This window comes from Epinephelus moara, chromosome 8, assembly GCF_006386435.1.
Source record: "Epinephelus moara isolate mb chromosome 8, YSFRI_EMoa_1.0, whole genome shotgun sequence".
Classification (NCBI taxonomy): Eukaryota; Metazoa; Chordata; class Actinopteri; order Perciformes; family Serranidae; genus Epinephelus; species Epinephelus moara.
In genome coordinates, this window is record NC_065513.1 from 26,758,001 (window position 1) to 26,900,477 (window position 142,477).

General features: G+C 41.3%; 9 protein-coding genes across 14 annotated transcripts in view; 5 read left to right on the plus strand and 4 right to left on the minus strand.

Annotated features, from left to right (window-relative positions):
- Window positions 1–23,539: 23,539 nt before the first annotated feature.
- Window positions 23,540–39,258, plus strand: smarcad1a (SWI/SNF-related, matrix-associated actin-dependent regulator of chromatin, subfamily a, containing DEAD/H box 1 a). The gene is made up of 23 exons (XM_050052027.1): window positions 23,540–24,019; window positions 24,657–24,795; window positions 24,879–25,005; window positions 25,235–25,304; window positions 25,625–25,725; window positions 26,171–26,272; window positions 26,919–26,997; window positions 27,093–27,784; window positions 29,082–29,278; window positions 30,851–30,941; window positions 31,450–31,549; window positions 31,767–31,826; window positions 32,648–32,723; window positions 32,840–32,975; window positions 33,125–33,256; window positions 33,431–33,526; window positions 33,987–34,104; window positions 34,211–34,326; window positions 35,032–35,220; window positions 35,305–35,423; window positions 35,739–35,921; window positions 36,143–36,249; window positions 37,584–39,258. Exons 1-23 carry the CDS (start codon window positions 23,911–23,913, stop codon window positions 37,643–37,645), a joined length of 3,201 nt encoding a protein of 1,066 aa, XP_049907984.1. The 5' UTR covers window positions 23,540–23,910; the 3' UTR covers window positions 37,646–39,258.
- A 1,771-nt stretch (window positions 39,259–41,029) lies between these two features.
- On the minus strand, window positions 41,030–44,977 carry prf1.5 (perforin 1.5). 2 transcript variants are annotated; one of them, XM_050052032.1, is made up of 5 exons: window positions 44,751–44,977; window positions 43,951–44,226; window positions 43,483–43,754; window positions 42,272–42,413; window positions 41,030–42,152 (listed from the first exon to the last, which is right to left on the minus strand). In XM_050052032.1, the coding sequence occupies exons 2-5, from the start codon at window positions 44,218–44,220 to the stop codon at window positions 41,265–41,267; spliced, it is 1,572 nt and encodes a 523-aa protein (XP_049907989.1). In that variant the 5' UTR covers window positions 44,221–44,226; window positions 44,751–44,977; the 3' UTR covers window positions 41,030–41,264. The 2 variants fall into 2 exon arrangements, with proteins under 2 accessions (XP_049907989.1, XP_049907988.1); XM_050052031.1 differs by having other exon boundaries at window positions 44,587–44,976.
- A 2,577-nt stretch (window positions 44,978–47,554) lies between these two features.
- Window positions 47,555–50,515, minus strand: LOC126394888 (macrophage-expressed gene 1 protein-like). The gene is made up of 2 exons (XM_050052030.1): window positions 50,042–50,515; window positions 47,555–49,703 (listed from the first exon to the last, which is right to left on the minus strand). The coding sequence occupies exons 1-2, from the start codon at window positions 50,489–50,491 to the stop codon at window positions 48,069–48,071; spliced, it is 2,085 nt and encodes a 694-aa protein (XP_049907987.1). The 5' UTR covers window positions 50,492–50,515; the 3' UTR covers window positions 47,555–48,068.
- A 3,005-nt stretch (window positions 50,516–53,520) lies between these two features.
- LOC126394894 (macrophage-expressed gene 1 protein-like) lies at window positions 53,521–56,709 on the minus strand. Its single transcript, XM_050052036.1, has 3 exons — window positions 56,235–56,709; window positions 54,619–55,927; window positions 53,521–54,584 (listed from the first exon to the last, which is right to left on the minus strand). The coding sequence occupies exons 1-3, from the start codon at window positions 56,682–56,684 to the stop codon at window positions 54,214–54,216; spliced, it is 2,130 nt and encodes a 709-aa protein (XP_049907993.1). The 5' UTR covers window positions 56,685–56,709; the 3' UTR covers window positions 53,521–54,213.
- A 5,461-nt stretch (window positions 56,710–62,170) lies between these two features.
- LOC126394892 (protamine-like protein) lies at window positions 62,171–63,066 on the minus strand. The gene has a single exon (XM_050052035.1). The coding sequence runs from the start codon at window positions 62,988–62,990 to the stop codon at window positions 62,397–62,399; it is 594 nt and encodes a 197-aa protein (XP_049907992.1). The 5' UTR covers window positions 62,991–63,066; the 3' UTR covers window positions 62,171–62,396.
- A 6,092-nt stretch (window positions 63,067–69,158) lies between these two features.
- Window positions 69,159–78,826, plus strand: tspan36 (tetraspanin 36). Its single transcript, XM_050052034.1, has 7 exons — window positions 69,159–69,357; window positions 74,705–74,896; window positions 75,079–75,153; window positions 75,324–75,419; window positions 76,970–77,122; window positions 77,384–77,467; window positions 78,140–78,826. The coding sequence occupies exons 1-7, from the start codon at window positions 69,298–69,300 to the stop codon at window positions 78,218–78,220; spliced, it is 741 nt and encodes a 246-aa protein (XP_049907991.1). The 5' UTR covers window positions 69,159–69,297; the 3' UTR covers window positions 78,221–78,826.
- Window positions 78,827–88,323: 9,497 nt separating this feature from the next.
- On the plus strand, window positions 88,324–115,144 carry mapk4 (mitogen-activated protein kinase 4). Of its 3 annotated transcripts, none has more exons than XM_050052160.1 (9): window positions 88,324–88,755; window positions 90,190–91,723; window positions 93,885–94,060; window positions 103,605–103,749; window positions 106,717–106,799; window positions 107,062–107,164; window positions 107,438–107,657; window positions 108,291–108,456; window positions 109,866–115,144. In XM_050052160.1, the coding sequence occupies exons 2-9, from the start codon at window positions 91,357–91,359 to the stop codon at window positions 110,823–110,825; spliced, it is 2,220 nt and encodes a 739-aa protein (XP_049908117.1). In that variant the 5' UTR covers window positions 88,324–88,755; window positions 90,190–91,356; the 3' UTR covers window positions 110,826–115,144. The 3 variants fall into 3 exon arrangements, with proteins under 3 accessions (XP_049908117.1, XP_049908116.1, XP_049908118.1); XM_050052159.1 differs by having other exon boundaries at window positions 90,193–91,723; XM_050052161.1 differs by having other exon boundaries at window positions 90,193–91,723; window positions 107,062–107,140.
- Window positions 115,145–116,913: 1,769 nt separating this feature from the next.
- Window positions 116,914–138,714, plus strand: me2 (malic enzyme 2, NAD(+)-dependent, mitochondrial). Of its 3 annotated transcripts, none has more exons than XM_050051301.1 (15): window positions 116,914–117,077; window positions 122,714–122,867; window positions 127,099–127,232; window positions 127,323–127,472; window positions 128,820–128,895; window positions 129,221–129,382; window positions 129,474–129,687; window positions 130,204–130,301; window positions 130,664–130,777; window positions 130,958–131,069; window positions 131,393–131,535; window positions 132,050–132,152; window positions 132,334–132,404; window positions 132,992–133,090; window positions 134,576–138,714. In XM_050051301.1, exons 2-15 carry the CDS (start codon window positions 122,754–122,756, stop codon window positions 134,735–134,737), a joined length of 1,752 nt encoding a protein of 583 aa, XP_049907258.1. In that variant the 5' UTR covers window positions 116,914–117,077; window positions 122,714–122,753; the 3' UTR covers window positions 134,738–138,714. The 3 variants fall into 3 exon arrangements, with proteins under 3 accessions (XP_049907258.1, XP_049907259.1, XP_049907260.1); XM_050051302.1 differs by lacking the exon at window positions 116,914–117,077 and adding an exon at window positions 117,142–117,564; XM_050051303.1 differs by lacking the exon at window positions 116,914–117,077 and adding an exon at window positions 119,242–119,305.
- A 2,224-nt stretch (window positions 138,715–140,938) lies between these two features.
- Window positions 140,939–142,477, plus strand: part of elac1 (elaC ribonuclease Z 1) — a 7,549-nt gene continuing 6,010 nt past the window's right edge. The window contains exons 1-3 of the mRNA XM_050051295.1: window positions 140,939–141,177; window positions 141,740–141,943; window positions 142,341–142,399. Of these exons, the coding sequence (XP_049907252.1) occupies window positions 141,021–141,177; window positions 141,740–141,943; window positions 142,341–142,399 (420 nt within the window). The 5' untranslated portion in view covers window positions 140,939–141,020. The remainder of the gene's footprint in view (window positions 141,178–141,739; window positions 141,944–142,340; window positions 142,400–142,477) is intronic.

The window sequence follows — 142,477 nt, forward strand, 5'->3', positions numbered from 1 at the left end:
GACTGTTTCCCAAATTGTACTTCTTTTAGCTTCATTAAAATGCATAAATATTTGGCTGTTTTTTTCTGTGACAATGTGGATTTTTGGAAGAAATGCCAAACCCCCAAAATGCAGGCTTTGGGCTTAAAAAAACAAGCAGAATAAGTCACCCTAGAATTAAAGGTACTAGTGAAATGAAAATCCAGTTTTATTGCAAACGCGAGAAATTTCGGAGCTCAATGACTCTTGTTTGTTTGTATCTTATGTGGCCGTCCTTATCTTCCTCCTCCCAGATTAAGTGCTATAGTCTGCCTGTTTTCACATCATTAAAGCCAATCCACATCCTCTTTATTGAAAGGAAGGGGGGGCTCCCCTGGAGATCAGTGACGCTTCACTGACCACATCAATCAATCATTCTCTCTCTGACTACCTCGCTCCCGCTCCCCTTTGTCTCTTCTCTGTATGTCTCTGTCTCCATATCTCTCTGTCTCGCCTACACAACTTTAATATCTGTCTCATCCCTCTTTCCCACACATGACATGGGAACTACTTATCATAAAAACACAGATAAATGTTGTTGTCAGGGCAGCTCATCGACAGGGCCTGTCTTGGACGGTGCTTTGGCAAGTGAATTATGACCATAAGCAAGCTGCTGTTGTGGTTTTGATAGATATAGATAGAACATAATTAATATTTTTCTGAATTTGTTGCCTGCAGAATTTGCTGTATTCATAATTTGCTACTTTTCTGATGGTTTTGAAAATTTACTCTGAATCTCTGAATCTTCCTCTCCCAAGAAAGTTTACTGAAGTGCCACGTGTCCACCTAAAGCAGCCATACGTCCTGCAGTCTTCCAGAAAAAACTCTGTTCTCGTCTTTAAAATGGGGTCAACTGCACAACATCTGTAGGGAGGTGAGTCAACAATAGAGATCGGTTGAACTTGCACACCTCATGTAGCAAAGGGTTTTTGTTCCTGCATTGCCCTCATGGGAGGTCATGCACTGTGACACAAAATACAGGCCACATACAGTATATGTGTCCCATGTACTGTGATACGGGCCTTTTCAGTGCTTCTGTCCAATCCTACAATGATATGATTGATAAGTTATTGAGGTTTCCAATGGGATGAGCAATAACAGACCTTCTGTTTCTATCTGCCTTTCTGCTTCTCTGTGTTAAAAGATAAGTTAGTTTTGAATGCAAGAGTTAACGCTGGCAAGGAAGAGGTGCATGTGACTTGGATCATGATAGAGAAAGCATGTGACATCTTGTGTAGTCCGTATTTTTCTTATTATTTTTCTTATTGTCATTTGCACTGGGTGGCATGTTCCTTCATTATGATGAAAATGGCCACTGTATTTAGATAATGTTCACCACAGTGCCCAAAGGGGTACCATCTGTAGTCCTGGTAGTGCAGTTCACCTTAGTGTTCATCAGTGAGTGATCCTCACAGTCAGAACATGCTAGAGCATTGATGGGTATGGTGGAGTGGAGTGTAAATGGAGAGCATTAGAGTAGGAAATGCAAAAGCCGTCAGTGTGTAGTACAAATAAAATAATAAGAAGAAAAAGACACAATTGGCTCATACCGTATTCTTTTATTGTTAATCTTTTGTTATTATTATTTGTTAGCAAAATTGTTTGCCCAGTTTTTTTTAGGAAATCATTTAGCCTTTTAAAAGCAAAACTATATATTTCTGACCAATTTTTAAAGATTTAGAAACAAATTGGCGCGGGGCTGAGAGCCACAGACAGTATAGAACATTTAAAGTATTATGACATTTACTGACACACTGGTATTTGTCATCTCATGTTTGTTTTTTTCTCACAATGAAGGAATGTAGAATATCTTCAGCCTTATCCTTTAACTCAGATCAGGTGGCTGTTTAGCAGGATTTGTACTTCTGGGTCAAATCGCCACCACACCTACCACCAACGCAGAGCATACGCTGTATACTATTCCATAGCCTGACGTGCACTTCCCCAGAAAAGTAACTGCACGTCACCGTGACGCAGGCCTTCTGTCTATTTCTGTAAGCTGAAACCATTTCCCTTAGTGGAAGTTAAACTTTAATTTACTTTAATTTCACAGATTATAAACAATAAATTGTGAAGACAATAAAGCTTCCACAAAAATATGTCTTGCGTGTGATTTATCCTGGCTTCATATGAGTAGAGGAAATCTCCACTTTTCACCAGGCTAATTTATACAATGTAAAATGCCATAGGCTTGTGCTAATAATGTTAGCATGTTATATTTGTTTGGAAAGCGTGTTTAGTATAACACAGTTGTTTTGTTGGTGAGCCTCGTGAGTTGTAATGGTACTGAATTTGCCACCTTATCTTTATTAAATGTTGCTGTTGTCCCTGGCTTCATTTGAGTAGAGAAAAAGTCCGCTAGCCACTAGGCTAACTTATACAATGTAAAATGCCATAAGCTTGTGCTAAAAACATTAGCATGTTGTATTTGTGGGGAAAATGTGTCCAGCAAAAGAGAAATGAGTTATAGTGAGGCCAATTTGTGTACTTGATAGCACTTTACAGAAACCCAGACGCCAACTAGTGTTTTGGGAGGTGTAAATGCAAAGTGACACAGACACACCACCACACAAGTATAAATTCTCACAACAGCGTAGTCCACATGCGTAGGCTACGGCATAGGCGCTGCATAGAGCTGATGCACAAGTATAAATCCAGCTTTAGTTCAGATATAAAAAGAACTGTGGCATCCAAAAGAACACCCACAGCTTTCCATCACTCATTTCTATTTTTCTGCGGTTTTGTGTACTTAGTTGTTGTTCTTCCAGCCTTCTCATCTTCCCTACTAACCTGTCATAATGTCTCTCACCTGTCTTTCTGCATACCAACCTGTCTGCTCCTCAGTGTGTCTTTTTACCTCTCAGTCTGTGTGTCGGCCAGCTAGGAAAGGTCAGTGCTAAATGGGCTGAGCGTAAACAATGCCCTCAGTACCCAGGACAGGGACAGCCAGTGTCCCACAGCGGACATGCTGCATGTGATGTGTGGCCAGCCCTCCCTTCCTCCTCTACCTCTTCCTCCTCTGTGCACTTGTTGCATCTGTGTCTGTTTTTGCCGCCCTCTTCTACTCTTCTCCTCCTTTTTTTGTTCTGCTTTTGGCCACTTCTCCCTTTTTTTTCTCTCCTCCACCCTCCACCTCAGTGTCCGTCCTTCCCTGCCTTCTTCTCCTCCCCTCCTCTCCCCATCAGTCCCCATCAGGAGGAACCTAATAGGAAATCAAAGTTTCTGGTGGAAGAATGGAGTGGGGCTTAGCGTTACCATCCCCTGGGTCCTCCCTGCTGAAAGAGGAGTGCAGAAAAGACTCTATACTGGCACTGTGGAGGGGAAGGTTAATGCAGCAGATAGTCTTTCCCTTACTCTCTTTCCGTGTCTCTTTATCCATTCTTTTTCTCCCAGACACACACTCTCTCTATCTTTTTAGTTCTTTTCCCTTCTTGCTGCCTTTCATTCTCACTTACTCCCCCCCATTGCACACACTCAAACTCACACACACACACACACACACACAACACACATGCACACTTCTTTCCTCTCATAGAGTGAATAGCAAAGCAGGTGAACTCAGCTGCCCCTGGCCGGATGGTGTTTGGTGAGGTCCGGTTTGCAGCCCGCCACTGCACCATACGTCCTTTGGGATGTGGTTGTGGATTGGATCGTGTGTGTGTGTGTGTGTGTGTGTGTGTGTGTGTGTGTGTGTGTGCCACCCCCAGCCCGGTACGGCACGCACCCCTGCCCTTCAATGCACTGGCTATGTGTAGCAATTGACTCCATGGCCCCTGTGAGCTCAGGTACTGCTGCCTCGTCAAGCATGTCAAGAAGCATTTACAAAGGCTGCCCCTGTGTGTCGCTACATATGGAATTAAAATAATAAGCAGATAATTGAATATATATATATATCATCACAACCCTTGCATTAAAATAGACTGTTTTTCCCAAATTCAAAATGCTGAGTAGGAACAACAACAATCCTGAATAGTGCCTTAAAAAAATAATAAGAAATTTTTATTTCAAAGTCAAAGTACAGTTAGGATTGAATGAAATAAAGTGCAAACTGCAGGCACAATAAATGATGATCTCATTTTATATCATCTGGGAAAATAAATAATTTTTCAGCTTTTTTTTCAGGATTTAAAAATCTAAAGAGGATATAAAAAAAGACTTACACATATTAGAATAACTTTACTGAATGCATTTATTCCTCCCTTTGGTTGTTAGAATTACATAGTCCTCCTGTAGTGCCCTAAAGGCTCAGACACACCCACCCAACATCAAAGAACTAGCAGCGATAAAGGCCCACTGTTGTATTGCCTAATGTCGCCTGTGTCCTGGTCAAAAAGTTGCTCTGAACACACCACAAAGACCAACAGCAAACTAGCATGTGAGAAGTCTCGGGTGAAAGTCAGTGTTTGTTGGACCCATCCACCACCCCTCTAGCCCGCCCCGCTCGGACATTCGCAGCCTTTACTTTCATCCTTGTTCCACCACGTTTCCCCTTGTTGTCGCCGGGCACCGTTAAACTATAACGACAACCGGCTGTGTATCATGCCGACATTAAAGGACGCCTTTTTTAGTTGGTTTCTGACGGCGCAAGTCACTGCCCAAGTGCCAGATTTTGACAACTGAGACTGGGCTCACAAGACAGATTCAAGACGCTAGTTAGCCAGCTAGCACATTATCATCATAACCTAATGGTGACAAAAAAAAAAATTATTACAACAAGTCAGTTACGATCTCACTTCCTCTTGACTTTAGTAGTTTGTTTACTTTCCTCACTTCAGTTTCTCTTCTCGTGCAGTGAGCTGAACTGCCAGTCAGAGGGATTTCATTCAACAACATGGGCAGACATGTGCCAATGGGGTGTGACACACTGCAGATGCTCACCTACAGCCTGACACTGACTAAACCATCAGGGGGTGTCCCCAGAGCCTCTCGGTTGTATCTCTTGCTCCCTTGTCTGCTGTCATGTCTGCACTGTGCCTATCTAGCAGCATAAAATGCCCAAAACATGATTTAAAAAAGGAAAAACCGCCTTCCTGGAATAGATGCCCTTTGAAAGCAGCTGATGAAGTCATTTATCAATTTGGGTACAGTTGAGAAGACAGCTGTTTTTCTTGGAGTAGAAGGGTTTAGAATGTGATGGTGCACCCATGTGTGTCGGAGTGTGTATTTGTATCACTTATGCACATGCTGCTTATGCATGTAGGTCGTCACACACATGAATAGACTGGCAAAGAGTGTCATGTAAAAGTGAGGGCTAAGCCTAGCATTAGTCCCGTATTAGCTGTTGAGCATCAGTCTGTACTCCAGGCTGAGCAGTGCAGATCCTGCTGTGTTAAGCTGCTTAAACACTCAAGAGGTGGAAAAGATTAAACAGCGTGAATGCCTTGGGGCACAAGGGACCGCTGAAGGATAGGGCAGGGGAGTGAGCTGTATGGAACAGGGTGGGGCCGAGGGGCCAGAGCAGGAAGGGGTGGCAAAAGATTAAACACATGATTTTGAGAGTCAGGACAGAAAACCTTGAAGGAAATCGAGATTCATGTAAAACAAATTCCAACCCCCCAAAATTTCCTCCGCTCTGGTCCCTTTGTACACCCCTCCGCTACCTCTTCACCCCCTCACGCCTGCACACCACCCACCTGCCCTCTGTACTCCCCCACAGAAGAGTTCGGATTCTTGGGAGGTGTTGGGTGTCTACAGTGTCACAACTAAACAAAACCATTTGAAAACAAAGTGGGCCGGTGAATGCGCCGGCGCAATCCGAGCCCTCTCCCTTTGTGGCCGTAGAGAAAAACGGCCTCTCAGAATCAAGGAGATGGAGGGCGGGCAGGGGGAGGCACACCATTTCAATCCGCAGGTTACCCCCCTATCCACCCACTCAGACCCGCTTTTACTGCCTCCTCTCCACCCCACACACACCCACACTTTTAAGTGCACCCTTCAAAGGTGAACATGCTATCTGAAACAGAGCTGTCTGTGTTACAGTACCTCCAAGAACAAGATACCCCCTCTCTTTTCCTCTCTCTTTTTTTCTCTTTTAAGCCACTTTCATTGCTCTTTACCCACTTCTTCAGATTTTAAACAATGTCATTTTTCTTGAAATAATCTGAATGCAATGGGTGATACTCCCGTGAAATGTTGAATGACAAATAGATGCAATCAGAGTAGTCTTTGGTAAACTTTTCTAGAGGTGTATCACACAGAATTTAGCAGGAACTTCACAGAAATCAAATGTGACAGTTTGACAAGAAAATGTCACAAGTATGAGTAGGCTGAAAATGAATACCCATGAGTCAGTGACTACATGTGACATTTGTATAACAGGGTCATGAGGAGGGTTTGAGTCATGCCATTGCTTTCTATGTAACATGAGAACTTTGGAGATTAACGTACAAAGGCCAAAAATAGAAGTGATTACTCATAGTCATATGCCTAAACTGTGCATGTATTGTTGAATTATGTGGATGTCTGTGACACTCTGTTATGTTAAGAAAGCATTATAAGAAAAAAATAAGTTTTGCACAAAGCATTACATGCTGTTTGATATTTATCTCATTATGACAATGTTGTCATTAGAATTATTTTACAGTCATTCGTTTACCATCTTTGAAATCCTTTTCTTTATTATGAAGGAACACAAAGAAATACACAGGTCATCTCTCTTGTCTAGGCTGCTGATTATGGGAAAGTAATGCCCCCAGTTTGTGTGTGTGTGTGTGTGTCAGTGTGATGAACTGTCTGTCAATCATAGTCGGAGTTAATTATTTCGTCGCCCCGCTGGGTGTGAGTGTGTGTCAGGAACTCTGACCTGGAGACCCGGGGTTGGGTCACGAACGCACACATTCTTCCCCTAGAGAGTAAAGAGGTCCACCCATGTCCCTCGAAGGATGGTCCATCGGCCACCTGACTAACCACTTTGCTGACCAGGCTTACTTGCGTTTATGTTTGTGAGTATTTGTGCACACACCCTTTGTGGTCTAAAACAGTAATCCATAGTGTTACCTAACTTGATAGGTAAAATATCTGGCACTGAGCGATTATTTCTAGCAGCTCTCTAAAGACATACTGTGCAGGATTTGTCCAAAAACAAACAAGTAATCCCTCTCAATCATCCCTTACGACCCGCCAGATGTATGTGGCGGTGTATTTATCTGCAGAGACTCTGCCCTCTGTCTATATTTTGCTATTTTCTTCATATTTTCGCTGTTCAGGACATTTATGTGCGCTCAGGTGAGCTACCAGGTTCCAGATTGCAAGAATACAAACAGGAGTAAATCTGGGGTTGGCGTTGATTTCGCAACAGTAACCGACAATTCTGCATAGTTTACCTTTAATGAACAGACTGTATTTGGTGTACTTGATTACAAATAGAGAGATTTGTGCCCATATTTGCAGAGCTTTATGTCTGATATATATTTTTTATAGAGAAAGAATGCATTTTATTTTACTTATATATTGTTAAAATGTGCTCATAATTATGCCTCTGTGTGTCCGTGTGTGTGTGTGTGTGGGACACTGTGACAAGTGGAGACAGAGGGAGGCAGGACCCCTGGGAGATCAAGTAATCCTGCAGGCAGCACAATGGACACCCCTGAGTAGGATCCTTTCTGTTGGAGCATTGGAGGCCTGGGGCAGACAAAAAGATGGTGTAACACGCTGCCATGTTTCACTGGCTGGTTAAGTCAGCCTGTGTGTTTGTCTCTTGTCAGTGTGGGTGTCTTTCCGACATACAGGTTTGATTCAATGAATTTAACAAATTAGATTGAGGGTGTTGACAAAAAGGGTTGAATTCAAAAAATGTAATTTATTATTAATTACTTGTTCCTCTTTTCAAAAGTAATATATTTACCTCATTACTTCCTGCCAACAGTAAGTTGTTACTACTCGTTATATAACTTTTCTGTTGCACCCCACAAAATTGGTTATTGCCTTATTTTTCCTCAAATCCAGGCTTCACATGCCACTGTGTGAATGCCTGGGTAAGGGCAACTAAGGCTAGATCACTTGCTATTTTTCTTTTCTTTTTTACCTGGGTGGTCTTCTGTCACCTGTGACTGGTATTTCCCAAGAAACTGTCTGAATGACAGAGAGTCAGTCGTGAACACAGGCAACATTTTATCCAGCGACAAGCTTCATTGGCTCTTTGTCACTTGTAGCCTGCTGTCTATGATTAAAATCCAGTTCAGTCAGAAACACTTTAGTCAAAGAAAACTTTATTTCCATCTGCAGTATTATATTTGGCGGTATGACTCTGTCCCGGGGCCTCTCTGCCTTTCCTCGGGCCTACGCAAAAAGCTTGTTCCATACGCCTATGTGGAAAGCCTAAGGTGGAGAGAGCACATTGCTCTGACCTTCTGCGTGCCTATGTGGAAAGCCTAAGGCGGAGAGAGCACACCTCTCTGCCCTTCCATGTGCAAACAAGGAAAGCCTAGGGCGGAGAGAGCAAACCTCCCTGCCCTTCCATGCGCCTACATGGAAAGCCTAAGGCAGGGAGAGCAGCAGCAAAGATCCCCTGGGAACAGAACAGAGCAACATCAATGACAAACAGAAATGACATTGATAAGTCAGACACATGCGCCAATGTGGAAAGCCTAAGGTGGAGAGAGCCATCACTATGCCCTTCTGCGTGCCTATGTGGAAAGCCTAGGGCGGAGAGAGCAAACCTCTCTGTCCTTTCACACGCAAATGAGGAAAGCCTGAGGCAGAGAGAGCAAACCTCCCTGCCCTTCCATGCACCTAAATGGAAAGCCTAAGGCAGGGAGAGCAGTAGCAAAGACCCCCCGGGAACAGAACAGAGCAGCATCAATGACAAACAAAAATGACATTGATAAGTCAGACACAGCATGAAAAGGAGGAGCTGGGATGGATGCAGGTTACAAAGCAGTTTGCAGAGGAAGCAGCAACAGTAGGCAGACTAGAGCAGTTTAAATAGGACACCCTGAATGAGATTTCACCAATTGGTTGCATAGAATGGAATCATGTGATCTATCAGCTGACTCCCTTCTATTAATCAGCTGCTCCATCAGTTGGTTGGACTGCTTGAGATCAGCTGATGTAGCTGGGATGTGAGCTGACAACCAAAGTAACGTTGTAACATTATTTGTTTTGGGGCTAACTGTAATAACAAAACAAACATTTTAATAGTATTTGTTACACTACTTGTTACTTGGAAAAGTAATATTATTTACTGGCCAACACTGTTAATGAAAGATGAAAACAAGCAAGTGTTGAAGATCACATATCAAAAAGACCTTTTAAGATGTTTTCTCCGTTCGCGCTGTGCCTTGTTAACATTGTCTATAGAGATTTTCTTTTGTCAATGGAAATGATCAGTTTTATGCTTTGATTTTCTATAGCTTCCTTCAAAATAGTTTTATTATCCCTCACCTCACTGCGGTTGTTGCCCTGTTTCCCTCCCCAGTGTACAAAGGCCGTTTATCTTTCCCACCACAACAGAGTACTGGGTTCTTTGCCTTGTGAAAAACATTTCTTGTACGCTGACCCCACTGACCGACATCAATTATCAAAGCCAAATAATCAGCACCAAACCGCCAGGCTCGGACAAATCTTACCAGTATGATCCAATAGACTCTGCCTCTGTGAATAAACAATAACAGAAAGCTCCTATTTTAATCACATCTAAACCACAAACCCTGCTCTTCATTTTCCCACAGGAGAGAAATAAAAGCTTGCACAATAACCAGCACCTACATGTGTCTCGCTCTATAAACTCCACCACACACTGTGAGCCGAATTGATGGAGAGTAACCCGAGAATGAAAATTAAAACACTGTCACCTTGTTTTTGAAGATGAAAGATGCCGAGTAAAAGAGAAGTGAGCGGGGCGTTATTGGATTAGCAGCCGATACAATCACATCTGTGCAGATTTGCCTCTGTGCTGTAAATGTGATTGTGGGCAATAACACGTCGATTAAGGGGCCGTGGCTGGACTATTGGAGGCTTTGTGTGAGTCTGCAGAGGAGTTGATTAGATTAGTGTGGGCCAGGGTGGGAAGCCTGAGGGAGAGGGGGTGAATACTGATGAGAAGGTCCAAAAGTAACCTCTTGAAAAGTACCACTTTTTTCAAAAACATCAGGAGGCACAAGGGATAATGTCGTGATTTGTTGTTGCAAGATATGCCTGTTCTCCTGTATGTTAAAACATTTAAGACAACCTCATCTGACCTGTGTAGCACTAATCAAGGTGGGAATAAGCGTGGGGAGATGTCGGTGGCAGAAATTACAGTATTTCCTCCTGCAGCAAGCACAATTCTGCAGAGGGGACAATGGGCCGGAGGAGATCCTAATCAGAGTGAAATATTGCTCCTGTCCTGAAGAAAGTTCACATCTTCAATTCTTTGGTGAGTACAACCACTTTCACACATAAACATTGTGTTTAACGTGGGGTAATAATCGTGCATTGAAACTGTTTGACACACCAGACTTTCATCACAGGCTAATTGCTGGACCCAAGTCTGCAATTTAATTACAAGTTGTGTAAAATTTTTGCTGCCATGTTTACAATACAGATTAAAAATGGCAGGCAGCAAAGTGGAGGTGAAATTGAGCAAAGCTAAAAGCTTTCTGGGCAGCTTTCATTTATGTTGCTGTTTGCACTGCAAGAGTGCAACTTTGATTTTGCTTTGCTGGTAGTTTCTGAGGCAGTGAGCTCCCACAGTGGATCTGTCAGTCTGAAGAGTGTTTTTTTTTTTACAATTTAAAGTAATACTTCACCCAGAAAATCATCATTTGTATATCAGTTACGTACCCTGTATTATGCTGAATTTGTGAAAAAAAAAAAGTTTTCTTGCAAGCCTCCACAGTGAACAAAAAATCCAAAAACAGAGAAAACTCTTGATGAATTGAAGTAAAAGGGGGCCATGTTTAACAACAGGACACTATATCATAACATCCATTTACAAACTCTCACACAATTTGTACAGTAATCCAAGTCTCATCTGTCCAATTGAATGCTCATTACTTCCCACACACATGCATTTTCGCTAAAATCTTACTGTTTCAACAGTCTCAAGCGTGGACGAGTAGTGCGCCTGAGCAAGCACGTGCGTTTGAGCTCTGCTCAGTGGATGGCACAAGAAGAGTTAAAATGCATGTGCTTGCCCACACATGTTACTCATATGTGGAAGCAAGGCATTCTCACTCTGACGTTTGGTAATGGACTTTCTACGTCCAGATACAACGGGAAAGGTTGTTGACGTTCTGGGATGCCGTGTCAAGTTCTGACTGTTGCATGAATTGTCTTCTTTCAAAATACACTTCCATTTTCACAGGAAATTTACCGATTACATACTGTCTCTTTCAAAATAAACGCACTATGTCGGTAAAACACCGTGAATTGACGCTTTTTTGCCTTCGACAGCCAACACACATGGTTGGGTTTAGGAAGAAAAGAGAAGGGTTTGGCTTTATAATCTTATGGGACACAAACGCCATTCTCCTGGGTGAAAGTTGGTGTTTCCTGGACCGCCAAGCACCCTCAAACTATGACGGCGACCGGCAGCATATCATGCCAACATAAAAGGAGGCTTTTTTGTTTGGTGTCTGACGCTGCAAGTTACTGACCAATTGTCGGATTTCGATGACTTCGGAGTGAGACCAGGTTGCAGTGTGGGGCACAAGAGGAGTTCAAAAGCATGCACTTGCCCAGGCATGTCACTCATGTGCGAAAGTGTTTGAAGTAGTAAGGTTTTTGCAAAAATGTGTTTGGGAAGTATGAGCATATGACTGGATTAATGAGACTTGGATTAATACAAGTTGTGTGAGAATTTACTCCGTTTTTGGATTTTTCGTTCACCGTGGAGTTTTCTTTCAACATGGCACAGGAAAATTAATAAAAATGACCATTACGTTTTTTGTCCTGGGAGTAATGCTAGTTACCTCGTTAGTAGGTGCTGTGAATAAGCTGACCAGGCATACTAAATGTAGTGGCATACAATAAAGCAGACAGAAACACTCTTTAATCCATGTCATACACTTTTGTCTTGTGTTTTTGGTTTAAAAGGCAAAAAATAAAACATGGCCTCAACTGTAGACAACAATATTTCCTCTTGGCAGCGATCAAAACATCTACCTTTATCTCTACATGCTATACCTCTTTTCACCTCATGTTACTTCTTCCCCGTCTCCACCTCTCGATCTCCTTCCTCCATCTGTCTCCCCCAGACGACCAAGAAAAAGGCCTCTCTGATTTCCACCTGACAAATTGTCTTATCGGTCAGTGAGCCGGTTGGGGCGAATGAAAACATGACCTTCTCAGGCGGGGTCCCTCACAGAGAACTCTGGGTACACTGATCAGGACTGATAAAAGCTCAAGGAAGAGGATACTGCACACTCACACAGAGACTTATCTCCAGGTACACTGATCAGCAATGATAAAGCCATGGGAGGATAAGGGAGAGCAGTGGAGTGGCAAACAAGCACCATTAGGGTTATTCTATTCATACTTGGAGCGAGGAAGAGAGACACAGAGAACAAGGTAGGCAGTTAAGTGGCTAACGAGGCCCATTAGTACTGCTCAGACTTTCAGAGTGATGCTTGGCAGACAGACTGACTGACCTGCTGATTGACAGGAGTGGACAGGGGCTGGAAGGGAGGAGGGGAAACAAGGAAAGCAAGAGAGTATATAATGTTGCATTTACACAAACGACTGGATTAGTGTGAACTCTTGGTTTAGTTTAATTAAAGTCCAGTGTGTGGGATTTAGGGGCATCTACTGGTAGAAATGGTGTATAATATAATGTTTTTATTAGTTTATAATCACCTGAAAGTAAGAACTGTTGTGTTCTTTTTATGTTAGAGGCAGGTATAGGTGACATTGGGAAGAAAGAGAAGGAATGAGAGGAGAGTGCATGAGGATACAGTGCAAAGGGCTGGCTAACCTTTCAGATCTGCACGAGGTGCAAAGTCTCCCTGCGAGTGGAGGGAAGTTAGACGAAGGAGAGAAAGGGAAAGACGTAGCGAACGACAGAAAGTTGAAAAAAGTAAGAAGATGTGACCCGAGCGTAAATCGAGTGGAGACAAAAAGTATGATGGGGAGAAAGAGAGGGGGGGTGAAGGTAAAACAAGTTGGGGTGTGTGCACAAGATAAACGGCCCCTCCTCTTTACCTCACGCTTGGCTGCTCCAGGACGGAGAGAGAAGGAGAGAAAGAGAGGGGATGGGGGAAGAATAGAGGGTCACACTAGACAGTGGGGGCTTTGTGGGCACTTATCAGAGACTGATAGCAAAGCAGTGGAGAGATGGTGAATAGAAAAGGACGTAGGTGTGTGTTTGTGTGTGTGCATGTTGGATTGTCGTGTAAGAGAACGAGCAATGAAAGAATAGAGGGATGATGCAGACGGAGATGAGACAAGAAACTGTAAAGTGCAAAATGGGGTGAGGGAGGAGGAGTGGTGAGGCCAACGAGCAGCAGCATAGCGCCCTGTAGATCACTTTACCAAACCTGAATGCAACTTCAGGAGAGACCGAGGAGGAGAGAAAGAGGGAAGGAGGGAGCACAGGGACACCAACAAAGAGTGAGAAGGTCAAGAAGAGGTATATGATATGGAAGGAGAGAAAATGGAAAGTGGAGGAGGTGAAGGACCAGCGAAGATTGGGTTACGCAGCAGAATTTCAGTATCACGTCCATCAAGGTGTTGTTTCACAGGGAGAGTGACTCTGCTGTGGGTGTCGGAGAAATCAGGAAAATGTGGAATTAAAGTTCAGTTTTATGCTGTCAAGATTCCTCGTTAACTTTTGTTGTTGCTCACTTTCAAACTCCATCTCTCTCTTTCACTTTCCCACTTACACACACACACACACACACACAAACACACTCAGTCAGCGGCAGCTCCCAGCTCCCCGTGGTGCGCCCGCTGAGAGGGGTCATGTCAGACATCAACTCCCGTCGCGTCAGCTCTTTTTCTCCCACAATTCAACACAGCTGAGGCTGTCACCGCGCTAACCTCCCTTCCCCCCTAAAAAAGGCCCAGACACTGGCCCCTAACATTCATGCACATATTTATGATGTACACACATAAGTCAAAACACACACACTCACACGCTCATTCACACGCCTTATCAAACACACACATTTAGATGCAGAGGCGTCCCAGAGGAGACGGACCCCCAACTGGTGTCCACCAGCAGGGTTGCTGATCCTGTGCTGACATTCCCATCTCAGTCGTCTCAACCTCCCTGCCAGCCAACAGAATAGAGACACCGGGAAACACACACACATACACACAGTCACAGTTGTCTCAGCTCGTCTGCCGGCTAAAAGAAAAGCTTAACGAGTTTTTCATTCTCTTCCTGTCTCGCCCTTCTTCTCTTTAGTTATGCAAACTTTGTAAATGACTTTAAGAGTTTGCTACACCTCGTAGATGTATGTTTTTTTCTGCATCTGCATTAATACTAGATTGGAATATATGAATGAATGAAACCTTTATTGCCTTAAGGAGAAATTGATTTGCACAATTAAGCATAAAAGAAGATCAATGAGCATTAACAACAGCACATACACAACACAAGCGTCATATAGACACAATAAAAGGCAGAAGAAGATGGAAGATGTTTATAATGAGAACGTGATTGTGAAGTCTCATAAACTGCTATCAAATATGATAATGCAAGCAAATATAATTTATACTCACTGCGACTGCAAATAATTTTGTCCAGTGGAATCCTAAATGGAGCAGCTTTTGATGTAGAGCTGCAAAAATTAGCTGATTAGTTGCTAATTGTCGAATTATCTGCCATCGGTGGTTTAAGTAATTTTTTAAGGGGAAAAAAGTCAAAATTCTCTGATTCCAGCTTCTTAAATGTGAATATTTTTTGGTTTCTTTACTCCTCTATGACAGTAAACTGAACATCTTTGGGTTGTGGACAAAACAAGACATTTGAGGACATCATCTTGGGCTTTGGGAAACACTGATTGAAACATTTTCACCATTTTCTGACAACCAGTTTACGAAGAGAGGAAATCATCGACTGATCAATTGACAGTCAAAATAACTCTTAGTTGCAGCCCTCTTTTGGTGTAGAAGGAGAATAAGAAGTCAGCCGAAGTCAACAAAGTTCAGTCTATTTCAGTAAAATTGTAATAACTTGCCATTGGTGAGTAACTGCAGGCATTGGTGTAGCCTACTGTAAGGCCATGTTAGATCAAATCCTAATCTTGTGGTATGTTTGCCATTATACCCATGCTTTAAATTTGACTTTGGAACTTTGTCACAGTCCACTAGTGAAAAAGTTGCCATTGACTTCATGTTTGTCAGAAAAGGCATGTGTATCTACATCTCAAGGCCAATCTCAACTGGAAAAATAGAATAATGAATCATGGCTCTCAATTTTAAAAGTCTAAATGACAGAGACATAATTGGGATCATTTGATTCAGTGGCATTTGACAATTGACAAACAGACAGGAGGACAATGCAAAGGCATGCAGCGCCAACAAAGCTCTGTCTGAACAGCGTTCTGTAAGGCAGCCTGGGGATCAGTCATTGTCCCCCTGTCTTTCTGCACGTCTCCTTCTGTTTAATTAAAACACTGTGATAATGTGACAGACCCGACAAAGTTGACTGCAGCCACTGATCTCCGCTGTCATCCAAAAGAGTGAATAACAAAGGGCAACCTTTTATTTATCCTGCGCTAAAGGCCAGTACAAACTTCTTCTTTTTTGTACTTTTCAACCGTGATTGTAAATAATAACAATAATCCACAATCAGGGCTAAGGATGCTATCATGATTAAACAAATGAGCAATGCACAGCTTCAGAATATGAATGCACGACAGAAATTTATGATATAGATGAAATTAACATTGTTTGATTAAGGAGTGCAAACAGGAGGACAATGCAGAGGAATGCTGCGCTAACAAAGCTCAGTTTGACTGATGTTCTGTAAGGCAGCCAGGAGGATCAGTCATTGTCTCTCTGTGATTGGTGGGTTGTCTCGACTGCTCCGCAGCATCACCTCCAGCAACATGGGAATTCTCCCCTGCTGCTGTCGCTGTTTGCCTGCAGAGACAGAGAGAGGTTACATGAGTGATGACTAAACAAAAGCAGAACAAAAGAAGTCAAATGAGTGTTTGATAAGTTATCTGCAGATATCGAGGAGGATCTGAAAGTGTTTTATGATATCAACATGAAAGTGTAAAAATCCAGCAAGAATTGTGCTGCTCATCAACTACTGTAGGATATGTACAGGACATTGCTGCATGCTCAAAGCTCTCTGTTGGACTCGAGTCACATGACTTGGGGTGCTTTCAGACCTAGAGTTGTCTTGCTTTGGTCTGAATCAGGGACTAATTTTGTTACAAAGTTGCATAATTGCCTAGAGTTGGTTCGTGTTCTCACGGCAGCATTTACAAGTGGATCAGATAAAATGTGTTTTGCAATAAAGCTGCTCTTGATTGGTCAGAATTTCCATGTGGGAAAATTCCAGGACGTAAACAAAACGTTGAAGAAGAGTACACTTGCAAGATAAATGTGACACTTTCTAATGTCACAATGGAGGGACAACTACGCAGGCTGATTTTAGCGCTGGTCATCGTGGACTATATTGCTGTCATTGTTCATTTTAGTCAAACCATACAGTTTGAAAACGAGGCGCGGCTCCAACTAGAAAACAATGTTTTGATGCATTGGATGTGCTGAATGTGCATATTAAGGCAGTACAGGAGGAGGTGCACATTAATAATCCTCCAGGACTGTAACATGCTCATGTTTAACCCAAACAATGTGTCATGTGACTGCAGTTGGTTCAGATCGAAGTTGGAACACGTTCTCACCACAAATGAACCGCACCAGAGTTTGTTTGTAACCGGGCTGAGACCACCTCTTCAAGAACGTCTTGGTCCGGTTGTTTTGGTGCAAACCTCAGTGCGATGGCTGTGTTCACACCTGCCCAAATGAACCACACTTAGGGGGCAAATGAACTTGAGTTCGATTGAACTGAACCAAACAGGGCAGGTGTGAAAGCACCCTTAGAGACTCAAGTCAGACTGGTATCACAGATTTGATGACTTTAAACATGACTTGTCAAAATAAAAAAGACCTGCAACTCTACCTAGACTTTAACCACAAATCAACTCGTTTCCCTTCATTTCCTCAATCAACTCACATTAATGCCATTTTCTCTCATCAAACAGACACTTAATTCCCCAGATCCACTTTGTTGGAACCGATCTGACAGGAGAAGACAATGAAGAACTAATTTTACCTTTCTGAGAACCAGTTGGAAAAAATGATACCAAAGATCATTTTGTTTGGGCACAAGGAACTACTTCCAAAAAACTTGTTTTAGCAAATAAATATAAATATTTAAAAGCATTCATGGTTTTTGTTAGTTTAATAGATTATCAATCTGATGTTAAAATGGCATTATATTTGGTGAAGAGTGCATCAAGACTTTTTTAGGACTCAAAACACAAAGTTTGGGACTTGGAACTAGACTTGGACTTGTCAGTCTTGACTTGGGACTTGAATTGGGACTTGACTGCAGAGATTTGAGACTTTCTTGAAATCATGTATATTGGTTGATCATGCACAAGTCTGGGAAGTTTTGTCTACTTAGCTAGTGTACAGCAAAGTCAGTGACATGTAAGTAAAGTATAAACTATAATGAAGTATACATTAGGCTTGAGTTATGATCTGTTGTGATAATATTTGCCAAAATTTAAAGTGGTGTGGTAAGACAAGTGGTTTCAGTGATACTTAAACAAAAAGCTCTGTTATCTATCAATATCAAACACCTACGCTTGTATAGCCTACTTTAGGGATGGATGGTGAGTGTTGGTGGTTTACCTCATCAGAGAACAGTGTGGTCAGCTTGGCTTTGTCAGGTTACAATGGATTGCAATGGTGACACCTTTTCACAGCAAAACAAAGACTCGGCACATCTGTAAAAACTTACATCTATATTTATATTTATGTATACAATGCTTCTTTTTTAATCAACAGATGGAGCAGGTGATTGATGGAAGGGAGTCAGCTGATAGATCACATGATTCCTTTCTATGCAACCAATTGGCGAATCTCACTCAGGGCGCCCTATTTAAACTACTCTGGCTATTACTGATGCTGCTTCCTCTGCAAGCTGCTTTGCAACCTACCTCCACCCCAGCTCCTCCTTTTCATGCTGCATCTGACTTATTAGTGTCATTTCTGTTTGTCATTGCTGCTGCTCTCCCTGCCTTAGGAGTTCCATGTAGGCGCATGGAAGGGCAGGGTGGCTCACTCTCTCTGCCTCAGGCTGTCCTTGATTGCACATGGAAGGGCAGGGAGGTATGCTCTCTTCATCATAGGCTTTCTGTGTAGGCCTAGGAAAGGCAGAGAGGCCCCAGAACAGAGCCATACTGCCAAATATAACACGGCAAATGGAAATAAAGTTTTCTTTGACTAAAGTGGTCCTGACTTAACGGTGACATAGTATCATTCCCTACTTCAGTCTACTGGATCAAAACATGAGCAACAGTGGGTGGCACACTGCGGATCAACTAGTAATAATGTGCTTCATTATTGTGTCAGCCAAATTCTTTTTGGTCTCTGTGCAGGTTCAGTAACTTGTTGCAGCACCATGACAAACATGCAGAGACTCTTTGACAGGCCAGCTGATCTTAAAAGCAGCATAGCGCTCTGACAACACGGGCACTGTGGCTTCTGAGTTTGACATTTCTCAATGTTGTCCAGCAATGCATGCTGGTACTGTATGTATGTGGAGCTTTTAATGTTCAGACTTCATGTTATCTCTATGATGTCCCCTCTGTGTTGTCTCTCCATGGTGCTATACTGAAAAGCAAAAAGAACTTTTGGATTTCGGTGTCTTGTGTATGCCACTGATCATTTTCTGGGATTGTTCAATCATTATGAGGAAAAGGGGAAATATACAAGAGTCGAGACATTTCTTTGTCTGTCTCTCACCTCAACGCCATATCAGTCAGAGTCAATGGCTGCAATTATTTTTAACATGAAATGTCTTCTGCCCTCAGAGAGAGCCTTCATATGGGGTGGTGTGTGTATGTCTCTCTGTGTATTTCTTAGAGGGGGGGGGGGGGTGGGGTCGGTTACATCCCAGACTTGTTACCACGGTGACAAGGTGCTCCCTGCCGCCGTCGGGTCTCGGCCAAGTTGGGCGCCATGGTGACTGGGTGGTGACAGACTTTGTGACGAGTCCGCTGGGACACCGTGGTTGGGTCAACCTTAAAAACACATGCATACGCAGACACCCATGCAACGCATGCACGCACACATGCACTTGACATGGGCATTGAACGTAACAAAGTTAGACACAGATAGGATGTGCAGATGCAAGTTTTTCTTTTGCATATTACATGCACACATGTACAGTACATGTATAGTGAGAAGTACTCACACATGCAGCATGCACGCTCAACTCCAGCAGGATCTGTCTGTGCTGGTGTGTGCTTATGTGTGTGTGTGTGTTCTTGTTGATGCAGCTGCATGCATTTTGTGTAACTATTGATATTAAATTGAAAATTTGTTTTCAAAAGCAGCAGAACATCATATCACCCGCTTCCCTTTCACAGTGTGAATGATTCCGCTTTTCTATCACTTATTGCCTCCAGCAAAAACATCCATTAAAACATCCGCAGTACTCGTCTATTTTTGTTGATGCTATCAGTGTGTGTGTGTGTGTGTGTGTGTGTGTGTGTGTGTGTGTGCATGTTAATGACTTGCCTCTGTACTGGGACAGCCTTGTGATTTATATTTCTGTGTTGTTGCATGTGCGCCTGCTTGTCTGTGTGTGTGGGTGTGTGCGTTCTCACATAGATACCCACACAGCAAACAGACACACAAACCTGACAAAACAAAACACAACAAAGGCCGAAAAACAACAAACAAACGTCTGTCATGATGCAGATGTAAGACGCTCACACGCACAGACACATACACACACAAAAACCTTGACCAGGAGGACAGGAGAAGGCAAGGAGCCACAGTTTGAGCTTCCCGCTGTGAGGGGTCATGACCCCTATCAGACTCTGTGTCAGTCTGCCTATTGTGCCCGGGGTAGCGCACAAACACACTCGCACACATACACACACACACGCATTAACTTACATGGTCTCCATGACGATGGTTGGGGCGACAGTAAGGCGGCAGGATGGCGCTGTGGTGTTCAGATGAGAGGACCCAACCTAATCATATTCACTGTATCTGAGTGAAGTCTACAGGTGTAAAAGCATTAGTGGGGAAGTGTTTACGTATGTGTGAAAAGTGTATGAGGACAACATGGAGGGCGTCATTCAAAAAGTGAGATATATGCTGTACATTATATTGATATTTTATTTTACAAATTGATATTATATGTTGGTATTTTAACAGCAACCAAACCCGAAATGAAATGACGTATATTTTTTGTTTTATTTTATTTATTTGTGAAATTGTGAAAAGACTAAGAAGTAAATTGTCCGAGGCAGTCAATCTGTGGGTCAATGTGAGTGTGTGGCAGAGGAGGGGGGTGTCTGCCATTGACTTTGACCATCAAGACCAGGCGAAGAAAGGAGGTACAATGGCTGTAGTGGCTTCTGAGGCAAGTAACACATTATTGTGAGTCTGTTACCTTTAAAAAAAAAAAAAAACATTTTAACCCTGATACAGTCCTGTGTGACCGATTGTATTCATTGAACATGTAATCTTTATCAACTTTGACTTTATTACTTTATTACTGACTTATGTTCCTAAAACCAGACATCGGGAGAGCCAAGACAGTCTTGTGGATCATGTGTGAGGTTGCTGTTTTTGAATAAAACTCCTGCATTCTAAAAAAAAAAAAAATTGTGTAAAAAAAATTGAGCCCTACTGCTGCCACGAATTTAAACTCTTCGGATTAAGCCTTTGAACAGCTCTTATTAGACCTTTTCCAGGTAAAGAGGAGTTTTTCCAACATTGTTTATGGCTCAACTTCCATTCTTATCTGTCCATCTGTATCCCAATCTACTCGTCAGACACTTTTTTATAACTCTCAATCATTGCTTAGATTAAGAAGTCTCTACCCTGCAATGGGGCACAGAGACCCAGCACATTAGCGTTTTTTTCTGTAATGTTCTCAGCAGAATAGGGACAGTTCTTAACACTGGGAGGCAGACCTCATCATGCACCCCATCCCATCTCAGAAAGTGTGTATCTGCTGCCCCCCTTTGATCAGTTAATATGTGACAGTCTCTGACTCGCTGCTAAAATATGCTCAGCTTCCCATCTGAGTGTGGCATCTAGTGGACAACACAGACACAGGCGGATTTGACTAAAACAACAGGGAAAAGAAAGTCTGTAACTTGATGAATAGAGTTTATTTGAAAAGTAAATAGATTTTACTCTATACAACTGATGTGTCTTAAACAGGTGGAACTAACAGCATGAATAATATAGTAAGGGCTGTATTCCACACCATGGTGTTCTTGCTAAATATGGTTTAGTCTCATACCTAAATGGAATAGAGCCATTGTTGATGTTACTACACTCTAAACTATAACACACTGGTTCAACTTTAAAAAATATGTTAACAATTTGCATGCATCTTTTTCAGTAATTCTAACTCTGAGTCAATCTTTTCAATTTTTCATAATCTGACAAACTCAATTAGTTTAGTACAACTGACATGATTTGCTTTGACCTTGAAAAATGTAATTAAGTTGAACCAACTTAATATTTATCCAAAAGTTGATATTTAGTGGTTAAACTATTTTATTTAAGATATTCTAACTTATTAATTTGAATTCTACCCCACTCAAAAATGTCAAAAATGTTTTGGATTTTGTCCAGCTTCTTCAAGTAAGTTGTCAACTGACTAAAACACGTTATTGAAATGAACATACATTTTTAATACTAAAAAAACTTATTTATTTTAAGTGTTAACCCCCAACCCCATGAATAATTTTCTAGAGTGACACCCCATGCCTACATGTAATCAGTGTTTATTTGAGAAGAATACATATCTTTATTTTGCACTTACATGGAAATCTGTCTTTGGCATGACATACACTTAAAAACCTAACAGCCTTCATACACTTACAAACTTTACAGACATATTTACACTTAAAAAAATCCTCTGCCATGGGTTGAAATACATTAGATGAAAACAGTTAATAAGTAATAATTAAGAAGGGCCAAACAGTTTGGGTGAAACTGCTTACAATTAATGCATGTCTTTAAGAGACATAATGAAAAACAGTCGTAGTTACTAATATCTAATAAAGTCATTTGTTCAGTAAGATGACAGAGGACGGAATAAAGGATTTCCCATTTTTGTGGGTGCACTGTATCATCAGAGGATGTGAAGTGTCCTGAACCACTAATGTTGCTTTCCTCCTGTGGTGTACAGCTGTCTCTGGGGGTTTCCTATAATCTTAGTTAAATTGTAGTTATAATTTTTTATTATCATAATTATTTTTTGCCTTTGTGTGTGTAGGTAACTACTGAAACTACAACCAATTTTTGGCCATAAAAGACATTATTTTTCATGTTTATTTTATTATTGATTCTCTACTGATCAGCCCCGCCCCTTTTGGCTGCCATCCTGACCGCTATGAAGGCATGCCCAGGCAGTACATCCGCCAGGCAGCCACTGCATTCTTGACCCTCCCGATTACTAGTAACTGTAAGTATTGTTGTTTTATCGTTATTTATGTATTATTGTTATTTATTAGCAAATATTCAGAGATGTTGTTGCATGCTATTCTAGTGGTTACTTGGCCAACTGAGTAATACTGCTTGGTGCAAACCCCCCACATGGACTCTGTTTATGTAGGCAGGTGACGGAATGATGGGTATGCAAAACCAAAGCTGGCATTCCTGCACTTTAGTGATCCTTTTTTGTTTTATGTTGCTTTGCTTTATGTATGATCTTTTTAAAAGTGGGTCCTTTTTGCAATAAACTCATTTCAGTGGCATGTCTTTACTGGCATCTAACTTTTTTGCTGTAATTTTTTGTATCACATGCACTCTGTCAGTTTGTTTTGTTGAAAGTAGTTTGAACTATATTTTCTTAGTAGCTGCAGTTAACCAAATTAGATTTCTCCCTAAGATAGCTTTGCTGTAGTTAAACTTCTTCCGGTGTAAATTAATACGCAGCTTGCAAGACTTTGTTTTCCAAGAAGCTCCCCCGTCACTGCAATTAATGTGATTACTTTACATCAGTGCTTACCCTGCTTATAAGGCATATTTGGCCCCATGTGTTCCCTTACATCACCACATCACAGGTTTCATAAGCGATGTTGGCTCTACCGTCAAGAGAGTTCCCCTCCTATTCTTTTCCCCATTCGCGGAATCCATCGTATACCACACTGAAACGCCTTAATGCCATGGCACTTTATATATGAGACGACGCTAAGTAAATTACGGGAGTCGTAGGTGGATAATACAAGCTATGAATGTTTCGCTATTGACGGTGACAGGCTGTTAAAATAAGTTTATGATTGAGCGCCGTAAATCAGATTTGAGCAGAACCGGAAGTACGCTACAGTGCACTATCTTGATTCACCCGTTAGTTTCCGCCTACCTTTGCCTCTGACCAATGAGCGGAGCCGGCTTAGCATCCTCCAGGGCCGCTGGAGTTCGCGGGAAACCGGCTGTAATCGAGAAACGGCAAGCTTGATAGGCCCCGGGATAAAACAACCGTGTTTAATACCAAATCAGTATTTCAGTTACTCATTTTTACCCTTTTTAAACTGTAACGGTTGGAAACGTAGCGGTGACACTGCCTCAAATCGCCGCCTTTCCACGTCTGCTGCCCCGACTGCTATGCTAACACCCGACGCCTCTAAGCTAGGTTGCCTCGTTGGCTAACAGGAACACTGTGCTTCATGCGACAAGACACAGAAAATACAGCCGACCTGAAAGAGACAAAGCGCTGTCGCTGTCTGACACGGACAGACTGTTGACATGTTCAACTTGGAGCGCTTTCGTTATGACAAGAAGGGAGCGACGACGACAAACAAAGAGCAGGAGAGCGGGTCCAAAAGTCCAGAGTCTGAGAAGGAGAACAAGCCAGGTAACTAACGTTAGCAGATGTTAGCTAGCTTATGGTGCTGTTAGCCAGATGTGCAGGTATGCTATCGTTAGCAGTAGTTAAGTAACATGGTTATTATCATCATGCGGGCTTTTGCTGCAGGTTAGACGGACTATTTTCCACAGTAATAGTATGGTACATTCCTATGGAGCCGAAACTGTCATAGTTTCTGATGTGCAACTGCAACATATTTATCATTGCAGTGAGATTATGTGCATGTGTTACAGTTACAGTGCGTTTCTAAAATTAAAAAAAGATACTGTTTCTGTATATAACAATATTACGATGAGATTTCAGATGTCAGTTTGTCACCCACCTGTGTTTGGGGACATGGCACAGTGAGTTTCTGGTCATTATTCTCACGTCACTCTGCTTGCAACATGGACAGTTGCATTAAAATCGTAAGGAAGTCTAAGTCTAACGTCTACAGTATCTGAATGTCATGATGAAGACATATAATCATATGAGAAGGAAGCAATAGAAGATCAAAATGCACCTCAAAACCAAAGTCACTTTGCAGATGACTAAGACAGTATACTTGAGTTGCATCCTCCTTATCTTGCATCTTTTACTGCAGCGAATGCGTCAGCTAACTTGTTTTTTGCATTTTGCTGTCCAGCTAAGATGAAACCCGTGAAAAACCCATCAAAGTCCCATGCCCGAGGAGTGGTGTTCGAGGAAGTCATCTCAATCGACTTGGAGGAGGATGAGGGACTCCCTGAAGCAAAGTCCAAAACACCACACAGCAGGAAGTCCAAGTAAGTGTAAACCGAAATGACAACATTCTCACATTCATGCTGATTCATATTGCTTTTACAGACTTGTTGTTTGTCTTCTGTAGGAGTCCCAAAGGGAAGTCATCGAACAATGTGGCATATCACACAGATGACGAGGACAATGAATTGGAGGAGAAAATGAACAGAATACTGGAGATATTTCCTCATTTGCCGAGGACAGAGCTGCTTGAGGTGAGCTGAGCAGAGGCTTTGCTACTTCTCAGTATCGAACACATAAGTTTGACTCCAGGGACGTCCCGAGCCAATTTGCAGGATCTGTATCTTGTAATTGATGACGTTACAGTACACCAACTGTAGGTTTAATTTGTTGACATGACAACGTATTTAATTTATGTAACAAGCAGCTGGAAACAGTCCTGATTTTTTCTGTTAAAAGCACCTTGTTATGTTCCATTTCCAGATCATTGGGAGCACAAGCACATTGGACGGGGCTGTAGCTGCATGCCTTTTAAAGTTCGGGGATAAAGAAGGTAATGAATTACTTTCTCATAAACACATGATGACAGTCTGTGCTCAGTTTCACATGAACACCTTTCTGTGAGGTGTTTTAGCATTAAGATGGCTTAGTTTGTAGTTGGAGATTAAATCATCAGCATCCCACACAAAACATAAAATAAGTAAGGGGAAAATTGGTCAATTTACTTTTTAAGAAGTTGTTGCTAAGCCTGATGGATAGATGAATAAAAGTAAGACATAAATACAAATATGGGGAAATGTTGCAGTAAAAACACACAGCCACACAAACATCACTTGGCTACTTTTGAGAACACAAGCTGTTTTGTCTTCCCAGCTCCACACCAAGGCAGGAAGAGAAAGCAGGATGGATCCAGCAGTTCTCAGGACAGTGGTGACACTCAACCCAGCAAGAAGAGTAAGCCATCAGCAGAACTGGTAAGATTACTAATCATAATTTCATTATTTAAAACAGTTACATCACAGGTACACATAACCTGTCATTTTGATTTAAAGTACAACAAATGCAACTGTATGATACACTGCAGAGAAACAGAACTGTTAGTTTGTTGTTCCTTATTTCCAAAAGGTTGTTGGAAAAATGTCTTTTCTTTTTTTTACACAGACAGATTAACGTTTGCAAATATTGATGAGAGAAATACAAATGATTTCTTAATGAAGGCTGAGTCACGTCAGACAAACGACACGTTCCACATAAGGCTTTTAAAATTAATCTTTTGTTGAAGATGATGATGTAAATCTGTCTGACTGTTTTAGCTTTCCCATCACTGTTCATGCAAATCTCTGTTGTTGTTTTTTTAATTTAAATGGTAAGGGTTTCCTCTCAGTTTTGTAATCACCTTTCTTGTGTTTAAACCAAAAGACTTCTGATGATGAGGATGATGACGACAAAGAGCCAAACTGGGAGAAGCAGGAAGCCATGGTCAGAAAACTGCAGAAAAAGTTTCCTGATCAGGACAAGGAGGTGAGGACACACAGACACTTGTCCCTGTCTGTATCGCATGAAGTCATATTTAAATACATTTTTCCAATTTGATTCAACCCTCTCAAACTGTTTATTCTCTACATAACATGATAACACCACACTGTGTGTGTGACTAAGCATATGCGTATGTGATGTCACATGATACAGGACAATACAAGTTCAGTTCCCAAATTCCTGCAGCTTAAAAACAAACTCAGGTACATTCAGCTCTTAATGACGACTCACACACCACTTAAAGGGATATTTCTTAACTTTGTAAAGTGGGGTTGTGTCAGGTTCATAGTCAGTGTACGTCAGTCTGCCTTTTGGAGAAGCAGACAGGAGGACCAACACAGGAGCTAAGCAATTCACTGCTGTGGATGGGCATTAGCAGCAAAACATATTTTAGCCACTTGACAAAGCTAACTTCCCTAAATTCAACAGAATTGTTTTGAAGCAAAAATCTATCATGTCCAAGGTAATTTGTTTGTTCAATGATGCCTAAGCAAACAGGAATACTTGTCTATCATCTGTTTTACAGCTACACAATAAGAAAAGAAAAAAGTTGTAGATTTTGCAAGGCTGTTTTGTTGAAATGGTGGATCTCAAGTTTTAGTTCTGACCCTTGCTGATGTCCGTCTTGTAGGAGCTGCGGATGGTGTTGCAGGAACACGACTGGAATGTTGAGGATGCTCTGCAGGTTCTACAGATGTTCTCAGACCCAGGTACCCAGACCCAGGCCTCCTTTTCACTGACCTGCTGTTCTTAACTGATCCTGATACAGATTCAGGCTCAAGCCATTTTTTCTGTCTCTTGTCAGATAATACCAGTTACAGCTCACCTGATACAGAAGAAAAGAAATCCAGTAAAATAAAGAGCAAAGACAAGACAAGCAAGAACCACAGGAAGCTGAAACGCCACAATGACAGTAAAAGTAGGAGAGGTCAAAAGGACTCTAAATACCACAGAAATGTTAGTGAATCAGAGGAGGACAGTAAAGATGATACAGACGCTACAAAGGACAGCGAAGAAGAGTCAGACTCAGACAACAGTGATGGCCCTGAAAAAAGGAGTAGCACTTCCACTTTGTCCTCATGGCTCAAGAAATGCTCTGATTTCGTACCTTCATCCTCCTCTGTCAAGAAAACAACTACCTCAGCCCCCCCGAAGCCATCCTCTTCTTCCTCTACTGCCCAGATGTTGTCCAGATTTGCCAGTGGGACCAGTATAGCTAAGAAGCAAGCGGCAGAGAGAAAGAGGAAGGCGCGTGCCTCAAACGAACATGTCAGTTCTGAGGGGGAAAATGACGATGAAGAGGACACTGTTAGCACTGAGTTTGAGGACTCTGACGATGAACTGGACACTGAAAGTGGCATGACAGACCTGAAGAAGGAAATACTGAAGTTCTTCCAGGATGCATCGATCGACGAGCTGACGCTGATTGCGGGGTGCTCTGTTAAAAAGGCCCAGAAGATTGTGGAACTGAGGCCCTTTGACAGATGGAAGAGTCTGGTGAGTGTGTGTGTGTGTGTGTGTGTGTGTGTGTGTGTGTGTGTGTGGTGTGTTTCTAAACAAATGAGACAAGTAAGTAACCTCAAATAGACATCATGCAGTTGATTCTTTTGTGTAAAATAAAACAGTTTGAACACGTTGGCAGTGGCTAAAGTTGTAAAAACAAAGAGCTACAGTCAGTCATAGTCTGAAATCTTCCTGCCGCACACCTGGAACATGACTTTGTGACCTGTAAAGATGTAGACAGACGTTCCTTACAAGCTATTGAATAGTAGAAGTCTTCACCTCCTGACATTTCACCTCATGCTGCATTTATCAGACATGCCTTTTCATATTCCAAACATCTGTCAACAGAGTAAATATTAGCAGTATAGTAAGTATAATAATTATCTCATGTTGCAACAATAGGATGGTGAAATATTTCATATCTTTGTACACACCATACTCAACGATGAGTTAGTGTTGTTGGCACCTTTTTGTAACGCGTGTTTGGCTTTTTGAGGGGTTTTACAAGATGGGCTTAAAACTACACTGCAGATGTGTTTGCCCTGATCGTAGATATATGAGACTTGACAAGGCAGGATAGTCTGATTTTTAAAGCAGTGGCACCAGTGATTTAAGTCAGTGATACCCAAACATTTGGTCCCTTTTCACTGTCAGGTAATTTATTAAATGCTTACTAAAGCCGCGTTTCCACCGAACACTTTCGGGGTGTTACCAGAAGGTAATAGCCGCGTCACTGCTCCATCCTACTCTCTCTGTATTTCGTCCTCACCTATAATGTACACCTTGCCGATTGTCCACGAAACAGGGTTGTATGACATTTTTAGAGCAAAAAAAAGATCAGGCCGAAGTGTTTAGAGCAGTGGTTTGGTGATGCCGGAGCCATCAGAACGATGCTCCAGGAGGTATATTTTTTTCCATGAGTGAGGAAATCTTCAAGAGCTTTAAGATCCAATCATCACTGTACAGTCCACTGTACGCATTGTTGAGTAAGAGTTTTGATCCTGTATTAAACCAATCAATGGACTGCAGTTTCTAGCTCCACCTTGTAGGGTCAGACCAGTGTGCTAGGTACCTCAACAGAGGAGTGACAAAAAACAGGACAAAATGTAACGTTTCTATTGGTACCATCCAACTTATGACAATGAAAACCGATCTAACAAACTGAATTGAACTGAGCTAGACTGCTTGGTGGAAACAAGGCCCAATAGACTGTGTAATAGTAGTCAACAGGTACTTTTCTAGATGCTCAATACATTGTGTGAATTGTTACAGAATGTTCTGTCCTCTTCAGGTTGACGTCTTCCACAAGGACAATGGACTGTCGGAGAACTTACTGCTGGGCTGCAGAGTCGTCCTCAAAGAGCGGAACATTGTCCTGGGGCTGATGTCCAAATGTGAGACCATTGCATCAAAAATGGTCAAACAGGTTACTCAGCTGACGGACAGGGGAACAGGAGCCACTACACAGCCCACCCTGCTTAACAGTCAGTAAGTAAAGCAACCATTAACACATACTGTAACTAATGGATAGTCCACGAAATGGTTAAACTAGTAAGTCATAAAAAATGAGGACCAGTGATGTACTCAGCCGGCCCAGCCCACGCCATTGTGAGCATTTATACTTGTGCGGCGGTGTGTCTGTGTCACTCTGCAGTTACACCTCCAAAACACTAGCCAGCAGCTGGGTTTCTGTGAAGTGCTGTAAAATTTAGTTGATTCAAAACACACATTAAACATGGCGTAACAGCAACAATTTCAAACCCACAAATCAGCTTCACTATAACTCGCAGCATTCACAGACAAAGTACTTGTCTTTTGCTGGACACATTTTCCCCACAAATACAACATGCTAATGTTTTTAGCATGAGCCTATGGCATTTTACATTGTATAGATTAGCCTAGAGGCTAGCTGACTTTTCCTCTACTCATATAAAGCTGGGGACAACAGCAACATTTAGCAAAGGTAATGATACAAAATTCTGCTCCATTACAACTCACAGGGTTCACTGACAAAACAACTGTCTTAAACTAATCACGTTTTCCACACAAATATTACATGCTTACATTAATAGCACAAGCCTATGGCATTTTACATTGTATAGGTTAGCCTAGCGACAAGCGGAGATTTTTCCTACTCATATGAAGCCAGGATTAATCACACATGAGACTTAAAATACTATTTTGTGGAGGCTTTATTGTCTTCATATTGTCTTGTTTTTTAGCTGTGAAATTTAAGTAAATAAAAGCCTTGTTTCCACTGAGGGAAATGGTTTCAGCTTACAAAAATAGACAGGAGGTCTGCGTCGCTGTGACGTGGAGTTACATTTCTTGGGAGGTGCATGTCGAATTGACAGCGTACCTACGGCGTAGGCTCTACATTCACGCAGAGCCCACGCCGTAGGTACGCTGTCAATTCGACGCAGAAGTATAAATCCCACAGTACTCGGCAGCATTCTTGGGTTAAGTAGAAGCTCCCCAGTGCTTGCGTTGAGTGCCAGTTTGCTACTGTACTCATAAACATATATGGTCAGATATAGACATGGTTAAAGGATGCGTTGTTTTTGAATGATAGATAGTTTGCTCAGTTGCAAAACCCGGTTACACAATTAGGAGGTAGCTGCCTTCTTCTGGGCAAACATCTGCCTTTCTGAAGGATTACCTATTGGCCACCTCTTTGTGTTGGTGGGCCTCTCTGAACCACACGGTGGCAGAATCCAATCAGCTGTTGAATACCACTGTTAACAGTAACTGAGGCCCATTCAGGTGACAAATGGTCGCATGATTAAAAATGATATATTTCTGTGTAAAACTATATTTTACAGCAGATCACAAAGTATTCTGTCGGGGGAAGCTATGTTTCAAATACGTGTTTTTCTTTGTGTGCATTTTTATTTATTTATTTATTTATTTATGGAGGGTCAAGACAGAACCCAGTTACAGTTTGTCTGATGTTACAACAGTTAAAGTTCTGCTGTTTTGTTTTTATAAGTGATGCATCTGTGTCTTTCTAAAAATGGAGGTCCAGTTCTCGTTCTTAGTCTGTTACTTGTTGTCTTTCAGGTTCCAGTTGAAACCCTACCAGGTGATTGGTCTAAAGTGGCTGCTGCTTCTGCATGAGCACAAACTGAGTGCTATCCTCGCTGATGAAATGGTAAGGCAACCAGCCGAGGGCCTGTGTGAAGTGATAAGGTGCACTACCAACATTTGTGAGGTGTTGATGAAGCCTAAAGTCAAAAACAAAGGAAATGTAAACATTTAATAAGCCGAGCAGAACAGTGGGTGCTTGCAGCAACTCGATGAGTTACCCTACTGTGCCACTATCAAAGGGTGCTTTGTGTGGATATGTAGCCGTCCTGCAGGTGGATAAACATTAAAGTACAGTAAAGAAAAAACAGAACAAGCTGCAGAGAATTAAATTTGTTGATTCAGCCCAAAGATGGTGAGAGAAGTGAGACCTGTGATTTGTATGGTTTAGTAAAGCTGCAGTGCTGTTGAAGTCTGTCAGTATTCTTGCAGTTTATACTGGTAGCATGGGGTCAGAAACACAGATGTTCAAATATCTTTTTTGTGTCTTTCCACCTGGTTCTTTCTTCATCTCTTTGTCTTTGATATCTGACTGACTCTGCACCTCTTCATCACTCATCCTTTTTCACTCTCAGGGTTTGGGGAAAACAATCCAGGCTATTGCATTTCTGGCCCAGCTATATCAGAATGGAATAGAGGGTCCTCACCTCATCATTGTGCCAGCCTCTACATTGGGTAAAGATCTCCAAAAATCACATACTTTGCTACCAAGCTTTATATCATGTCATTTAACAGACATCTAAATAATCATTGTTAGCACGACAACATGTTTTTAAGGCCATGGTTACATATAGCATTATATTTCGCTGTATTAAATTTTGTATTTTCTCCGATTTTAAAAGAAACAGTCATTCATTTGTGATTTATGCTGATTTCATTATCTGTGTTGTAGATAACTGGGTCAGAGAGCTGAAGCTTTGGTGTCCAAGCCTCAAAGTGCTCGTCTACTGTGGTACGACTCTTCTTTCATCTTTTCACATTGAAACAGGGTTTCAATGGGGGAGCGTGACCCACCAGTTGAGAACCACTGCCCTCTGGGATAAGGCAATGAGTTCTCTCCTTTGCATTTTGTCCTTGACAACATGCTGCACCTCTACCCATGACAGATGCTTCTTAATCAGGATACACACCAGCTAGCAGAGCCATTTCTAGCTTTTGGGGGCCCAATGCCTCTTGGCCAAATCTTGTTTCAGCCATTTATGCCTACTCACCAAATCTGCTTCATATTCTGTTTGCATATAAGACCAAATGCTACTTTTTATACATAAAAAACAATTTTAATTCAGCGAAAGATATGTGCTACCTGTTCTAAAAACGTTACTCATGTAGTCTTCTTTATGTGAACCCTGCAATTGATCTGGGAACCTTAACTGTTCAGTGGGTGTTCAGTGTACACATAGACAGCTGAAGAGGACTCACTATAATGTTTGTGCGGAACAATGTTTGAGCTAAAGTTCAGACCAACAGCAGCACAATAACAAACCCAGCAAGAGGCTGCGTTGGTATTGGGTATTGGGTACCCTCAAACACCGCAGTGCAGTTTGTGTTTCTTTGAGGCAAGGCATTCCTCTCTGAAAAGTTATGGTTTTGTCTCAGTATCAGGTATACTGCCTGGTGTTCGTGGCTGGAACTCTCTGACACTATAAATCCTCTTTTAACTGTAATGGTAGAACATGTGTATGTGATGCTGTGCTGCTGCCTTTACTCTGCACATGACCATAGTCTGCGTCTTTACACAGTTTTGAGCAGTGTGTACCCATATGTTCCATACAGGATCTGTGGAGGACCGCCGCTACCTCAGACACGACCTCCTCAATGAAGATGTTGAGTGCAACGTCATTGTTACCACGTGAGCAAACGCACACCTTCCATTACATGTTACCTCAGGGCCATGAAGAGCCTGAAGCAACTTGTAAATGCGTACTTTTGTTTTATTCTGTTTTGCTTGTTTGATTTGTTTTACAGGTATAACATGGCCATAGGTAATGACAGCGACCGCGGCCTTTTCCGTAAGCTGCCTCTGAAGTATGCAGTGTTTGACGAAGGTCACATGCTGAAGAACATGAACTCTCTGCGCTACCGCCACCTTATGGCTATAAATGTTAGTCCACTGAATTTTTTTTTATGTATTTTCTACCACCGCCACCACCTGCCTATGTCTGTCATCAGAATTATTTGTATTTCTATCCAAAGATATTGAACCCAACAGTGAAGGATGTTTCTTTCTGTGTCTCTCGTATTCCCCTGTAGGCAGAGCATCGCTTGCTGCTGACAGGAACGCCTTTACAGAACAACCTCTTAGAGCTGATGTCTCTCCTGAACTTCATCATGCCTTCTATGTTCTCTAGCTCCCATTCACAGCTCTCCAAAATGTTTTCTATGGTAAATATGTGTTAGATGGCCATGCCATTTGAAGGATGCCACCATATAACACACTGAGAGATGGTCATAAGTGATGATTGTCAGTGTTAACTTCTGTATGAGTTTTTCGATTGTTGTTGTATTTTTAGGAAGGTCCTGCATAGCATACCTTTAACATTGTATGTTATTTGCCAGAAATCCCATGAGGAGCAGAGCCGCTTCGAGAGGGATCGTATTTCTCAGGCCAAACTCATCATGAAACCTTTTATCCTGCGAAGAGTCAAGAGCGAGGTGAGTTGATGGAGTTAATGTGACAGATTTGCAATGTTTAAATATAGTGTAAGTAGAGATTGTTTTCTGTGGGGAAATCTAGCATCAAAATAATTTTCTCAGTCTCCTAGTTTGGATTATTTAACAATTAGTTTTGCTCCAACAACCTAAAAAAAGAATCAGGAAAAAATTCATTTGGGACTTTTAAATGGTTCCCCTGCATCCAGCTACGTTAAAACTTTGATAGTAAAGAATCAAATTAACATTTTGATTTATTCTTTTAATTAGAGAAGAACCAGGAATCTCCATTTGACACACAAACTTATTTATGTTATTTATTTCAGTATTCTGCTGAAGCACACTTGCAGCATCACACAAATTTTCTCGGCCATTACCATAAATGAAGGGCACAATGAGAGTAACCATAGTTCAAACCCTGTGTTTGGATCGTCAGTAACTAAAGGTTGTGTCATTTTTCCAGGTCCTCAAGCAGCTGCCAGCCAAGGAGGAGAAGGTTGAGTTCTGTCCAATGAGTGAGAAACAGCAGGTTCTTTACCAGACTCTGTTTAAAAAACTCAAGGCCTCCATCAATGGCGAGAGTAAGCCTGATTCACTGCTCCCTGGTTTATATCTTGATATTATTTTGTGCAATTAACAGAAATAAATGTGTCGTTAACAAGTTCCCCTTGTGCATTTTCTCTGCAGAGCGTGAGTTGTGCAATGTGATGATGCAGCTGAGGAAGATGGCCAACCATCCTATGCTTCATAGACAGTACTACACCACAGAAAAGCTCAAAGCCATGAGCAAACTCATGCTCAAGGTCAGTCCTACTCTCTGTCCTTCCTCCCTGCTGCTACGGGGAGCTTCTCTAGCAGGGAAAAACAGTGTGGAGAGTCAGAGATCCACCAAGCTGGTCGATTTTCACTGCACATGGCTTGTGCCGCCACGTGGCCAGTGTGTCCCCGGCGTAAGAAGCTGACAATTCCTTGGTTGGGCACAGTATTTTATGTGATAATCTGGGATGGGGCGAGTTCGGGCTTCAGCTCAAATGGGCCGGTTCGGGTTGTAATTTTTTTGGCCTGTTGAGAACTCAATGTAGTAGCTAACAGCTATGTGCTATGTGAAGATATATGTGAATATATAGTGGAGTAATGGTGCCCTGAGCAGAGAATGATGTCACACTCTCTCTGTGTGTGTTGTAATCAGAGTTTCTCTGTACTTTGTTGTGGTAGATCTTACGGCTGCATGTGCATGTTGGTGCATGAGCCCCTTGTATATCCCATTGGTCAGCTAATAGCAGCCGCTCTGTACTGCACTCCTACGCAGTTACTGTTGAGAATACTGTCCTGAGTCTCGGTGGTTGAGAGCCATGTGCAGGCAATTCTGGCTCAGACTCTGAATCAAAGATGCTCTGAATGTTGCATACAGCTCTTTCAAAGTATTTGAAAGTGGTGAACTGTATTTTCAGAACATGTCAAATAACATAAATCAACATGGAATTTATTCCACCACACTCCCACCACAGGAGCCAACCCACTTTGACGCAGATGCTGCTCTGATCCAGGAGGACATGGAAGTGATGTCAGACTTCGAGCTGCATCGTCTGTGCCAGCAATACTCCTCCATCAGCTCCTACCAGCTTGAAAACAATCTCCTGCTTGACTCTGGGAAATTCCACCACCTCACAGAGCTGATGGCCTCACTTAAAAACAAGGTAAATACACAAAACATATCTGTGGTACACGCAAGAGCGCAGGCTAGATGTACTAAGGAGTTCAACTTTTCTTCCATCCTACAGGGAGACCGAGTGGTATTATTCAGTCAGTTCACCATGATGCTGGACATCGTGGAGGTGCTGCTCAAACATCTTAAGCATCGTTACGTCAGACTGGATGGATCCACCCCCATAGCAGAAAGGTCAGTATTGTGCAGTACATTGAAGACACATCAGTTGTAGCCAACAAGGCAGGATCATGAAGCGAAATCTTATTAATTCAAATTCTATTTAGTCATCCGACCTGCAAACAGCATCTTTGCTCTAACTACACTGCATCCTTTGCACATAAGTAGGTTGTGCTCAGCTTATTCTTTGAGTCTAGCACATCTATTATTCTACGTGTTACGTCGAGGTGAAAGATTATTTCAAATGTAGGAAAACAAAAGCACCGTTTTCAACTTCCTCAACATAATTTGTGTCACATCTAATGGTCGAATGATTTCTTTTTCCTGCAGGATTGTGTTGATCGATGAGTTCAACACGGATCCTGACATATTTGTGTTCCTGTTGTCAACACGTGCTGGCGGCCTGGGCATCAACCTCACCTCAGCCAATGTTGTCATCCTACATGACATCGACTGCAATCCTTACAACGACAAGCAGGCAGAAGACAGGTGTCACCGTGTCGGCCAGACAAAGTAAGATGAAATCTAAAAATAATCATGTATGGGATGAATTTTACCCGATGAGGTCTCGTAATTGGAATTGGAAATGTGAGCAACTGGACAGAGAACACTTGGGCTGTATGTATCAGAATAATGTTGTAGGTATTCACTGTAAGTACAGGACCTCCTCAGGTAAAAATGTTCCCTTTCAGAACAAGGCTTAATGTGTTGATTTCCTGTTGTGATTGTGTCAGGACTGTAAAGGTGATTAAGCTGATCAGTAAGGACAGCATAGAGGACTGCATGCTGCAGCTGAGCCAGAAGAAACTAAAGCTGGAGCAGGACATGACGGCTGTTGACGGTAAGGACGCCAACACACACATACTCTTTCTTGACTGCATGCGCATAACCTCTGAAATAAATACATTGAATTGATTTGAATGTTCCTATGCAATCTAAATAATCAAACCAGCGCTACAACAGTGGTGATTTGATTAAACAAATCAATAATAACAAAGATTCAGTACTGAGGTCGAGCAGAGCTGTGTCCACTTCTGTTTGTGATAGTCGCCTGTGTCTAATGCCAATGAAGCGAATTCCCCTGAACGTCCTAAACCCTTCAGAGATGACCTTAAATATTTGTTTTTGAAAGCTAAATAATATATCTAGGTCAAAACTATAGACAAAAATCCAACAGTCACACTAGTTGACTCATCAGTAAGACCTGATGAAAGTCCCAGGAATCGTCCTGTGTAAATGCAGTTTGAACAAAGCTGTAACATTCCTGGGTTAAATGCATAAGAACAACACAAACCAGTTTAGGAAAAGCAATCTTCTTCCTTTCAAGACCTCCATGCACTAGATGTTGTGTATACAAAAGTAACTATAGTAGAATTACAATATGGAGAAACAACTCAGAATATTTGGTAAGTAAAGTACAGATATGTATGAAGAATAAGGATCAGAGGAGATGTAAAGCAACTTCCAGCTGCCAGACACTGGTGTAGAACTTCACAAAGTATATCTGCTGTTTAACCCCAGGTTCACACTGGATGTGGAAGCGCCCCGATATGCATTTTGTCTCGTGGGCTCACGCCTAGAAGTACATTTCTCCGTGCTGGTCAGCAAGTGATTCTGCTCCTCTGTTCTTTTCTAGTGACATGTAGAGCATTGTCAGCTTGTGTGTGCGTGTCTCTTTCGCTCTCTGTTTAGACACAGCTGTCAAATATGTAGAATAACCAAGCATGGCATACATTTTTTATATAGTTAATAAGAATCAGATCATTTATATCATATAGAATTTATCCTTTATAGTTTTTCTAATAGATTATCAGTGTATTCTTGCCAGATTTGCCCACGGCTCATTAAAAAAATAGACTAGACGCCAAAACTATCACTGCAGATTGCGAGCTGGCTGCCGAGCTCACTGCTGCGGCGCATCCAGTGTAAACAGCCATATTGGTTAACATGGGCATCAAAAGGTAATGGGCAGAGCTCCATGGAAAATCAGATCGCTTCCCAGTGCTTCTATGTCCAGTGTGTGAACCAGGCGTAAAGCCAGTGACCATTTGTATGTCTGCAAACTCAGTTAGCCATATTTCCGGGCACACAGTGTTTGACCAGTTGATTTGCATTTACCCAACCTTCTTATTTTTTGCAACTGAAAAGAAAATTAAAGCATCATGTGTTCTTTAGGTGATGATGGGACCATACCTGAAGATATGGCAACTTTGCTCAAAGCCTCACTGGGACTGTGATGCACAAACACACAAAACTGTAGAGTGTACAAACACATTTTTTGATGGCATTCCTGTGACTCTGGGCAGACTTGAGTGTTCCGACTGAACACACACACTTCTGTGTCTATACTGGAAAACTACTGAGAACCATATGCTGCCAAGTTCTGATATTGAGATCTGATTGACTCTGTAGTGTGGCAGCTGTGCCTAAAACACTATTTTTTTCATGCATACAGTTACAGTTTTTGCTTCTACTTTGACATGAGATCAATATATAAAGGCAGAACAAAAATGTTGCCTTTAGAATTGTATGCACGCCACACGTTACACACACGTTAAAACTTGAAAGAAAGTGGTGTTTAGAAGTTCAGACCAAACTGTCAGTGATGCAGCATGTGTTGAGACTGCACCATGGCGCTTGTTTAAATAAAAGTATCATTGAAGTTCCTGTAACCCTGCAGTCTTATATTCACATTCAGATAAAGACATGCTGGTAAGGAAAATGATGCTTACTGGCAGTCTGTGGTGTATGAACTATTCCAAGGTCTTTATGTGTGAAGAGATGGAGGATGGTAGATTTTTATAACCACCCTTCCTACCTGACAGTGTTGCATCTTGCCTAATGTACTTGCTCTTAACTTGCCAGGTCTTTTAAAAATCTTAAAAAAAAAAAAAAAAAAAAAAAAAAAAAAAAAAGAAACTTAACATCAAAACATTTTTGCTGCTTTAATTTACAGCAACATTTAACAGCAGCCGATATGACAACTATACAGAACATGTTGCTGTTCACATTAACACCCTCTGATACCAGAACTGATCAAACATTTTGACAGTTTTGGTTGCCTCACGAAATCAGCCAAGTATCTGGAAAATTGTATCTCTGTAGGTGTAATGTGTTGAGTTTCATCCAAATGATTTAATTTTAAAGGTCCAGTGTGCAGGGTTTAGAGGCATCTCTTGGAAGAAATGGTGTGTAATATTCATATGTATTTTTTTATTAGTTAATAGTCACCAGAAAATACGTATAGTTGTGTTTTCATTGCCTTGTAATCAGCGGTTTATATCTACATACAGAAAGGGTTCTCCTCCATGGAGTCCGCCATGTTGTTCTACAGTAGCCCAGAATGTACAAACCAAACACTGGTTCCAATTGGGGCATTGATGTTTTCATGTTTTCGCATCAGCCACCGTAGTTGCTCACACAGAAGAGAAGTTTCAGTTCTGCAACCTCACCTCTCGATGCTTCTAAATCCGACACACTGGACCTTTTAGTCATTTTTTTGGCGAAGGCTGATACATGGTATTGTGGGTGTAGTCGATAAGTTTCGTACACAAATATCCCAGTTTTTCTAGTGTGTAAATCTAGAAAAACTACAGTAAAAATAAAAAAAAAACAGAATGTCTTTAGTAAGAACGGTGCTTGAATTGGTTTCCTCACTGTTTCTACTCCTTTCAATATCTGGAGCTGAGCGACACAGAAGATGGTGATTTAATGAAGCAGCTGCAGCATTTATGTACTGTATAAGTGGCTAATGTGTTGTAAGTGTACAAGTGTACGTGTAAAAGCTTTTACTATACTTTGTATGTTTTTAAGGTTCCTGTTTGAACTGAATAATAAAAGTTGGAATAAATGTTTGTGTGGTCATGTCTACAGCGATTTAACAGGAGGAGCTGCCGGTAAGGAAATTATCTCTCAATCTTTCATATTATATGAATTACTGTAATATTATGCTGCAAGTGGTTTGGCAAGAGTTGAAATATGTGCACCTTTGTAATGCCAGGTTTGGCAACAACAGGGTCTGTGATATACATTTGGAATAGGTTTATTAATGAAGTCCATATAAGATATATCTGATGAAGACTGCCCCTTTTGAGTTTCATTATTTATCAGCAGTCTACTGAGACTAATCAAAGTGATTCAAATTGGCTAATTTTAAAAAAAGACGTCTAAATAATGTGTAATGTGAAGGATTTTAAAAAACCTATGAATATCACTGGTTCCACTAAAGCTTCATGGTGGGTGATGAGGCCTTCCTGATTTTAAGGGGTGTGAGAAAACATTTTAAATAAATACACAGTAGAGCTTTATCTCAGATTTATATTTGTTTCTGTGGCAAAAACTAAATAAAATTGTTATTTTTAAAGCTAAGATTATTCTTCAGGACAAACATTTGCATCCTGGTGGATATTAAAGATATTTTCTATTTCGTTCTTAACTTTAAAAAAAAAGCTGACAGGACAAGGGCACAGTGAGACAGAACCTTCCCTGTCAGCTTAACAGCCTCGTCCTGCATTAGAAAAGTATGCAGTTAAAACAACAAGAATTGATCGAACAATGGTCAAGCCTTGGGAAGAAGAAAACACTGAATTTGTCAAAAAAGGATCCTATAAATGATTGTTAAAAATAAAGAATAAATAAATGATACGGAGAATTGAATAAAAAGTTCCTAAAAACAACAGGTAAACTTATCTTTGATATAACATTGTCCGGAAATAATCTGTTTCAAATCTCATTTTACAGAAACCTGCAGTTATTGCACTCTCTGCTTGGGTTAATTGTACAGTTTATCAGTTGTTCTACGCCATTATTGTTATGCACTGAATATAATATTAAGTATTCATGAGATATGTCACATGGTCAGGGGTTGTGAATTTACTCAATGATAGAAAGACTTCCCTGAAGAAAAAAGGTTGGGAACCACTGGACCAGACGATGTTGAATTAAACCTAATCCAGTTATTCTGAAAGGAGCCACGAGTTGCTTGCATCTTGCATAGTTTACTTTTTAGTGTATTATTTTTCTAATAGTATGTGTCACATAAATGCACCTGTCACTTCAAATGAGTCCCTTTGTAGAAATGGTGAGTATGTGAAGCCCTTGTGGTTGTTAATGCAGTATCGATATGCCGTAAAACTTCAATTAATAGCCCAGGCTATTATTTGCTTAAATCACTGAAATCAACAGGCCTTTATCTGGGACTGTCACACAAAGCTATTGCTCAGCAAAGCTCACAAAATACAAATTGTTTATTTAAACCAGTATGAATGTTACTTGTATAAAAACTAGGCTTTAGAATATACTGTATATCAATTATGAATCATTCATTTGATCTAGCTCCGACTGACCGCATCAGAGAGAGTGAGTTACTGCACCTGAGGATTATGGCACCTGGCGTACCAACACAACCCCACTTTATCCTGTTAAAACAGTCACAACTTTGATTATTTTTTATTAAAAGCCCTTTTGATATTTTTGTTCTGAGGACCCTGATGCACTACAGAAATATGAATAAATTACTGGGCAATGGAGGAATGGACACATAATTTAAGGTAGCCAACAACCTGGTTTTATACATCTTAAGAACTGCTTTAAAAAAAAACAATTAAACTGAAATGTCCGAAATCAAAATCACTTTATTTTGTGCACTGGATGCATAAGGACTTTGATTTTAGTTAGTTAATACTGATATATTACAAGATATTTACATAGCAAACAACTGAACAGCAACTAATGAGTTTACTAGTTATAGGAAATGACAGTTGACTAGCTCTTACTGAAAAAACTAATACTTAAAAGTTTAATATTATGTATAAAGTAAGTACTGAAATCTACATCAAATCATTGTAATCTAATAATCTACTCTGCATTGGGGGAGTATCGTCCACACCTGTAGCCTGTGAGGTGAGCATCACATTTGACTGTGTAGGTGAAATAGAGAACTCCTTTGCTCAGCTGACAGCTCAGAGCGCGAGATCCTCGCTCAGGGAAGACAACACATATACCCGCCATGTCATTATAAAGCACATCTCTATCCCAGACTTCGAACCTCAAAGCCTGACCTAGTTCCACCGATCCAAAGTCATAGGACACATTCCACACTGGGTCGTTGTTGTCCATCACCGTCTCAGTCTCTTCGTACATACCGTTGTAGAAGATCTTCACATAGGCGTCGGTTTTCGTGAAGGTGTCTGCCCTCAAACCTGCAGCCCTGTGGATCTCTAGTCTGAGAGTTCCTCTGCCGGCCCGCAGAGGACAACAGTTATGGTCCAGGTTGGGTGTCGGGGAGCAGTTCTTGAAACCAGCCTGCTCCGCCTGCAGCTGGTTATCTTTAATATACTCTGAGATAGTGCTTCTCAGATTAGCACTGATCTGTGCGTCATCCACCAGTTGATGCAGAGGGAAGATGGCGTAAGAAACCACATCAGGGTTGTCATGGAGGCTGTTCATCCAGCTCTGGTATGCTTCAGACGGGTCCTCCTGGTAGAGGATGTCAGGGAAGTACCTCTCTCCTCCGGTTACCTCAATCTTATGGGTCATGAAGCCTTGGTAGAAGCCCATGCTCATGTTACCCTTCAGGAGGTTGTCACACTTGTTGGACAAGGATGCATTGCCAGGGAGGAAACCAAGAGCCATTCGGAGCTCAAAGTTCAGGCAGTTTTTGATGTCGGACTCTGAAAAACCCTTCAGTGTGGCCAGGCAGGTCCTGAAGGCAGTGATTCGCCTCACCTTACCACCAAGCTGGACCTATAGGAGACAGAACAAATAATGAAATGAAGGCTATGTCATTACCTTCAGCATGATCTTGCACTCATTAAGAAACTCATATCAAGAAGACCAGCTGCAGCACACGTCAACCACCTGACCTGGTGTATGTAGTGTGTTCCATAGGTGTCTATCAGCCGTCTGTATAGGGCTTTGTTCTGGCTCGTATTTAAGTTCTGTGGCAGTCTTTTCAGATGTTTGGTGAACTCTGTGCTCAGCGGGGGATGATCAGCCAGCCTGTAGCTGAAAAAACAAAAGGCATGCAGAGTTTGACCATAACATGGCAACATAATGCTCACTCTTATGTTAAAAAAAAACACAGTCGCGCTTCAGACATTTTTCTCAAATCATCTTCTTTTGAAAGTCCACTTTTCACACAAGCTAAGAAACATTTGCAGGGTATCATCTCGGTTATCTTTCAAATTTTAACCTATTTTGAGATGTGACCTATACATGCTTTGCCTTCTTTGCATGGAGGAGATGTCAAGAACAAACTATGAGGTAGTACATGGAGTTAGAAATTATTCTGCGTTCAGATGGAATCAGGCAGACGGTAGATGGCAGACAACACCTTTTGTACAGTTTGGCACAATCGTAGGACGATAAAACTAGTCATGCATGGCGATATGTTGCGTTGTTGATGCCGTATTGTTTATAAAGAATGGAATGAAATATTTTGTGTCTCTTATTTTATGTAATTTATCCGGTAATGTCCAGTATTTGTCAAGGTCGTTTTCTCCTTGTGTGAGAGCTACATAACATTCGGTTGTAAATTCCATCATGGAGGACGGCATAAGCCAAAACGTTTTAACTTTGAATGGAAATGCCGTCTACTGTTATCATTACCGGTATTCTCTGCTACCTAATTTTACGTCCTTCTCTTGTCCACCAAAATGATAGCTGGTTAGCCGTCAACTGTCTCCTTGATTCCATGTAAGCAATTACTATTCATCTCGCAACTGGCATCTGTCAAGCCACTATTGAATTTTTAGCCCTCTTTTTAAATAATATTCAGTTGCAGTTTTGTTATGCCACCTAAAATGGCCACAATAATATCCAGTATGTAGATGTAATGGAGCCAGAATTCCTCATTTGCTCGTCTTTGCCTATACTGTATGTGACGATGCTTAATTGCAAGCCATGTACCTCATCGTGATAACATATTTTTGTTGTCGAATCCTCATTGTACCTAAGTATAATGGCAATAAAAGATTCGTTCAGTCTGATTAATTTAATCATCCCAGTAATCATACATCAATCAGCAAATTACGTGCAATTACAAAGCACCATTTTTACCAGCCCTACTCCTTACCTGTAGTAGGTGCAACTGATCTCATGGATGGCAAAAGTGGCCTTGTCCACGCTGTGCTGCGAACGAGCAAACTTTGCTAGGTCTGAGCGGCTTCCTCCCAGCAGTACCTTGCCAATATTATCTAAACTCAAGCCCACACCCCAGTTGTTGTTAACCAGAGAGTTGGAGCTACGCAGCAGGGAGTCCACAGAGTGGTGGAGGGCACTGGAAAGCTGCTTACTGCAGCGGCTGAAGGGACGCCAGTCGAGCACTGCAGCTGGGAGCCTCTGAATCTGAGGAGGAGAGGAAAGGCAGGATGTTGAGAGGGATGCAGGTGGAGGAAGAAAATAGTTAAAGGAAGTGTGGAATAATAGTGAGGAAAAACACAAGGCAGAAGGAGCAGAAAGTTGTGGTTTGGCTGGAATTAGGTAAAGGGAATTTAGACTGTTTGAAGACACCATGAAAAAGAGTGAAGTAAACAGTTTTCACCTGTCCTCCTTGGAAGCGGTTTGGACAGAGTGTACAGGTGTTGTTGTCAGCCAGATGAGCTTTGACATTGATGACGTATGCCCCCGTTCGACGCATCCGCACCACATCAAAACCCTCCCCTGCCAGGTTGTGGCCCGGGACAAAGGGGGCTTTCTCACACTCTGACCCTGAGCCAGTCCGGCAGCCCTGGACCCTGCAGACCTCCGACATGACTGCCAAAGCTAATGTAAACAGAACGATGTTGCTCCATTGGTTTCCTCCAGATGGCATGGTTACCTAAACACAACAACAAATGGGGGGTGAGAAAGTAGTCACTGAAGTCCATATTTTAAAGATTACTTCTTTGCAATGAAATACTCCCTTTAACATGAAACAAGTGTCTGACATGAAGCTCATAGAAGGTAGTTGCGTTATTTGCCTTATGGTATAATGAATTTTGACAGGTTTTTTAGTGAGCAGACTGCAGAATGGTTGCTGGTACCCAACTAAAAATTAAAGATGAATTATGTTACACAGTAAATACAGATGAGTTTATAATCCTCTCTGCTTTTAAACTGGAGTAATCCTACTGCAGATGTTGTCCAACTCTAAAAACGTGCACAACAGAAACCCACAACAACATGAACATGCACTGACCTTGGATTGCATTCAATGTATCGTTCTTTAGATTGTGTCCTCGTCAGTTGTCCGGCTGTAGCGTTCTCAGCCTACAGAAATTCCTCTCCAGATTTTACCAGCCAAGAAAAACACATTTGTTGTGCCTCACCCTTTTTACGAACCCCATCTATGGCGTTGCTTACCGTAAAAGATGAACTGCAAACTGACTAAACTCCTGATCCCGTTGGAAATGAAATCACAGTTGGCAGAGCTTTAGCCGGTCTAAAAGCCTGCTGGGTGCACTCTTTTGTCCGTCCTCCACCCTATGAAAAAAGACCAAGGAGGGAGTTTCCCTGCTTCAGGGCTGTGTATCTGTCTCTCTTCCTCTCCCGCTCTCTTCCCTGAGGCTTTAACAATTTCCTCAGCATGACTGGGTTTGTTTTTATGTTCATGACCCAGCTCTATGAATCCCTCACAGCTGTGTATGTGTGTGTGCATGTGCATGTGTGGGGGAGGGAGAGAAAAGATGCACGTTGGTATGAGCAGTCTTTACGGGAAATGGCTCCATGTATATGTATGTATGTGAGTGTACAGTGCATGTGTGTCTGTTGCAGTGACCGCGTGTGTTTTTGTGTATATAATGGCTGAGCCGGCCTGTCTGTGTACTGATAACCTTACCAACACCATGAGGTCAGCTTTGCCTTTGTCTATTTATGGATGTTGGTGGTTTTCTCAGTTAGGTCAGGGAAGATAAAAGTGTCTCTGTGTGCAAGAGGTTTCCTTCAACGGTATTATTTAGACAACCAGTATGTGCTTTGGTGCCACGTTTACAGACCTACAGACTCTAACTGTGGCTTTTGCATTTTGTACCAGCCTCAACACTATGTGGTGTAAATATAATTTCTGTCTCAAAAATAGAACTCCAGTTGTTAAAGGGACAGTTCATCCCACAATCAAAAACACATAATTTTCCTCTTAACTGTAGTGCTGTTTATCACTTTAGATTGTTTGATTGTGAGTTGCTGAGTGTTGGAGATATCTGCCTTTTGAGAGGTTAATTTAATGCCATCATAATCAAACTAGATGGCGCCAAAGGAAGCATGCATCTACTGCTAGCTCTCCTAGCATCACTGAGCAAACTAATGTTACAACACAGCTGAGAACACCATCAATGTTTACATCTCATGCTGTCAGGAGCATGAGCCTTTCATCCATGAGTAGATGCACGCTTCCTTCTGTGCTGTGATACAGTTGGCGGGTGTAGTTCAAGAGAAAGAAAATAGTTCCTACATGAAAAAGCTCACAACAAGGTCTGTGGATTATCTTGAGTAACCAGGTCATGATCTCTGGTATGAGACTTTTTTTTTCTTAATGTATTGGGTTTTTACAAATATTTTATTTGTAGATTTTCAGATTTTAACACAAACAGCACAAATACAAGTCACCCACCCTCACCCTTGAATAAGAACAATACAAAAAGAAATGAAGACCAAAAAATACGCTCCTATAGGCAGAATAGGCAGAATGACCAGCAAGAAGTTCAGCACCTACCGACTACACACATGTTGTTTGTTCAACCCATTATGAACAAGTATCTATACTTATGTAATCTGAGTTATTGTATTACATTTATTTTGAGAGGTTGGTTTTGTATTTCACTGTTTGAACATGACTGTTAGGGTCATTGTGGGGATAGTCATTGTTGTGGGATTGATGTATCATTACTATTATTATAGGGTGATTTTGGTTCCTACCTGTGGGGTGTGTCTGGAGGGACGTTAATGTTTTGGGAACGGAAGTTCTCCGGTGTGCCATGTAAACAACGGACGTGCTGAATGTATGCTACTGCTGTTGTCGTTTTGGCCGGAATAAAAGAAAAGAAATTAAAGACAGCTGTAGCTGATTATTACCCACAGCCCGTGAGACTGTATTAAAGTAGAGTAGAGTATTAAATCTTCAGGTTACACTTATATGCAAACACTTAAGGCCATTCTAGATAAAGAGGACATCAATGGTTGCCATGTTTTATCAAAGATTACAGAGCTGAAGGAAATGCTGTTTCTAACTCTCTTCATGTGTAACAAGTTGGTGATTTCTACCAACCAGGTTTTAAAAGAAGTCACATCCCCAGTTTTCCAAAGAGTCAAAATATTCCTTTTTGCCACCACCTTGCCATGTTGTATTGTCTTTTGTTGCAAGTGAGATAAAGCTAGGATGGCAGTGCATGGGTCTGGTGTAATATCACAATTGTAAAATTCTGAAAAGCACTTAAAAATATCCGCCCAGAACTTGTTTAGCTTGGGGCAAGACCAAAAGAGGTGGCCCGAGGTGCCCTTTGCTGATTTGCATTTTGGGCAAAGTGGAGAGACAGAGAGATAAAAGGAATGTAGGTAAGCACAGGAGTAGTGCAGCCTGTGAAGCACTTCAATTTGAATAAGTTGGTGTCTGGAATTTATGGAGCATTTGTGAATGTCTTAAAGGTAGGTGTCCCAAGTTTCATTACCAACCAGGATGCCACGGTCTTTCTCCCAGGTTTCCTTGAAATACTGTGTGGAGACCTAATTATGAGCTGTAAAAAGATCAACAAACTGGGAGATGAGTCTCTTCGAGTCAGGGGTCTGACTCATAAGCATATTCTTAATGCACTGTTGGGCACTTTGATCACCAAGAGTGTCATCTAGTTCCATTACATTCAAGAAAAGGCAGACATCTCTATGACCAATATCTTCAGTGCTTGCAAACTCATACCAAACCAATCTAGACTGATAAACAGCACTACAAGTAGGAGGAACAACATGTATTTTTTAATTGGTGTGAATTCTCCCTTTAAGCGTGCAAGATTAAAAAAAGACGCATACTCATAAGGCAGACCTGTTACAGGACTAATTACTTGAAGTGACCAGTGACTGAGGTATTTTCAGAGAATTTAGGGTGTTTTTCAAGTCTTATATAAATAGCAACAAACGAAGCACAAACCATATAAACACGAAGACATGGATTCATTGAGTTGTTTTACATGACTTTAATAAGTGCAGTGCAGAAGAGTTTAATAGACATACATTTATAAATCATTTTAATTTCATGAACATTAAAGGTAAAGGACACAAACAGATTAATGGTACGTTCAAAAAAGTTATACAAAGCATTCATGTTCTTAAATGGGATAGAAAATTATTTATACACATGGCATTGTGCATTCTGGCCTCATGAGGGCAGTGTTGGCTCACTGTGGCCTTCTCCTTTGTACCATTTGGTGAATTTGAAGGCAGATTGTTATCTCTTAGATTTAACGTAAGATGATAAAGTTTACAATGTTTACTTATTTTAAGAAACAGCTTAAAGTTCACAACATACTGCAGGGAAAATAGGTAGACCTAGATGTATTGCTAAAGCTATTACACTCATCAATAGCAGGTGATGGAATGTGACTGTGTGAGTTACTTACTGGTTTCATAAGCACACATAGACAAGGATGATGATCTGTCACACCAGATTAACCTCCGTCTCTGCGTGCCAAGCCTCTAAACCTCACCTTGCTGTGTCTCCCTCTCTCCTTCATCACGCTCAACCTCTTCACGTATTTCTTCATAGCCTCTCACTGTCATAAACCCAGACAGCCTCCTCCTTCTCTTCACCACAATTACTGCCACTATGACCAGTACCATCATACCCATTACCCCAAAGGCTACCCCTGCCTTTTCACCACCTGTCATCTGATTCAACTCTGGGTTAGTCCTACGTATGATCTTGTTGATGTCCTCTGGTTTTGCCAGTTTCCACGCCTTGGTCTGCCCCACTCTGACCCAGTTCTTGTCTCCCTCAGTCATGACCATAACCGTGTTTGTGGCCTGCATGCTGACAAGTGGAGGTTTAGTGAAAGGAGGCAGATGGATCGGAAGCAGTTGCCCACCTGTGAACAGTCCTGACTGGACACAGTAAAGAATTTCACAGCCATCGCTCACTGTAGCGAGGTGCTGACTGAACATAGGAGGACAGCGACGTTGATTCCCTGCCAGCGGGTTGTTTGACTGACAACTGAAGAGACCTCCGAATGGTACTGAGAATCTGGAGCCAGTTTCATAGTCGTTGCTCACGCAGATCACTTGGCCATCTGAGAGAAATTTTACTGGAATGAAGTTTGGGGGGCAGCTTTTGGCGTTAGTGAGGGGGTTCGGGAGAGAGGGGCTGTATATGCCTCCAAACAGAAACCCTGAGTTTTCTTGGGCCTCTCCATTTAGAGAGCACCAGTAAGTGTCAATGCGAGCAGAGCGAACATGGTACCTGTCCCAACAGAAGTCCTCAAAAATGCAAAAGTGCTGAGTGTAACCCTGCTGTCTCACTTCTGATCTGAGTAAAGTGGCCGAATAAGGTGAACGACAGGAGAAGTCGCCTGTGTCAGGGTTTTTCTGGGCCAGGGCATCACATAGTGGACCTGCATCTGAGCTGAGAGGAGTACACACTTGATAGACACCACCAAAACTGAGGTTTGTAGCAGGGCCCTCGCAGGAGGAATCATCAATGTTGGCCTGGAAGTTAAAGTTCTTGGAGCTGACGTCGACACATCCAGGCCGTGTGTTGACCCTGTAGTATCGCTCTATGGCCTGACTCAATGCAACAGCCACTTTGCCAACTGTAGGCTGCGGCAAATCAGGGAAAGTGTTTGTGTTTATAAAGTAGTGGAGGGGAAATCCAGACCGATCAATAGCAATCAGGTTGTTCCTGGTACTTTCCTGCCACTTCTGCAGAGTGATGCCAGGATAGAAAGGTATGCCTCCATGGCTCTGGGTAATAGAGTATGTAATATTGGACTGATACGCTTTGAGTGATGAGCTCTGTTGGGTGTTTTCACTGCTTATGTCAAACTTGAGTTTGTCAAAAAAGCTTAAGCCTGCCTCAGCTTTGACGGAGGAACTTTCTGACGAACTATCCGACACATATGACGAATGGAGATAGTCTTCCTGCACCAAAGAAGCCCCGGCATCAACACTAGTGATAACATGGGTTCCGTAGTCCAGCACCATCTTCTCTGAGAGATAGTCTGCGTTCCTTGTTTGGTTGTTTTCAATCGCATCAGCGATCTCTTTGGCTTGTTGAGCAAAGCGTGTGTCCAGAGTGAAGTCTGGATAAGCCTTCACTGTGTAGATGAAGTTACGAACCTTTGACGAAAAAGAGTACATGTCATTATGTTATAAGGGTTTTTTTCACCTCATTTTTGTTCTATTCATTTTGTTTATTTGCTTTTAACAGTGATGTCTGTAATACCTGTCCAGCAACTACAGTTAAAAAATAGCCTTCCATCTCACACTGACACATTTAGAGACACATTTAATGAGCACTAGTATGTACAATTTCTAAGTAATCCATGTTAGAGAACTTTTTTCATATATTAACGAAATATTTGCAAAATTATTTTAGCTCTTGATCCATAATTGTTGCCACAGTTATTATCTTTGTTTTATTTTATTTATCCAAACTGTGGAAAAAAGAAACTCACTTGCACTCTGGTTGTGGTTGAAGAGTCTTTGACCTGATGGGTTTTCATCCTCTTGTTCTCTGTAGAGAATTTCGCATTCAGCTTTGAAAGGAATGATACCTCTACATTTATGGAGTGAGATGTAGAGCTTGTCTGCTCCAGCCAGGAGCTGATTATCTCTGAGCTTGTCTCCACGCCCGTCTCCTTGTGCGGGATGACAAACACCTCATCTGGGATCAGGTAGAATCCGTCCTCGGTGGTCTGGCACTGGAAGTAGCTGAGGTTCATGACTCGACCCATGTCCATGTTCCGGAGGTTGTCCCAGCCTCCGCCCGGCAGCACCTCCAGTGCTGTGATGGAGAGGTCGGTGGAGGCGCGACATTGTCTGAGCCAGTTTGTGGGGTGTCTGATGGGAAAAGAAGAGCAGATATGAAGGAGGGAGAGAGCCAGGAGGATCAGTGCTGCCTTCATGATGACTGAGGCAGACGGGGGTTAGAAGACTGAATATAAAGTTTACTTCAAGTTCCTCCTTCTCTTATGTAGGTCATCATATGACAAACATATGACGGTGTGGTAGGAACTGGTGGGTGAGGATAAGGTTTTACTTTTCTTTTCAGGTCTGCATTTTTATTTCATCCAAAATAAATATATTCAGGCTACTTAGTATCAGAGAAAAAGTTCTGACAAAGATTCTTTCTGTATCACAAAAAAATTACTTCAAAGTCTCATGCAACCAATTTAAAGCCAATACTATGAAACCTGCAACAGGAGATGTTTTGGTAAGAGACATAAATCTATGTTTTATAGTCAGCTCCATATGTATTGAGGACAATGATACAATTTATTGTTACTCTGGCCATGTAAACTGCCACAATGGACTTGTAATAAAGCAATTAGTATGTGCTTTCTCTGACTTTCAACTTTATTTAAGGCTAGACTGTAAAATTGGGTGAACCGTGCAGGAATTCCAACCATTGAGTGCTTTGAGTGGTCAGAAGACTAGAAGGGTGCTATGCAAGTGGAGGTCCATTTAGCATTTACCATTTTTATACATAGACCCCACATGTCAGGGTACCCAGAATAATTGGACAAATTGACATTAATATCACATTAAACGTATGTATGTAACTTTTTACATGTATCAATTGTTTTTTTATTTCCAATGCGTGAATCCATGGCAGCGTAACTTAAAATCTGAAACTTTCTGGACTTTCTCAGTTGCCTATAACAGACTATGGAGTCATTTCTATGTAAAGGGCTCAGGGTGATTTTGCAACAAAATCCAAAGTAGGGATACAAAATATTGGATTATTTGTCAATATCCAATATGCCAATATGTAACAACTAATTTGACCAATACAGATATCATTATATTCACTTTTTCCCTACCTACCCCTATCTTATTATGCATGTATACCCCTATCGTGACGGCTCACCACCTGGTGGAGACATGAAATGCAGTACTTTTCAATGCATGTGATATTCATTTATTGTGCAGATTAAGAAAAACCATGTTGGCTGATTCTAATAGTTCATTTTAAAGCCAGTATTGGCCGATATCAATGACGTACCAATATTATCATGCATTCCTAATCCAAAGGATACTTACATGCGTTCTCGAGTGCTTTACTCCTCAACAGCCCTGCTAAAGTAACAGATTACAAATGAAAATGCCACACTTGGCAGCTAGACTCAAATCTAGCACTTTTATCAGCTGATTTAATCATAAGGTAATGGTGGAATAACATACAGCTGTCCAAGGAACATCTGAACAGCCAATTGTCCAAATAATTTTTTGTCTCTTAAAAGGGTGGACGACAAATAAAACTGTAATTCCTTTGCTGTTCATAGATGTAAATACCTTTTAAGTCAAAGCTGAAATCTGCCCTTGAAGCACATACTGATTGTTGCATTTCAGATCTATTGTGGAGATGTACTCAGCCAAAAAACAAACATTGTTTCACTGTCCAAATACATTTGACAACTGACTGTATGCAGTCCCAGTGATTTATGTTAAAATGTGCTTTGGTTGAGAAATACTGTTTCGAAGTTTATCTACTTTTAAGGTAAAAGTCAAATTGTTTACTGACTTCCTCTTGTCAAAAGGAAGAGAAAACAATTCTGATAAGATCCACAAAAAAGGGAAGTGACTGTGTTTTCACATGTTTGGGAACTGTCACGAGTGTATACCACTGGGTATGTCTGAGGAAGTAACTGACCAGGTCAGCACGTGACATCAACTCCTAACAATCAAGCTTAAACTAATGTTTTGAAAAAGATGGAATATAAGTAAAAACAAAACGAAAAACTTTATTTTAAAAAAGTAATACTTCAACTGACTGAATTACTAGTCTAATAATCCATAAATACCAGTGTGGAGTATGTCAGAGATTATGTTTTTTGAATACAGTAAAATATATTCAACTGCATTTCTTGTTTCATGCTCTATTAGTAATTAGTTCCCGAGTGCTTTACCCCTCAACAGCCCAGCTTAAGCAACAGATTACAAATGAGAATGCCACACTTAACATCAAATCTAGCACTTTAATCAGCTGATTTAAAAATGGAGTAATGGTGGAGGAATATAAAGCTGTCCTAGGAACAGCTGAACAGCCAATTGTCCAAATACTTTTGGTCTCTACAAAGAATGGACTACAAATATAAATGTCTGCAGTTCCATTGCTGTGCATAGATGTAAATGCCTTTAAATTGAAGCTTATATCTGCACTTGAAGCACTCAACTAATTGTTTTATTTCAAATCTATTGTGCGGATGTACAGATCCAAAAAACATTGTTTCACTGTCCAAATACATATGGCACTGACTGTATGCAGTTATAGTGATTTATGTGAATAAATGTTAAAAGGTGCACTGCTTTGGTTGAGAAATACTGTTTCAAAGTTAATCTACTTGTAAGGTAACGTCAAATTGTTTACTGACTTCCTTTTATCAAGAGGGACAGAAAACAATTCTAATAAGCAGATCTACAAAAAAGGGAAGCAGCAGTTTGTTCACACGTTTGGGAACTGTCACGAGTGTATGTCACTGGGTATGTCCAGGGAGGTTTCTGACCGGGTCAGCACCTGACACTAACTCCTAACAATCAAGCTTAAGCTAATGTTTAGAAAACGATAGAAGATAAATAAAAACAAAATGGAAAACTTTATTTTAAAAAGTAATCTTTCAAGTGACTGAATTACTGGTCTAATATACATAGATACCAGTGTGGAGATTATGTTTCTGAATACAGTAAAATATATATTTAACTGCATGTCTTGTTTCGTGCTCTGCTAGTTATTTAATATAAATTACTTTTTTTTTTTAAAAACATACTGCACTACTCATGTTAGCCCACTGCTTTGTTTTGTGCAGTAAAACGGACCATAATGAAACATGACCTGAGGTGAACCTTTGTTTCTAGACTGCAGCTACCTGAATCCAGCAAGTAGGGGACAACACAAAACCATAAATACAATATAAACATGAAGACATAGTCACTGTATTGTTTCATGCCACTTTAATTAGTAGTTAGGTACAGTGCAGAAGAGCTGCATGATACAAAAAATTACAAAACTTAATAAATCTTCCTAAAAGCTTCACAAAACGTTCATCAGTTATCTGTAAAAACAATCATAAACAACATATTTAATGAACGATACAATGTACAAAGTTATGCAAATCATACAAGTTCTTAAACGGAGTATAAAATGTTTATATACATGATTTAATGCATCTTGGCCTCATGAGGGCAGCATTGGTTCACTGTGGCCTTTGGAGGTACCTCTGCTTTGTGCTATGTGGTTATCTCAAAGACAGATTGCTCTGGAGTCACATTTCTTAGATTTGACATAATATGAGCAGGTTTTAATGTGCAAAATACAAAGCAACATCACTAAGTGCAAATGCTATCAGGAAAAATTACTACCAATAAACGGATTGTTGAAGCTATAACATTTATCATCCATAGCAGCTGTTAAAATGTGGCTATGTAAATTATTATTTGGTTACAAAGACACCTCAAAACAATAATTACTGATGCAAAGTCCAACTGATTCAAACTCCGAGCCCTTAAAAGTGAAAAATTCCCACTCCTGTAAGTTGCGTGACAGTGATTTCTGATGTGACAATGAACAAGGAAGTTAAAAACAAAATATGCCATACCAGATTAACCTCCGTTTCTGCGTGCCAAGCCTCTAAGCCTCACCTTGATGTGTCTCCCTCTCTCCTTCATCACGCTCAACCTCCTCACGAATTTCTTCATAGCCTCTCACTGTCCTAAACCCAGACAGCCTCCTCCTTCTCTTCACCACAATTACTGCCACTATGACCAGTACCATCATACCCATTACCCCAAAGGCTACCCCTGCCTTTTCACCACCTGTCATCTGATTCAATTCTGGGTTAATCTTCCGTACCATCGCCTCAATTTCCTCTGGTTTTGCCAGTTTCCACGCCTTGGTCCGCCCCACTCTGACCCAGTTCTTGTCTCCCTCAGTCATGACCATAACCGTGTTTGTGGCCTGCATGCTGACAAGTGGAGGTTTAGTGAAAGGAGGCAGACGGACTGGAAGCAGTTGGTTTAGTGAAAGGAGGCAGACGGACTGGAAGCAGTTGCCCACCTGTGAACAGTCCTGACTGGACACAGTAAAGAACTTCACAGCCGTCGCTCACTGTAGCGAGGTGCTGACTGAACTTGGGAGGGCAGCGACGTTGCTGCGCTGCAAGCGGGTTGTTTGACTGACAACTGAAGAGACCTCCGAATGGTACTGAAAATCTGGTGCCAGTTTCATAGTCGTTGCTCACGCAGATCACTTGGCCATCTGAGAGAAACTTTTCTGGAATGAAGTTTGGGGGGCAGCTTTTGGTGTTGGTGAGGGGGTTCAGGAGAGAGGGGCTGTATATGCCTCCAAACAGAAACCCTGAGTTTTCTGGGGCCTCTCCGCTGACAGAGCACCAGTAAGTGTCGATGCGAGCAGAGCGAACATGGTAGTTGTCCTGGCACACTTGACGATGGCAATGTGATAGCCCCAAAAACCCACAACGATATCTTTCGTCATGACAATCATAGGAAGTGTAACCCTGCTGTCTTGCTTCTGATCTGAGTAAAGTGGCCGAGTAAGGTGAACGACAGGAGAAGTCGCCTGTGTCAGGGTTTTTCTGGGCCAGGGCATCACATAGTGGACCTGCATCTGAGCTGAGAGGAGTACATACTTGGTAGACACCACCAAAACTGAGGTTTGTAGCAGGGCCCTCGCAGGAGGAATCATCAATATTGGCCTGGAAGTTAAAGTTCTTGGAGTTGACGTCGACACATCCAGGCCGCGTGTTGACCCTGTAGTATCGCTCTATGGCCTGGCTCAATGCAACAGCCACTTTGCCAACTGTAGGCTGCGGCAAATCAGGGAAGGTGTTGGTGTTTATAAAGTAGTGGAGGGGAAATCCAGACCGATCAATAGCAACCAGGTTGTTCCTGGTACTTTCTTGCCACTTCTGCAGAGTGATGCCAGGATAGAAAGGTATGCCTCCATGGCTTTGGGTAATAGAGTATGTAATATTGGTCTGATACGCTGCAAGTGATGAGCTCTGTTGGGTGTTTTGACTGCTTATGTCAAACTTGAGTTTGTCAAAAAAGTTTAAGCCTGCCTGAGCTGAGACAGTTGAACTCTCTAACACATTGTCAGACACATATGACGAACGGAGATAGTCTTCCTGCACCAAAGAAGCCCCGGCATCAACACTAGTGATAACATGGGTTCCGTAGTCCAGCACCATCTTCTCTGAGAGATAGTCTGCGTTCCTTGTTTGGTTGTTTTCAATTGCATCGGCGATCTCTTTGGCTTGTTGAGCAAAGCGTGTGTCCAGAGTGAAGTCTGGATAAGCCTTCACTGTGTAGATGAAGTTACGAACCTTTGAGGAAAAAGAGCACATGTCATTATGTTATAGGTTGTTTTTGTTTCAGTTCATTAGTAGTTAAGGTGACATCTGTAACATCTGTTCATCTGTTCAAGCTCGGTAGAAATGCCAGTTTAGCTGTTAAGTTTCTAAAAATTTCCAATGGGGGGAATTTATGAGTAATCCATGGTGAAGTAGTACTTTTTTTTATACATAAACAAAAAAATTGGAAGATCATTTTAGCTCTTGATCCATAATTGCTGCCACAACTACTATCATCTTTTTATTTTATTCACCCAAACTATGGAAAAAAGAAACTCACTTGTACTCTGGTTGTAGTTGAGGAGTCTTTGACCTGATGGGTTTTCATCCTCTTGTTCTCTGTAGAGAATTTTCCATTCAGCAAAGACAGGAAAGATATGTCTGCATTTATGCTGTTAGATGTAGAGCTTTTCTGCTCCAGCCAGGAGCTGATTATCTCTGAGTTCGTCTCCACGCCCGTCTCCTTGTTGGGGATGACAAACACCTCATCTGGGATCAGGTAGAGTCCGTCCTCGCTGGTCTGGCACTGGAAGTAGCTGAGGTTCATGACCCGACCCATGTCCATGTTCCGGAGGTTGTCCCAGCCTCCGCCCGGCAGCACCTCCAGCGCTGTGATGGAGAGGTTGGTGGAGGCGCGACATTGTCTGAGCCAGTTGGTGGGGCGGCTGATGGGAACAGGGGAGCAGACATGAAGGAGGGAGAGAGCCAGGAGGGTCAGTGCTACCTTCATGATGACTGAGGCAGACGGGGCTAATACAGCTGCACATAAGGTTCAAACCAAGTTCCTCCTCCTCTTACGCAGTTTATCATATGACGAACAGGAAAATCTTGTTTAAGAATAGGTGGGGGAAGATGAGGTTTTACTTTCACTTCCATGTCTGTATTTTATTAACCTCAAAGTATATATGCACTTCAGACTACTTATTAAGAGAAAAAAAGGAACTCAGTTGGCCAAAAATGAGCAGCCCTGACTTTAAGACCCTTTTTAACCTGACTACTCCTCCTAAGTTATACCTAAGCTTATTTTCTATCTCAGAAAAATCACCTCACAGTACAATCTAACAACATTTACAGGCAACATCATAAAACATATAATAAAAGCCATTAAAACTGTTTTTTATACACTGCAATAATTATGATTCATGTTGTCTAAACTTTCAAGTGATTTAAAGATGTGACTTGTCAGTCAGCGTATTCCTGGCATGACCAAAGCTGAGTGCACTGCAACGAACTCTAACATGAGAGTTAAGAGAGAGTTAATATGCACAGTTGTAATTATGAGACCACCGTGCAGCCTGAGGACAAACACCTCAGCCATGATTTGTCAAAAAAACAAAAGACACATATGTCATTTACATATTTTGGTTAATTCATTTTACCCCTCCTAACACACTCACTGCTAAAAATCTGAAAGCAATGGGACTGGAAAAAGGTAAAAAAAAAAAAGAGCTAAAGCGCACACGAGAGTGTGTTTGAGTTTAAGGGGAAATGACACTTAAGTTCAGCAGAAACCCAGCAGACCAGAGCTTAATGGTACACTGCTTTGAATGTGTGTTCTGGTGATATGATCTTTCTACTTTTAAGGTAATGGCAAAAAAGTTAACAACTTCCTCTTGTCAAAGGGAACAGAAAGCAAATAACAAAAAAGATATAAGTTAAAGGAAGTGGCTTTGTTTCCACAAGATATACGAACTGTCACATGAGCGGGTGTCACTGGGAATGTCCGGAAAATTTCTGACTATGAGGCACCTCCCAACATCAACACCAAACAGTCAAGCCTGAGCTTAAACGTTTGACATGCTACAAAACAAAAATACGCATGTAGGACTGAACTGGACTGGACTCAGATTTAGAATAAATACAGTTTAAATGTAGAACAATACAAGGAGCATAGTATAATGTTTTGACTTGTACCAAGTTTCTCAGTGTTTATTTAGGGTTAATATGTAACATGGCATAAATAAATGACTTTCAAACTTAACTGGCTGCCCCCCTCCCACACTCCACCTCTGGAATGTATGTTCAGACTAAAACAACCACAGGTGATAAGACTCAAAAATTTGCTGTATCATGTAACAAGTGCACCTTTGTTTAAAAACAGATTCTCATCTTTCAAGTGACTGATATATAAGAGGTCCTGTTTTTTAAAACAGCAAAATACATTTAAGTGTATTATTCTTTTTCACTGCGTAGTAGGGGAGAGTGGGGTTGGTTGGGACAGAGGGACAGTTGGGTCCAACAAACCACGACTTTCATCCAAGAGAGCGGTGTTTGTGTCCCGTAAGATTATAAAGCCAAACCCTGTTCTTTTTTCCTAAACTTAACCACATGCGTTAGTTGTTGAAGGAAAAATTAACGTCAATTTGTGGTGTAGTGCATTTATTTTGAAAGAGACTGTATGTAAACGATAAATTTCCTGTGAAAATGGAAGTGTATCTTGAAATAAGACAATGCATGTAACAGGCAGAACTTGACATGATGTCCCAGAACATCTACAGTCAACACACCCAGGGTACCTTACACGTCGTTTGTGGACATGGAAACCAAACGTCAATATGTGACGAGGTCGGAGGGAGAATGCGATGTCATTTTCTTTTCTTTTTTTCACTTTTTTGCATTTCGAAGCGGAGCTCAGTGTACGCTCAACTGATACACAGACAAACAGCACTCTATCATAACAAAAACAAACAGCAGACAAAGACTAGACAATGCACCTCACACAACAAAGGGGAAAAGAGTCATACAACAGAAATGTCATATTGGCATAACAATATTCCAGACTAGCTTAATCGCAACAAGTACAAGTTGAGAAAACAAACACACACACACACACACACACACACACACACACACAAATGCATTCTTGCAGAGATAAGAACAGAAACCAGACACTGTTCTAAGTTAGACCACATATCTTTTCTCACCACCCCTCAGCTTCAATAATTTTTTTCTATCTCAATGACCTTCGTTATTTGTATAGTATCCTTCCAAAATAACTGGTGTTTAAGGAAGCCCTTAAATCTACACATCAGGGGTGTCAAACTCATTTTAGTTCAGGGGCCACATACAGCCCAATTTGATCTCAAGTGGGCCCAACCAGTGAAACCACTGCATGATAATCATATAAATATTAAACCCTTCAAATGTTTCTGTCAATCTGAAAACGTTCATCCATTTACCAAAGAAAGAAAGAAAATTATGTGCAAATTCAACAGTGTGTCTAATTTTTCCGCTCTCAGTCAGTCTGCTCGTCACTTTCATTACTTGTTACTTTTGTTTTTCATGATTTCCCACTAAAGTGGAAGCTGTTGTAGAAGCAGGTTAAGTCGTCCCCTGCCTTACAATCTGAAGTTTTGTCAGTGTCAACATAGTTCCAGAAGTCTGATCCAGATTCTTTTGTACTGAAGCTGCTGGTTGACAATATTTTGCACAATGTTCAATATCATTAAATGTGACCACAGAGAGTTTTTATTGTCATATCAGGGAGCTGTGTTCTGGTCAGGGTGAAAAGCCTCTAAGGCAGTATTTTACATGAGGAGATCCAGCTCCATGTTTAAACTCATTTTTGAGCACATTGTTTGAACCTAACCCCAAAATGCAGATTCAATATGACAATATCAAAAAGGCAGACTGTTGACTGTTGACATTTGTCTAGTAGCCAGAAAGGTACAAATTATTTTCAATTGAAAACACCTTGTGAATGAGTCAACAGTGTTTACCAAAAAAAAAAAAAAACAGTTTCCATAGTATAGGGAAGTCTAAAGTATCAATTATAAACGTTTTTGTTTATCTTCCTGTTTTGCAACCATCTGTGATTTTTTTTTATGGCCGGCTGACAAACTAACAGTTTGTAATTTTCATCATCATTTATTTCTCTTCAAGTGTATTCTACAAGCAGGAACCAGTTGATTAAAGGATTGGAGAGAACAGATAGTGCCATAATTTCAGTGAACTGGTTATAACTCACAAGTTGTCCTCCTTCATTGACAAAGTCATTTATATACAGAACACTCTGCAAAGACTCTTCCAAAAACTGGTTTCCCTTCAATCACAATATTGGAATTAATAATAATAATGATATTGATAATAATAATAATAATTCATTTTATTATAAGCACCTTTCAAAGGACACCTTACAAGCCACAATAAAATAAATAAATAAAAAGAAGCAGCAATGTATCCATGGATCAAAAGTTAAGAAAATTACTAGACAACAAAAAAAAATTGTAATTATAAATATAAGGTGTAAAATCATCATTATAAAAGCTATCTAACCTTATAACCATATGACAAAATTAAACCATGTAACCTGCTGCAAAACTTAGTCTCTGCTGTCAAGAGGATTTAAACTGAAAGCATAACCAACTCTGTTTTACTTCCTACAAAAACACTGGACCCATATGACAAGGTTGAATTTGCAAAACAGCGGATGAGTACTTTCCAATAACATGAATAAAACCCAGTCCTTATGCAAGTACATTTTTTGAGCAAAAGCAGCTTTTAAAGTGAGGCCTAATGCCTCAGGATTTAGTTTGCTGTCTGCTTTTTCAATTACTTCTCTTCATGCTGACATTTTTCATTTGATCTTATATTAGAATGTTAAATAGACAAACTAAATATTTGCTAGTTTACATGGAAATTTGTCCTATTAACTTACTAAATTACAGTTATCTTTCTCTTGATTACATATTAAAGATTCTGTATATCACGTTTTTTGTTGGAAAAGTAAAATTTGTGTTGCATACAAGGAGAACATTTTATGAAAATGATCCATGGTTGCCAAATTATACTTGTTACAGTAAAATATGTCCATATTGAAAAATGACCTGAGTTGAACCTCTCTGGCCAACAGGCCCTCCTCACTGTGGCAGCCTCTCTGAATGTATTATTATTGAATCCGACCAGTAGGTGGCAACACGAAACCATACAACTGATGCACTTTACAGCTGTGTGAGTCCCTACATCCTATATGAAATGCATCCACTTGACGGGCTCAACACCTCACTGCTTCTGCATGTATCAAAAGACTTTACTGGTGTGTGAATGTAGATCATAGCTTCTGCCATGCCTTACCTTAACTTTTTTATTTAGGCTATGTGAATCATTGGAGTTCACCTGTGCTAATTGTCATGGCAAATTAATTCAAAGTAGTCTCTTCTTCATATGCCGCCAAAATGTCATCATTTTGGATGAGGATGGTTTCCCTAGTCTCATCAGCCGGGGATACCTATCGCGTCACCCGCGCTGAAACCCCGCCATGTGTTTTGTCTCCTGAAGATAAGAGGAGCACCAACGAGCTGGTCACGCCCGTAAAGCCTAATTTTTGTCAGTGATGATTAGCTGCGAGTGTCACCAGCTGCTGTGTTGCGTCCAGCCTGGCCCCTCACTGTTGTCTGCTGATACCAATCACCGCTTCAAATTGGCGCAAACAATGCAAACAGAAACGTCACACATTGTAGTGCAGGGTTTCCAATCCAGGTTACTTTTTTTTTTTTTCAACAAACTCTGAAAACCGTCTGTTCGCGACAAAAGTTGGCGGAATCAGACGGTGTTTCTTCTTCATTTGGGCCTAATTACAGACGTATAAACACGTTTTATTCAAGGTCATTTGTCACAATAGCCGTTGATACATATTTTAACAGTATTAGTGTTAGAATATGTGGGAATAAGCAGTGCTGGACGCGTCGGTCCCCGTGCGTAACGGTGCGTAAAAGCGCCGCTCCAAAACATTCCCCGCTCTCTTCTGCGCTACTGTGAGTCAATGGCTGTGCGAAATCATCCACCTGCTCACTCTGTCACTGCTCCCTACTCAATAGTAAGCAGTTCATTCAGATTTCCGACACTTAATACTATTAATCATCTTGAGTCTTTACTGACAGCTATAGAGGCGCATAGTAATAGTAGTTTCTCACATTGCGCTGTGAGTTTGTCAGCACAAAGTCTTGTAAATGCCATGGACACTGACCCACAGCTTACTTATTTTTCTGCATGAGATATTGGAGTCGGTGGTGCTGACTGACAAGATATTCAGAACTAAATAATGCAACTAGGCACACATGTAAACATTGACTGAAAGGTGATTTAGGCTATACCTGAACTTTTTTCTCAAAGTTCCTGCACAAAGACAGAATATATAAAATGTTCTAGGCTATAAACAGTTTGTCACAATTAATATCATTTGTTCAAAACTGTGATAAAATCACACGACACACTCTATAAATTAAAATAGGTTTATTATTTTCTACAACTGCTATAACATTCTTTACAAACCACAGCATATGGTGACAAAAACAGCAGGTTCAGTGTTTTCTATTATAGAAAAACTGTAAAATCGCCAAAGCAAGCTCAAGTTCTTGGAATGAATGCAGCATTTTGGTCCACACATGAATTCAACGCCACCAGAAAGGCGTTTGGTCGCATTCACTGTCCATTAAGAGAGGGTTCACTTCTTGGCAGCAGCCCGTTTGGCAGCCTTAGGTTTGGCGGCAGCTTTGGGTTTGGCAGCCTTGGCAGCCTTAGGCTTGGCAGCAGCCTTGGGCTTGGCAGCCTTGGCAGCCTTGGGTTTGACCTTCTTAGGACTCTTTGCCTTCTTGGACGCAGCGGCCTTCTTTTTCTTAGGTGCCTTCTTGGCTTTCTTCTTGGGGCTGGCCTTCTTGACCTTCTTGGTCTTCTTGGGCTTTTTGGCTTTTTTTGGCTTCTTCTTGGTCACCTTCTTCTTGCGAGGTTTGGGGGGGTTCTTGTTCAGCTTGAAGGAGCCCTTGTTTCGGACCAGGGTTTTGCTGGCCACCAAGCGTTTGATGGCGATGAGGAGTCTGGTTTTGTTCTTTTCCACGTCATATCCCCCGGCCTTCAAAGCCTTCTTCAGGCCTGGCAGGGACAGACCGCCGCGTCCTGCAGAGGCCGCTGCCTTCAGTATCAGGTCTGACACTGTAGGACTAGCCTTCTTCTGAGACACCTTGGCTTTCTTCTTTGGAGATTTGGCCGGACCCGGAGCCTGCGCTACCACAACGGGCACACCAGGTGCAGCAGAAGCCATTGTTATAGCACTAATGCCAGCTGTGAGTGAGATCCACAACGAGAGAAGGACAGAGTGATATCTCTGCTGGCCCCTTGACAGGTTCACGCCTCATAAAGCCCCCATGAGAACCGTGTAGAGTGAGCCTCTCCACCACCGCGCGCCTCTTCTGTCTCTCAAACTTGATAAAGTTTGTGTTTTCTCCAGCTGGATTATCCAATAAAATCCCTGCGTAAAATGTTGGATATCCATATGAAAACCACACCATAATATTCAATGTCATCTTAACTTTCTCTCTATATATTTTTTATTCAGCAATTTAATATAAACATATCAACATTTGCTGTGTAATTACAAGATGACGGCTGTGAAGTGAAATTTGAGACGCGTATTTTGGGCATTTTAACAAGATTACACCCACTTAACAATCAAGTACAGACTTTTCCAAATGAATACGCTTACATAGTGGTGTGTCTGACATACTGGCTCCAAAACTTAGTTTCATTTCAGCCGTTTTTGTTAATTAACTTCATTTAAAGAAGAGCAAAGAAACACAGTTGCCTTGCAGACCCATCATGTAGTGGTCTCAATATAGATAAGAATTCCCGAGACGCAGAGGCGGGACAGCTTTCATAATAATGTGGGGTAAGAGAAGTTAAAGAACAGAAAGTATGAGTTTTGATATCATATGTTATATAGTAAAAAATAAATGTAAGCTATTGTAAGTCTCCTTTATGGAGGGAGATGGACCTCAGCCAAAATAAGAGTTATCAGTCTGTAAAGAGGAGCGGCACAAAAACGACTTTAAGATTAATTTCCCGGGTCTTTTTCTGACCTTTCTTATCTGTATGAGACCAGTACGGGATGAATTCACATTAGTGTGTCTGCATTTATATTTAAAAAAACAGTTTTTGTCGTTTAAAAGTGCAGTCCATGGTTTGACAACCTCTTATTAATAATTGTATCTAGATTATGATGTCATTTTAAAAAAAATCGCGCACTGTCAACTACTTAGAGATAGATTCATTTAAGCAAATAATCAATAAATCAATCAATCAATGAAAGGATATTATTATTGCTTTTTTGCAGTCGAACATGTTTTGCTATTAGTAGTTTGTTATCACTTGTATTATTTTATGTATTGTTCTTTATTTTTCTGTACTTTCGAATTCTTCTTCTCCCTGCACTGTATTTATTCAAATTAATTTTTCTTGACTTTTTGTATTTTAATTGTGCAAAAATAATAATAAAATAAGATAAACTATAATCAGTGGCATCAGTCTGTATATTCATGGGACTCCCTTTATTCAGTCTGTAGAGGTGTTAGTAAATTAACAGCACATAGGATGAAGATAAGATCAACCTTAATTGATATGAAATCCAGTCATATTTCAAACATAAACTATGATTTACTTTATTTTATTTCTAACTTTGTGTGAGGGTTTTTTTTTCCTTTTTTTTGTCACATCTGTGCACAATCAATAATTATGTTTTTTACCCAATTACAAGTAGTTTTACATAATTATGTGAATTATATAACAAGATTCAAGAGTTTGAGTTGTTGATGATTAAACCAATTTTTGTGATTTCTTACATTATTATTTGTCTGATGTGTGTGCAAACATTATCAATGAGAACATCTCTTTAACAACAGTAAAAAACATTGAATTTCTTTTTGTCTTTGTCCCCAAAATTCATGAAATGCGCCTTTAAATCACTTTGAGTTGGAAAATAAACTTGAAATCTTGAACTAAAACACGACCCAGCACCTGGGCTACACCCTGACATTATTTGTTTTAAACTTTTCTATTCAAACCATAAAGGTTTTATTTTTGTCTCTTTTGTGCCCTCTATTATGTTTTTTAATGTGAGATAAAGTATGTTTGTGTGAGAGAGGGAGAGGGAGGGAGGAGACTGGCAGATGTGCTCCTGCCTTCTGTGGTGCAGTGATAGCGCCTCCTCCTGTTACACACAAATACACAAACACACACACGGTACATAACAGAGTGAGTAGAATAAGCTTCAGTAAAAAGTTCTGTTCTGTTTTTAAATAGACTGTCGATGGCAAGGCAGTTACCTACATATTAAACTGTCCACTGGAGGTCATAGATGTGTGTGTTTTCTCTGTAGATGAGGAGTGTGTACCTTTAAATCCACTCAAACACTGGCCTGACATGTCACATCAGATAAACTTGTCTGAATCTCAATGGGGAACTTGGACAGAGTGTTAGAGGAACTCCCTTAGACACATGTCTTTATCACTATGCAGCTTGGGTCAGATTTTGTTGTCCCCATAACTACACTGAACAAAAATATAAATGCAACACTTTTGTTTTTGCTCCCATTTTTCATGAGCTGAACTCAAAGATCTAAAACATTTTCTATATACACAAAAGACCATTTCCCTCAAATATTGTTCACAAATCTGTCTAAATCTGTGTTAGTGAGCACTTCTCCTTTGCCTAATCCATCCCACCTCACAGGTGTGGCATATCAAGATGCTGATTAGGCAGTATGAATATTGCACAGGTGTGCCTTAGGCTGGCCACAATAAAAGGCCACTCTAAAATGTTCAGTTTTATCACACAGCACAATGCCACAGATGTCGCAAGTTTTGAGGGAGCGTGCAATTGGCATGCTGACTGCAGGAATGTCCACCAGAGCTGTTGCCCGTGAATTGAATGTTCATTTCCCTACCGTAAGCCGTCTCCAAAGGCGTTTCAGACAATTTGGCAGTACATCCAACCGGCCTCACAACCGCAGACCACGAGTAACCACACCAGCCCAGGACCTCCACATCCAGAATGTTCACCTCCAAGATCGTCTGAGACCAGCCACCCGGACAGCTGCTGCAACAATCGGTTTGCATAACCAAAGAATTTCTGCACAAACTGTCAGAAACCGTCTCAGGGAAGCTCATCTGCATGCTCGTCGTCCTCATCGGGGTCTCGACCTGACTGCAGTTCGTCAATGTTGTGGATCAAGTGGCCCATGGTGGCGGTGGGGTTATGGTATGGGCAGGCGTATGTTATGGACAATGAACACAGGTGCATTTTAGTGATGGCATTTTGAATGCACAGAGATACCGTGACGAGATCCTGAGACCCATTGTTGTGCCATTCATCCACAACCATCACCTCATGTTGCAGCATGATAATGCACGGCCCCATGTTGCAAGGATCTGTACACAATTCCTGGAAGCTGAAAACATCCCAGTTCTTGCATGGCCAGCATACTCACCGGACATGTCACCCATTGAGCATGTTTGGGATGCTCTGGATCGGCGTATACGACAGCGTGTTCCAGTTCCTGCCAATATCCAGCAACTTCGCACAGCCATTGAAGAGGAGTGGACCAGCATTCCACAGGCCACAATCAACAATCTGATCAACTCTATGCGAAGGAGATGTGTTGCACTGCGTGAGGCAAATGGTGGTCACACCAGCTACTGACTGGTTTTCTGACCCCCCCCCAGACCCCCCAATAAAGCAAAACTGCACATTCAGAGTGGCCTTTTATTGTGGCCAGCCTAAGGCACACCTGTACAATAATCATGCTGTCTAATCAGTATCTTGATATGCCACACCTGTGAGGTGAGATGGATTATCTCGGCAAAGGAGAAGTGCTCACTAACACAGATTTAGACAGATTTGTGAACAATATTTGTGAGAAATGGTCTTTTGTGTATATAGAAAATGTTTTAGATCTTTGAGTTCAGCTCATGAAAAATGGGAGCACAAACAAAAGTGTTGCGTTTATATTTTTGTTCAGTGTAAGTAATCACTTTTACTTCCTTGAGCAAAGAGTCACTGAAACTGTTTCAAATGTGTCTTTATCCATGTCATGGTCAGAATAGCTGCTGTGTTGTGCTCCCTCCAACCTCCTCAGTAAGGAACTTGGGTTAAATGTGGTGTTGGTGGATTAAATCACAAGTATCAACCAGTGTCTGTGAAACAACTTTGACATTCACTTCAGCAGATAAAAGGCCTCCAACCTCTCTGCAAGTAGTGTTAATGAAACCATTGTTTAGTTACAGGAAATGTCAACGGTGATTTACCGTGGGGGGTGTATTGTCATCCAATGACCTTTAAGAATGAATCCACAGATTCATGATCGCCTCACAATTCCTGTGAAATGTAAATCATGTGGTTGATAAGACAAAGATTGTGGTACGATTGTTGTGTCATGAATAACTTCAGAAAAAATACAATTTAAAAGCTGAATGAGGGTGCATTTGTAGTTTTATTTTCAAAAACTAACAAAAAACTTGTATTTTATAAACAAAGCAAATCCTATGGCATATTAAATCAAGATAAAAGTGTATTCATAGCTCAGAATTAAAGGTCCAGTGTGTGGGATTTAGGGAGATATATTGGCAGAAATGGATTATATTATGATAGGTACATTTTCTTTAGTGTATAATCACCTGAAAAAAGAATCATTGCCATAGAATGAGCCATTTATAAATACATAGGGAGCAGGTCCTCGTCCGTGGAGATCACCAGCTAGCACTGCCATGTTTCTACAGTAGCCCAGAACAGAAAAGAAATGGGGCTGGATTGGACACACCTTGAGGTAACCTCCCTCCAACACGACCAGACCGTCCTTATCCTGGAACCCACAGGGGAAAAGAAAGCCAGGAAGACCAAAGAACACCTGTAGAAGGTCTGTCGAGGCAGAACTCAAGGAATCAAGAACATCCTGGAAGGAAGCGGAGAGGATCGCCCAACACCGAACCAGCTGGAGGAAGTTCATGAACGACCTATGCTCCCCACGGAGCAAAAGGGTTTATGTCAAGCCAGAACGGAAAAACAACAGTGGCTTTCAAAGGGCCATTAGTGTTTTCGCGTTTGCACATCGGCTACTGTGGTTAGCAGCCCCTGTGCAGCAAGCACAGTCAGAAAAACACTGAATTTGTAATGTAAAACTGCTTTACGCAGGGTATTCATTGGTTTAAATCAGCAGGTTCATTTCTTTTAGAGAGGAGGAGACCTCTGCGGATAATTCCGCTCACGGAAAAAACCTCGTGAACGTCTGGATTTTTCAGAGAAAAAAGGCAAGCACACCTTAACATATGTCTGCAACGAGCTGAACAGCATCGGGAAAATTTGTTAAGTTAAATTCCTTTCTCTGTATTTGTTTCTGGTTTAAATCACCTGGCTCATTTATTTTGGAGAGGGATGTTACGTTCAATAACTTGCAGACTGCATTTTCAGCTAAGCGTCAACTTTATTGTGCTTTAACACACCTCTTGACTTCTTCCACCACACATTATTTCCGGCAGTTGTTGTAAAAATGTGCCCACTGCTGGCTCATACACATGACAACAACAACAAGTAGTACGTGCACTTGAACTTGCAACCTAACTAGGTAATCTGAGTAGACTGACAGTTACCAGTATAGTCTTGTGGATTATTCTACCACATGACAGACTATGCTCTGAGCACCAGTTTAGAAAGTCTTTGAGGTAAGTTGACCTGACCCTGACCTGGACCTGGGCAGGCTTCTGGTTCAGCCAGGGGGTCTGCTTGCTTAGGTGGGTCCCCAGTTGGAGCCCGCAGCTGCTCAGCAGGGAAGTCGAGGTCCCCAACCACAGAGCCTGAGTCCTCGTCAGCTCCTGGGTCTGTGATGGGGGGTGGTCCCACCTTTGGAAGCCGGCTTGCAAGCCAACGTGATCCATCAGACAGGCGGAAGGTGGCGGGCACCAGCTGGTCGGAGACCTAATCAGCATCTGTAGCTTCAAACTGCTTTAATCTGTATTTTTTCTGGTTAAAATCACCTGCTTAATTTGTTGTGGAGAGGGATAGACCTCTGAGGATAATTCATCTGCTGGTAAAAACCTCCTGAACAATGAAAACTAAAGGAACTCTAACTGGGAGAAGTTTCAGCTGGTTGCAATCTGCAGTCTCCACCACTAGGTGCCACTAAATCCCACATACTGCTCCTTTAATAAATCATGATAAAAGTGTGTCCATAGCTTAGTATTAAAATGTTTTGCCAGCATGTTGTCAAAGTGATAAAACCAGTTTCATGTCTGTTGTTGAATCATTTATGTCTGTGGGATTTTCCCCCTCTTCCTCCTCTGTGGGAGTGGTGTGTGAAGTGATGCAGCCTCCCAGCAGAGGGGTGGAGGAGCTGAGAGGCTGTAGGACCTGCTCTGCTACATCGCTCTCCTCCCCAAAGCATGTGACCATGTGATCACACTCACTGCAGCCAGAACTTGTGACCAAAACAGCAGGAGAAGCAGCTCGGTGAGGTCTGCCAGATATAAACTGCGCTTCAACGACTCCACGGTCCTTCTCCAGTGTCCTCATCTCCGCCAGACAACATGGACTGCGGGATTTTCACGTCTAAGAGCGTCCTCCTCTTCCTCAGCTTGATATTTTGGGTAAGGGCGCGGTGTTGTTTTCACCTGCAGAGATTTGAATTGAGGCTGTATAGGGATTGAAACATGTTTGGTTAATTGTTACAGCACCGCTTTGCGTTTTTGTGTCAATCCTAGTTATGTGTTGTTATTCCGTGCGCTCTTGTGCGCTTTAATCTTTACATCCCTCAAATCACAGTGAGGACTTGATAAACACCCTGGTAGCCTGCCCTAGTTTCAGGCCATCACTATACTTCCTCATTTTACTGCATCCTAAAATAGTTTAACTCTGCAAAGGTCATTTATTTAAAAGTCAAATAATTTCTGGAAAGCAGTGAGTAACAGTTCCCAGTAATGTGACTTTTGGGGTCAGGGGACACTGAATGAGCTGTAATGGTGTCAGCCAACCAGCCTGAACTCTGACTCCTTATCAGAGTTTAACCAGAGTAAATATTTAGCCTTGTATCAAAGTGAACTTTGGCTGTGTTGCCTCATATTAGCAAAGTCACCATGTCTGTCCATAGCTGTCAGCTCTCCTCTGTGTCCATCACAGGAAATGGATTTTGAGGAGAAACTTTATCGGCTGTTTGTGGCTGATGTGTAATTTGATTACTGTGAGAGAGAGAGCTGGCCTGTGGGTGTTTGTATTTGCAACACAGTCATGGTTTGTCTCTTTAATTCCAGTATCTACATCCACTTTTCACTTCCTTGTTCTTTCTATTCTAAAGCTTTTTCCTGTTTGTTGTTTCACACCTGTGGTTTTCTTCTTTCTAACATGTACATGAGTCTGATTTGTAATGTGTGTGTGGTCGTCGAGTATGTTCCTCCATCCATCCCAAAATCAGTTTTTCTCGTTTTTGTCACCAGCTAGGCATTACACACAATACACTTGACAAAATCAACAAACATTAAATTTGATTGGGCGTCGGTGGCTTGGTGGTAGAGCAGGCGCCCCATGTACAAGGCTGTTACCGCAGCGGCTGGGGTTCAAGTCCAGCCTGTGGCCCTTTGCTACATCTCATTCCCTCTCTCTCTCTCTCTCTCTCTCCCCCCTTCACACTTACCTGTCCTGTCCATTAAAGGCAAAATAATATCTTTAAAAAAAAAAAACATTAAATTTGATCACCTCTCATATATTAACACGTATCTTAAAACATCACACATCTGGATTTGTGCTATTTTCTCAAACAGCTGCAGCTTAGTCATGCATATGAACGGATTATGAGACACAGGGCCCACGACTCTCCTACACAGGAATGGAAACACACACACACACACACACACACACACACACACACACACACACACACACACACACGTTATTGTGATTATTGCCTCACAGTGTCTCTTCATATTGTGGTTTTTCTGTCTCTGTAGTCATTTTGTTTCTCTTTTCTGCTTGCTTTACCCCTTTTTGTTGTTACTTTGTGTCTGTTTGTGGTAATTTTGTGTTTTTGTTTTGTTTTTTGTTTGTTTGGGGGGTTTTAGATAGTTTTTCGTCTTTTGTGTTCATTTTCTGTCTCTATAGTTATTTTGTTTCTCTTTGAGGTCATTTTGTGTATTTTTGGGTTATTTTGTGTCTCTTTGTAGTTGTTTGCCCCTCAGTAGTTGTTTTGTGTCTCTTTTAAGTCATTTAGGGTTTTTTTTGTGACTTTGTAGTCTTTTTTTGTTTGTTTGTTTTTCCCCCTATGTGGTCATTTTGTGTCCCTTTGAGGTAACTGTGTTTTGTTTTTGTAGATGGTTTTGTGTCTTTTGAGGTCATTTTCTGTCTCTTTGTCGTTATTTCGTGTCTCTTTGTAGTTGTTTGCCCCCTAGTTATTGTTTTGTGTCTTTTTTTTGTTGGTTTTTTTGTTACTTTTTCTTGTCATTTTCTGTCTCGTTGGTGTCATTTCATTTCTCATTCTGGTTTTCCCATTTTTGTTATTTTGTGTCTCTTTGAGGTCTTTTTTATTATTTTGTGTTTTTGTAGTTATTTGCCCCATAGTAGTTGTTTTTGATTGTTTTTCCCCCTTCTTGTTGTTGTTTTGTGTCTTTTTCGGACAATTGTGTGTTTGGTTTTGTCAATTGTTTTGTGGTCATTTTCTGTTTCTTTGTAGTTATTTGTAGCAAAGATATCAGTGAAGAGTGCTGATTTTCGCTGTGAGAAAACACATTTTGAACAAGATTACGTAACAGTAACCTGGGTACAGAGATGTTGAGAATTATTTGAAGAAAATCAAACAAATGATCAAATTATCTGAGGATTATCTCTTCATATCCCACTGGTTGGAACTGTCTTTTCAAAATCACATAATGCAATTAACCACTGTACCCATGGAAAGTTTATTTGACGTTTTATGAAGATCCCACAATCTCAATACAATCCAGTAGTGTAATAAAAAAGCTTTATTTCTAATCAAAGTGGGTGATTGAAGGAGGAAATCACAAGTTTAAACGTGTTCTGAATCTTTCCAAGCTCATGAGCAGAAATATCGTGGCTGGCTTGGAAAACTTACATCATGTCTGACCATTGAAATCTCTCTAAGATACAGTGCTCGTACATTTCTCATGCAGGACCCCGCTAAAATCATCCCCACAGACCAAGAGACATCGCCTCAGAGGTTTCTCACATTCCAGGGAGGTGGCACCGTGCATGAGTGCTATACGTTGTGTAAGCCTCTTTGTGCTGCTTCTTAGGCACAAGATCAGAATTTCTGGAAAGATTAGGGGTGAGCGGTGGAGGGGGGGGGGCATGTAAAGTAACTACCCCAGAGGGATCCCGTGACTATGGAGTGATTAAGAGAAGTGAGTCATGAGGCTGAAGTGGGGGATGAATGATTGTTTAGCCGTACGAACAAAGACAAGCACACACAATCTATGATTCACACCGTTACAGGGGAAGTGATGATGCTGGTCTGCAGAGGGGATTTCGAGAGGTTGTGGTGTCGTCTTTTTGCTACAAACTTTCCATCTATCGTGCAAAGGGAAATTTAATTGACACAATATTATTGTAGTCTGGCTGCGTATAAAAGCAGGATTTACACAAACAGCTATATTTGGGTGTAATCTCATTTGTAGGCTAGACTCTGAAATGTTATTTATGAAGCCTTCCTCACTCAGTAATTGATTTATTGCCCGTTTTTTCCCTACTATTGGGCTTGTTTTATCACAGACTGGAGGTTGAATCAAGCCAGACACAGTTTCAAAGGGCAAATGGCAGCCAAGAATGCTGATGATGGGATAAATACTGTAGAGACATTGTTTTTAAACAGCTGTTCTTGAAGTTTCTGTAGTTTTGACCATCAAGACCAGTGGTTCTCAACCACAGGTCCTTGAGGGAATTCCAGGGGGTCCCCAGAAAAATGGGGAATAGTTTATTTTCACTACAGAAGGGAGTCCAATGTGAGTAAGAGTCATAGGACTAACTAAACTAATCATAGGTTTTACTTCCTCCACAGTGTCATCTGTCATTGACAAGTAAAGAATCCTGCTCTTACTCATATCTGACAACCAAAATCTTTTAGATGGAGGTCCCTTGAAGCAAAATCTGTATACGTATATATTTAGGGGTTCCTCTACACAATCAATTTCAAGAACCACTGTTCTAGACTTATGGGTTTTTAGACTAGAATCATAAAGGTAAAGGCTCACCAGCAAAAGTAAAAGTAAAAGCCAACTCCAGTTTCACTCATTTGGCATTCCCCCTTGCTGTATTTGCATTTTTTCCGTGCTGTGTCTCTTGGATGCCTGTTGCTGATGGTTCGGCACCTGGTCGCTACCTTTTCATAAAGCCCCAACCTCACCTAAGAGCTGTGGAGGTACACGCACATAAATGTCCCAGGCACAGAAAAACCCTCAGTGTCTGCAGAAAGATACGCCACCACTCACTTCTAGTGGGTCATAAGTGATGTTTGAGAGGGATTACCTCTGTATGAGTCTATACACTGTTTCATAGGAAAATCTTGCTTAGTTTATCTTTAAACAGAATAAAAAATGAAGTGAGAAATTCTTTTTAAAACAGTTGCTGTGATTCCAGTGTGTACTGTGTGTGCACAAAATCGTGCTATATACATGCAGTCTTGTGATTAGTGAGATCATTGCTTAAGCTTGTGGAAAAGTCATGACAACGGTGTGACTTAATGCCTAATTCACATCTGACCGATCATCAGTGACCTTCACAGCCTTTGTTCGTCACGTAAGATCACAGCGGATAGGAAAGGGAAAACTAATTTCTTTGTGCTGAACAAGCAACTGTTCAAAGTTACGGTATACTTACACCTCAGCCAAGGAAGTTATGTGTTCTGTTAGGTTTGTCTGTCAACCTGAGTACAGAAAAGCTTCTGGCCCGATTTTCATAAAACTTGGTGCAAGGACAAAGCGTGGGTCAAGAAAGAACCCATTTAAGTTTGGAGCAGATCCAAAGCCCAGGGTGGATCATGAATCATTTTTCACTTTCATTAACACTGTAAGATCGGGCACTTGGCCTTGGCTGAGGTCTGCGCTCTCTGAGTACCCTGTTAGTGCTTACAGTTTTTAACAAACTTTGTCATGTTGACAGAACAAGACCTAACTAGAGATGCACCGATCCAGCTTTTTCAGTTTTGATACCGATCCCGATGCTGTGGCTTTGAGTATCAGCCGATACCCGATACCGATCCGATACCATGGTTGACCTAAAAAGCTATATACCTTTACATGTAGAACAGAAAAGACTAGAGGCATCAGGCATTGATGGCTACACAGTTCTTTCCTAAAATAAAATTAAACAAGATGAAACAGATTAATGCAATGATGAACTACTAACACTTGCGCAACAGCAGTTGAAATAGTGTGAAATAGCTCCACACAGCAGGTTCTCTCCTTCGTTCCTTGATGATGTCGCTCGTGTCGCAATAGATTTAAAGGGAAAGGATCGCCTCAGGTATAGGTGGCATTTTCCGATACCCAGTCCATCTGTTTTGGTGATATCGGGGCGATATTCGATCCAGATATCGGATCGGTGCATTCCTAGACCTAACTTACCTACTCAAATCTTGATGAATGAAGATTTAAAAACAGCCCCTTTGCTCTCAGTTTTTGGTTGTTTACTTTACAGAATATGACCATGATGTTTTCAACTACAGCCAGGAGAGAAAACACAGATTATATTACAAGTCCCTTTAATTGTATCAGTGTGTGTTTGTTTTTGCAGTACCTTGCTTTGTTAACTATAAAGTGAAGTATGTGGAGGTTGGATATTCCCAGAATAATGTCAAATATCTTTCACTCTCTGCTCTCAACTCTTTAATGCTTATATATGTACTAATATAACTATTCTGATCTGTATGTGGACATTTTAAATGTTAATTTCTTACAGTAGCTATATTGCTCACATGTTTTCTCCTCCCTGCAGGCTGCAGGAGCGGCGTTGGCCTATGTCGGTGCCTACGTGATCAAGAGCTATAACAACTTTGACAGTTTCATCCAGGACAAGTACACGTTGATCCCAGCAGCTATCATCATCGGCGTCAGCGTGGTGATGTTCATTTTCGGTCTGATTGGATGCTGCGCCACAATCCGGGAGTCCAAAGTTGGCCTTAGCTTTGTAAGTGTGTGTCATCCTCTGTGTTTGACACCTGTTTGTTGTCAGACTCGACAGATGCTCAGCTGTGGAGTCAGAAGCTGAAAATGAGACCACATTTACAGTGTTAGTTACCATTGTTACTGTTTCATTTTTGATTCACCTGAGCTTTTGTTTATCTTTTGACTCGTTTTCTTTCTCTCCAGTTCTTCGTGATCATCATGGTGATCTTTGCAGCTGAAGTGGCAGCTTTGGTATTTAGCTTCATCTACCAAGGCAAGGTGAGTCGCAGGTAGTTGTTTCTCTGTCATGCAATGTTTGCTGCTGACAGTGAACTATATTCAGAATTTAATCTCCATTTTAAATCTGCTGTGGCACATTACTGTACTCTGTGAGCTCTTAGGTAAAGTACACTGCTTCCAACATTGATTTTCTTTTTGTGTTTGTCCAGATAAATAAAGACCTGGAGCGCTCTATGAACGAAGTCTTCATGAAGTACGACGGACAGGGCGCTGAGACCGCAGCTGTGGACTACCTGCAGACTCAGGTTGGTGTTATATTCTACTGTGTATAAATAGCTTTGTTTTCACAGTTGTACTTTCGCTCTCTTTCAACCTCTTCTGCTTTACTTGCACTCTCCCTCCTGTGCTTGCTTTCATTTCCTTCACTTGTTCTTTCAATTTGCGACTCAGCCTGTGTCTCTCTCAAGTGAAACTGCATCTTAAAACAGCAAGAGATGAAACACTGTATACTGTACATTTTGTTGGTGCTGTGTTTCTGTTATTGCTTTGAAAAACTGCACAGATGTAGACGATATCAGGGTGTCTGCAGCTCCTTAAAAAGTCTTAAATTGCCTTAAATTCAGATTCGATTGGTCTTAAATATTTTCGGTCACATTACCGCGAAAATGTCTCCAGCCTGACAGACCCAATGACTGTTCATGGGACTTTTTACATTTAACACATTAAACGTAAGCTCACCGTATTGTTGTCATTTTTAAAGGTTTTTTTTTTTATATTTCCATTGCAGGTTTTGTCTTAAATTTCATATAAGGTATTAAAAAGGTCTTAAAATGTCTTAAACTTGGTTTTAACTGTAGGCACCCAGAATATACAGACAATATTGTGTATCACTGTCAGAATATGTAGTCAAAAGCTTCACGGTGGGTTGTTAATGCCGACCTGCCCCAGAGTTGCGGTATTTGTATCACAGCTAAAATTAATGATGAAATAAAAGTCCAATGTGATTTTTTTCATATTGCCTCATGGACGTTTGGGGCGTGATGACCTTCCTCAGCATGTGTTCCGGCAACGTCCCAAACAATAAACACAGTGTGCTTTAATTATAGGTAACCACAACCAACACAACAAGTACATCCCAGCAGAGGGAGACACAACTGTTCATAGCACAGCATCTCATAGTATATGAAATACCAAGGAAACAGTACAAATATGTTCACTTCATAAGGAACTAGTAAATTAATTTGCCTCATTCTGGAGGGTATCGAGCAAAATGTGGTTAACGTGATTAGGTTTAGGCACAAAAAACACTCAGTTATGGTCAGGAAAACGTGTTTTGGCTTAAAATACTCGGCTAGACATGTCCCAAACTAGTGCTTTTCTTGGTCTCAAAAAGTGATCTGCTGCTGTCTGCTGCTCAACAACCGTCTCGCCGAGGTGTCAAACCATTCACCACCCCCTCCTCCTTCTGATGAGACACTCACCCGATAGAAATCTGAACTATGTCACTATGTAAATGTTGAAGCATACAAATGAAGCAATGACATTTTTTTTTCTGGTGGCTAGGGTGATAATACAGACAAGTAAATATAACGTCCATAAGCGACTGCTGCACCAAATTCACACCTCTGAGTCTGTTAAAAGTTGTTCTGAGAGATGCAGGAAATGGCTGACAAACAGTGTGTAAGTCAGCTTCACACACGCCTAAATAAGCTCTGCACTATAACTCTCTCAGTGTGAAAGGATGATGATAAAATGTCTCTCTTTCCTTTTCTCTTTTTTCCTGATAAATATGTATTTTGTGCTGCTCTTGAGTTCAGTATTAACTCCAGTCTGTTCCGTCTTTGTCTCTGTGCAGTTGCAGTGCTGCGGTGTGACAAATTACACCAACTGGTCCAACACTACCTGGTTTAGCAGCAACAACAACACAGTGCCTCATTCCTGCTGTAAGAACAGTACAGGCACACAGTGCACTGGCAGACTCGACCAACCAGACCTGCTCAACGTACAGGTACACCACACACAACGTCGCTCTACATACCTGCATGGTTACATGTGTTTATATCGTCATTGTGCTTGCAATTGTGAGCTGTTTATTTGGCGTTATTTTACAGATGCTTTAAACTGCTTCATTGAATGATTTTTATGCTTTTATGACTCAAAATATAAAGTCTGCAAAATCATATTATCTCCCCTTCTGAGGCAGTAGAGCAGCAGCTACTTTTCTGCTTATACATTACATGCACTCACTGTAGTCATGAATGTATTTCAGAGCTGTGAAGTGAAGCTGGAGCGCCTCCTACAGGATGTTTTGGGTTACGCCATGCTGGTCATTCTGGGCTTTGCCATTATCAAGGTAAAGACGATCACATGCAGTTCAGCAGCTGCGGAGGAGCGTTGCTGTACATCCCACCCTCTGTTATCACAATCTAAAGGCAGGGTGTCTACAGGTCCTTTAAAGGTCTTTAAAGTCCTTAAAAAAGGTCTTAAAGTCATTAAACAGTGAAGTTGTGAGGTTTTAACTACTATCTAATTTAATTTATCCATTTTTAATTTCTTTTTGAGAAAATGAGTGAAGACTTTCTATGTGAAAGCCCACATTTCTAATGTTACACAACTTTAAAAAACTATACTTTTACTTCATACTTGCACTTACCTGTTGGCAAAATATTCCTACACAACATCTTCCTCTGTACAAGACCACATATATACTTCTTGCTTGCAATGCTTAAACAAGTAAAACATGATTTGTCCAAAAATCTGTCCTAAATTTGGTTAAAAGGTGTCTTGTACAGGTCTAAAAAGCATTCAGTTTAACTGTCTTATACCTGTAGACACCCTGAAAGAGCCACACATCAGTCAGGGCAACATAGGGTGTCTTTTTAAAGGAATAGTAAGCTTCATATTATATGAGTACAGATGCAAAAATAACCTGTCAGGTATAGCAGTCAAAGTACTTTCGCTTGTCCTATCACATAATACATTTTTCAGAGCTCATGTCTGATAACCTTTATCTCCCCTGTTGCAGTTCTTTGGGATGCTGAGCGTATGTGTGATCACCTGTAAAGCCGGCAGCAGGAGGAGCGGCTACCAGCCTCTGTACGCCTGAGCCACTTCCTGCAACAACCGACCACCTCCTCATTTTGCTTGACTAGGTTTGCTGTCCACTCACTCAACAGTGTACCGAAGCATCCGGGCCGACCAGTGTACAAATCCTAAACTCTATTTAAACAATGTATGCACAGGTGGCAGACCTTGTCTCTGCGATACCAGAGCATTCCTCCACGTATTAAATCAACACAGATGTTTCTCTGACTTGTTCATAATTTGCTGAATGTGGCTTTCAGGTTTGAGTTGTTGTCTAAGTTTCCATCTTTGCAGATTTTTATTATATAGTTTTCCACATGGCCGAGGTGTATGTACTGTCTCAGCCCAGCTACTGTGTTATTCTTTGGAATGATAGTGACGGACTTAAGATTATATTTTAAGGTTTTTGTGATTGTGAATGAAAGAACAGTGGTTTAATGCCTTATTTAGGGGTACACTATTTATAGCCAACTGAACACGGTATACACACACACACACATATATATATATATATATGAATAATTTTATGGTCAGTTAACTGTATGGAATTAAGTGACAGTTCTTCGTAGCTTGACTTTGGTTGTGTTTATTATGTTTCTAAATTAAAAAGGTGAAAAATTCACAATAATTTGGAGTTTGGTGCAGTTATATCACATTATTGTATTTCCTGTTTTTTGTGTGTGTGTGTGTGTGTGTGTGTGTGTGTGTGTGTGTGTGTGTGTGTGTGTGTGTGTGTGTGTTTTTATGCCTCTGCGCTGGAGACATGGAGGCATTATGTTTTCACGTTGTCCTTATGTCCATCCTGCACTCATGAATACAATATCTCGAGAACGCCTTGAAGGAATTTCCTTAAATTTGGCACAAACATCCACCTGGATTCAGGAATGAACATGTTTTCGGCCATAACTCAAGAATTCATATGTTAAATATAATTAAACATCACAGAAATGTCTACTAGGATATATTTATATTCCAAAGGTCAAAGATCAACTTCATTGTAACATCATAATGTTTTTGCAAAAACACTTTTGGGGCCATTAATCTACGTCATAACTCAGGAACAGATGGGGCCACGTTTGGTCAGATACTGACTTGGTGACACTAATCTTGGGTGTCCACCTTTAAACTGTGTTTATGGTATAGTTCTTCTCTGTATGAGGCATCCATGTTTGAGAATGTGCAGCATCTTTTGCAGCAGCATCCATTTTTGAATCATTGTCGACGGCCATGACTTTATATAAGTCTGGACAGACATGGATGTAAACTGCAACTCGACTGATTGTCGGAGCCATACAATCAGTAACTCTAGCTTAATATTTTTGATTTACACATTAAATTGTTACAGATGAGACATACTGACAGGTGCACACACACTACTTTGCAATATTATGAACAAAGTAAAATAAAGATAAGGGCAAAACGACAAACAGTTGTAGAGTGTCTATTCAGAGCATCACATTAAACGTGTACCGTGGTGGTTATCTCTCTTCTCTCACCTCCTGACACTGCTGATAAAGAGGTCCTTAAGTGCTGCACGTACAGAAGATGGGAGTGTTCATCTTACATCAGCCTTGTCGGTGTTAAATAAGACAAATGAGAATATCATGTCCAGGTTCATCATAGTCATCAATCTTCACAGAGCGCAGATTAAAGGATGGGCCACCTGTTGATGAGGCCGCAGATACGAAAAATGAACCATAAGTTTAATTGGAAATAAAGTATCACTTTTTAATTGATGACACACTGAAGACAAACTAAGTGTCTCCCCCTTTGCCCATCCCAATCCTTGTAATTGCAAAAAATCTGTTAGCATAAACTGCAAAACTTTCTATGTATATCAGGTGTGTTTTTGTATGTGTAGCTGCAGTAGCAAAGAAAATCCTGCAGGTGGTGTTAATGATCCTGTTCTGAGTTAGACGTATAAACCAGCAGTTGTAGTGGTAAAAAGGCCTAAAAACAATGTATGTGTTCTCACTACAGAGGTGGTAAGAGGTAAATGAGTTGCTATATATGTATATTAATGGATGAAAGCAGGATTTCTGTTTTCAAACAATGGAATAAATCTGATTTTCAGATGGTTTAAAGCTTGACGAGACACTCAACAGTGATCTACTTCATATTGGCAAAACTTAATGACACTTGTTTCCTGTATTGGAGTTTCATTGAATTGGTCTACATGTGATTAACATCTCTCTGTTGTAGTAACGACCTCCACTGATGTAAACGACCCTTCTGCCCTGTCTCAGTCTGTGTCCCTCTCATATCTCCCCACTGCATATCTTATTCACCGCATATCCGCACCGCTCCGGGCTGTGTTGACATTTAGACAGGCCGGTCCTTTCTCAGAGGGAACTGTTGGCACACACACACACGGATAGATAACCTTGTCAGCTCCCTCCTTCCTTAAGCTGTCTGTTTCTCCTGTCTGTTTATCTCTGTGTGTCTGTTTCTCAGCTCACCTTTTCTCTCTTGTCATGCATCTTTATTTACCAGTTTCCTTTTTGTATTTTACATTTGAGGTGCATTTGCATCTCTATCTCCCACCAAGACCACCCATCTGTTTTTGTTCTGTGCTCTTGTGTTTTTTAAAGAACTTCCCTGGCTCTGCAGTATCTCAAGTGTTAACCCTCGGTATCAGCAGGTGCAGCGAGGAAGATTGTGCTGGTTCTCAGTAACGCCGCGTGCTACTGTGTACAGTACAAATCACTCTGAACAGAGCAGAGCAGCTGTCTTTTGAAGTATCAGTAAATAATGCAAGAACAGACGCCACAAAGATCTGTATTGATTATTAGAGTCTGTTGTCACTGGAGGTTTGCTCTATATGGGCCAGTGTGGGAAGTGCTTTCTTGGTTTTGACAAAGAAAGATGAAGCATCCCATCACAAACACGTCATTGAGCTTTGTGTGAAACAATGAGATGGTTTTGTGTGTTTTTGCTGTTTTGTTAATCGTTTTTTGCTTCAGATTTTACATTTGCTTTTTAAATTTCTCTCCACTTGTATTAGTTTTGTCCTTTCGAGGTGTAGATCTGGGTGGTTATGGATGTTGGGATGTAGAATAATGTCATGTTTTGATGTCTTTCTTGGTTTGTTGTGTAACTGAAAAGCTATAAATAAGGAAAAAAAAGTGGTTTGCATTGTCGCCTCACAGCAAGAGGGTTCCTGGTTTGAACCAAGGGTGGAGAGTTCGAACCCTGGGGTGGGGAAGCCCATCTGTGTGGAGTTTGCATGTTCTTCCTGTGTCATTGTGGGTTTTCTCCGGGTACTCCGGCTTCCTCCCACAGTCCAAAGACATGCAGGTTAATTGGTGACTGTTAATTGCCCATAGGTGTGAACGTGAGTGTGAATGGTTGTCTGTCTCTATGTGTCAGCCCTGTGATAGTCTGGTGACCTGTCCAGGGTGTACCCTGCTTCTCGCCCAATGTCAGCTGGGATAGGCTCCAGCCCCCCGCGACCCCCAACAGGATAAGCAGTTACGGAAAATGAGTGAATGACCTCTATAAATTAGCAGGACTCACAAGTCGCTAGAATGGGTCAAGCCCCTGAAACGCTGTGCTGTTTTGGGAGCCTAATGAACCTAATGAATCCTGATGACATCATCAACAGGACTGTTACTTGTGACGCGTCAGTCTTGGAACCAGAATCGGTCTTCCGACAACTGTTTCAGGGTTCCAGTGTGCGATTTTTTTTTCCTACTATGGTGAAATTATGGCCTGCCCTCCTCTCCCCTTCTCTGCCTCTGATTGGCTTACACCTCTTCCTAACTGGACATAATGCCAACAAGCAAACATCAGATGGTGTTACGTTTCCCAATGAAGATGTCCTAACCTGCTCCATGCTTCACCGAACAGGCTAAGCAACATTCGCTTGGTTGCAAAACCACTCGCTCTGGCTCCATTTTGGCGAAGATTTGCTCCAGTCTGTTATAAAGCAACAGCTAGTCACTCCCTGAATGTTGAACCAAAGCCCCCTCAGTTGTGATTGGTCGATACTACTTGGACTACAAACGTAAACAAGAATGTTTCCAATACCAAAATCCCGCCGTGTTGCTGACAAATTCTGCACTCATGTACAGATATATGTCCATAGAGATTAGTGATGAGTAAACTGAGCTGAATATATGTAAAGTGGAGTGCACCTTTAAACACTGGCTTTGTATCATGAGCTTTGAATCCCCTGTTTTTAAGCAACCACTGCGTTCAGCCGTCACTGTCTGTCACCTTAAATGTAAAAACAAACAACTCAAAGGTGTTGAATTCACCAGGGTAACAGCTGCTTGTGCGTATGCCATTGTAGCATTTGCTATTCCCTCATGAGTCATCTCTGCACACCTACAGATGTGCCCTCGTCTGTCTGTCTGTCGCTCTCCTCTTTGGGTCATCACAGCTCTGGAAAAAAACAGTCATCCCACATCGTGCTAGCGGGCTGAGCCAGATGTTGTCACGTGGAAATTTCAGCCTGACCTCTAATTTATTTATTTCCTTTCCTACTTAGACAGGGATCTGTTGGAGGGAGGTAATCTGAGGAGCACACACGCACACACACACACACACACACAATGCTGCTGCTCACTCTGTGCTGCTGAGGGCAGATCAACAGAAGGGCAAACAGGCCGTTTCTGTGCGTCTGTGTCCAGTGAATTCCTTCATGACTCGCATAACATTTCTAATACTACAAGTATTTTCCGGATTTGGATTGTTCCGCCAGATTTCACATCAAACAAGTAGAGAGAGCCCTGCGTACCACACAAACAGTTTGCTTTGAACTGTATCACATGGTGGATAATAGGGAATGTTTGTTTTATAGATATGATACGAAAAAGCAGGGACTTTTTTTTCTACTTTTTATGAAACAATATCAAACAGGAAACCAGTGTGGTGTCAAGGTTTTAAATGGATTTCTTCCTTTTAGCTTTCTTTTCAGGGCTGAACCATAAATAATAACCACACATTGTCAAGATCAGGAGCAGGTGCTGCCGAAAGTGTGTGTGTATGAGTGTGTGTGTGTGTGTGTGTGTCTGTAAATAGCCACCCACCAGCGACACTGTGATGTCTCCATTTGTCAGATGCTATCAGTGTTAATTAGAGAGGGCGGAAACACAGCACAGACACAGAAAACAAAGAATCAAATGAGCAGCAGCAGCAGTATCATAATATTCCCCATAACATCTATAGTTTTATAATCTTATGAGGCTCACGTAGCCTGACTGCTTTTTTTCCCTTCTTGTCTTTCTGTGCTTGTATTTTCCTCCTTTTTTCACTGTTTCTTGAGAGCAGTTATTTAGAAGATGCCAGTGATTGTATCTATTTTTTGGCTAACCTCCAGTAGCTAATGACTTCCCCTCTACCTCCAGCTACTAATGCATTCGCAGTACTTATAAAAGAATCTGTGTTATTCATGAAAGAACCCGTGTTACGCCTCCCCTGGAAATAGTTTCAGGGAATTTAAATCACAGACGTCGGGAAGGGTACAAGAATGATAATAGGAGGTTGTTTTTGTTACTTTACAGTTTTATTTTTCTGCATTCTCATCTTTGTGTTGTCAATAATGGCTGTTTGTGATGTTTCAGAGGCTGTGCGAGTGCAGTAAAATATTACAGTGAAATACATGTGAGATATTCTGATGTGAGCTGGTGATTTTGATGTAAATAACCAGGTTGGATGCTCAGAACACGAAGCACTTTTGAAAGGGAATGAAAAGATTTTATCTCTTATTGCAAAACGACTCACTACATTTTCTGACAGCCTCCCTGTCACCGCATAAAAGTATCTAAAGAAAGAGACTTCGCTCTGATGCAACAGCAACAAAGGTATTTGGCAATTTCCTCTTCACTACATTCCACTTGTAACCCCGTCTCATCTCGCTGACACACGGGAGAGGGAGCAGATACACACCTGGGTGATGTAAAGTCTCTTTGAATCCAAGGAGCTTCACTTCAGGTGCACCATACAGGGCAAACAGGGCTTTTACACAGTTATTATTTGGGAAGGGATGAACGATTCTGTGTCACTTTCATTTCTGTAACAGCACCAGCTTTCTGATTACAGCCTCCGCTCTGTGATCACAAAGGAATCACTGACCCATCATCTAATGCCTCGCATTTAGCAAATTATTCATCAGATACCTGCATCAGACACATTTAACTAAAAGTGTCCAATGAAATTTAGTAAAAAGACTGTGAGGTCTCCGAAGTCACGACTGTCAAGGTCACAGGATTAGATCTCCCCTAGATGTCTCCTACTCTGTTTTGATTTTCACCTACGTGAGTCATCTAATGAAGTGGAAATGGTACACAAAATCCAGAACCATCCTTGTACGCTTCTCTGCTCTTCTCATTGACGGAGCCATAAAATCAGAGCGTCGCTTTACACTGGTTCATTATATTAGGGTGACATGTGGGTCTTTTAACTCTAGCCTCTCTGTTAATCCTGTAGCCAGGGGCGGAGGAGAGGAGGTGGCTTCTGGGGCTTTAGCCTCATTGTTTTCTCACAACACATTCTCACTCCGACCTCATCACATATTAAGGTTTGATCATGGACCATCCACGTCCACGTACGACATGTAAGGTACCCTGGGTGCGTTGGTTGTTGATGTTCTGGGACGCCGTGTCAAGTTCTGCCTCTTACATGCATTGCCTTCTTTGAAAATACACTTCTGTTTTCACAGGAAATTTACCATTTACGTTAGTAAGGAAGCAAGGGTGTGGCCGCCTAGAAGGTGCTTGTGATTGGGAAATGCAAGTAGATTTAGGGGGAAAGCTTGTTGTTCCCCAGGAAATAGTTTGTACCAAGCAGAGGCCTGACATAGTGTTGTGGTCAGTGAGTCAAGGGATAGTTTATTTCATTGAGCTGACAGTTCCTTGGGAAGACTCAGTGGAAGAAGCCTATGAAAGAAAAAAGCTTAGATATGCAGACTTAGGAGCAGAAGCTGAGCAGCGAGGATGGAAAACTAGGATTTGTCCAGTGGAAGTGGGGTGTAGGGGATTCATAGCAAGATCAGCTGTCTCGCTCCTGGGGGAACTCGGAGTGCGGGGACAGAGTTTGAGGAAGACAGTGAAGGAAATGTCAGATGAAGCAGTTAGATGTAGCCAATGGATCTGGAAGCGAAGAAATAACGTCAGTTGGGGGCCAGCAGGGGGAACTACTAAGCAGAGTACATAACTCCTAGAGATCAGGTGGAGAGATCCAGTTCCTCTCAGAAGGAAATCCAGGAAGAGGAAGGTTATTTAAGTGTGGGAGTGGCCTATTTGAATCCCTTTTGTTTGAGACCATGCTGCAAGGTGAGTGTGTTTGCTGATCCTGTAAGTTCATTTATCTCCTTTAGCTTATATTGTAGTTATGCTATGTAGCGTGTGAAATAGAGTATGGTGAATGTGCTAGGAAAGGTAGTATCAGCACTGCTTCTACCTGGAGCTCGCATGTACGGTGCTGTTTGGGCTGAGAAACCCATGTGTAAGTAAGGTAAAGGAGGTTATTGGGTTGGTGTGGGGAGCAGTGAGACCTGGCATTAGGGAGTGCCTCTGGGAAACCAGAGATCACTGTCTAGCATCCTGGAGGTGTCGTGGGACCAACTATACGAAACACTGGTGAAAGGAGGTTCCCACCCGATGACCCCAAAGACCGGGTTACACAGTTTGTTGGTGGGGTCTGTCCTTTGTAATGGCAGCAACAGAAAGTTTGCTGCTGTTACACAGGCTGGCTGGATTCAGCTTGCTGCTGCAGCACACTTGCATTTTTCTTCATCGGAAAGAGTGGAGAGAGAGCATTATTTGTTCATGCCCATGTTTCCCAGCTTTCTATCATCCATTCCATGATTAAGAGTCGTGTTTTTTTAGCTTAAATATGTGTCTGCACTGCATATGTGTGTCCATAACTTTTGTTTGTGTCCTGTCACATTTTCCCCTGACGCCGCCGAGTGCCATTAAACGATAACAGCCACCGGCTGTGTATCATGTCGCCTTAAAGGATGGCTTTTTCCTCAGTGTCTGACACCGCAAGTCACTGCCCAAGCGGATTTTGACGACTTTGGAGTGAGACTTGTATCTCAAAAGCCTCAATCGATTCCCTGAAGAAATCTAATATAATTGAGTAAATGTTCTTCCGTTAGCCTAATATTCAATTCGGAGTACTGTCGACCACATTTACTTGGCGCTGTTGATTATTGTGGCACAGACTCAGATGTAGCAGATTTGTCAGCTAAGCATTCATGCTGTGATTTCTGCTCCAACATAGTGTAACAAAAATAGGTTTCAAGATCAGTTATGTTGTTTACGCCAAATTCCTACCCTACCTATGTTATGTAACCTAAAATTAGTAACATCAGATCATTTGTTTCTTTTTAGGTGGCAGGAGTGAAAACCATCCTCAACACTTGTTGTGTTTTGGTTCCAGAATGATGAAGACAGTTGGAGAACAAACTTGGCAACTATGGTGTTTTTCCCAAATGATGATGTACAGATTTTTAGGCATTCTATTATCTCAACTGACTTGAAAAACCTGTGCATATAGCTACTGTAAATGGGGAAAAAAGACACCCCCCCCCTGCGCTACTAAAGTACCCTCTTGAGCGGCGAAAATGAGAGGATGTGCCCTATCAGCTGCCCTCTTGAATGATAAAAACAAGCAGATGTGCCCTTTTGGTTGCCCTCTTGATTAACAAAAAATGAGCGGATGTGCCCTTTTGGCTGCCCTCTTGAGTGGTGAAAGCGAGAGGATGGTCCCTTTTGGCTGCCCTCTTGAGTGATCAAAACAAGACGATGTGCCCTATTGGATTAAAACGAGCGGATGTGCCCTTTTGGCTGCCCTCTTGTCCCCATGTCATGCAGTAGGTGCCCTTTTTTCCTTTTCGCCCCTGCCCTTCAAACATCCTGAGTCCGTCTCTGCAAACGATCATCTCTAGCTTTCTAGATGAATCTCAAAGGCACAGATTCTGCACATGTCAGGATAGTTGATGATCAGGCTATAATAATCCAGATAGAAGAAGATGGAGGATGGATTGGGCTGTCCTCAAATAGAGTTAGATTGACTTTTTTCCCCATTTAACCTTATTCTTTTATATGTAGGTTTGGAGAGCAGTGAGTCCAGCTTCCTGCAATACCGACCCACATTTGAAACCGGGTAAGGAGGATAAGGGTGTTTTTAGTACATGTCTACCTTTACCAAGGTTATACGTTCCGTGTTTACTCCCTCTATGACTGTATCTCCCAACAATGTAGATTTTCTTTAATCATTTTTTTTGTACTTGAAGAAACTACTTTTTGTCAGTGGGGATCCTTGACATGCGATGGCATCCTTGCAGCTGTAAAAATATTCATTCACTGTGAACAAAGGATCAAACTCCCTCTATGACTGTATTTCCCTACAATGTAGATTTTCTTTTGTACTTGAAGAAACTATTATTTTTCAGTGGGGGTCCTTGACATGCGATGACATCCCTGCAATTGTAAAAAATATCCATTCACCATGAACAAAGGATCATCTCTGGCTTTCTCTCTTGATGAATCTCAAAGGCACAAATCCTGCACGTCAGGATGGTAGATGATCAGGCTATAATAATCCAGCTAGAAGAAGCTGGCGGCTGGATGGGGCTATCCTCATAGAGTTAGATTGACCTTTTATGTAGGTTTGGAGAGCAGTGAGTCCAGCATCCTGCAAAATCAACCCATGTTTGAAACTGGGTAAGGAGGGTAAGGGTGTTTTTGAGTACAGGCATGTCATCTCTACCTTTATCAAGCTTACACATTTCATTTTTACTCCCTCCTTAACTTAAACACCCCACAATGTAGATTTCCCTCAACAGAGCTCTTGTAGTGGAAGACCCTATCTTGTTATTGGGGGTCCTTGACATGGGATGGCATCCTTGGGGCTGTAAAAACATGCATTCACTGTGAACAAAGGATCATCTCTAGCTTTCTCTCTAAATGAATGTCAGATCCAGCACATGTCAGGATGGCAGATGATTGGGCTATAATAATCCAGAAGAAGCTGGAGGCTGGATTGGGCTGAGTTAGATTGACTTTTTTCCATTTAACTTTCATGTATTCTTTTTATGTAGGTTTGGAGAGCAGTGAGTCCAGCATCCTGCAAAACCGACCCACGTTTGAAACCGGGTTGCAGGGTAAGGGTGCTGCTGGGAGTCCTCGATCGAGAGAGACAGGGGTAGAGAGATACTTCATCATCCATGGTGCAGTGTGTGTGAGTGTGAGTGTGTGTGAAGCCACTCAGGGTCTGCGAGATGTATCTGAATCGGGGTGATCCCTCCTCTCCTCCCTCTCTCACATCACTCCTCTGACAGAGAGCGGACAGTCGCCCACAATAACCGGCTCTATAGCAGCCTCTGGCTTATCTCATCTCCGCGGATCGCCCCCGGTGCCGACCCGTACCGGCTGCTTCCCCCCTCTGTATCATCTAAATCACACACACACACAGAAGCAAAAGAAAGAGAGAGAATGAGAGATGCGGTCGTGTTTCACTTTCTTTGCTTCCAAGGAGCCGTATTTCTCACATCTTTCCCCCGGATCTTTGTTTCTGGACGGGAGGCTGCGGCTGCGTAATGCTCCGGTGAGTACTGATGGTTGCTGCTGTTATCTTTTCTTTCTTCTTCCTCTTGTTATTGCACACCGAGCAGATAGTGGCAGAGATAAAGATAACGTGGAGCTAGTTAGGGGAGAAAGGGAAGCACGGGCCTGATTGTCGTTAATACTTTCTTTTCATTTCTTTTTTTTTTTTGTTGGAAATAAATGGGGCTTTATGTTTTATGAGATGCACTTCAACCTCAGTGTTTTTGTTCTGTCAGAGGGGCGTTACTGGAGTGTATGGAGACACACAAAGACAGCCGCATGAAGCCAGTGTGCAGAGAGGATGCAGCGTTTCCCATCTTAACTAAAACTGCCTTACTGTCTTATGGGAAGTAAATAATATAATAAAAAGAGAGAGAGAGAGAGAGAGAGAGAGAGAGAAGCAGCTGCACAAAGATCACAACCCTTCTCTGCTCCCATCTCCATCATATTGCCTCTGTGTGGAGTGTTCTTCTGCCTTAACCTATATTAAAGGGTGTTTTAAGCAAGTGTGATATCTTGTTCTAAAAATGTTGACAGTAGGATTCATAATTCAAATTTAATCCATTTTACTGCACTGCATCAACACACTGCAGTTTATTCTCATTCATGACATGTACTCTGGCTGCACAGCCCTGAAGAAATATGAAGAATAAACGCACAGAGAGAACACCAAGCGCCATCTCCAGTGGTTATGCATTATATATAAAGTTAGCCCAGTGCTGCACCTCCCACCCAGCAACACTGTCAATGCTCCCCCCCTCTCTCTCAGTCTCTCTGTTCTCCCCTTACACTCTCCCAGCCTCTGACAGTCAGCCCGACCAAGGCTCACATGAACACTGACTGTAAGTATTTTGAAAGCTGATAAAGAGCAAGTTATTGAGTGCACATCACCACCCATTCTGGGGAGAGAAAGGGGAGCTAATGCTCGAGCCTGCCCCGAGGCCTTTGACAGCAAAGAGATTTGTTTTATGGATTGATGGATTGTTTGAGTTCTTGCAGCCCAGGGATCTAGGGGTGCGATAAAGTCAATGCTTTTGTTTTCTACCACTACATGACCTTTCAAGGGGGTGGAAATAGAACTGAAATGTCAGGTAGACACTTTTAATCAGGCAAAGTTATGCTGTGTGATGCAATCAGAGCCCAGAACTAGGAAAGTCCTTTTCATTTAAAACAATGCCGCCATGATAATTCCACCCTGTCTTTGTCTCTCTGCTCTGAAATGTCAGCAGCATCATGTTGCAGATATTGAAGCAACACTGAATTGAGGTGATTATCTTCTGTAAGCACATTAAGTTGCTGGTGTAGATTAGCTCACACTGCCATGCAGGGTTATGCAATGGCAACTCCTGCGACACTAACACACTGGCTCTGTTGCTGTGTAACTTTCATCTCTGTCTTCTGTTTTGTTCACCCCATTTCCTCTTTTCTTCCCCAGCAGCAGTGGAGGCAGCAGATGCGTTGAGCAGCCCAGCTCATAGATGTATCTCTCCACGGTGACCACGGCCTGATGCTGAAATCCCTACATTCATGAGAAGGCAACAGGAAGCAGATTACTGAGGGATTAAACGCATGCACACTTATGCACATGCACACACAGAGAGAAACACAGTTCCGGGATTTGTCCGCTGTCCAACCGTGGATCTCTCACTGAATGAACTTGTCTGACTGACTGACTCTGGTACCATGGAAGAAGAGGAGGAGCTGATAGAGACTCATTGAATTTAACTCACGTAACCCCACCTCCTTTCACCCTGCCTCACCGTCGAAAGGCTTTGACTGGTCGATAAGGATTACAGATTTATTACAAACACAGTGGAGACAGAGAGGAGTGCAGAGCCGGGCGTCCGCCTGCTGCTGTCCCATGATGCATCTACACATGTAAGAGCAGGATCAGCCACACAGAGGGCTGTTTCTATGGATACCCCTGCCCTGGGTAGTATTAATAAGACTCACTGATATCCTATCTGCGCGTGAACAAAATACAGTGAGAGATTAGAAGTGCATCGCTGCGGCAGACTAAAGCATCAAATAGCGTCTTTGGAGCAGAGAGAGACATCATCAAAAGCAAAAAAATGTTGAAGGAGAATATGTTATTTTTAAACATGTAGGCTCGACTGTAGACGCTTTACACTCCTTGTCCTAAACACCTCAAAGGGTTTTTTTTTAAATGTGATACCTCAGCAGGTTCAGTAAAAGGATGATTTAATAAGAATCTGCCCACACAGGACCAGAAGAGGAGGTGAACATGATGCACAAAGACACTTCTTAGGCCTGAAGGAAATATCTTCTCCTCTAACCCGCTCATGATTCTGACAACAGCTCGAAATTCTGGGTATAACACTGGAACTTTTGTGGGCCCCTAAAACTGCCACCACCTTTCACCAAACTAGCTGTGTGACTGAATTTTGGTCTTGTCTACATGAGAACAAACATCTACGTGCACCAGCTACCTAGACAAAAATCAGGTCTTTATTTAAGGTTCTGGACTCACCAGCAAAATGTGACATCATGTGTACAAGACAATAGCAAAGCACTTTTAATCAAGCTTGAGGTACCTGGAATCATCTGTCATCTCTCCCTAACACATCCACACTGAGCTATCATGGCCCGACAAGACATCCCCCTCTTCCTCCACGGCTTCGACCTGGGCGGCCACTTTGTTGACCTCCGACCTCTCGGCACAGGTGTTACAGGCCTGGTTCTCTCAGCTGTGGACCAGCGCAAAGGACAGCGTGTGGCAATCAAGAAGCTGGTGATGCGTGATGCCGTGACGGTGAAGCACGCTCTGCGGGAGGTCAGAATCACTCACCGGCTGCACCATGAGAATGTAGTGAGGGTTCATGAGGTGTTGGCGCCATACGGACGACCGCTGCCCAGAGACCCGGCCCAGCTGAGCGCCCTGTACATCGTTCAGGAGTGCATGGAGACAGATCTGGCTCGGCTGCTGGAGCAAGGACCGCTATCCACAGGTATGGGAAATGAAATGGAAATAGAGCAAAGTATATTCTTTGAATTTGGACAATTAAAGTCACATATTTTACGACAGTGTGGTTCTTCATGTTGAACACTGCTGTTGTGTTGCTGCACTGCTGGCTTTGCTTACACTGTGATTTAGGGGATTTAGTGGCAGCCCTTTGGAGACACTCTTTTACTGAGAGAGTACTTTATCCACAAATCACATATTTGAAAATTACTTTACACAGTCATTTATATTGTCTGTTTCCTCTTCATAAACATGCTCTGGAAGTACTGGAGTGATACAGCGCAGATATTTTTTGACATATTTGTCTAAATTACACATTAGAAGATCAGAATTTCTCCAGAATGTGCTCATTCATTGAGTCATTTTTTCACGTTGTGGTTTAAATTATCTCACTTTTGACAGGGTCGAATCAGGGCGATGGTATGGAGAAAATTAAATATTCAATTCAATTCAGTTCAGTAGAATTTTATTTATCCCAAAGGGAATCATTGTACCAGAGAGTGCTTCAAATTACAGTAACACTAAGTGCAGTAACCACAATTTCAATGATTCATGGGTTCCCCGAGTCAGGGTCACTCACTGGGCCCAGCTTTATAACAGTAGTTTTAAATAGGCAAAATATACAACTACACAAGATGGAAGCATTTTCCAGGAGCAAAAGCAAAAACCAGTGCCTGATAGAGTAACAGTAGGAGCATGATAAGTACAAGAGTTACTAAACATGAACTAAAATGGTGGAAAAAAACAGACTGTGCCTGATTATCAATGTTATATTGAGTCTGATATACAACGAGGAGTAATATTGCACATGACTGAGAAAATGATATTGCACTACACTGACAAATGATCATGATTTTGAAGAATAATACTGCACATGATTTTGTCAAAAATATTGCACAAAATATAAGTCATGTGCATCACATTATTTTTGACCAGATACCTTGACAGTGGTATTGCAATGATACTGAGGGGTTGATTCCAATTTTATGTATTAGTTTTGCAGTACATTTTGTACAATTTATTTATTTATTACATTTTGCAAAAAAAAAACCGACCCATTATAAATGATTAACTTAAAAAAAAATAGCTTAAACCAATTTCCTGTCCAATGTACAGTTAGCAATTGAAATTGAAAGTTAGTTTTGAGTTTGCATGTTATTGTTAAATGTCAGTTTTATGTTTTAAGTTTTTCAATTCACTTTCAACAAACAAACCGTAAAATACATTTAAAGGTCCAGCGTGTGGGATTCAGTGGCATCTAATGGTGAGGTTGCACACTGCAAACAGCTGAATCCTCTCCTATGTGCCAAGCATATAGGAGAAGAACTGCAGTGGCTAATGCAAAAACAGGAATGACTCCATATAGAACCAGTGTTTGGTTTGTCCCTTCTGAGCTACTGTAGAGACAACGTGGTTGGACTCCATGGTCGAGGACTTGCTATGTATGTAGCTATAAACGGCTCATTCTGAGGTAATGAAAACACAATGATTCTTGATTTCAGGTGATTATAAACTAATAAAAATGTAGTTAGTAATATTATATTCCATTTCTGTTGATATGTCCCCCTGAATCCTACACACTGGACCTGTGAAATACATGCACACACAGTATAAATATGCAGTATATATTAGTTGTATTTGCACTTGTTATTTGGGTTGGGTGATATGGAAAAAATCAAATATCAAAATATGTTATGTCCAAATACCTGGATATTGATATTGCAATGATACCATAGGGTTGACTTGGTGCTTTCACGAGATATTTACACAGTGAGATTTTTGATAAATAATAATCAGTAATGTGGTTAAGTTGGTAAAGATGAATAATGGAACAGAACAGTCTGGCAAGTTCAGAAAATGACGTCACTTTACTGCAATGCAGCTTTTAAAACCAGGAAAAGACAACACTAACAATATTATGGTATCCAAAATCTAAGATATCTAGTCTCATATCACGATTGGTATAATCTCGATACGTTGCCCAGCCCTAAATTCAAATGTGGATTAACCTATCCTTACTAGCTTTACTCAGAGATACACAACTTAACATGTTCAGTGCATTAGTAGAAACCATTGTTATGTTTATTACATGAGAGAGAATAGCAGCGGTGTGGTGTATCCTGATATGTGACTTTACCCTTGAACAGGTCATGCTACTCTGCTGTTCTACCAGCTGCTGAGGGGACTGAAGTTCATCCATTCAGCCAACGTCCTGCACAGAGATCTGAAGCCTGCCAACATATTCATCAACACTGACCAACTGCTGCTCAAGATAGGAGACTTCGGGCTGGCCAGGATAGTCGACCCTCATTATTCTCACAAGGTAAGGAAGGAAGGAAACCCACTATGCACAAACACGTATACTGCAAGGACGTCTGTGATCATTGGCTTGGTTAGATGTATATACAAGCAGTTGGATGTCTTATCTGAAGACTTTGATGACTAAATGTCATATAAGCTGGAAGTTTGTAATAACCACTAACACTTGTACAAACATTTCCAGCCCTAACCCAATTACTCATCTTTTTTGGGGCATGTAAATGTAGCAAATGTGCCAAGTGTTCTTTTGACCAGAGGCCAATGAATGCCTGTGATCATTATTCTCTTTGGGCTCATGCTCTCTTAACAAGTTTTAGATTAGTTTTAAAAACCCATAATCTTCAGAGGACAAGCCAGCGTGAGAGTTTAGATCTCCGTCCACATTATATTGGCTGTGTTATTCTCTCTGGGTGCTTTTTTGATACTCGTTCTACAAAAAAATGAATCATACAACCGGTTTAAATATTCAGGCCAGGAAAGTTGATGAAGTTGGGAGGATTTTTCACTCGTTTCACGCGTTGCAGTCTGACGCAGTGTGGGCTGTTCTTGTGCTGATGGATGAATCTAGGGAGAGTATTGTAATATTAAACATTATCTCTGCTCCCTCTTATTGAGGTAGGGCTGTTATCGAGGAAGAGATAGCAACTCCTCAAGCCCTGGCCCTGTGTGGTTATCAGGAAGCTGTGCACAAATTCCCTGTGTAGCAATGGATAGGATGGGATCCAGTTGCAAAAGAATCCTCCTATAGGAAATCAAACGCAGAATAATTAATGTCTGTCAGTGTGGCGTCTCAGGTGATATCATTAATTTGATTCTGACAAAGATGCAGATTTTAGAAAGTACACCGACAGCCCGAACTTCAAAATGTCTTACTTGAAACTGAAACGTGTTTGTAGCTGCTACGGCTCATTGAGGATTATACGTGTTGCGATTGCAGTACAGTCAAGCCGTCTTTTCTTCCATGACAGACATCTCCGATTACACACCCCAATGTCTGATGCTGCCGACCTGTCTTTCACACAAGGCCTCCTCTCAAGCCCAAACCCTGCTATTAACGTCTTCTTCTTGGTATCAAGTTTTGGGCTAATCAAACCCTGTGATTAGTCTGTCCATTGTAGATAAAGGCTTCTGAGAGATTAATGTGACAATTTACTGCTCCATTGTGCTGCTTCATTATGCACGGAGATCCCACAGCAAAACTGTAACACTAGCAGGGCAGAATGTGTGTGTGCCTGTGTGTGTGTGTGTTTGTATGTTTGTGTGTTTTGTGGGTCTGTGCATGCGGAGAGGAGCTCTTGTGAAAGGCGATCTTTGTCAGCTTAGAACACGGGACTGGGGATCAGCTGGGTGCAGACACAGGGGGTGCGTTTGGAGGGGAGGAGATGGAGGAGGGAGGGGAAGGGGTTGATGAGGGGGGAGGCAGAGAACAGATGAGGAACAAGGGTGAGAAGTATTGAGTCACGGAAGGTGGAAAGTACAAAGACAGAGAGAGAAGGAGGGCAAAGAAGAGAAACAAGTAAAGGGGGTGCAAAAGAGAGATCAAACAGAGAGGAGAAGTGAGAGATGAAGGTAGTTTGGGCCGTGCAGGACAGCAAAAACAAGGTTTACCTCTTTCTCACTGTGTGTGTGTGTGTGTGTGTGTGTTTGGGCGCATATTTGCTCTCACACTGTTTCCTACAGACAGAGAGAGAACACAATGTTCAGGCTTGAACTACTCTGCACTGTCACAAGGTAGGATAGATAGATAGATAGATAGATAGATAGATAGATAGATAGATAGATAGATGGATAGATGGATAGATGGATAGATAGATGGTTGTGATTGTTGTGAAACCAAACATCTCATGCTGATGTCATCTTGGCATAGAATGACGACATTTAGTCATAAGGTATGGACCTCCAGAGGGATGACGCCAACACAGAGGTGCCAAAAACTGCAGTTCCTCTAATGACCACTTGAGGCTGGCTCCAAAGGCCAATCAATCCCCATAGACACCCATGTTAAAATGCCCAACTTTACAGCAGAAATAAACCTTTTTTACAGCCTGGTACAAAAACGGTTTTGGTCTCTAAAGCTAATTTCTCCCTTTGTGACAACTGTACAGGGGGTGATTTTTTATATAACTAACCTGTTTACATTTTATTAAGGCCCAGAGTTATGATAATTAAGACAGTGTTCCCTGCTTCTCAGTCAAATCCACCCCTTGCTCCTCCACAGCTAAATATGGTCACTTCTGGAAAGAAAGAGACAACTAGTTGCTCTGTATACACAAACACAAACGTAGATCAAAATCTTGTGTCAGGCACTCGTGGAGAATGGGAAGCAACAGGATCGACAGGAAAGCAATCTAGGCACTCTGAAAAAATACAGAAAAACAAAGAAGGAAATATTAAAAATCCTTTATTATAGTGGCTAAATCATTAAAAGGGCCCACATGTTTCGACCACTGCAGGTCTTTGTCGGGACTTGGCCCCACCTATATAGTGGCAGGAACCAAGCACAGGCCATCACATGACCCATATAATGGCATGACAGGTGAAACAAATAGACAATAATATAGGTTGTGAGAAAAATGGTGAAGCTCGTAGAGAACAATGACAAATTACAAAAATACGTGAAGTCTATATCCTCTTTGAGACCAGGATACTTTAAAGCATCCAGCTAATGGATCCAAAAAGCTTCTCTTTGATTAAGTTTCTGTATTCCGTCACCCCATCTGACCAATGGTCACTTCTGGTTCTAAAAAACCAAGATGGTGACTGAAATGCCAAACTCGCGATATCAAAACTGGAGTCTGTAAACCAATGGGTGACGTGATAGTAGCTACAGTCATTATTTTTCTAGTCTATGGGAATGAAGGAAAAATACCAACCATCTGCAATTTGTCATAATGTTAACATTGACACAACATGAATTTCTAATTCTTAATTCTTAAGCATTTAAAAAAGCGTGGACCTGATTTGCATTCCAACCAAAATTTAAAGATAGATTATACTATGCAAGATTTTCCTAAAAAGCAAAAAGCGATACTGATTCCGATCCCTGAACCTTAGGTATCTGCCGACACCGAGTACCGATCCGATACCAGCGCATAAAATAAAAATGGATGGGATATGAACTGTTGTATGTCTCAACTCCTAAAACTCTATGTAAAATATTAAGAAATAAATACATAATAGTAGAATAGTAGAATAAAACTTTTTTATTATAATTATTATCCAGTGTTGACACAAATCAAGACACAGGTTAAAGTGCAGCCACACAATTTGGTAAGTAAGACATTTTAAAGGCTACAGTAGAATGCTTTTTAAACTCCGCCCCGTTTCCATTTCGTTTGCCTGTAGCATGTGTATGTGTAATGACGTGAGGCATTATGTGGTATCGGATTGGTCATAGGCTGTACTCGCCGATACCCGATACCACATTTTAGGCAGTATCAGAGGCACTTCCAATACTGGTATTGGTACAACTCTAACTAGAAGCCATCCATCCATACATACATACCTTTTCATCCGCTTATCCAGGGCCGGGTCAAGCAAAGCACCCCAGACATCCCTCTCCCCAGCAGCACTTTCTAGCTCCTCCTGGGGGACCTCAAGGCGTTCCCAGGCCAGTTGAGATATGTAATCCCTCCAGCATGTTCTGGGTCTGCCCCGGGGTCTCCTACCACTGGGACGTGCCCGGAACACCTCCAGCAGGAGGCGCCCAGGAGGCATCCTGATCAGATGCCCGAAACACCTCAACTGACCCCTTTCGACATTAAGGAGCAGCAGCTCTACTCCGAGCTCCTTCTGGATGTCCGAGCTCCTTACCTTATCTTTAAGGCTGAGCCCAGCCACCCCACGGAGGAAACTCATTCTGGCCGCTTGTTTCTGCGATCTCATTCTTTCGGTCACTACCCAGAGCTCATGACGATAGGTGAGGGTTGGGAGCTAGAAGCACTAGAAGCCTTGTGGTGTATTTTACTGCAAAGACTCTGTCCTCTGCCTGTATTTTCTTACTTTATCCCTTTTTTTCTGTGCTTCTGATGTTTATGGATTTACCTCTACCTTTATGAAAAGGTAGCGACTACGTGCCAGATCATAAGCAGCAGGCATCCAAGAGACACAGCACCGAAAAATAAAATATAGCGAGTCTGGTACTGGTTGAGATAGATAGATAGATAGATAGATAGATAGATAGATAGATAGATAGATAGATAGATAGATAGATCAAAGTAGTAAATCCTATGGTATAATGTGTCATGTGTCATATTTAATCTATAAACACATGCATAATTCATGCAGTGCCATTGCTGATTCTTTTTAGAATTGATGCCACAACAAGTGCTCTATTTCAGCTCATACAGAGAGCATTTCCCCTGTCTGCTGCTGCAGTATCAGCCTCTTCTCTTTGCAGTCGTTAGCCTCAATGCTTTGATAACAGGAATGCATTAATAACCAATAAGAGCGCTGGCTGCACATTACCCTCTAATTTTATATTGAGTGCTGACACGGTTTGAATTGCTCTGAGGTGGATATTGGGAGTTAGTTAGGAGTCTGCAGCTGGTGTCTCCGTTAGCCGGCAGAACATCGGTTTGTCATTGTTCATTAGCATTAAGATTGTATTACCAGAGTTGTGTGTGTGTGTGTGTGTGTGTGTGTGTGTGTGTGTGTGTTGTGTGTGTGTGTGTGTGTGTGTGTGTGTGTGTGTGTGTGCGCATGATGATGTGTGTGTAAGATGATGCTTGGCTATTTGCGATGCAGTGTTGACACCAAAGCAGATGCCTGCAGTGAATGTGCTAGCATCCTCTCTCATATCTAATAATGCAGAGCCAAAGTGCTGCTTTTTCAGACATTTTTTTGCGGTAATGGACGTGGGCAGTGTTGACTTCAGCTGTGACGTGAAATTCACAAGTAGTATTAACTTTCATATTGAGCCGTGAAACAAGACTGGTGGCTTTGTTTTTGTTTTTTATGACTCATTTTTCACTTTCAAATATCACACTTGTCTTTTTTTCCTGAGTTCTCACCAATGAATGACCTCTTTTCACTGCACTGTAATGGCTCCAAAGAAATCCCTACCTCCTTTTTATTGCTTCTACAGTATCTTACATGGTCGGCGTGTTATCACAGAGGTTGTGTCAGCACAGGAGGTTGTGACTCTGCGGTGCATCGAAATGAGGCTGTTTGACGAGCTGTCTAGATGTGCGCCTCCGACTACACAGACAAACATTTACTCAGGCGAAAAGAGATGACAGAAAGGTTGAGGGGAGAGAGAGGGGGAACAGTGGCCGAGGAAACATTATTTGTGATGTTGTTTACTGTCAGCACCAGTATGAACTTGGAGTGTGTATGTGTGAATGTCACCTGCTGATGCAGGGCTGGATCTGCCCAGAAATAATTCATGACCTGGATGAAGGAGACAGAGGTAGAGGAAAGGGGAATAAGGAGGGAGTGTTGGAAAAGAAAGAGAAAAGAAGGGAAGGAGTAGAGGGGTAAAAATAAGCAGAGCGGATCTGTAACTGACAAGAGGAGACGGAGGGATGAAACAGGCGAGAAAGGAGGTGAAGCAAGGAGGGCAGCGAAAAGGGAGAGATGGGGTGAAGTGTGAAGAAAAGAGGAAAGGTAAGGGAGGTAAACGTAGCTGCTGATGGTGATGTAGAGAAACGCTGAGGTGAGTTGAGATTAAGGGAACGGGTGGAGAGGAAAGTGGGAGGTGATGACAGCGAGGGAGAAGGCTGAGAGTAAAGGAAGGGAGTGAAGGAAGCCAACAAATATTTTATAATGGTTAATAGCTGAACATGGCAGACAGATTTCTTCGATGTTCTTTCCGTGCCAGTGTGTGTGACATGCATAATCGACTATCTTGGCTGACTGTGGAGACTTGGTTTGGTGATAAACTAGTATCCTCCTGAGACTCTGTGTCCTCATATCTGGACATCACATTTTGGTTTACTTGACCTTATATTTCATTCTGCTTAACTTAGACCTGGTGTCCTCGTTCATGGACACTTTTTTGTGCCATCTAGTGGTAGTAAGAGCACAATACACTAATCCATGTAAAAACAAGATGGCAGCCATCTCTGCCAAGTCAGTCTGCAGCTGACCCTGACACAAAAGTGGACAAGGTCCAAAACTTGATCACATTTTATGATTGAAACTTGTTTATTTATGATAAATAATGTTTGTAGTTTGATATGGCAACAAATTTGACCAGTTTCAGCAACAGTAACAAGCTAAACAACTGTTAATTAGGAAGTAGGCTACTTGTTTGGGACTATTATGTTTGGACTATTGTCGTCTCATTTGAGGATCTTGGGACTTTACAAGCTCCGTTTCCCCTGAGGGAAATGGTGTCAGTAAACGTCAACTATAAAATGCGTGTCAGTCTGCAGCCGATCCCGGCACAAAAGTGGACAAGGTCCAAAACCTGGGGAAATTTTATGGTTCAAACTTGTTTATTTATGATTAATACTGTTTGTAGTTTGATATGGCAACAAATTGACCAATTTTTGCAACTGTAACAAGCCAAGATGCTGTTAATTAGGACTCCTACTGATCCCAAATAGCTAGGAGAAATTAAAAATGCATTTCAATTTTGTTTTTTACTCATTTTTATTGTCTTAATTTTGGACTGATATTAAATGTTATCGTCTCATTGATACTCTGTTATTTAAAATTGATGTGTTTTTAATGTTGTTTTGTGAATGGACCCCAGGAAGACTAGCGACCACTTTTCTGGAAGCTAATGGGGAGCCATATAAAGAATAAAGAATAGCTGTGATACGTTGTTAAAATACAGTTTAAATATAGCTACAATATGAAATCTGAGGCAACATCTGTGCATCGTTTTGTGAGACTGTTCAAAGCCACTCTATGACAGTCCATCAAATGCTTTTGCAAGGCAAGGCATCTTTTTTTGTAAAGCACAGTTCATACACAAGGGCAATTCAAGGTGCTTTACAGTGCTAAATGATTTCCTTTTTTTTTTTTTAATCATCTTAAAAAAGCAAAAGTGCAGACAAGAGGTGCAAAGATAAAACTTTTATTTAAAATGATTTAAAACTGAGAAGCAAAGATGAACTTCAGGCACTCAGGAATTAAGTGAAGAAGCCTTTATTTCAAAACATGGCTGCTCATATTAAAACACGGACCGGTTTCGACCCAAAAGTCTTTGTCAGGGTGTAAAAGGGTGGACAGGAGTCAAGTGAACATTTTATAAGCTTGGTAGGGGGTGTCACCCAATCTTAATTAATAAGTGAGCACAAGTGACGGCAGTGGGTTACAATGAGAAGCCATTTTGAAAGTGACACGCCTTTACAAGAAAAAAAAATCCCTGTACTAACATGAAAAATCAGTAACTAAATTTGAAATATATGGATGTTAAAAATAAATAAATAAATAGAAAGAAAGAAAGTTACTAAAGCAAACATCAAAAATACATACATAAAAAGGGGGAAGGAAAGATTACTTAATTTGTATCCGTACAGAAAACATAGAAAAAGGTTATGATAAAGACGATCCTTGAGAACACTACTATCTCGTTCTTCAAAGTGTGATTTGAAATTGAGTTTTAAATAAGGTTGCGGTCATTCCAATCAGCAGATAGAAATAAGAGCTCAGATGTAGAGACTGATCAGCAAAGACAGTCAGACTGATAGAAGACAAGGTGAGAGTATGTTTGTTAGATCATGACTGAGCACTCAGCATCAGTTTCTGCTCTGTCATCTGCTGACACATGGGAAGCGATGAGTGAGGTCACTGAGGGGAAGGGGAGGCAGTGAGTAAGGTGCAGTGAGGACAGACGTAGGCATGGAGAGAGGGAGTAGAGAGCATAAAAGGGTGCACATGATGCAAGGGTGAAGAGGAAACTGAGAGGAGAGCAAAGTAGAGGAATAGTAAGGCTGAAGTAGAGCTGGAATTACTTCCAAATTCATAACGTCTTATTCATTTAATAGATTGAATTCTAGAAGTAACTCCTAAGAAGGCTGACCCGAAAAACTCACAGAGCCGTTTTGACATTTAAAATAAATTCTATCTGTAAGGACACATTGCTGGAAGGGATGTATAAGAGGGAACATCGGTGTGGGAGGTCCACGGCGAATAAAGGTTCTGAGTCATGCCCTGAACCTGCTGATCGAGACAAAACTTACCATCCTCAAATATGAGGAGCACATTTCAGCTGTCAAGTACAATATAAAACCATTCTGGGCCAGACCTAAAATGTAATCATCAGAGGGGCTGTGTCCTGCTTAGAGGGATGTTATGCTGGTCTTACAGGTGGCCGCAGATAATTTAACTGGTGTGAAAAAAAAAGGAGCTCACAGAGCAATTTCTGACATCCATTTTAAGTCTGAAAACTCATCTGGGGCAGGATGAATCCCATGCTGTCGTTACAGCGTGAGGCAAGATAGAGTGATTCTGCAAGAAGTTCCAGATAAAGAGGGAGATAGGGTAATGGTGGGATGGAAAGTGGAAAGGGCTGATGGGAAGGAGGCGATAGGAGAAGGACCCCTGCCTGATTTTAGGGCCCCTTTTCCCAACCATGCAAATTAGCCACAGTTTTTTGGGGACAAAAGTGAAACGAAAAACAGTATGCCTGCAAGAAAAACTGAACTCTGTGTGTCCACACTCTCCTTATTATGTCTGTCATCATGTAGCAATTTGCAGCATGTCAGAGCCTCGAAATAAAATCAGCCAGCAGCTGCCAAGAAACATAAAAATGTGTGAGAATGTGTAAACCTAATTATAAGCATATTTTGCTGTGCAGTCTATAGTATCCTAATGTCATTAGTGTGAGAGCCGAGGCGGTAAGATTTGGCTCAGGAGAGACAGGCAGCCAGGGAAAGAATAGAAATATAATGTGGTAAGTGCATGGATTTGGAGATTTTGTAAGGTCGGAGAGCGGAGGAATTACAGCAAGTGAGAAGGCGAGTGAAATATAAGAGCATTAATGATAGCAACAGGCAAAAACGTCTCATTATACTGTAGATAAATCTGGTTTGCATGTAAATACGCTTGCCTGCGCCTCATCTCCATGCGCGTCGTCATCAGTGTTATTCACAAGGTGAAAATTTACCAAAGGAAAAAGCAGAAGGGAGCCTTGTCGGAGCAACCCTAATGAGAGGACGTGTGTTGTTGAACAGCAGAGCATCAAAGACTCGATGAAACTCAGTAACTGCAGGTAGAGAGATTCAGGGGAATGTATCCGACTGCAGAGTGAATCCAGGAGCAAGTTTCCATCCTCGTGTAGCTGATGCAAAATGATCAAGTCTTTGTGGGTGTAAATAAAAATATCCCTTGTGAGCTCAGATGTCTGACTTCACCATGCTTCCACTCCAACAACATAACTACCAGCAAACTGCCAGCGAGATTGTGATTAATATGTGCAACTTAAATGCCTCATACATATGCAAATGCATGCAGATTTACAAGTACACAACTGGTAACAAGCCAATCTGTTACATACTCACCACTAATATAACCACAGTATCATTCTATTGCTCTGTGTTTTAACTCTCTTTCTCTTTCTCCTATTTTTCTCTCTCTCACGCCTGCTTCTCTAGGGCTATCTGTCCGAGGGTCTGGTAACTAAGTGGTACTGTTCCCCCCGTCTGCTCCTGTCCCCCAACAACTACACCAAGGCCATCGACATGTGGGCCGCTGGCTGCATACTGGCTGAGATGCTAACTGGACGCATGCTGTTTGCAGGTACCTCTGCTGTTTGGTAATGCAGTGTCTGCTAAAACACTAATGACCTTGATGCCCTGCGGGAACATTATGATATTGCAGATCATTAACTGGATGGCATGATGAAATATGATAATGGCATTAATATTCAGCAGAAGCATCTCATTACTTAAAGTCCTGTAAGATCTTTACAGGAAATGTGTTTCTAGGAACTGGCAGTTTTTACAGTTTATTTGAAATAGAGCTGCAGGACATGAAAAAAAAAGTATTTTTAACAGTAACAGTTTTTAAGGGTGAACTTTACATGTGCATATGCATTTGTAGCATCAATATTTGCAGTATTTGTATGCACAGTATGAGAAAGTAACACCGGACCATCTTAGCAACTGTAGCCTACATAAAGCGGGATTCATACTTGTGCTTTTACAGTCTATGCTACACACATGGCCTTGAAAGCATTTATACTTGTGCAGTGATATGTCTGTGTCACTCTGCAGTCGGCGGCTGGGTTTCTGTGAAGTGCTGTAAAGTTTAGTTGATTCAAAACACACCTAAACACACATTAAACATGGCTTAATAGAGACAGTTTCAAACACAAATGCACAAATCGGCTTCACTGTAACTCACAGCATTCACAGACAAACACTTCTGGACACATTTTCCCCTCAAATACAACATGCTAATGCTTTTAGCACAAGCCTATGGCATTTTACATTGTATAAATTAGCCTAGCAGCTAGAGGACTTTTCCTCTACTCATATGAAGCCAGGGACAACAGCAACATTTAACAAAGGTAACGTTGCAACGTTGTTTGGCTCCATTACAACTCACAAGGTTCACTGACAAAACAACTGTCTTATACTAAACACGTTTTTGAAACAAATATAACATGCTAACATTATTAGCACAAGTCTATGGCATTCTACATTGTATAAACTAGCCTGGCAATGAGCATAGATTTCCTCTGCTCATATGAAGCCAGGATAAATCACAGACAAGTCTTACAATGGTATTTTGTGGAGGCTTTATTGTCTATCTGTGAAAGTAAAGTAAATAAAAGCTTCGCTTCTACTGACAAAAAAGTTTCAGCTTACAAAATAGAAAGGAGGTCTGTGTTGCCATGAAGTATAGTTACATTTATGGGGAGGTGCACGTCAGGCATAGGTTACGGCGTAGGTGCGGCTTCAATTTGACACAGAAGTAACTTAAGACAGAACATTGAAAACAGGCTGCTCAGAGTGGCTAAGTGAATACAGTATCAGGTAAATTAGTTGTAATCAAAAACATCTTTTGTGTCCTTTGTTAACTTATGTAAAGTTTGTCTGAGCATAGATGCTAAAAAGCCCCCTCATAACTACATTACAAGGTGGCATCAAGCTGAGGACAGAGTGTCCTCCACCAAAGATACTTTATTCTCCTTCTGCCGGCTACTTCTTTGCCTGACCAGAATAACAATGATGACAGAGAAATTCTCGCTGTCTGAAGCAGATGTAGTTCCTCATGACAGGCTGATTTGACCTCCACCAGCCCTCTATACCACAGGAGGGATGGTGCCACAAACTCAATAACGTCATCTGTGCCCTGGTGTTCCTCTCTGCTCGAGTTTCACACATAGACCGTTAGAGATGTTTGCCTTGCTTTCCTCTCAAACACTAGAGTTTACGCAGCACAGCATTATTTTTGTTTACCATAGGGGAAGCAATGCACTCTCTCAAATACCCCACCACTGCTTGCTTATTTCTTAGAGTGGTGACTGTGTTGATATAGCACCACCTGCTGGTGCTTTATGGAAACATTTAAAGGGCAAATCCACACTGTACGAGGGAAAGTACTGCTGCTTTGTTTTGGTTTGAGCTGAAAAGGTACGGCATGTTGCATTGTAGTAACACCACAACGACCTCAAAAGATGTGTCCTTGTGACAGACATAACATGAACTAAGTCCCGATCTTCCCCAAATCCCATGTAGCCACAAGATAACTAGTTGAACGCGCAAACAATTTGACTTACTTGCAATTATATATGAACATACTGGTATTTTAATCAGACTTCAGGGTGGACCAGGGCCAACAAAACAAAATATCTTCAACTTATGGAGCAGTCATATCTAACCAAGAGAAACTAAAAGAAACCAAAACACAGGAGACCCCAAAGTGGTCATACTCCAGCAGAACAACACCTTTAGTGTAGCACCTAGGCTACAAACAATCTGTGTACATGTGCTGTTGTGGAGAGGAGGAGGAGGAGGAAGATGCGCCTCCACTGCTGCAGAGCCGACGCCATCTTGGCTCTTCATAGGGAGCTGTCATCACTGCGCACCATTCACCTGCTGGGGCCACCGGCTAATGATCTGCTCAGCCTGGCACACCTATTTGCAAACACAGAGACACTTGCACATGCTCACAATCCCAGAATGATAAACAAGAATGCAAAATACAACCATGTCGAAAGTAAATTTTTAAAAGAGTTTAGCTTCACAGCATCGTATTCCTCCCAAGCTGTGTACGACCTCCAACAAACTCAGTGAGATGTTGTAGGTTTTAGAGGTTTTGCATTAGGTTTGGGTCATAGTTGGGGTTAACATCTGCCAGTATATGATAATGTGGGATTTTTATAGAACCTGAAGTGCTGTCCAACAGGTTGTACTGCAGAAACAAAACCCTCTGGTGCATAAATTGCTGTACTTACTGTGGCCTTGCAGTTAGTGTGCAATTAAATAAAAATTAAAGCGCCTATTATAATACATGGGTGTTCAAGTGGTGATTTCCAGACATAGTTTTTCATTTAAAATAATTTTATAGTTGGCTACAGAGTGTTCCATCCTATCTGCTGAATTCTTATTGAACGTTCTCACCATACCATTTCTGTAACTCGACAGCTCACACCTCCTAGGTATTCCCGTTTGACTCTAATTGGCCACCATTTTCCGCTTATGTAACTGATCCTGTCTCCTCTCTGCTTGTCTCTGATTGGCCGGTTCCCTCTCCCAGGAGCTCATGAGCTGGAGCAGATGCAGCTGATTCTCGACACAGTGCCAGTGCTGAGGGAGGAGGACAGGCAGGACCTGCTACAGGTGATGTCTCAGTGGCTGCTGCTTGTCATACGTCTGCAAAGTGATTGTTTAAATATGGAACAGGACGTCATGTTGTGTTTGCAGCTTTAGACTGGAAAAGATTCATTCTACAGACAAGAGAAATGTGTACACAACTCTTTCCGTCAACGGCTCTCGCTCTGTTTTCTCGCTTTCAGAAAGTCAGGGCCTTGAAATGTACAGAGAGAAATAACCACAGCAAAGTTATGCACATATTTTAAAGCCCACTGTCGTCCTTTCCCAGGTGATGCCTTCATATGTCAGTCATGGATGGAGAGTCAAGAAACCCTTCTCTGAATTGCTGCCTGAAGTGGATGCTCAGGGTGAGCTGAGGGGATTGAGAAGTGGTAAGAAGAGGAAGGTCAAGCAGTATGAAATAGAATGGGAGCAAATAAGAGTAATGGAAGATGTGAGGAGTAGAAAACACACAGACGACAGCAGCTTCTCTGAGCTGTGAAGGATGAAGAGATGATAGAGATGGTGGTCTAACAAATATAATTTTGTCCTGAGAGAGGAAAATTAGTGCTAATATTGTTTCAAGGCGAGCACACCTCATGGACACTACAGTTTATTTCTCCTCCTCTTCCTCCCTCACTGATGCCCTTTTCCTTTCCTCTCAGCTGTGGATTTCCTTGAGCGTATCTTGACCTTTAACCCCATGGATCGGCTGACGGCTGAAGCAGCGCTGTCGCACCCCTTCCTCCAGCAGTACTCCTGTCCTGAGGATGAGCCCACCTCGTTGCACCCCTTCCGCATCGAAGACGAACTGGAGGACAACCTTGTTACCGAGCAGAGCCTCAGCAACAGCAACAGTCAGGCCTCCAGCATCCACTGGGAGAGGTGTGTGGGTTTGTGTTTTAAACACTGGCGGGAGAGTTTAGGTCATTTTTTCATTATTTATTTTACAGTTTTAATCAGATTTTTTTATTGTGTCAGTCTGCCATTGCTACAAGAGTTTGTTTAATTAACAGACCTTCATTTTGTAATGAGATCATCAGCAGATAAAGAGTCTGGTCTGTTTTGTTGATTTATCATTAAATGTACTTGAGACCGCTTGTTTCTTAAAGCAAAACTCTCTGTTACTAAAGACAAATACTCAGCTAACCTATCAGCACTAACATAATTTTGACAGTCTAAAATCTATTTAACCTTCAATTTGACATTGAGGGCTGACTGCTCATGCATTTTGCATGCCTACACGCTGGGCTTCCAAAATATTTCGACCACTTTACTGTGTAATTTAATCCAGCAACCATTTGGCTTCAAGCCTGACTTGGATTTTAATTAGTTCTGAATCTTAGTTCTTCGGCAATTTCATGGTTTGACCAAATTTTTTGGAACAGAAAAGTCTGGCAAAGCATAACGAGGCACAAGAAACCTAATGTTCCTACAGTAAGTTTAGCAGACTGAATATACTGCACAGCAAAGTTGTTATAAGACTAATATGAACGCTTTATTTCTGCCCTCCTGCAGGTACGAGACCAGTTTATCAACAGATGTGTCCTGGCAGCAGTCAGGAGGGGGGTGTCGCTGCATGCCCCCTGGCCACATGACGTCTGACATGGGAGACACCACAGAGGAAGAGGAGGTGCAGAGAGACCCCCGGGCCAGTTCCACCTCACTGTTAGAGGAGGCGCAGGTTGGATGTGCTTTGTCATTTTCCGCCATACTCACTGATTTGTTCTTGAGTATATTGTAATTTAGTGAAATAAAATTGTTGTGCATGTTAGTCTTACCTTGCACGTTTTCTCTTCTTAAGGGTAAAATCACATTACAAATTGCTTTCCAATAAGATTTAGATTTGCCTCACCACCTGCTATTTGGCAAAATGAAGACTTCATCAATAGCAAATTGTTTCTGATGGAAGAAGCTTCCTTGCATATTTCTTGCAACAGTCAGTCTGGTACTACACACTGTAAATGCACTGTGTCTTTAAAAGGAACAGTGTGTAAGAGTGAGGATTAGGGGGATTTAGTGGCATCTACATGTGAGGATTATAGATTGTAACCAGCTGAATTCTCCAGGTTAGATATTCCTTCAGTGTTCATTATTAAAGAGGTTTTTATCTGGAGCCGAATTATCCACAGCGGTCTTATCCTCTCCAAAAAGAACAGACGAAGGGATTAACTCCAGTAAAAACACCGAATAAATCAGTTTCATGTCACAAATCAGTGTTTCTGCTACACTGTTTGGCATCTCAGAGACGTGTGGTCACCTATTGTCTCTGATAACTTATTGTGTGCTCACCTCATTTCTGATCCAGACGTCCAGGAAGTTTTTACCTAAAGCCAAATTATCCACAGAGGTCTCTTCTACTCCAAAACAAATCAACTGGTGATTTAAACCAGTAGAAACACCAAATGTTTCTAAACATTACAAATCAGTGTTTCTCCTACACTGTTTGGCATGACAGAGTCGAGCCATTAGCTTAGCATCTGCTAATATGTGCTCATCTTTTTTCTCTGATTAGATGTTCAAGAGGTTTTTACTGAGAGCTGAATTATCTGCAGAGGTCTCTTCCCCTCTATAACAACCACACCTGGTGATTTAAGCCGGTAAAAACACTGAATAAAGCAGTTTCCAATGCCCTCATCATGGAGGCTGCTAACTGCCTATCTACAGCCAGTGTTTGGTTTGTCCTACTGTAGAAACATGGCAATGCAACATGGTGTTTTTTTGTAGATGAGGACCTGCTCCCTATGTAGATATAAACTCCTCATTCTATGACAAAAAAAACACAATAATTCTTATTTTCAAGTGATTATGCACCAGAAAAAAACATACTTATTTTATTATATTCCATGTTCTGCCAGTATATCTGCTTAAATCCTACACACAGGACCTTCAAAGGTTGCCAGTACTGTCTTGTCTTAATCTGTACGTGGTTACATTTCATTGCTGCTTCAATTTAACACGTGAATCATACTTAGTCATAAACTAGAATGAGTCAAAGCACTTCAACACATAATATAACCAGCATCCTCACTGTACTTTCTTTCTTATTTATCACCTTCTCCTTCCCCACCTGCTCCTCCTCATGATATTTAGGTCGACCCACGCAAGTATTCCCACAGCAGCTCAGCAGAACGCTTCCTGGAGAACTCCCACTCCTCTCTGGAACGAGCCTGTGGTTCAGGGTACGGGGAACTGGACTGTGGCCGCTCCTGTGACTACAAAGTGGGATCCCCTTCATATCTCGATAAAATTGCCTGGAGGGAGGGCAAGCCTCAACACTACTCAGAGCCTAAGCTGATCCTGGATCTTTCTCACTGGAAGCGCAACACCACCAGCCTCCCTGTGCCTGCTGAGCCTATTGGGGGCAGCGTGGAGGACTTAGGGGAGATGAAAGAGGAGGAGGCGGAAGAGGAAGAAGAGGAGGAGACGGGGGATTTATTCCAAGAGATCTCTCGCTGGGTGGAGAGCACCCAGTCTCGCTTGCACTCACCCAGTCCCAGTCCTTCTTTGGAGCAACGTTCACCCTCCTGCTACACCTCCTCTCCCCCTCTCCCACTCTCCCCGACTGACCTTCCGACTCCAGTCTTCCACTACACGGAAGTTGTGCAGCACCCATCAGCTGAATTCGATGAAGACAGACTGAGCCCACTTCAGCCTGTCACATCTTCCTCTAATTCCCTTCCCTCACTCCTCCCTTCATCTCCCACCTCTCCACTTCCTGTTGAGTCACCTCAAACAGCGTCTCCCCCCATCTCGCCACTTTTTCCTCCCACAGAATCTCAACCTCTTTCCTCTACGTCCTCCATTTCTCAGCCAGTAAACAATGAACCTATGGAGTCACTTCCTGTCAAGCAAAAGGAGCGGCTATTTGACCTGGACGTGTTCATATCCCGAGCACTGAAACTGTGCAGGCAGAATAAGGAGAAAGCAGATGGGAAGAAGGGAAAAGACGGAGGATGGAGGGAAGAAAGCAAACAGCAGAACATTACCCGAAAGGTTCCTAGGCTTCCAGAGCATAGGACTCCACCACCACCACAGACTCCCAACTCTTGATGTTGAATTTCAACTTCAGGTCCACCACAGTATAACACCATAATGGGTAGCACTTCCAAATGCTCATACTGCTTTACGTAGTGAGGGGTGAAGATGCTGCTTAAACATTAGACCTTAGTGTTAGCGGTCTTTTCCCTACTATTGCAATGACACGCTACACGCTGTGACTAAAACCCTCACTTAAACAAGCAATCCTGCAGCTTTGTAAAGAGGTGCTCTCAGGCAATAAGAGGTCGACAAGCATTTGGGTTTGGATATGAATAACCATGCTTAGCATTGCAAAATCAAGGGTTTGTTCTACATGAGAATACTTAGAAATAATTCAGCTAATTGATGATCATGGTGTTTGTGATGCGCTGTCCTTTGTCGAGTTAAAGATGGGTCGAAACTTGACTTGATAGCAACTTATTCTGCGACACAAACATCCGCAAATAACATGAGTTACCCTGACTATTGTGCACTGGTTAACAGTAACCTACTGGAGAGGGATCACTTGTATTGATTCCTCGCTGTGTGTCAGTAAATCTTTTGAAAAGTCAGACAGTCTTCCAGAGGTGATGTTCACCGAATAACGATAACGACACGGGAAATGCTTTTTCCAAGTTTCTCTGAATGTATTAACTGAAAAATAATCAGTCAAATTATGCTACATGGTGAAACGTAGGGATTTTATTTGTCGCTGTTCTAACACTCCCGTGGTGACTCACTGAGCTCCGTCACTGCTACATGCCTTGTAAACTTGTATAAATCTGTTGTCATATTTAATTCTACGGTATAATTCTGACGACTGTTGTTAATGATGTTCTCGTGTCTGACGTATTCTTTGCTGAATGCTAGAGCACAGTTTTCTGTTTATTTGGAGTGAGTTGTATTTTGTTTAAATGTGGAATGCTCTATCGTAATAATTTATGCTCTGGTTCAGTCGTGAATAGTTTCATATTCTGTCTGCCTGATGCACCAAACAAGGTCATCTTCTGCTGTACACTCACTGAAAAGATACTGTCTTTATCTGTACATGACAGCCAGATATCTGTCACCATTTTGCTCACTGAAATGTTAGCCACAGAAAGCTATATTGCAAACAACAGTAGCTTATATTTTGGGGAATGTAGATCCTTTACAACCTTTATAGGAAATGATTTGTACTTAAAAACTCCTCAATGCTGCCCAGTAGCCATATTGATATATGGAACAGAAGATAACCAAAACGTATATTTTGAAATACTTTTCTATTCAGCGCGTCACAGTAGACCCTCAGAATGTTCTTTATTCTGGCATCTGATGTCTCCCCTCCAAGGTAACCAAATCAGGTAAAAGATACAGGAAGATGTAAGTTCTGAAGGTTGTTGGCTTGTGCCTCGTACTTTGTTAATCATGTGCATCTGACATTCACTTTACTCATCAGACTGAGAAGCTCATAGTGAGCACTGGCGCTCCTGCAAATTTTTCATAGGGGTCGCCAGAGGGGGCCACTGAAAATCCAACCAAAAGTCATAACTGAATATCAGGAATTCCATTATGCTGTTTTAGTAGTCTACAGGCTGGTTGAAAACTATGTCAATATGGAGAGTTAAGGAATAGCATGCTAATGTACTTTGGTTTCTAGTTTGACAGTTAATATTACTAATTATCTGATGTTTCATTGTTCATTCATTTTCTGTAACCGCTTATCCTGTTAGGGCTTGTCAGGGGGCTGGAGCCTATCCCAGCTGACATTGGGTGAGAGGTAGGGTACACCCTGGACAGGTCACCAGACTATCACAGGGTTGACACATAGAAACAGACAACCATTCACACTCACATTCACACCTACAGCCAATTTAGAGTCACCAATTAACCTGACGTGCATGTCTTTGGACTGTGGGAGGAAGCTGGAGAACCCGGGAAAACCCATGCTGAGAGGGAGAACATGCAAACTCCACACAGAAGGGCTCCCCCACCCCGAACCCTCTTGGTGTAAGGCAACTATCCTGTTTTGATTTGTTATGAATCTGTACATGTGTTAGGGGATTCATTGTTGGCTATCCTTTTATTTAAAAAGACAAATATACAGATTTATTTTAAGGGGTACATTGATTGTAAGGAGCAAAACATTAACTGGAAAAAAGTCCTCTCAAGTTTACTTATGGGTACCCATAGAATATCTTTTTTCATTCAGATATCTTCAAGTGAAAGTTCAACCCCTTTGAAAATGATCATGTCAGTTTTTCCCCTTGTCAAAATTTTGGCCAAATTTGGAGGGTTATTTAGCCCCCATCCCAACAAGCTATGCCGGCACAGGTGGTACCAACTGATGCCTTGTTGTCTAGTTTGGCAAGATACCATTACCTTTGTAATAGCTTTAAAAATGAGGGCGCCACAGCCTCTTAAAGATAGTTTGGTCAGGAACACTTTAGTCAAACAAAACTTTATTTTCATTTGCAGTATTATATTTGATGGTATGGCTCTGTCTGGGAGAGCGCACCTCCCTGCCCTTCCATGCGCCTACATGGAAACTCTAAGGCAGTGAGAGCAAACCTTCCTGCCCTTCCATGTGCCTACATGGAAAGCCTAAGGCAGGGAGAGCAGCAGCAAAGACCCCCTGGGAACAGAACAGAGCAGCATCAATGACAAACAGAAGTGACATTGGTAAATCAGACACAGCATGAAAAGGAGGAGCTGGGGTGGAGGTGGGTTGCAAAGCAGCTTGCAGAGGAAGCAGCAACAGTAGGCAGGCCAGAGCAGTTTAAATAGCGCATCCTGAATGAGATCGGCCAATTGGTTGCATAGACAGGAATCATGTGATCTATCAGCTGACTCCCTTTCATCAATCGGCTGCTCCATCAGCTGATTGGGCTGTTTGAGATCAGCTGATGTAGCTTGGATGTGAGCTGAGCTTGACATTGTGTCCTGCCTGAACTAACGCTATGCTCAATTAATGTTGGTCTCTAATCATTTTTGCAAGTGGGGCTAGTGGGGGCGCAGCAACTTTACCAGCCCCCTGCCCCCTGTTCCCCCCTTGGGGATGTCACTGATCTTTTTTTTTTAATCAAAAAAAAAAAAAAAAAAGGATATAGAAATAGTATTAAAATTATTCTGCTGTGCTAGTGCCATAAAAGAAATGTGCTTAAATCCATTTCATTCTGTAACATGGAAGAAATGGGCTTTCACCATCCCTGGTTTCACTGTTTAACATATAGTGCTCAGTTGTGGCTGTACCACATGTGTACAGTCTATGTGCTGTACATACCACAAGGGTCCGGCTATTAGTATGCCAGAGGCACAACACTGAGATGCATAAACACACTGCCAGCAGCACAGCTACAGTACAACACCACAGAAGGTACAACACCACAGAATCTGTTTGGTGTTTTTTTTCAGTCAAGCATCTGATACCTATTCTGACGACACTGACCTCCAGTCAGCGTCGTCAGAAAGTCTTTCATACAGCAGTGCAGCAGCTGTGTCCCTTTATCTGCTGTTGTCAGCTGTTAACTGTTAAAGCTCATGTGAAGTAGGTCTAAAAGTGAGCAGATCATCACTTGCACAACATCGTATGAGCCATATGTGAGAGTTGCTGGCAGTACAACCAACCACTCAGCAAAGCCAGGTGTATTATTTCATATTCAAAGTAGACATGAAGCACATTTAGAGTCACTAGCACATTTAGAAACGCAGGTTCTCCTCTGTGAAAACTGAAACTCTGTCACACTGTTGATTTTTATCAGTAACATAGCTCTAAGGTTTTAACCCTGCTTGAGCTGGACTGCTGGACTAACTGACAGAAGTGTTCAAGTAAAGAAAAAGTTTGATCCAGAGCCATTTATCTCTTTGTAGAAATAGATAGAAGCTATGCTGCAGTCAAACTAATGAAAAGGAGTCTAGTTTTTACCTACACAGGTCTACTGATCACATTTTGCATTATACAGTTTCCTCTGCAGGTAACCTAACCCAGCAATAACATCACTGACAAATAACACAAACATACTGTAACACATGTGGTTACTGAGCCGAAGTTAAATCTTTAAAGTGTGTGAAGAAATGTAGAAAATGTGCCTCAGTACACCTCGATGCTTCCAGCTTGCTGAATGTAACATATCCTCTCCCTTCTGCATGGCTTTCACAACTACTCAAAAATAGCTTTGTTGTTTTTACTATGTCACTATTTCAGACGGTCATATTTCTGTGGGCTTTTATTTCTTTTGTACTCGCTTTGAGAGAGACCTCAGCTTTTCATTGGAGAAGAGCTGTGAGGTTTTTAAATGCTCAATATTGATTGATAGTTTCTCTTTTTGCAGTTTCTGTTTTTGCTGAAAAATTAATAAAACTACTTAAACTATTGTTTCACCGCGTATTTTCTTCTGTTGTTGTGTAATGCCAATTGAGAATATTAAGAGTATTTTGTATTTGATTGATATTTATTTTTGTAGGGATAAGTAGACCATTTGTAACATTCTTCTTTAGGGGTACATTAAAACAAACAAACAAACAAACAAACAAAAAAAGATCCATTGTGATATTTGAAGTTAGGTGACTGATTCAAAGCAGACGTATAATGCCCTCTACTGTTAAACAAGTAATATTAGCATCTCGCTGTTCTCTTTTGTGGTGCACTGCTTATTTTGCACAAACAAAGTAACACAAAGGCACAACATAAATATGGGTTTTTGAGGATAAAAAAGCCGAAAAGGATTTACAGTCTGTCTCATTTGATGAAGTGAGATGCTGAAAAATTACATCTCAACCATAAAAAATACAGCTGATTAAATTGTTGCTTCTCTCAGGACCATGATTTAAAAACTAACGAAACATCAGACAAGGATTAAAAATTCAACAAAACAATGTTAATAATTATTAAACATAAAAAAATTTTTAGGTACTGTTTGTTACTTATTAGGGGGGAGGGGCGGTGGAGTAAGAGGGAGGCATGTCAAATAATCTGCACTGGGGAAGGATTTATGTTTTTTATTTTGGCTTAAGGGAAGGGAATACAAATTTAAATGGCTGTATTTTTCATTTATTTTGCTAACCATTTCTGAAGAAACGTGGGCTTATTTGGAAGGCATGTTTTCTTTAAAGATTTTTCAACATATATCACAGTCAGAGACTGTAAAAACAGAAATTATTATTGGATTATCAAATTTCCAACGGTCCTTAGACACATCATGTGTGACAAATGCTTCCTCAGATTAGTTAGTTAGTTAGCCGAGCCTTCCGCAGGTTCGCCCACTGAAACCTTGTTAAGACTTTTACTTTCTATAGATGGTCAAGTTTGATCGTCTTCTCCGCGCTCCGCCATAGGGCTGATCCGAGGACCTCACTAAACCATCCAATCGGTAGTAGAGACGGGAGGTGTGTACAAAGGGCAGGAACTTGAAATCAACATGTTTATGACCTACGCTTCCTGGGAATTCCAAGTTCATGGGAAATAATTGCAATCCCCAGTCCCTATCACGATAAGGGTTCAGCGGGTTACCCACTACCTTTAAATAGTGATTTCATCAAAATTATTTTATTTCCTTTTGGCCAAAAACAAACTATACTAACTAATCAGCATGCACAATAACAGTGACAAGACTGAGGCCTTTTTCTGTTGTAACAGACTACTTTGTCTTTACGATGTATTTCTGTATGCGAAGCATTGTGTCCCTCCAGAGTTGCCATAGGGCTGTTGTAGGCGGACTTCTGCCATTAGATGTGGCTGTGCTGCTTTGAATAAAGAGAGAAGCGCTGGCTGCTGAACACGTTATCTCGACTCCTGTCCGTTTATTGCTTTATTAGCTGCTCTCATTTAGGTGAACCCAGGACGCTTGGTTACACTGTCTTTAACATTTCACTTTTAACTTTCAAACATCAAAGGGTAACTTTTAAAAACCTAATAATCAATTTATAAAGCAGAAGAAGAATGAAAAAAACGAGGTCACACAACAGCTATAACTCTCTTCTGACAAGTACAGAACAGTCCCTACATGAGATGTGTCTTTTACAGTAATTACGACTGATGGGATTCCCTCAAAAAAAATCTTGCGCGTGTTGCAGTCTTTACGGTAAACAAGAAGGAAATCCCAACATGTGATTGGCTGAGCGGCCAAGTTCTTCCACACTGCGTGAGAGTCTCCTCACAGCCGCTCTGCCGCATCTGTGTCCACACTTAAAGGACAAGCCAGGCGGTCAGACACCGGCACTTACACCGCGAAACACAGGAGAAATATGCTTTATAAACAGTAACCTGTCCAACGGAAATAACCGCAGTATTATAATACGTCAGAGCAGGTAAGCCGAGTCGCTATTGCCTTAAAAATGGAAAGTGCGTGTGGGTCATCTAACTTCCCATATCTGAGCCAAGAAGTGAGTGGGGGTCTGAATGAATGACAGCATGTAAACCACCAGGCTATCTGTATCGTGTTGGAGTAACGTTAACGTTACTGTTTCCGTTTTATAAACATTGCTATTGTGGGATGTTTTGTCGCTGAACCGTTTGCTGTCGCAGGTGCTCAAATACCGAGACAGTTTGGTCCGTTATAGTTTGAAGCTAGCTTCTTAGCTTGTAGCACTTGTTAGCCGTATTTGGTCAGTTGCTGAGATTGCTAAGCTAACATCAGGTTAGCTTTGCTGCATAGCAACCTGCAGTTACAGGTTTCCTGACATGTCCATCTGATGTGTCTGTGTAAACGTTGCTGGTTATTACATGCGCACACTTTTCCTCCACTCCCGACTCCAAACAAGATGAAGATGAAGATGGAGGCAGAAACATCTAGGGGTAAATGTCACTGTCATTTTATTAGGTGTGCATTATGACAACATAAACTGATAAAACTAAAAGTTTTACTGCTCCTACTGTGGTTATTGCTACATTTACATAATATGTTAGCATGCAGCACATCAGTATTTTAACCAACTGAATGCCAGGTTTCACATATCAAACATAGCTATAGATGGGCTTTGATATGAATATGGACACTGTTAGTTATTGAGAAACAAGGTGGACAAGTCTCTGTCAGACAGAGAGAGGATACCTGTCAGCAAAGACACACCCAGCTGTGCAACAACTGGGATTAATGTCGGTTTGTCTAATTGAGGAAACTTAATACTCTGTTTACCATAGACCAGTGTTATACTGCAAAATTTGATGATGTGTTAAAGAAGCCTAATCCTCACACCATTGCTCAGTGGACACAAAAAAGTCAAACACAATGGAGCGTATTACTGCCCATCTACAACTAAAATGGCTATTTTTTAAAGGAGGTGGACATCAGTTATTAACTAGCTCAGTCAGGAATTGTGTACTTAATTATTTATTTCAAGTGAAGCCTAATCTCAAGGTGGTTTTGTTTTATAATATGAATTGCCTGTTAATGTGTTCAAATGGCAATTAAGTTAGAAGTTCGTTGAAAGGACTAGATGTTGCAATCCCTCTTGTAGCACCACTTCTAATTCATGGGAAGTTCTTGAAAGATGGCTGCTATGAGGCTTTACCACCAGGACACATCGTCAGTTGTGTACCTCAGCATCGACGAGTGTTTCGTCCATTTAACACAAGACACCCTCCACTGAGGCAGGCCCACCACAGGTTGATCAAGCCTGGGTGTGTGTCCTGGGGTTAGCTGTTTGCCTTAGCGGCCCAGATGGTGTCGTTTCTCTTCAACCACAACCAATGACTCGTCCTCTCAGCGGTGTTGGCCAGCTCTTTAATGGCCTGTCTGTGAGCCTGTCCCCTGACTCCAACCTCCCTAAGGAGCTTTGCTGTTGTACTGGCTACGAAGCCCCTACACCCCACCTCCACCGGGCGCACCTTTACTTTCCAGCCTCTGTCCTCTGCCTCAGCTGCTAAGATGGAGTACCGCAGCTTCTTGCGCTCATACGCTTCTTCCATGGCGTCCTCCCAGGGGACTGTCAGTTCAATGATGTAAACAAGCTGGGAGGAATTAGACCAAAGGACAAGGTCTGGTCGCAGGGTGGTTGTCGCGATCTCCGATGGGAAAATGAGCCTCTGATCCAAGTCGACTCTAAACTGCCAGTCCCTGGCTGCATTCAGTGGGCCCAGATCAGGGGTTGAGGGGTGGGTCCTCAGCTTGACAAGAATTATACTCTGATTCTGGTAAAAATTAACCTCTAACCCCACAGAAAGTTGAAAGTATGTGGGTGTGTATGGGTGACTGATTGCTTGTTAGACTAACAGATGATGCATTGCGTATATACCAGAGTGCTGTCTCTTCGTTGTTAACTAATTTCCTGTATAAAACCTTTTGTTATTAAATTATGACTGCTTCAGTCAATACAGACATTGTTTGCACACATTATTTCCATATTATAAGGACCTCCAGACACAGTAATGCAAGACTTAATAGTCTGGCTAGATTGTGTCCTGCTGGCTTGAAGTGAAAATTTACTAGTCATACTGTATGTGACACATTAAATGTCTGATTTCAGCTGGTGTTGAGTTGTACAACTCTAAGTGCTGACCATGAAGCCTACAGTTTATCCACACAGGCGTGGTACTCGTGAGTACTTAGATTAGTCAATTTCCTGCCTTGGCTAGAAGCTTTATCATGTGGAGATATCAGAACAAGCTAAGAATAACCAGTTCACTATATATTGATTGAGATAATAAAAATGTAATTACATAATTCTAGATAGGTTGGTTCAATGCTTTTATTAGCTATGCAAACATTTGCAGTTACAAACAGTCCAGACCAGTTCCTGGCTGTGGACAGTGTCCAAGGAGTGTATTCACACTAGTTGTTCCAACACTGATACAAAGCTGGCTCGTTACTGTTTCTGTGGCAGAGTTTTTGTGACTTGCCAGACACGAAAAGTATGAAACAAGCAGCTCCCACGCTGATTAAGTCACCTCATCAAGTGTTCAAGCTTTATGTGTTTTTTATGTGGGAAAGATAAATGAGATGAAGACACTAGGAATTATTCTTGTTCATGTACAACACAAAGACTGGACTTCTCTGAGGCTGCATGGAGGCTGAACATCTAATCAACAGAGAATCAAAATCTCTCATGATTGTTGGTGCTGCTTATTTTGGCCCTGGCTTTGATGCCGCTTTCTAGGCAGTGTTTTCTGGAAGTGTTGTAAGCCAAGGCTCGGCCAGCTGGCTATGCTCGTAATTTCTCTCATCAGATATTGTGGTCAAAGCGAGGGGCACATGATCAGATCACAGTGCTGCCTCTGATTCTGTTTTTTCTCAAGCACGGCCTAATGGAAAATCACACCCATTACGAGACATTTTTAAGGTCAGTGGTAATTTGTAAACTGCCTTGCTTGCTTCAGTACAGTGTGATCAAGCACAGGGGTTGGCATAAAAGATAACTGTTGCAGGTGCTGTTTGATGTTGCACATGAGTAGCATCCTGTTTGAACACTTTGGTGTTTTTATCTTATCTCCATTTATATGATCTTGTGGTTTTGTGTGGGTGATTATTACTATGATAACATGGGTGAATAATCAGGAGTAGTGTGGTGTGAGACAGCACAGATGAGTGCTGTTTGTCACATTAACTGGCCTTCGGTGTGTTCTTGTGCCACCTGAGCTCAGCTGCATGTTGTTCTAGGCCATAATCGGTGAAGGTAGCCATAATCAGTGAAGGTAGCCCAGATTTCAAGCCATTTTTTTCTAATCAGCCGAAAGGTTTTAAGCAGTATTTTATTACAGGAAAGATAGTCTTCTCTGAAAATTAGGCAGTCTATGGAGTAGACAGACAGAAATACCTCTGAAATTGGTGCTATATGACCAGAGAAAACAAAGGAAAAGGGCTGTGGCATTGCTGTTGCTCCAGAAGTAGAAAATTTACAGCTGTCAGAAAGCACTGCATCACACCGGATCAATAAACGCTCCCGCTGGTGATGTAATGCAATCTTGGCCGTTTTGACACAGGAAACAGAATGGCATCCAGGGGGTTACATATGATCTTGAATTGCAACTAAACAGTTAGCTAAAATATGTTTCTGAGAACAGTTTAAGCAAGAAACAGGCAATGCAGTTACAGAATCTTGGTCCATGTTTTTTCAGTGCTGCCTAGTTTTCCTGTTTGATCTCAGTATTGTCAGCCTCCATTTTGACAATACAGAACACAGCAGGGCGACTGCTTCCTGTTTGCAAACTCTCATATTACACCAAAACAGTGCACTAAAATATGTTTCTGAAGACATTTTAGGCAAGAAATAGGCAATCAAGTGACAGAATCTTGGTTTATATTTGATCAGTGCTGCCTAGTTCTACAGTTTGGTGTGTGTTTGAGAGCAATAGAGAGGGTCAGGTCTCTCTCTCGATCTGTTTGTGTACTCTTTGTGTCTGTGGTGGTGGGCATATAACTCTAGAGCTTAGAAAATTTAAGATGAGAGATGAACAGGAAGATCTGGCGGCTTATAAAATAAAGGGAAGTTTACCATAGATAATTTACACACACAACTTTCATCGTGATGATACAAAGTTGGTTGAAAATTGAAAAAGTCTTTTTTTACCAGCTGACTTAATGTCCTCATGTATCTTGTATTTCAAAGCATAACTTTGTTTAGCGATCTGCTTGTCTGGGTCACCAAACTACAAGGAACTAAAATAGAAACTGCATGTGATAATGCTAAGGTAGCAGTTCCCTACATAACTTGCTTAGAAGGTCAGTTTCACTTCCTCTGGGTCAGGTCTTGACATTAAGGGAAGGCCAAAGGGAATTTGGGCTGGATAATGAAATGAATTCAAACCAGAACCAGAGCAGAAATGAGTGTGTAACGGTTTGATTGAGAAATTATTCTGGCTACATTTCCTTTGTGGTCTGGTTTGCTCTCTTAAAGGTCTTTCAGTACATTGGCTCTGCACGTTCGATGGGAAGGGAGCATTTACTTCCTGGTTTCATAGAGCAGGGATGACCTTTTGCTGAAATAATTATCATGAATGGGAAAGCTGCTTTTAATTGTCTATAGCTTACAAAGATATAACAGAGTAGCTTCCACTGACCTCTTTCTGCACCCACCACAACACAGAACAACACAATATCGCGGCCAATCACAGGTCACATGCATGACATAGCTCTCACAATGACGATACTATTCAAGGCCTTTAACAGCAGCTGGCACTGTGTAGGGGCCCTCGAGTAAAGAAAGTATGCAGTGGAGGTTGTTGTTGTGGCATCATTTTAGGATATTCTGCCATCAGGTACAGTTTTGTATATTTATTTATGAGCTTTTTTAAATCTCCTTCACTCCCAAAATAGGATAAAGCAGTTATTCCTTCAGGTATGCTCTGTAGATGCCACATATGTCACACATAGATGCATGTTATCTGCCTCTATTCGCATCTTTCTGATCTGTCGACTGATGTCACCACAGTTTTACTTGTTCTCTGTCTTCATTTGGAGCTCACTGTGGAGGATTATGACAATCTTTCAAAGCTTTGTTTCTCAGACGCACTAAATCACATCAGTCCACATCCAGATTAATGACTTGCCGTTGCAGTCAGCAGTTGTAATCCTTGAGTGTGGGATTGTCCACACACACCAAGTGCATTCGAAGGCTTCTGTGATTAAGTGTGTGTGTGTGTCAGCAGGTCAACAGTCTTTGCTGCTGATAGGTTAATGTCACACCAAGGTGCGATAAGGGTCTAATGATGTCACGTTCAAAGGTTGTGGCAGAGGTTCACGTCCTGACTGTCAGAAACAAGAATGGCTCAACCTTTAAGTGATAAATATGAACCTGTTGACACTGAAGAATTGTTTCACATGTGTTTGCACCATAAACATTCAAAATGACGCATGGATTTTTCCAGTTTATTCAATGTCCCAAAACAGCTATGGCCAAATTTTTAATCAATTGTAAATCTCCCAAGCAGGAAGATGAAGATGGAAATAGATGTTGCAGCAAAGCAGTACGTTATTTGTTAACTTTGTTTCTCTTCCCTGCCTCACCAGCTTTCCACCAGTGGACCTTTCAGACCAGTGACTGTCAGCCATGTTGTCCAGGTTGAGGACGACCTGGTCCTTGAGGCCATGCGTCTCTGTTTGCAGATGGGCACACACCAAAGAGAAGGGCAAACCTCTGATGCTCAACCCTCGCACCAACAAAGTGAGTGGATTGCTGAAATCATGTCCATGTGTCAGTGTTTAAAAAGACATAGTGGCTAAACAGATGGCAGCTTTATTAATACATCTTGCTGCATGTCAGCTCATTTGTGCTGGATTTGTGCCAAATATGCCACGTTATAAAGTAGGCTAATTGGCTTTGAGTGTGGAAAATAATTGCGGTGCATGACAGAATATCATAATATTCTTTGGTTACGATAGATAAATGAATACCAAGAAATGTACTCTACGTAAATCATAACAGGAACACAATATAAAATGATGTCTATTTAAAAACTGTCTGCTTTTCCTTTTCCTCATACCCCTTGAGGCCCCATATTCAGGTCTCTTTTTTATCCTTCCAATCCTCCGACACACACACGTCAATATCTCTGTAAAGCCTGCATAAGAACAGCAGAGATCTGCGTTGTAGTGTGAAGGTCAGGATTCCACTTGAAGGTTCTGACATGGTAGACAGACTGTCTTTTATGGGACTACTATTTCTATACCATTAATGAACACAAAGCACAGTTACACAGAACAGTGTGAACTGTTGGTAGTCCAGAGCTGCATCAGTTAATCTTATCCCTAAACCAGTGATTGCTTCTACTGAAAAACTAGAAAAAAAACTCAGCCATTGGCTGCTGTTAATTTTCCCCTGCTGGTTGATATGGTCTACCTTGGATGGGATGGTTTGCAGGTATTTAGGAAGCTAATTTATCATGTAGTTTTAATCCAAAGCAGCTGTATTTGTGTTTTCATTTTGAAAATACTGAAAGCCAGATATGAAAGAACAAGTGAATAAAAATCCATCCATCCAACCATTTTCGTACCTGCTTATCCTCTTGAGCGTGGCGGGAGGGCTGGAGCCTATCCCAGCTGACATTGGGCGAGAGGCGGGGTACATCCTGGACAGGTCACCAGACTAACACATAGAGCCATTCACACCTACGGACAATTTACCAATCACCAGTAGTCCTAGTCACCAATTAACCTATCCCCAACCTGCATGTCTTTGGACTGTGGGAGGAAGCAGGAGTACCCAGAACATGCAAACTTTGTACAGAAGGACTCCCTCCTGGGATCGAACCAGGAACCTTCTTGCTTTGAGGCGACAGTGCTAACCACCACACCACCGTGCTGCCGTGAATAAAAATGAAAACATTATATTCCTGTTTTTTTATAGCTTCCTAACCAATGACAGTTTTTGACATAAACATGATTTTTTTGGCGGCAGATGGTGCAGTGGTTTGCATTGTTGCCTCACAGCAAGAGGGTCCCTTGTTCGAACCCTTGGGTGGAGGAGCCCTTCTGTGCAGAGTTTGCAAGTTCTCCCCGTGTCAGCGTGGGTTTTCCCCGGGTACTCCAGCTTTCTCCCACAGTCTAAAGACATGCAGGTTAATTAGTGACTCTAAATTGTCCATAGGTGTGAATGTGAGTGTGAATGGTTGTCTGTCTCTATGTGTCAGCCCTGTGATGTCTGGCGTCCTGTCCAGGGTGTACCCCGCCTCTCGCCCAGTGTCGGATGGGATAGGCTCCAGCCCCCCCACGGCCCCCAACAGGATAAGCGGTTATGGAAAATAAATGAATGAATAACAAATTCTAACATAATCTGCACACTAAAGCTCAGATGACATCACTGGCATTTTGTGTGGATCAAGAGGATTTGTAATTGAACAGTAGCTGGTCAGAAAGCTGAAAAGCATCGGTTGAATTTCTCAAGTCGTGTTGGACTTCTGACCACACCCAGCATCAACTGTTGGGTGTGGTGAGAAATGTCTGTTTATTTCATTCTGCTCTTCATTTTTCTTTTCACTGCCTTTTACATTATGTGTTATTCAGTAAGGGCTTTAAGCCGCCTTTTGTTTATCAGGTGCTGTACAAATAAACTTGCCTTGCCTTGTTTTGCACATGAAAGCACACCCAACAGTAGTGTCACCTCAGCATTCCTGATGCAAGGTGGGGACTTCAGGTGACAACACAAAACAAAAAAACACAATATTTCATCTGGTGTTAGTTGCTCTGTGTATTTAATACCCAGTACAGATTGGTATCACTTTGTCTGGTGTCTTGCATTCAACAATGTTTGGCTTCTAGGAGTCTCTTCTCAGGTTTTTCCGACTTCTGAAGGCTACGAATGGCATTTGAAACACGACGCTGTAGCTGGTTGAGGTGATAGAATCTAACTCTGTGCAGGTTACGCTAAACTTAGCCTGGACCACACATGTGCTAAATATAGACTTTCCAGCAGACATAAACTGGTCATAGGCTCGCTGGCTGACAGTCCTGGGTATACTGTACACACAGCAGCTACATATCACATTGAACTTCTGGCCCAATTCTTCATTGTGTTTATTTCATCTATGTGAGTCTAATTTAAAAACTCATTCATTGATCAAAACCAACTCAAGTGTGAAAAGGCTTTGAAGAGAAGGCCACAGGCTTCTTAATACTCTCCTGCTGTGTGTGAGCAGTGTTGCTGTCTGGTCGTGATCTCTACTGGATGAAAGTTGAACTCTTCCTCGAGCATTAAAAGTCACTGAATTCATTGTGTATGAAGCAAGCATGCCGGTTACTCATAGGAAGTCTGCATTTGCCACAGCAGATTTGATTTACATCAGCAGACTGAATCGTAATGACTCATCACATTTTAACAGTAAAGGTCATTGGGTTTCAGAAAAAAACGTTGATTACATTACACTGTTAGCAAGATTAAATTAAAATATGTTTTGTAAGATGATGCTGCATGGGCTTAAAGGACTGTGATCCCCCATTCCTCTACCCCGATTTTATGTATTAGTTATATAATACAAATTTTCAACATGTAGACGAGGAGAAGATTCCTGTAGGTAAAATTTGTAAGCAGGATAGATGATGATTTGAAGGAATTTCATTAACACTTAAACAATTAAAAAACGTAAACCAATTTCCTGTCCAATGTACAATTATCAATTTTGAGATAAAGTTTTGAAAAGGCGTGTAACTTTTCAAAACCGTGTCAATTTTATGTGATTTTGTTTCAATTCACTTTTAACAGACAATCATAGGATATGCAGATAACTATATTTAAGAAATGCATATACAAACAGTATAAACACGGATACATATGCAGTATTTGTTTTTTATCTTAGTGTTTTTAAACCCTTGTTGTCTTGTTTTCATACTGGTATACCACACACCGTGTTCTGAGAGAAACAGCATTTTGTTCCTCTCCATTACATGTACAAGTTGCAAGATTAACAATAAAGTTGACTTTAAATTTGAAATATCAGCTTTTCAGGAAATAAATTACTTTACATTTTATAGATTAGGCAACTTTTTTCAGCCCTGTTTGGAATCTTCAGTGCATTCAAAATAAACGCTGAACAGCAGAGACGTTTAAATGTTCAATTCTTGGAAGAAAGCGAAAAACTAGTTATCAGAGGTTTGCAGCATGTTGCGTTATGTTGAGAGGAACCGAGTGGTATAGCTGAGTGAAGTGAAACGCTCCATCAGCATGACTCAGCATTTTGCCAGGGGAGCCCCCGGCATTCATCACTCTCACAGAGTAATGAGCCCCTTCCCCAGCCCCAGACGTTATGGCTTCAGTGTGTTGTGCCCGTATTTCATTCAGAGACGGGCTAATAAACCTACATACACACATGCACACTTACGTACACAGTACACTCCAGAATGTGAAAACACTTTGTACCCCTCCTCCCCCATCCTCCCTTCTATACATGGGGTGTTTCTGCCAAGAGTCCTCCCTATTGGTTTCTTCGACGCTACTCCCCTCTCTTACCTCTTTTCCTTCCTTTCCCCATCTGCAAAATTGCTTTCATGTGTCTCCCCCCTTTCACTCAGAGTCAAAAGGTCAGCCTGGTCTAAGGGTTCATAGATAGTGCAGTGCGCCCTCTGGTGACAGAACTGCATCATAGTACGTGAACATTTCCTGCTGCAAGGGTTCTGAAAATTGGTTCAGTGATTATTTTTTCATTGGTATGAGAGATGATTAACTGATTTTAGATGTGTAACTTAAAGTTGAAACTGTTAGTGTGAAAACAACAACCAGAAAGACCCTCTTTACATATTTGCACAACCACAGCACACTATTTTAAAACAATGGCGCCTGTAGAACTCAAAAGTTAACTTGTCTTAAAGGTATTTTTTTAACAATAAATAGTTGACACAGCACAGATGCCTACATTCTTTCTGTCTCACCACTCACTCCTCTCTCTTTCTGTGTTTCTCCACAGGGCATGGCCTTCACTCTGCAGGAGCGACAGATTTTAGGGTTACATGGTCTGTTGCCTCCTAAAGTGGAGACTCAGGACATTCAGGCCATGCGCTTTCAGAATAATCTCAAGAAGATGACCGATCCCCTGGAGAAGTAAGGACATATTTTGCTTAAAAAGCAATCATAGTCACAGTATGATCTTCTCTGTTCTCTCTTCCCTAATTTTCCTCCTTTTCTGTACAGGTACATCTACCTGATGGGCATCCAGGAAAGGAATGAGAAGCTTTTTTACAGGTTGTTGATGGACGACATCGAGGAGCTGATGCCCATTGTTTATACTCCCACTGTAGGCCTGGCCTGCACACAGTATGGACACATCTTTAGAAGACCTAAGTAAGCATGTAGTAAAGCAGGAATTAATATTTAAAACAGAGAAGAAACTTAGGTCTGATGTGTACAAAATTTAGCCTCCTATTCAGGAATTCCATGAAAGTGATAACTGGAAATATTTAAAGGATTTTTTCTGGATAAACTATAGGCTTTGGCTGGAGCTGTTGACATTTTCTTACAGTGGTGAATGGGTGTTAAATTTGTGTCAATAACCTTGACTAAAATAATGTTAAGAATGTTATTGTGGTGGAGATATGCTTTATCTCTCTATTTTGTTGTGGAGAGAATCTTATCATGTTCGTTTCAAGGGTAACGTTGGTATTTCTCAACGTAGACCCTACTTTTCCATGTTTCTGTGTCTGTTATATCATCATAGAATGGAAGTGAATATATATCTTTATTGTCCAACATAGGTGGAACTTTGTCCTCTGCTCTCCAAACATAAAAGACAACATTATATAAAGCAGACAAATATTCAGTAAGACAGGCATGTAAAGTGTTTACAGAACACTTAAACACATTAAATCAGCTCATTGTCTGTCTGTGGTTTAAAACTCGTCACTCAGTCACTTTGCTGAGTTAAGGATACTGATGGCACTTTGGATGAAGGACTTCTTGAATACATTTTTAGGTGCTAGAGACTCTAAAGTGCCTCCCGGAGCTCAAGTGCTCAAACTGGCTAAAGAGAAAATGGGAGCAATCTGCCAAGATAGTCCTCACTTTCCTCCACGTCCTCTCTGTAAAGAGCTTGGCTCAAGGGCTTTTGTGGCTTGCCAACTATTTTACTTGCCATACAATCCTTGAGAGTTTATTCTTGGATGTACAGTTAAGGTGACTGAACCAGGCAGGAAGGTGAAAAGTTAAAACACTCTCAACCCTTGTTTTGTACAATTATTCTAAAATCTGCTGACTAACACCAAGGCCACTGAGTAAAACACGTTCTCAAAAACTATCTTGGTTCCATTGTTTTAACAATCAGCAGCTCTGGTTTGGGTGAAATAAACCTTTAATTGATGTACATGCTAAAATTACTGTTTACTATATAAATGGAGTCTGGTAACTTTGGGCACTTTTATGGTTAAACTAAAAGGTTCTTACTCTTTAACAGAAAGGACTGTCTCTGTATGGTCCTTTCCATAAAACAATTTGAGCCCAGCAGTGGCAAAAACAAGCACTTTTAGTGGCCTTAAATTGACTGAGTGGTTACAGCTTCTCAACGCTGGACCAATTTTCAAAACTGTTGTTCCCATCAGTCACTCATACACAAAAACATGTGAAAATAGGGTCCAGGTAGAAAAATACTTAACTTACCCTTCAAGCACTCAACTGTCATCTTGTTTCTCCCACCAGGGGCTTGTTCATCTCCATTCTGGACAGAGGACACATCCGCTCCATCCTGGATAACTGGCCAGAAACTAATGTTGCAGTAAGTACCTGAACACCTCTTCAAATAATATCAGTGTAAAAGAGTCTACGAGGGCAGTTCATCCCTCTCCACACCACAACCTAAGGATTGTTAGATATCAACTGTGACATCCTGGCTGTATAACTATGAATGGATTAGAGCTATAAATATCACAGTAAGTCAAAGGAGGTCTTGTTAATTGATCCATTACTGTCCACATTTTCTTTATTTGCCTGGCCAAGGTCCAGTTAAGTGTTGGTCAGAGTTGTGTGACTGCGAAGTGTTAATCTGCGATTTTGCTGACTTATGTATTCCTCTTCCACCTCCTTTCTTTCTCTTCCTGTAGGCCGTAGTAGTGACTGACGGAGAGCGTATTTTAGGCTTAGGAGACCTGGGTGTTTATGGAATGGGCATCCCTGTCGGAAAGCTATGCCTGTACACTGCCTGCGCCGGTATTAGACCTGAGAAATGTCTGCCTGTGGCGATAGATGTCGGCACAAACAATGAGGTAGGAAGGTTATGTGTGTGTTATTTTGTCTACTGTACGCATGCACATGCGTCATCCTTCATATGTTTGTCCTTCCTTGCCCTCCAATCAGACTCTCCTCAAGGATCCGATGTACATGGGCCTGTACCAGAAGCGAGATCGCTCTCAAGCCTACGATGATCTGATTGATGAGTTCATGGAAGCTGTGGTGGACAAATACGGGCAGGACACGCTGATCCAGTTTGAGGACTTTGGAAATCACAACGCCTTCCGCTTCCTCAGGAAGTACAGGGAGAAGTATTGCACCTTCAACGATGATATCCAAGGTTCTTATATAACCCTCCACACAACACATAGAAGTAGTAATCATAATGCCATTAAGTTTACCTATTCAGTTAAAGTCATCAGTTTAATTAGGTTTAGTACAGTTTGGTTGGTGTTTTTTTTGATTAGTTTTCTACCCTCCAGCCAAACTGTTGGTTTCTTTCCATTTTAGCATTTAAAAAACGCAGAAACCTGCAATTTGCTTCAGTGAAATAATCCATTACAAGGAACACATATGACCTTTAAGTCACACTACAGCTGCAAGGTAATGCTGCTGCAAACAGGGACCCTGTGGTGAGTTCAAGGAACCACTGACAGCTTAGAAATAGGTGCTAAACACAAAGCATTAAAGAGCTATGCTGTCTGAAAATCAAATCAAGAAGGCTGAACAGCAAGCACAAGAAACTTTAAAAAATCATGAAGTGAACCCCTCTACCTTAAGACAAATAGTGATTAATCATTACTCTTAAAGGCACAGACTTCCTTGTTTACTGTTGTGTTCTTCTGCATGTTTCCAGGCACTGCATCTGTGGCCCTCGCTGGTCTGTTAGCAGCTCAGAGAACCATTGGCAAACCCATCACTGAACACCGGGTGCTTTTCCTGGGAGCTGGAGAGGTAAGACAGTATTTATCCACTGATCAGTTTGAGTTCTCTTGGTTTTACTTTGTTTATTTTGCCTCTTTCTCTTTTTCTGTGTGCAATTTGTAATGTGAAAGTCCCCAATATCAAGTAATTTGTAAAGGCTATACTGCCCCCTGCTGGCCAGAGCTGGTAATACAGTACAAAAAAAAGTCCAACGTTGCTTAAGAACTTAAAATAATCACAGCTGTGCCCAACATTGACCAGAATCTTTCTGGTGGGGGGAAGTGGATTTGCTTAGTTATTCCCTTAATAGAAAATAAGGTTTAAACTTGTATTAAACACACACTGTCTAAGTGCTTTGAATGTTTAACTTGATGCGGTTATTTCCTCCTTAGGCTGCCCTCGGTATTGCCAATCTGATTGTCATGGCGATGATGGAGAGTGGGATGACCCAAGCTGATGCCAGAGAAAAGATCTGGATGTACGATAAATTTGGCTTACTTGTAAAGGTCAGTGTGTGTGTGTGTGTGTGTGTGTGTCACAGACATCAAAAACCAGAACATACATTAAATGTCTGTGTAGCTTCCTGTCTGGCCTGCTGTTTGATACACTGCATCATTGGTGAGGAGAGGTTTTACTTTATTTATATTGATTTACTGTTGCCACCAATGTGCTTTATGTGACTCCAGGACAGACCGCAGGAAACAGACGGTAACCAGGAGGCATTTGTTCATGACAGTCCGGGGAATGTACAGAGCTTCCTAGATGCAGTCAACACCATCAAACCCACAGCTATCATTGGTAAGGACCTCTTCTTTTTCTGTGTTTGTGTAACTGTAAAGCCTCACAGTACAGTTTGGACTGTGCATTTTTAAGTTAGAGCCATTAATCAAAAACACAGAATCTGAATAAAATAATTAATACGGTCTTGTTTGTAATGCTGTTGACTTATTTAATTTTATCCGAGCAGGAGCTGGATCAGGTCAATTGAATATCTACGTTTTATATTTAGGCTATTTATTATTTATCTGCTCATTAAATCATCCTGTCAAAGCTCAGTGTGCTGTGATTGTGGGCTCTGCTTGTGCGATAATGATAGATCTCTTTCTCTTTCCTTCTTCTAGGTGTGTCAGGAGCTGGACGTCTGTTCACCCACGATGTCATCAAGGCCATGGGAACCCTAAACGAACGACCAATCATCTTTGCCCTTAGTAACCCGACCACTAAAGCAGAGTGTACAGCAGAGGACGCCTACACACTCACCGATGTACGCAGTTATTTATTTAGTTTTTACAAAAGGCCATTGCAGACCAAGTCCTTATCCTTCATCTAAAAAATGCATATTAAAAATACGGATTTGGTGTGCAAAGGCCTTCAATCTGAAATTAGACATTAGAGGTATACTGTGCAGGAATTTCCTAAAAAGCAGTATAGACTCATACAGATGTAATCCCTCCTAATCATCTCTTATGACCCACTAGAAGTGTGTGTATTATTCTGCAGATGTTCCCGAAGGGCAATGCTCAGGTTAGGTGAGGACTTAATGAAAAGATAGCAAGCAGGTGCCAGTCCCAAAGCAATAGGCATTCAAGAGGTCAAAGCTCCATCAAGTGAATCTGAGATTGGCTTTACCTTTCGCTGGCAATACTGTTTACAAACAGTAACCAACAATTCCTGCTTAGTGTACCTTTAAGAGTTTCTGTGCTGTCAAATCACTCTTCCTGTTATTGTCCTTTTCTTTCCATCATCACTCTTTTACGCTTCGTTTCTTTGTCCTACAGGGTAGATGTCTTTTTGCCAGTGGCAGTCCATTCGGTCCTGTGACTCTGAAAGATGGACGCGTCATCATTCCTGGACAGGGGAACAACGCTTACATCTTCCCAGGTGACAGAAAAAAGAACATGAATATTCATAGTTCATACTTCATATTAATAACTAGACAAGAGTATGGATTGTGTATAGATTTCCTGGACATAAATAATTTTTTTGAGTATTTGCACAATATTTGCAGCATTTAGAATAATCATCAGATGTCTGTTTAAAACATGCTGTATGTGCATTGCAGGCGTGGCCTTGGCTGTGATCCTGAGTGGAGTGAGACACATCAGTGACACAGTGTTCTTAGAGGCTGCTAAGGTCTGAATCATCACGTATTTCACAAGTTTTTATAAGTCCATCTCTTCTTTGAACTTTAAACTAAAGTTCATCTTTACCTTTCCCCCACCCTGTCCTGTGCTTTCTTGCTGGCTTTGTCATATATGCATACGCTTAATATGGTTGTAGTCTCTTTAACTCTTTGATGTCTCCTGTTTCCTCTCTGTCTAGACTAGCACCTAACAGAGGAGGAGTTTTTAAAAGGCTGATCCTGCTTTGCTCTTTTTCATCTGTGTTCTTCCCTCTTTTGCTGGCCTGCATTTGACTTGATAGCATTGATCAATGCTAATGACAGTAATCGCAAAATGATTTTTTGCTTTCACCATTTGTACAACATTAAAAAGTTTTGCATGAAGTTGGAACGTGCAGGTCGATAATATGAGTAGTAGTTTAGTCATTTCTGTCCCTTGACATAACACTTCTTATATTGTCTTATTCAAACGCACATATTATATTTATGACTTCACACTTGTGTTGCTGGCAAATAATAGTAGTAGTTTTTATATCTATGTGTTCTTGGACACCAGAAATTCATCTTCAGCCTAAAAGTATTTTTATACTCCTTCCAGACACTTGCAGAGCAGCTGACAGATAAAGAGCTGGAAGACGGCAGACTCTATCCTCCTCTCTCCAACATCAGAGAGGTCTCCGTCCAGATGGCTGTCAAGGCAAGTCTCCTGAAAATGACAATTCTAATGCTAACAAAACTAAAGGCCCCAAACTAGTTTGTATGAACATTTCGGCTATTGATAAACCTGTTAGTGTCAGTCCAAACCTTAAAGGGATAGTTCAGACTGTACGTAACTGACCAAATGTTACGGGAACCACAATGAAATATGAGTGTGAAGCAATGATGTGTCATCAAAATGTCAGCCTCTCCCCCACCCATTCTCTACAGGAGTACATTGCTTAACTTCTGTTTTTGGTACTCCTGTCTGCTTCTCCAAACTGGGGGCGACATCTGTTTTATACAACGGATACTCATACAACCCCACTTCAAAAGATCTGAACTATCCCTTTAACTAAATTTAGCCTCTTCTGTCATCAGCTGATTTTTATTTATGACCCTGTTCCACCAAAACCTGACAAGTAACATTAGGTTGCTGTTTAGTTTAGTTTAGTTTAGTTGTTTTAGTTTAGTTTAGTTTAGTTAAGTTTAATTTTTTTAGTTATTTTAGTTTAGTTTAGTTAAGTTGTTTTAGTTGTTGTAGTTTAGTTGTTTTAGTTTAGTTTAGCTTAGTCTAGTTTTGTTTAGTTAAGTTTAGTTTAGCTTAGTCTAGTTTAGCTTAGTTACGTTGTTTTAGTTAAGCTTAGCTTAGTTTAGTTTAGCTTAATTGAGTGTAGTTTGGTTTAGTTACGTTTAGTTCTTTTAGTTGAGTTTTAGTTTAGTTACGTTTAGTTGTTTTAGTTGAGTTTTAGTTCAGCTTAGTTTAGTTCAGTTTAGTTTAATTTAGTTGTTTTAGTTGTTGTAGTTTAGTTGTTTTAGTTTAGTTGAGCTTAGTTTAGTTTAGTTTAGCTTAGTCTAGTTTAGCTTAGTTTAGTTTGTTTAGTTTGTTTAGTTGTCTAAGTTAAGTTTAGTTTAGTTGTTTTAGTTTAATTTAGTTTAGTTTAGTGTAGTTGTTTAGTTTAGTTTAGTTTAATTAAGAAGGGACAGTGCAAATTAATAAATACACATGGTACAAAAATGCCAGAATTAGCCAAGGGCTATAGTCTCTTGGCCAAGATGTTACACGAAGCTACCTTAAAAAACAACAAAGCACAAAGAAACAAAACAAAAAACAAACAGCCAATCACTTGGTAATATGGCTTTACCACATTTCCTATTATAATACTGGGCATGTAACCTGAGAGCTTTGGCATACTGGCTCCAAACCTACACCAATCATGGTACCCCAGCCTGGGTGCAGATGGAGGCAGATGCCTGTGCACCAACATCCCAGCTGGCCTCGTTGTACTCTGTAGTGCCTATCAAGCCACACTGCACTTACATTGCACCTTTACAACATTTTGGCTAACAGGTTGGTTTGCTCTGTGCCCTGATTGCGGCAAATTATCAGGCCAAAATCAGTGTTTAAGTCAGTCCTACAGAACCCCTGGTTTTCTATGTGCCTCTCAAAATTCATCAATGCTAATCTTTCCCTGTCTTGCTGTAGGTGGTGGAGTATGTCTATGCTAAAGGCATGGCGTTTCGCTACCCTGAGCCTGTGGACAAGGAGGGCTTTGTACGCGCTACTGTGTGGGACACCAGCTACGACTCCTTCATGCCAGATACCTACGACTGGCCAGGTGTCAGCTTCAGCCCCAAGACTAAATAGAAGTAGACCACACCCTCTCAGTGCTCTTTGTTTTCCACTTAACTCACAGATCACAGGTATTTTGAGACGATCATAATTATGTTAGTGCAAACATTAGCTTATGAAAACAGGCAGCAGAGGTCTCTTACTGCTGCTACATACGTTTGCACAAACCCAGTCATATTAGATCTGTGAGAAGGCAGATTGGAAAGTGGCATTTGAATGAAAACGGCCATTTTCACAGTTCTTTATCACCTCTGCATCACATGTAAACCAGCGCAGCACCTGGAGGGCCACCTGGTGGTGGGAAAAGGCAGTGTGGAAATCTGGTTTCATTGTTGAAACCTTGAGATATATTTTAATTATTATCTATTATATTATATCATATCTATCATTATCTATCATCAAGTTTGCATCAGTAAATTTAAGCACTCTATAAATTAGACTATGGTGAATAGTAAACCCAACGCTGAACACTGTGCCTCTGCTCGAGGTTGAGACTGGTTTTTACAAGATACTGTACTAGAATGACTCCATGATGTCAACCTTTTGTTAGGAAATGCAGCATACTATTATCTTTTTGCAACCTGTTTTAAAAGGTAGTCACTCCTCATTTATTGTAACAGTTGTTTGTTGTGTACACTCCTGATGCAGAGGTTAGTCTTTAGTTAGCACTTAATACTATTCTGACTGTATGTAGCTACATAGAGATTACAGAACATAACGCACATTCATTAACATGAAGTACGGACATTGCCTTTTCTCACATCAGGTGGGCCTCTGGTGGCTTCACTGATCTAACCAATGCCTGGTGTAAGACATAAGGTTTAAGAACCTTTTTAAACTATGCTTAAATCAGGCCACATTATCAGAGTCCTAGTAGAGCAGAGGGTTAAAGCACTTCCTTTGTGAGCAAACTAAGAGACAAAGAGAGGACAGGATGTTACTCGGGAGAAATGGAGAGAATATATAAAGAGAGACCTCAGACAACGGTGTGATTTTATGAAGGGAAAGTTATATCTAAAAACACAAGAAGTGAACGTCCACTCCAACATTGTATTTGTTCACATGCTTTTGTCACATTGTATTTATTTCTTTGAATTTATTTAATTTTATTAGGGTGTATTAAGATGTTTTGCCCTTTGGCTTTGTGAGAAAACCTGTTACCAACACTCCTTTAATGAGTTGTGGTAAAATTAATCCATCCCTAAAAATGAACCCTTTTGCTTAACTGTGATTAAAAAAAAAAAAGCTGAATATGAAATGTAACCTAAATATTTAAGAAAACTATGCGCAGTATCAAATGATTATTTTCTATTTGGATTATATTTTGTGTACTGTACATAGGCTTTTGTGGAAACTGAGACTGTCTATGGAAAGAGTGTTTATAAAGTTGTGTTAAGTACATCCACGTGTGTTTCGGCAGGTTGGTGTGTGGGTTTTACTCCTGGGAACAGACTTCCAGGCTACGCTCTTACAGTTCTGGTCTGATATGATCATTAACAATAATTTATAACACAGACACAGTCACGTTGGCTCAGATTAACACAAGCTAGAGAGATGGCAACTCTGCCTTTGGCAAGTTTATATGTACTGCATCTTTCAACAGAGATATTCAAAATGCTGTACGTAAGACATTAAAAGCATAAAGAAAAACAAGCCAGTATAAAAAAACACATCAGAAAGATTAGCAGAGTAAAATAAAGTAGAAGATACAAAAGAGACAGATTATAGTGCAGTGCAAAATTTGAATAAATACTACTTCCGTGCTTCCCAACCTTTTTCCTTAAGGGGCCCTTTTCTATCACTAAGTAAACTGGCAACCCCTGACTAAGTGAGATATTGAACTAATAAATAACCCAAATATTGATGCAATAACTGCAGGAAGTTAATGTAAAACCAGCAATTTGGATGAATTTTAAGATTATTTCCTGTGAATATTGCATCAGATGAGTTTCCCAGAATTTTTTAACAATCATAACATACCCTAAAACTTCAATTAAAAGTCTAGTCCCAATTAAACACCCAGTCCCTTTGACAAATGTAAGCCTGTCTCAAATAGAGCCCTGGTCTGGTTGCCAAGCAGTTCATTTTTTTAATAGAAGTTCTTCAGATGTATAAAAGCAGGTTGTTGGCGACCTCAAATTATGTGTTCATTTCTCGATTACCCTGTAAGTTTAGTCCATAAGGGTCCCCAGATCAAAAGAATCAAAAGGGTTTTTCATAGAAATTAACAGAATTACAGGCCTGTTCCAAAAAAGACATCTGTCCCAAATATAGGCCTGTTGATTTCAGTGATTTAAGCAAACAATAGCCCGGGCTATTAATTGAAGTTTTAATGGTACTTATCAGGCTTCTTTTTTGACAAATTCTGTGTTTTCTTCTCGCTGGCGCTTTGCCATGTTCTATTAGCTTTTTGGTTGTTTCAGCTGTGTAGTTTTCTAATACAAGACGAGGCTGTTTAGCAGAGAGTGAAGGCTCTGTGAATATAGCTTGTGTTCAGGTCTTCATCGTGCTCTTATCCTTTATATCTTGAAGAATGATCTTGACTTCAAAAATAATAATTTTATTTAGTTTTACTCACAGATATGAATACTGAGATATAGGCCAACTGTATTAATTTTTAAATATTCTTACACCCCTTAAAATCTTAAAATCAAGAAAGCTTCACATGACGCCCTGTGAAGCTTTTGGTGACCTCTCGTATGGGTTGGGCCCCTAGGTTGGGAACCAGTGTAGTATCTGATGCTGAAGGGTAATGGTGCCTACAAGATTATTATTGGCAATATATATTTGTTATAAAGAAACTGAGCAATGCCAGGGCATTTATTTGTGGCAGGTTGTTTACATTAACAGGAGGATGCAGTATCTTATTAACTATAATTCCAGTTATACTTTCTGAACACTTTCCATCTGTATGTCAGTTTGAAGCTTATCTTGGTCTCTGTTAGATCTTTATATTTTGCTCTGTGCTCTGACAAACTGCTGTGGTCTATTGTAGTGACTTATCCAAGGATCTTCAATGATATAGTGTAAAATGTGAGACTTAGACCATACACACTGGACACGCACACACACACACACACACACACACACACACACACACACACCCTTGCAGCTAAAATGTGTTAAAGTCTGAAAACTGTACAAGTTACATTAAAACTTCCAGTCAGCCTATTTTATTCATAGTATTGCCTTAGTCACATGTCAAGGGCATTGACAGTATCATGCATTAGTTCTCAAGTATGTTTAAATATAGGCCACTGTAAATTTTAGTCTCAGGATATTGTATTAGGACCTTCTAACCGCTTACATTGAAGTGCCTGCACAATGTTAAGTGTCTGTCCACAATCATGTCATGTTCCATGATGCAGACCTCTCAACATGCTGCAGGCAGAGCTGAGAAACAACAGCACTACCAAAATTATACACTGTTTTGGGGTGCCCACAAGCTCACCTGGTAGAGTAGGCACCCCCTTGCCGCAGCGGCCATGGGCTCGATTCCAACCCACAGCCCTTTGCTGCATGTCATCCCCCTTCCATGCTGTAGCTGTCCTATCAAATAAAGGCAAAAAAATAATTGTGTTGAATTCAATGTGCAGCTTCGTCTCTGATAGACTGTGCAGCTTCAGGTTGTGAACAATCAAAGTTTTCTACTTATACATAATGAAAGTTTTATTTAAAAGGACCTATTTAAATCAATCTCACCTCAGTAAGTGCTGGCTTGTGTGTCTGTCTGGTTGTTGTTACTGACTGTAATTGTCCTGTGTGAGTTTTTACTGTGTTGTGTCAGAAAGTGGTGACTGGCTTGCTCATGTGATTCTTTTCATACCCATGAGGAAAATTAAGTCTGTGTGTCAGTGAAGTGTACATCCACATAGTGCTGTGTCCTTCCAGTCTGTGTTCCTGAGGTATATTTTTGTTACACAATATATTGCCTTAGCGTTTGTGCGCAGAGAGAATACCTATGTGCAGAATAAAAACAGTTTTACACTGGCTTCACTGGCTGCTTATTTTAAGATTGTAAATGTTTTCTGTGAGTGAGCAACTTCAGTTTTGTTTGCCCTGCTGTTAAAGATGTAGGCACTGTTTAATTTCACTGCAGGAAAGAGGGAAACAGGTCTGAAAATTTAAGTTATTCTTATACAGGGTGTCTACAGGTATCCGACAGTAGAATTTAATGCTTTTCAAGACCTGTTCAAGACACTTTTTAACCAAATTAGGATAGGAAGCCATGTTATACCTATTTAATAAAATAAAAATAAAATTTACCTATTTAAGCATCTCAGGTAAGCACTGCAGTCAAGTAGTATGTGTGGTCTTGTGCAGAGTTATGGAGTCAGTAAAGTCAATCTACATTTTGCCAACAGGGAAGTACAAGTATGAAATAAAAGGAAAGTGTTAGACTATAGTTTTTAAAAGATTTGTAACACTAGAAATGTGGACTTTTACACAGAAAGGCTTCACTCATTTTTACAAAAAGAAATTGAAATTGGATAAATTAAATTAGATAAAATGTTTGTAGTAGTTACACATATTCAAATTTAAGACTATTTAATGACTGTTAAGTTTAAGTTTATTTCCTTTATTAATCCCCCTGAGGAGAAATTCAATGTTTTCACTCGTGCTTGTCAATTACACACAGGTCCGAAAGACACACACATGCACAAACAGGACCTATACATGCACAAAGTGGAGAGATGTCAGAGTGAGGGGGCTGCCCTTGGTGAGGTGCCCCAAGCGGTTGAGGGGTTCAGTGCCTTGCTCAAGGGTACCACGGCAGTGCCCAGGAGGTGAACTGGCCCCTATCCAGCCACCAGTCCACGCTCCATATTTTGGTCCAGACGGGGACTCGAACAGGCGACCCTCTAGTTCTCAACCCAAGTCCCTATGGACTGAGCTACTGCCACCCTAGGTCTAATTTACTACATTTTAAGGCTCTTTAAGGACCTGTAGACATCCTGTTATATTCATAGCCTTTTTAAATCTGTATAAACGATAAGGGAAATATCAACACAATCAAATGACTGTGTCTTAAGGATTTTAAATGTTTGATGCAACTGAGATTGTGCATGTAAATAAGGTCTATACTTTCAAATGAAAAACTTTTTTACCCCTCTTTATTGAGAACTAGAACGAGGCACATTTTCAAGTCTTATTTCATCAAAAAACTTCCATCTCAGGTTGCGCAAGATCATAACCAGATACAAAATGATAGAAGCAAAACAAAATAAAATTGAAATTAAAACAAAGAAGGTCTATCTCAAATTAACCTAATACATATTGAAAACAGGTCAAGGGCTTTCTTGTCTTTAAAAAGTTTCAGTGACTTACTCTAGAGTTATAACTCATTCTTCTCATAGTTCAAACTGGGTTTAGTCTTTTAATATATAAATGTATAGCACATTTGTAACTGATAAAAAAAACAACCTTTCCCAATAACAAGATAATATTTAGAGCAATGTCCACGTTCTTGTTTTCAATACGATTACATGGTTTTTATTTGTGTATTATAGTTATTACCAGTACACTGGAGCCAGTGGTAATAATTATAACGTCTCACTAAACTCCTCATGATGTAACAAATTTCTGTTACCATCTAAAAACTGAGCAACAGCCCAAATATCTTTGGAACTACATTCCTCTATGTACACAGATTTTCTACTCAGCAATATCCCCCTGAGACCCTGTGTCCTCATATGAGGACACTACATTTTGGGTTTACTGCACCTCATACTTCATTCTTAACTTAGACCTGTTGTCCTCATTCGTGGACACTTTTTTTGTGCCATCTAGACGCAGTAAGAGCAAGATGGCAGCCATCTCTGCCAAGTCATTCTGCAGCAGATCCCAACACAAAAGTGGAAAAGTTACAAAACCTGATCACATTTTATGACTTGTTTATTTGTGATAAATAATGTTTGTAGTTTAATATGGCAACAAATTTCACCAATTTTAGCAACTGTAACAAGCTAAGACGCTGTTATTTAGAAAGTACTTTTTTGGGACTTTATTGTCGTCTCATTTTAGGATCTTGGGACTTTATTATCGTTGACAATATTTAGTTTTTTCATACTTATCGTGTACTGAGGTAAGGTATCTTCAAATAAACATACTAACACACTGTATTGTACACACTTATAGTACATGTCAGATTTACGAGCAGCCCGACTTGACCTGAACGCCGCACCGTCGCTCGTCCTACGTCATCACTGAGTGACTGTTTACAGTGTGCATGGCAGACATGCCGCTTCAGTTCTAGTTGTAGACAGTTGTCACCTGTTGTCCTGTAACTTTTAGGAGTATGGCCATGGATATGACTTTCCTCGGGACGGGCTCGGCCTACCCGTCTCCTCACCGCGGTGCCTCGGCTCTGGTGCTGCGGACCCAGGGGGAGTGTTGGCTGTTTGACTGCGGGGAGGGGACCCAGACCCAGCTGATGAGGAGCCAGCTCAGAGCCGGTGAGTCACTGCTGCTCATCTTCCTGCCTCGCCTTTAAAAGTTTCTGAGAAACTAAAATAAGTTCCTGAAAACCAGCGGTGAATAACCAAAATGATATATTAATGCTCCTACCTCCCTCACGCCAACTCTCCATGCTGTCATCTTCACTTTGGAGCTTAAGAGGTTTCTCAGTAAAGTGAATTACTCCCTTCCAGAAGTAGAGTACAGTGTTAATCACAGGTCCACTAAATTTTAGCACAATTATAGGGTGTCCTTAAAAGTACTTGCAGTGGTGCCCCCAGAAATTTTTCATAGGGGTGGCCAGATGGGGGCCACTGAAAATCTTGGGGTGGTACACCAAAACCAAAGCCATTATGAATTTCAGGAATTCAACTAACTTTATGCTGCTGTAGTATAGAAGCTAGTTGAAATTGATATAAATATGGAGAGTTAACGAACTGCATACTGCATTTAATCCACGTCTTACAATCTAATTTACTTTGGACAAACTGTTCTCTGTTCTCTCCATAATCCCGTTACATCACCGGTGATATGTAATGATACGTCATGTTTCCTTCTCAGGTCGAATCACCAAGGTTTTCATCTCCCACTTACATGGAGATCACCTGTTTGGGCTGCCTGGTCTTCTCTGCACTGTGAGCCTCAACACCAACCCTGAGCAGCAGAACATGAACTGTGTGGACATTTACGGGCCCCGGGGCCTCCGGCACTTTCTGAGGGTGACACTTGGCCTCACAGGATCACAGCTGCTCTTCCCTTATGCAGGCAGGTCCAACATGTACCACCTGAGCTCTAATGTGGCCACAGTATTACAGTAAATACAACACTGATGATCTTTAAATTTTGGCACAAACAGCCATTATTAACTATGGGTTGCACATAGATTTTATTTTATGTCAAAATGAGTTTATCCAGAAACATCAAAAGCTGACTTTAGGTAGCAAACATGTGTATAGTACAGAGTATATGGGAAGTTTATCAAGACATTATGAGCTGCAGAGCAAACCTCCCCTGCAGGTTGAGTGTGTATCTTACACTACAGGCTGTGATCCATACCACCCCAGCCTAATTTACTGTATTCATTCTCATCTTTGTTGTTTTATTGTACTTACTGCTCATGTACTATGCTCTCATCTCATCTATATTCTGTATGTTGCTGTAGTGCATGAGCTGGAGCCCACAACTGACCAGAGTCCAGAAGAGGGACAGCTCAGTCTGGAGGTATGTGACTGAGTTTGGTGTTATTCCTGCATGGTGATAAATCAGACCAGAGTGCAAAGCACAAACTGTGCTTTGAAA

Excerpts from the sequence above, each read along its gene's own strand:
- smarcad1a (XM_050052027.1), top strand. The coding sequence starts at position 23,911 with ATGTTCAACTTGGAGCGCTTTCGTTATGACAAGAAGGGAGCGACGACG. Across the intron at positions 26,273-26,918 it reads TTCCTGATCAGGACAAGGAG|GAGCTGCGGATGGTGTTGCA; the intron begins GTGAGGACACAC and ends TCCGTCTTGTAG. Across the intron at positions 35,221-35,304 it reads TGGCCTCACTTAAAAACAAG|GGAGACCGAGTGGTATTATT; the intron begins GTAAATACACAA and ends TCCATCCTACAG.
- prf1.5 (XM_050052031.1), bottom strand. Across the intron at positions 43,755-43,950 it reads ACCGCTTCCAAGGAGGACAG|ATTCAGAGGCTCCCAGCTGC; the intron begins GTGAAAACTGTT and ends TCTCCTCCTCAG. Across the intron at positions 42,414-43,482 it reads ATCAGTTGCACCTACTACAG|CTACAGGCTGGCTGATCATC; the intron begins GTAAGGAGTAGG and ends TTGTTTTTTCAG.
- LOC126394888 (XM_050052030.1), bottom strand. The coding sequence starts at position 50,491 with ATGAAGGCAGCACTGATCCTCCTGGCTCTCTCCCTCCTTCATATCTGC. Across the intron at positions 49,704-50,041 it reads CAACCACAACCAGAGTGCAA|GTTCGTAACTTCATCTACAC; the intron begins GTGAGTTTCTTT and ends TTTTCGTCAAAG.
- LOC126394894 (XM_050052036.1), bottom strand. The coding sequence starts at position 56,684 with ATGAAGGTAGCACTGACCCTCCTGGCTCTCTCCCTCCTTCATGTCTGC. Across the intron at positions 55,928-56,234 it reads CAACTACAACCAGAGTACAA|GTTCGTAACTTCATCTACAC; the intron begins GTGAGTTTCTTT and ends TTTTCCTCAAAG. Across the intron at positions 54,585-54,618 it reads TGGGCAACTGCTTCCAGTCC|TCCGTCTGCCTCCTTTCACT; the intron begins GTCTGCCTCCTT and ends AACTGCTTCCAG.
- LOC126394892 (XM_050052035.1), bottom strand. The coding sequence starts at position 62,990 with ATGGCTTCTGCTGCACCTGGTGTGCCCGTTGTGGTAGCGCAGGCTCCG.
- tspan36 (XM_050052034.1), top strand. The coding sequence starts at position 69,298 with ATGGACTGCGGGATTTTCACGTCTAAGAGCGTCCTCCTCTTCCTCAGC. Across the intron at positions 74,897-75,078 it reads CCAAAGTTGGCCTTAGCTTT|TTCTTCGTGATCATCATGGT; the intron begins GTAAGTGTGTGT and ends CTTTCTCTCCAG. Across the intron at positions 75,154-75,323 it reads GCTTCATCTACCAAGGCAAG|ATAAATAAAGACCTGGAGCG; the intron begins GTGAGTCGCAGG and ends GTGTTTGTCCAG.
- mapk4 (XM_050052160.1), top strand. The coding sequence starts at position 91,357 with ATGGCCCGACAAGACATCCCCCTCTTCCTCCACGGCTTCGACCTGGGC. Across the intron at positions 106,800-107,061 it reads ACAGGCAGGACCTGCTACAG|GTGATGCCTTCATATGTCAG; the intron begins GTGATGTCTCAG and ends GTCCTTTCCCAG. Across the intron at positions 107,658-108,290 it reads TCCAGCATCCACTGGGAGAG|GTACGAGACCAGTTTATCAA; the intron begins GTGTGTGGGTTT and ends GCCCTCCTGCAG.
- me2 (XM_050051301.1), top strand. The coding sequence starts at position 122,754 with ATGTTGTCCAGGTTGAGGACGACCTGGTCCTTGAGGCCATGCGTCTCT. Across the intron at positions 122,868-127,098 it reads TCAACCCTCGCACCAACAAA|GGCATGGCCTTCACTCTGCA; the intron begins GTGAGTGGATTG and ends GTTTCTCCACAG. Across the intron at positions 132,153-132,333 it reads CAACGCTTACATCTTCCCAG|GCGTGGCCTTGGCTGTGATC; the intron begins GTGACAGAAAAA and ends TGTGCATTGCAG.